The sequence below is a fragment of the Manduca sexta genome, chromosome 5 (genome assembly GCF_014839805.1).
Source record: "Manduca sexta isolate Smith_Timp_Sample1 chromosome 5, JHU_Msex_v1.0, whole genome shotgun sequence".
Classification (NCBI taxonomy): domain Eukaryota; kingdom Metazoa; phylum Arthropoda; class Insecta; order Lepidoptera; family Sphingidae; genus Manduca; species Manduca sexta.
In genome coordinates this window covers 3,162,438-3,306,616 of record NC_051119.1, presented here as the reverse complement: position 1 = coordinate 3,306,616, position 144,179 = coordinate 3,162,438, and the positions used below count along the sequence as shown (strand labels likewise).

General features: G+C 36.3%; 2 protein-coding genes across 8 annotated transcripts; one reads left to right on the top strand and one right to left on the bottom strand.

The window, feature by feature from the left end:
* Positions 1–52,344: 52,344 nt before the first annotated feature.
* On the bottom strand, positions 52,345–128,850 carry LOC115444122 (myb protein). 7 transcript variants are annotated; one of them, XM_037443513.1, is made up of 17 exons: positions 128,616–128,850; positions 122,876–122,989; positions 82,516–82,645; positions 81,674–81,823; positions 73,039–73,136; positions 72,611–72,745; positions 71,006–71,186; positions 68,588–68,772; positions 65,422–65,513; positions 64,614–64,762; positions 63,625–63,786; positions 62,763–62,848; positions 62,122–62,311; positions 60,726–60,947; positions 60,188–60,358; positions 55,543–55,653; positions 52,345–54,935 (listed from the first exon to the last, which is right to left on the bottom strand). In XM_037443513.1, exons 1-17 carry the CDS (start codon positions 128,636–128,638, stop codon positions 54,816–54,818), a joined length of 2,319 nt encoding a protein of 772 aa, XP_037299410.1. In that variant the 5' UTR covers positions 128,639–128,850; the 3' UTR covers positions 52,345–54,815. The 7 variants fall into 7 exon arrangements, with proteins under 7 accessions (XP_037299410.1, XP_037299388.1, XP_037299392.1 ...); XM_037443491.1 differs by lacking the exons at positions 52,345–54,935; positions 55,543–55,653 and having other exon boundaries at positions 57,540–60,358; XM_037443495.1 differs by lacking the exons at positions 52,345–54,935; positions 55,543–55,653 and having other exon boundaries at positions 57,540–60,358; positions 68,588–68,769.
* Positions 128,851–129,488: 638 nt separating this feature from the next.
* On the top strand, positions 129,489–136,340 carry LOC115444123 (checkpoint protein HUS1). The gene is made up of 6 exons (XM_030169782.2): positions 129,489–129,648; positions 131,210–131,416; positions 132,273–132,373; positions 133,260–133,370; positions 134,854–135,031; positions 135,431–136,340. The coding sequence occupies exons 1-6, from the start codon at positions 129,597–129,599 to the stop codon at positions 135,658–135,660; spliced, it is 879 nt and encodes a 292-aa protein (XP_030025642.1). The 5' UTR covers positions 129,489–129,596; the 3' UTR covers positions 135,661–136,340.
* The last annotated feature ends 7,839 nt before the right edge of the window (positions 136,341–144,179 follow it).

Here is a 144,179-nt window from a genome sequence, read left to right as displayed (position 1 = left end):
CCTCAGATTTTTTGATAGGACAAAGTTATATTACATTTTTAGCTTTTTCGACGGTTTAGCCCTAAATCTTCTATGCTGGTCTAGTACGGGTTGACAGTCTTCAGATACCTTCGAAATTCTTATTAACATATCTACTTATCTGTGTAAAAATAAAATGATAATATGAAACGATACTGCATGCGATAATATTAGATTTTATTGATGTAGTCTATACAATAACTGAAGGAATCGAGTCTATTCCTCATGTCGAAGCACTAGATAGTTCACATTTGTCGTTCAATGACGTAGTAAAGTTCTGGCACCGCACCAAAGGCTAAGATATGGGAATTTTTCAGCAATTTGACATGAGCGTGAAATCAAACGTCGGCGATCTGATTCAGTTACTAATTGTGTTCTTTATTACAAATGCAAAAGGATTAATATCGAATAATAATAATAATAGTCAATTAAAGGACGTGCTTATGGCACCGGTCAAAATATATCTTCGTTGTCCTCCGAAAATCTAAGCGACAGGCAATAAAATCTCAATTAAATGTGGTAAAATTCTCTAAGAATTAAATGTAAAAAATCGTGAACTGAAGACTAATATTTAAAAATTGCAGATTTTATTTTATTATAATACTAGCTAGCTAGCTAACTTTTGCAGCTTCGCCCGCGTAAAAAACTATTTCGGGTAAAAGGTTACGCTATATGTTTTTCCGGGATAAAATGGAGCCTATATTTTTAGTGAGACCTCTAGCAATACACTGGTGAAAACTAAATTCAATTTGAATTCGTAGTTTTTGTATGATGCATGTACAAACATACAGACAAGCTGTTGTTTTGGCTTTTGTTGCTCTAATAAAGACCCGCCATATCAGTTTTTCTCTAATATCCATAATGTACAGATATCAGCCTGATACAATTTAATTATAAACGAATTGTAACAAGAGAGAAAGGAAACATCGTAAAGTAGAATCTTTAAACAGTCGCTTGAAAGGCTAATTGACTTAACGACATTTTTATTCAAAAAAAAATACTAGTTTAAAAAAACATAGAAAAAATTGTGCCAATTTTAAATATGTAGGAAACTTCTATATCTAAATAATATTAATAACAAATATTATTATTTTTGCCGCTGTACAACCCACTAATAAAAAATAAGTTTCCTAAATATGTTAAATACAATAATATAACATCTAACAATATATGTATTACCGTTTGTTGTTGGTGCTCTACATCCTCTTTATTCGTTTCAACAATTTTAATACCTCTTGAGAGACTTTTGAATAGTCACACTTTCATTTATTTTATTAATAACAAATATTATTATTTTTGCCGCTGTACTAATAAATAAAATTGCATGTTGTGGTCTCCTATGATTAAAGAGGCACGCCACATTGCTAATTGTACAAATGCTACGACATTGTATTTATTATATGCCGTCTATCCTTCGTTGGAGGTCCTTAAATAACTAAATAAACTTAGTGTCGCTTAGAACAATTACCCTTTCAACCGCCGATACTCATATTTAATAAATGCTCGTGAAACTCTAGAGAATCATCCTTAGTAGGGGCCGCCTGAACAATTTATTAAGAAAAGGTTGGAAAGGTATTCTCGTCTGGTTAATGGACTCACTATTAACTCGATTTCTTACATTTTGGTAATTAAATATTTATTATAACTTTTATCCCCCTTCTGATTTATTTTTATTTATTCTACATTACTATATTACTATAGATAATAGTAGTGATGTATAAAGCAATTAAGCAGGCCGGAATAACTGTGCCGATTGTTCGCGCGGGTATATCTTTTGCCGGTCCACGTGTTATGAGACATCTCTTTACTTACCATCAGGTGCAATGAGGCCCTCTTCGGTTCATTACAGACGGCTGTGGGCTTCCTCTGAAGGAAGTGTCCCCTGCCGCCCGCCCGCGACCTCCCGATGGCCCTGTTACTCGCCTCTTACGACAGGCAGGGGTTACCATGGTGGAATTCTCCAAACGCCCCCAATCCACAGGGCGGTCATGCGGTGTAGCCAGGTTTTGTAACATACAAACACTCGATTGAGTTGAATGTTCATGAACACTTCACAACACAACACACTCTAGTGGTAGGTTTCTAATATGTGAGAGGCCGCCTTGGCAGGTAACACAGCAATGTCTATTTGCCTCTAAGCAGCAGTGTGTAGTTACTGTTGAGTGCCGGTTTGAAGGACATTGTAGCCAGTGTCACTACTGGACATAATAAGACTTAATTGTCATTCATTCATGTCTCAGGATGGCGAGCGCAGTGGATTACCAAGCAATACTTTGTGATTCAAGGTGTTTGATAGTTTTTCTACTGTTTATGGGCGGTCGTATCGCTAACCATCATGCGAACGACAAGCTCGTCTCGTCATTCAAAGTAATAAATAAAACTTATACATATATATAGTTGGTAAAACGTAGTCCATTAAAAAATTCCATACATAAATGAACTAATATCCAGCACTTTATGATTGCATGCAAACATTGAAACGTTTTATTTGCACTCTCCTGCAAACTTCCAACTATCTGGGATGTTTGAATAAGGCCGAGCGCAAATTGCACGCATTTTTGTATGATTACATAACTTTTTATTCAGTACTAGCTTCCGTCCGCAGCTTCGCCCGCGTGGATTTCGGACTTCAAAAATGGAGCCGGTCGCGAACGTTCGAGAATGTTCGTTTTACGAAGCTACTCGCTAGGTGATTCGCTAGCCTCTAGGTGCCAAGCAAGCCGCCTGCCTGTGCGTTCGCGACCTTATATATATACAAAAATAATCCTTATAGCATGATTCAGTATTCACGCGTGATGGCTTATTATTGGCGTATTTTATGTATAACTTTGGTGTTTCTATACCGATTTCTGTGATTCTTTTTTATAGAATATTTAATAATGTTAACTTTTTTAATTAGGGATGACTGAGAGTGTTTTAAACGTAAGAGTAGACAAATATAATGAGAAAGCTTCGAAATGCTAAGCTGTCGGGAGTTACACGTGTTATTGTGAGTCAACCATAAAAGATAGACATATGCTGTCGTGGGATATTTTTTATATAATTTTAAGGAGAACACTTCTGTCATACATGATTTCTGTGTAGCTTTAACCATTAAGGTTGCACACGTGACGGAAGCTTAAAAAATGGAGTAACTTCTCCCGTTTTCCCAACATTTCCCTTCACTGCTCTGCTCCTATTAATTGTAGCGTGATGAAAAGTATACTATAACCACCTCAGGAGTATGAAAAATAATTGTACTAAGTTTCGTTAAAATCCGTCGAGTAGTTTTTGTTTCTATAACGGTTATACAGACAGACAGACAAAAATTTTACTAATTGCATTTTTGGCATCAGTATCGATCCTAATCACCCCCTGATAGTTATTTTGGAAATATATTTCACGTACAGAATTGACCTCTCTACAGATTTATTATAAGTATAGATTAATAACCTATCAAGATTAAAAGGATATGTTTTAATTTTAGCATTGAAAATTCCACTGCTGAGCACGGGCATACTGAGAGGGTTTAGGTCTTCGTCCATAACGCTGATCTTACGCAGGTGCGTAGACTTCATATACTTTCCAAATGTTTAGCTAAAAACATGACATGTTCTGATCTACAGAGTCATTGGAATTTCACAGCAACTAAAAAAAACTATGCTTAAAATCTTAAAGTAATGTCGGCTTGCCGTCTCACCGGACTATGAGAGTGAAGGAATAGAGAGTGCACCTGTGTATTGCGCACACACTTGTGCACTATAATATCTCCTGCGTACCTGGCTGATTTCCATTGAGATTGGCCGCCGTGGTCGAAATTCGGCTAGGAGGAGGTTATCCTAGGAATTTTCTCTCGTAAGAAGTTTTTTTTCTGTGATAAAGGGGGCAATCATGCATACGGTTCACCTGATGATAAGTGATTACCGCCGCCCATGAACATCTGCATAAAAAGCGTAGCCGGCTTTTGTGGTTAGAATACGCTCTTTATTTGAATGTCGCCATGTCGTGTCTGTCTGGAAATGCTGATGGCATTGAATGGTTGATTTACTTTGATACATGGTATTGGCATCGTATAGATGGCGCTACAGATGCAATGATTTAGGGACTTTTGAGAGTAGAAGGCTTTTCACTTGGGCGAATCCAAAAGCGACATTTATTTATTTATTAAGTATCACAAAAGCTTACAGTGGAAATACACCAAAAGGCTATAGTGAAAAAAAATAGACAAAATAAAACAAAACAAAACAATAAACAATTTAACATTCAAATATACTAATGTCACAGTGCATACCGCCTTATAACATTCGGTTGCAAAGCACATGAGCTGAAGCGAATTTCGAACGGTTTTTCGACGCGTCCGTTAGTCTAACCTAAATTATGTAGGTCGGGTTTGATTCCCGTAATGCATCTGCAATCAGATAGAGCTCTGGTGTTGCGGGCTCGATTCGTGAAATGATCTGTACCTATGGAATTTACGCATTATCGTGTACACACATACACACCATCACGCATTTATCCCCGAAGGGGTATGCAGAGGTGCAACCAGGGCACCCACTTTTCGCCAAGTGTGTTCCGTCCCAGGACTTGTATACGTTGGACTTGTGATTTTTATAAATGAGTTTAGTTTGCGCATTTAAAGAGGATGGATGATAGGAGACTGACAAAGAAGATATATAAGACGAATGTGGATGGAAGAACCGGTAGGGGTCGACCACACCGAACCTTCGAATATCAGATATCTGACATTATTAGTAAAGGCCAGGTCAAAAGTACACTTTGCTATGATAAATAACTTATTATAGCACTCAAGGGAGTAGCTTCCCATTGGTAAGAAAAAAATCAAAATGGATTAAGTAGTTCCAGAGATTAACGCGTTCAAACAAACTCTTCAACTTTATATATTAATATAGATTAGAATTTACTGCATTTGTTATAACATGCCCGTTAAAGTTTGATATAGATATGTGGTATATCAATTAAATCTCTTTACTTCCAGAAGTTGAATAGACCATGAGTACATACTACATTTTATTCCGAAAGACCATGAGACATTTGTTCAGAATTACTTAGTTATTTTTCTTGCCACGAGAAATACAAAGTTAAAACTACCCACACAAGTCTATAAAGGATTACCAAAGGACAAACAATTGTGCAAACGTTTGCCCAAACATTTGTACAAATCGAACGCCCATTCGTTACAGTGAGATTCATTTATCTCGTCGCGACACGAATCTCGAAGGCTATTCGGGTTCATGTATTCTGAATACATCTCAGAAACGAGTACAGTATAAATCAAACGGACACCGGTGGGACACTGTCTATCACACTGCAGCGTAATTGAACATTTTAATTTTAAAACTCAGCAGTTCAGCAACAGGTTCACAATTAACATTTTGCTTCGCATTATAAAATTCGCTAATTTCAAATTAAATACTCGAACTAATTATTACTTTTACTTAAGCGATAACTTAAAAAAATATTATTATCATAAGTCATAACTACCACAAAAGCAAACTGATTACTGCCTCAGTAACGTAGTTGTAATGCTTACATAATACGAGTCGACAACGCTAGGATCCTGGGTTCTAATCCCGGAGCAATATAATTCTGATTGGTTTTATCCATCTTAACTCACTGCTAACTTGGAGTCTGGATGGTGGCAGTGAGATACCACCTTGTTTAGAAATCATGATAAGAAGTTAATCATGCGCCTGATCTCTCCAGTCATGTCAGATTGCTGTCTCACCGGACTATGAGAGTGAAGGAACAGAGAGTGCACCTGTGTATTGCACACACTTGTGCACTATATTACCTCCTGCTTACCTGGCTGAGTTCCGTTGAGATTGGCTGCCGCGGTTGAAATTTACCTAGGAGGAATTCATTCGCCTTACCAGGGCACGAAAAACAGCCGCAACCGCGTTCATTACAGCACGGTGTAACAGTCGGCCACTAAAATATCCTGTCCCACTAGGAGAGAATTGCCTGACCCGATCCCCTGAATTAATTACACCCACGTATTTAATGATTGTAAGTATTTTCCTTATTTTTAACCCCCGACGGAAAAAGAGAGGTGTAAATACATTTATAAATTTAATATGTGTGTATCTGTGTGCATGTATGACATCGTAGCTCCTAAAAGAATATGCGATTTCGATGCGATTTTCTAAGGAATTGTGAGGCCATGGAATATCAGTTGCGAAGGTTCCATGTAACCCAATTCTTGCAGCTTCCTTTTATAGAGAATCTAATTATTAAAACGATTTGCAGACTTCATTTATGTTAATTAATACCTGTGTTGTATTGAGTTCCTTTCAGAAAATTTCACCTTTAGCCACTGAAGTACATCTTTTTACACCCATTTATTATTGGAGTTGAACGGCTGGACCGATTTCACTATTTTTTTGTTGTGTGTGTTATTGTCAGGTGAAGGTTCTTATGAAAGAAAAAATTCAAAAAAATTGGGCGCAAATTAGAAAATTTAAGAAAACTTAACAAAAATATTAATTTTAAATAACTGTCAATTGTTTGAAATAACTGCCAGCGATTAACAGAATGCGCGCTGTAAATTCATAGTTAAGACGGGACAACGTCTGTCGGGTCAGCTAGTTAGTGAATAATTATTATCAATCATTACAATATGTCAGTAGTTGCATTACTTTTCATCACATAAGGAGGTGACTATTGTATGCGTGCGCACTATAATAACAACAATACAAACTGCTACAGATGTCGCCTTAATTACTTTGTGTAACATATTGCTCATAATTAATCTGACCAGTATTGACATTGCCTTACAGCTTCATTGCCCTTGTGGTTAGGCATTGGGGTTGAAGTGTATGGTTTGATTCCTGAGTAAAGTTAAATTTATTTACACACTTTTTATACATCAATGTATGAAGGACTTAATTCCGAAGGCAATCTTTACCAGTTAACCTTTTGATGATGCAGAGATGATACAATATAAGTAGGTGTAATAAATATGATAATTTATAGAATGAAAATATATTAATAATCTATACACATTATAAAACAAAGTCCCCTTTTCTGCTGTCTGTATTTTATCGATTTTCACAAAATCTACTGAACGGATTTTTGTAAAATTTGGTATGAAGATAATTGAAAACCCTGAGAAGGTTTAAGAAGGTGGAAGACTTTCTATCCCGGGAAAATAAAAAGCGGAACTTTCATCCCGGAACACTTCTTCAGGCGGGCAAAGCGGCGAGCAAAAGTTAGTATAGCATAAATATATAGAAAGTAAAACCACACGAACATACTCAATAAACATAATAAAAGATTACGATATTATAAACACATATATATAAAATAAATATACGCCATTTCTGCTCACTATCAGCCCGGAGTTTGTGCCTATTATGGTAAAGTTTCGCTCCTATGAGATAGCTGGAGAAATGTGGGAGTGATAATACCTCTGTCTGAAAAGAGATAAGGTATGATGTATGTAACATGAGTATATACAATACCTAAATATCTTAGCGCTTACTACGCTTTATTGGTAATAAATAAATCGAAAATATCTAAGAGCATGTAAACTTGGAAAAGCGGCGATAGCCTAGTTGGGAGTGGAACGGACTACCAAGACGAATGTCCGCAGGTTCAAAACCCAAGGGCACACACGTCTGACTTTTCTAAAGTTATGTAGGTATTCTTGGTGAATTATCGCTTGCTTAACGGTGAAGGAAAACATCGAGAGAAAACCAGCATACCTGAGAATTTCTCTATAGAAATTTTGTGGGTGCGTGAAGTCTACCAATCCGCACTAGACCTGCGTGGTGGACTAAGGCCTAATCCCTCTCGATAGTAGACGCCCGTGCCCAGCATTGAGACAGTATATAAAACACATGTTTATAGTATATAATATGTCAAACTTAATTTTGATTGGTCTATTTTCACTATGATTCTTGCGATATCGGTTAAAATCGTTTATAGGTATTAGTTACTATACTATTTGATAAAATTTATCAAGAACAATAAATCCTTTCTTTTGATTACACTAGTATATTTACTAACATTTATAACAAGAAATAAACCGAATTCAATAACCTAATCAGGACGTTCCTGAATTCAGAATAACCCATTTCCTATACATTCCATGTGTGATTTTGCCAAACTTCTTGCTGTATCTTCCATGTTGAAGGTCTAAAGCCAATGAAATTTATATGGAACTACCATAATACTCTACCAAATACAACACATAAAGAATTTTTACAATCGATTCATAAATGGCGAAGATATCAAGGCAGAATCGAATTGAGAAATTCTTTTTCAAACTACAATTTTATTTATAGTTCCTTCCTTTATAAATCTATAAACGTGTGAATGCCGAAGTAAACTCGTTAAGAACAACAGTGCGTGAAGTAGCGAAGCACTTTAACTTTAAACAGTGAATTGGAGCAGTAATTACCCCTGTCGCGAACTTATAATGATGGAAAACTTCTAGAAAGTCAAGATGAGAACTCCCCAGACAGTTCGTTTCCGCGGAATTTGTGATTTACAAGGGTTTATTCACTTTATTTGCGCGAAGTATATTTATAAAATAATGTTAACTATTTATTGATATAGGATTTGGTCTGTCTGGTAAATTACCTTAAATTCCTTTTTGTTTTTACGTTTACTTCTTAAAAATATCCAATAGTGTTGTACGTATCTAAGCACACCAGCAGTTTCATAGATTTTATGAAGGTTAATATAGGATTTTGTATGCCTAAGTGGCAATTTCCTTAAATTCTATTTAGGTTTATTTCTAAAAACATCAAATAGTATTGTATGTATCTAAGTACACCTGCAATTTCATAGATTGCTTGAAAGTTCTTTACTTAATGGCAGCGCATCAGCCAAACCAGATTTATTATCATTTTAACAAATGAAACTCTTAAGTTTAGTATAGAAAACGGGTAGACGCTGTCAACTTGTTACATCCACAGAAGGTTAACACTGTGCGACGTCTAATAATTATTTTCTGAACTCTGTCATTTTCCATCTTCTCTAATGCAACAAAACATCATATATTGCCTACTTTTAATCTGACAAAATTGAACCCAAAAACACCAAAACCATGCGTAAAGGAATTGGAAATTCATAAAATGCAAAATGGAACGTAAAAATGACCGGTCGGCCATTGGATACATGTGTTCACAGTATTGATAATTTATGATCACAATTCCGCTGCGGCCGGCTCTGATACGCTGAAAGTGAAAATTCATATCGATTTTTAATTTATCAATTGTATCGATTATCGATATGTAATTTATATTCAGGGTATCGCTTTGTATATCTCGTAATATGTTTTGCGTCGTGTGTTCTAGTTAAAGGATCTAGTGTAATTGGTAATAGAAGATATGAAGCTAATGATAAATGTTCCTTACTGCATATTTATTAAAGAATACTAGATAGGTTTCTCCCATGCGATTGCTCCGCTGGGTATTTACCACTACAACGTCTATTTCGTCGCCAAGCAACAATGTGCTTATACTATTGTGTTACGGTTTGAAAGACTTTGTAGCCTTCTTAGGCATTAATTTATTTAGGAATATTAGAAAGTAGGTACATCCACATGTCTATTTCTGCCGCCAAGCAGCAGTGTGTAGTCACTGGTGTGTTCCGGTTTGAAGGACATTGTAGCCAGTGTAACTACTGGACATAATGAGACTTAACATCTCACGTCTCAGGATGGCGAGCGCAGTGGAATACCAAACAATATTTTGTATTTCAAGGTGTTGGATGGTGTTTCTACTGTTTATGGGCTGTCGTATCGCGTACCATCAGGCGAACGGCAAGCTCGTCTCGTCATTGACAGCTATAAAAAAAACCGTTAAAAGCAGCCCGAATTCAGTGCGTTCCTCCGATCTTTACTAAGTTTGTCTCCTTGTAGGTAGACGTCCAACACTGCATTTGCAGGTACGTGGTCTCCACGGAAGAACCTTTCAGTTTAGCATTCGATTGGATTGCAAACCACTCCCGTCCATTAAAATCTGTCTAACAATCCAAACAAAAGATTCTCCACATACAGTTTTGCCATACTGTTAGTGGATTTTGTACATGTGAGCTATTAATCCAGCTATACCTCCGCTCTTGGATTAATTCGTCAGCCGTTGGGCAATCCATTAAGGGACTGACGTGTACAACGATGTGGGTAGCGTGGAAGCGGCTTGACGATTTATTATCGTAAAGCAGGGCTTAGATTAGCAAGAAATCTTGCTGAAGTCGACCTGCAAGCGATTTTCACGCTGATTTCTGCAAATATTGAAGCTTGCAAGACTAACGGCAAGTCGCATGTGTGGAATTATTGAAATATTGCTACTGGTGTAATTGCATCAGGAAGTTCTTGGGCAATGTATTGCTACAACCGATAAATAGCGATAGGCTCGTTCCATAGAACAAAAACCACTGCCGATGCTTGAAAAGGAAAAGTGTGATTCTATATGTATGTTAAAAGTTACTAATATTGAAACTTGTATTTATTTATTGTTGAAGTTAAATTTAGGAAAGGAAAACCATAATGTATCTACATAACATTGTGCTGGCAGATTAAAGCGACAGGAGATAGTTACGAAGGAAGAAGTAAGAATCAACAAAGTATTTTTTTATTCACTGTATTTAAATAAATGAAGTGATATTTAGATCAAGTATCGGCAAATGACTCATGAAAGACTATTATCTCTCAATCGAACAAATAGTGGCCTTTTCTACAAATGGCAGGACATTTGTGCCCGTTTCAAAAATGGTTCGATCGATGGCATTGTTGGTAAGGATAGGAATGAATTAGACTAAAGATTTTATATTACAATACAATGCAATACAGTACAATACAATACAACACAACACAACACAACACAACACAACACAACACAACACAACACAACACAACACAACACAACACAACACAACACAACACAACACAACACAACACAACACGACACGACACGACACGACACGTCACAATACAATATAATACAATACAATCATACTCTTTATTGTAACCATTTTACACAGAAAACAAAATTAATACAACTTTTATTATTAGGTGTAAAATGGTATAAATATTACCCCATCTAGTATCCTTGTATTCTCGTCGTCCACATCAAAATGTACGGAGGATCGTAATGCGGGTCTTTCAAAGAAATCGAGTTTCGTATTTACAGATAAATTATCTATTATGTAACACCATAGGTTAGATATATTGTAAACCTTCACGCTTTTGCGGGAGGGAGAGATATTATACTCTTTATTGTAAAAGCTAGATTCAATAGCAATGATATATAGTGAAGAAGTTTCTAGAACGATAAACAGTCTTAGACAATGGAACTGATAAAATGTATACTTCTATACTTATAAATACGAAAGTAGCTCTCTCTGTTATGCTCTCATGTCAGAATCACTGAACCGATTTCGATGAAATTTAATATGGAGATAGTTTGAGATCCTAGGAAAGATATAGGCCACTTTTTATTCCGTAAAAAAATATTTTACCAGGTTGGAGTCGGGGCAAAAGCTAGTTATAGTATAAATTAAATGTTGTTTAAATAAAATAGCGAGACTGATTATGGAAAAAAACTTTAAGAAGAATCAATAATGCACTACCGACCTTACAATAATAGAAAAGGAATTAAGACAATACGGTATCGATTAAGAGCGAAGATTTTGGATCTTCCGAATTCTCGAAAAAACGTAACTATCCATCACAATGATTTAACGTCATTTTCTACGTAAGTAGTACTACCCCAGTCGAGCTGGGTTTTGATATTTTAGAGTCTAAAGTTTAGACGTTATATAGTACTTCTACATGGCTGCTAGAATATTAGCTTTTTCGAAAACCCAAGCTTATAAGGTTGTAAAAATTAGACCCTAATAAATCTCGTGAAGACTTACGAAGCTCATCTGAAAGCTTTCAGGCGCCATATGTTACTTCATTCAACATTAAAAAGGTTCTATTTAGCCTGGGCGGGTATCAATTATTTAACCTTAAGGAGGTTTCCCTTCAAACTCATTTAAGATAGGCTGGGTTTTGTGTTAATTTATAGATACTACTAAAGTAAACACATATTTGGGTCGTATACAAATACAGATTTCGCTTGCGTTACTTCAAAAGTTATGATATAAGTACCTTTTCTTTTCTTTCTCTAAAAAACTTTTCAGACGGTTTTTTTTTTATTATTTGAATTGTGTGCCACCAAATAGTTTTTATTAAAATTTTTGTCAATGCTAAATTCTTTTCTGAAATCCTTTTTAATTTAAATTTAAAAATAAATATAAGTTCCAAATTCAAATCACTCGTTACGGCCATGTGAACTGTTAATTCACGTTAAATTTGGATAAACATCTCCAAGGCACATTAGGGATACAGATGGGGCCGTTATCTCGTATCGGCAAATTGGCCCATTTGTCACGGCACTGACCGAATGACTTATCGGCCGAATTGTCCGAAGCCGTTGTTAGACGGCCATTTTTATTCTTACTCGAAGTGTTCGAAATTTGAATATTGTTTTGAAGATTGATGTATGTAATTATTCCGATGAAATTGTATTCTTAGACATTGTAAGATTTATTGTTAGGTTTTCAATTTACGCAAAACAAATGACTTAATTTTGCGATTACAAAACACGACTTGAAATTTATCCAAGAGCCTACTTACCATATCGAACAAAAATCTCCATTTCGACTATTTATATTTTGAATCAAAGTCACCTTTTCTATCTGTCTGTATGTTATCGATTTTCTCAAAATCTACTGAACGGATTTTTATGAAATTTGGTATGGAGATAGTTTAAGACCCTGGGAAGGTTATAGGCTACGTTCGATCCCGGGAAAATATAAAGCGAGAATTTTATCCCGGAATACTCCTTTACGCGGGCAAAGCCGCGAGTAAAAAAGTTATTTTTAATTCTAGTAGTTTTATATCTAAAAACATACCTACCTTAATTATCCGACGTGCAAACCAACTACATGAAACACCACACCACATTGACTTCTGAACCTCTTAGAACAAAATAAATACTCTCAGCAACTCAATGCAGGCTAAAGTTTATAAAAACTTTCTACTGGAGCCAAGATGGCGATTCTCAGCGCTTCTTAAACAATTTGTAAGGGTCAGTGTTTGTAAGAAAACTGTTTTTAACTGCCATCCAATTTAATATATTTTATGTATTGTTATTTTTATGATGTCTTTCAAATTCAATTATGTGATATATTGCAAAATTATCTATGACTAAATGAAGATACTTAATTATCGTCGTTATTATGTCGGCCTGTGTAGATATCGGCTGACAATTAATACTAATTACTGACTCAGAACAGCAATGTCTTTTAAAACAAGAATTAAAGAAGTACATTCTTTTGCCACATTTTTTCTAATCGCAACACATTATTATCTTATATATATAATATCAACACTTAAAGGTTATTTGATATGCTTATTGTTTTATTAACGGAACCATATGAGGAAACGTTACACGACTCTAAAACCAAAAAAAAAACAAAATTAGGTACTTCCATAAACATAAAATTTGAAATTTGAAACAGCCAGCATTTAGCTACAATATTCGTAATACATAAACAAGAATATCTTTAAAATGTCTGGGCTACAAGAAATATTTTTCCAAGAGGCGATGGCAAATCAAGTTGCAGTAACTCGGTTATATGACTCGTGATTTGCCGAGTTTGTTTATCTACGTGATGGCAGACGGCTTAATTTGGTAAAGGAGACGACCACGGTCTTTGTGGACTTCGCGCAGTTCGAAAACCGTTTGAAAAACAATAGGGTACCGGACTCATTTTTTTTCTTTACTATTATCAAATATTTACATATTATAAATTATAACACAGAAGGAATTATTAATATCCGGTAAAAAATCAACAAGTTATAAGTCTTTGAATTTCGGTGGAAGGGGTAATTAACAAGAAACAGAAAAGAGACGAAATATCCACATGTGACGTCATCGGGAATTACGCCGCGTGCGAAAAAAAGAGATGAAGCGATATCCCCACATCGCGCCCACTTCTGCACATTACAATATTTAAAATATGAATTACTCGCTAATTTTATAACCAATTGTTATGCAGTTTTCGCAGGAGTGCTTCTTTTTCGTATTATTAACCATTACATATAAAATAATGTACAAAATCAAGCATAGGCCGGTCCCCTATTTACTACAATTAATACTGATTATAAAGGTAGCCCGGATAGCGACCACCGTACACGAGGTGTTAAAACCCGCCGCAGTTGTCCACGTAGTGTGTCGCGTTCCGGTATCAGTGTATGTGAGTCAATAAATAATATATCAGCCCTGTATTATATACTTGCCCACTGCTGAGCTCGGGCCTCCTCTACTACTGAGAGGGATTAGGCCTTAGCCCACCACGCTGGCCTAGTGCGGATTGGTAGACTTCACACACCTTCGAAATTCCTATAGAGAACTTCTCAGATGTGCAGGTTTCCTCACGATGTCTTCCTTCACCGTTAAAGCGAACGATAAATTCACAAAGAATACACACATGATTTTAGAAAAGTCAGAGGTGTGTGCCCTTGGGATTTTAACCTGCGGACATTTGTCTCGGCAGTCCGTTCCACACCCAACTAGGCTATCGCCGAGTCAATAAAGCCGTCATAATTTTATTGACTGGTAAAGGATAATTATGTCTCGTCAACATTCAACATTATATTATATCCTACTCCACTTACCATCAGGCAGTAGGTTCACTTGACCTTGGCCTTGTCAGTATAAAAAACGAATTGTGTTTATTAAAATTCCAATTAAACAATAAAAAAGTTAGACAACAAAAAGTGCACCAGGTGAGCCTCTGCCCCTATAGGGATAAAATGCGTATGGTAGTGCGTATTTAATGCTTTACAAATTATAATGCGTAATACTTAACGTCATATTACGTTTGTCAATACGGCATGACGTCTTAACACGTCCTACATTCTTATATTGACGCAAGTTCAAACTATTCGTAGTTACTGCTGCGTAGAAGAGTTTACTAACTCCGGAGTGGTGCCGTTTATTGATTTACCGAAGCGGCCCTAAAGAGGTTTGCGAAGGCTCAACCGATAGATTGAACTTCTTTCTACAACTTCCTAACACAATTATACGGCACTACAACGTCCCTGTAGACCAAGTTTCGTGTTGATCTACTGGATTATTTTCTGGTAATAATTACGTCAATATTATGTGAGAATATAATGTTGAGCTATCTATATATATAAAAATGAATCCCAATTTCCCTTAGTCACGCCATCACGCGTTTCATTTTTTCACTATTTTTTGTTGTTGTGTTTGTTATTGTCAGGAGAAGGATCTTATGAAAGAAAAAATTAAGGAAGTTGAGCGGAACGTTAGAAAATTTAAGAAAAGTTAATTTCAGCGATTGACAGAATGCGCGCTGCAAATTCATAGTTAAGACGAGACAACGTCTGTCGGGTCGACTAATACTTTTATAAATCAGGTTGTTATGGTTGATTTTTGTTTGATAATTCAAAATACAGGCTTAAAGGTCGATGCACACGGCGTATTTTCAATGCGCCGCCGAGACATATGTGACGCGCGCTAATGCGCGTAAAAAATATCAAACGCCAACATTTAAAAATAAATGTGAATCTGCAAACGTTATTAGTTTTGATATAAAGGCCCTGATACGGCGACACAGACACGCTGAACCACAGAAATCTCAGCGTTGTCACTAGACTCTTCTTTTTTATTTTTCACCATGTGTTAAGTCTTATTATGTCCAGTAGTTACACTGGCTACAATGTCCTTCAAACCGGAACACAACAGACTACACACTGCTGCTTGGCGGCAGAAATAGTCATTGCGGTTGTGCCTACCCAGACGGACTCTCACATCTAAAAGACCTATCATTAGTAAGTACAAATAATATTGATTTTATGACTAAAATAATTTAAAAACATTTGAACGTAAGGTATCGTTTCAACTGATTCCTACACAGCGCAGTCGTTCCACATTACCGACGAACTGAAAAATATACTCTGAATAACTAACAGTACTTGGTAAATGCCTCGGATTCCGTATCTACATTTAATACCTGTATTATATACTGCCACTGCACGGGCCTCCTCTACTACTGAGAGGGATTAGGCCTTAGTCCACCACGCTAACCTAGTGCGGGCAGACTTCATACACCTTCGAAATCTGCAGAACTTTTCAAGTATCCGAGTTTCATCACGATGTTTTTCTTCACCGTTAAAGCAAGCGATAATTTACAAAGAATACGCAACACCTTTTTAGAAAAGTCAAAGGGGCATTGCCTTTGGGTTCAGAAACCTAAAAACCTGTGAACCTTTATTTCGTCATACCATTCTCCCAACTAGGCTATAGCCGCTATCACTTACGTTGTTAGCATATAAATACCGCAAAATTAAGTAGTAGAGCTTCCTCGGTTAAGAAAATTCTGTAGCGGAATAAAAACTCCTGCACCGATAGCGACTACCGTACACAAGGTGTGAAATAGACATTACAGTGGTACCCACTCAAGCGGACTCTCACATATGAGGGACTTAGCCCCAATAAATTAATATAACCTTACTAACACGTTCGAGCTGTTTGTAATGAAGAAGTTCTATATTTTTCCTTTATAGGCCATGATCAGTCAGAAACCCAACAGCCTTGACCATAGCTACGTAACCAGTTGAGAACTGTTGTAAAACAATAATAAATTTTCTACACATTACCTGTGTAAATTTATCAAATTAAATAGAGCAAGAATATTCTATCTCTTATGTAAAGTATTTCTGTAGTCAGTGATAGTTCTTTTACTCATAATACAGTTCCTAACAATATATTAAACCTGCAAATTACCGTCATAAGGATCTCTAAAAGCCGTTCACTGCACCGTGGCTCAGTTTATTTGCTCTCTCAGGCACTTTGAGGACTCTTTCGAATGGAAAATTGTGAACTTCGTTTAATGTATTTATACTCTTCTTTTGCAGACACGCAATTTCTGTTTCATTAATTTATATTATGCAATGATAAATGCTGTTTTCTTTTCAAGAATTAGCTCGCGAGTCTGCCTGGTTTGAACAGTAATATCATAGTAATAAAAAAACAATATCACTTATAGAGAAAAGTGTATTTTTAATCTTTATTTTACTGAATAATTCTGTATGAGGGTAGATACAACTAAATAACAAGATAAATAGAATGCTTCCTAATCTCTAACTCCCGATAAACAACGATCTTTAAGATAGGATCGCCGCATTTCTTCGCATGCCGCCTTGAAACATGGAATGCTGTCTTTTACATTTGCTATGTCATTCAAAACCGAACACAACAATGCATACGGCTTGGATATCAAAGCAATTATCTTACCATTTTAATTTTACCTGAAATCCTTCTATGGAGGTATATACCAGCATCATCTCCGTGGAACTTGCTTCCTAGAACTCAGACACCGCGCCGGCCACTACTCGCATGTAATTCTATAAGTATAAGTATAATAATTTATAGGAAGGTATAATTTATTATAATTATGTAGGCTCAGAATCGGTTCCTATGGCGCTCAATGGGGGAGGCCTATGTTGAGCATTGGACGATTCCCGATTGAAATGGTGATAATGATGATGATAGGAAGGTATCACATTATATAACAGCTTAGTAATATACTAAAAACATTTCAGCTTTTCACATCTAAATACACTTGAATATAATATATAGAATAATTAACGCAATCTCATTCCTTCAAAATCTTTAGCTATTAAGATGATAAAATTTATAATGTATTCTACTACGAGTTCTCGATTTGTATTCGTTTGAGAAGTCGAAAGAATATTTTTTTTTGCGTGCGAACGTGATATTAAAAAAGTTTTATTTAGCATTCATATAAGGTGCGGTAGAGTTAGTATGCGGTGGCTGTATAAAATATTATCCCCGGGAAACCTTTAGCATGACGTCATAAGCTCGAGGAACACCTAGTCTATCTATACTATTATGTAAAGCAGAAGAGTTTGTTTGTTGGTGTCTTTGTTTGAACGCGCTAATCTCAGGAACTACCGGTTCGAACTGAGAATTTTATTAGTATTGAATAGCCCACTTATAAAGAAAGGCTATAAGCTATCATCGCGCTATTACTAATAGGAGCGGAGCAGTAATACGCCTACGAGAGAATTCTACATATTTGTTTAATTAATCTGAATGCCGTTCGCCTGATATTAAGCGATACGACCGCCCATAAACAGTGGAAACACCATCCAACACCTTGAGTTATAAACTATTGTTTGGTATTCTACTGCGCTCGCCATTCTGAGACATGAGATGTTAAGTCTTATTATGTCGAGTACTTACATTGGCTACAATATTCTTCAAACAGATACACAACAGTGAGTACACACTGCTGCTTGGCGGCAGAAATATACATTACAGTGGTACCCAGTACCCAGGCGGACTCACACATATAATAAACCTACTACCATTAAGTGTCTAGTCTATGAAAAATTATAACCAATAGTAGGGGACAAGACCGGCACACTTCGCAAAGTAAAATAATCGACTTAAAGCTGAGTTGGGGCGAATTCATTTATTTAATTAAGACTTGGAAACTTCTCGGGTGGGAGCGAATTAATCACCCCTAATGTATTGTGGCCTTATGACGTCAACGTCACGTCAAACGTTATTAAAATTGTTTGTGTAGAACCACCATATTATATTACAATTTATACTTTGCTTTGGTGGCAAAAAAACTTGTCTAAAGTAAAAGGATTAATGCCCGAATACGCGAACCGGTATGCTTCGTTCAGAAATCAGTTGTATGATAATAATTAATATAATAAGTAAGCAGATATTTTGACAAGTAACTGGAGTGAGCGCGCAAAAATTTTGTTATATGTTATTTGATATATTTAGTTTTAATTCATGTTATAGAATTTATTTTATAAATAGTTGTAGTATATCGTTGTACAGCACCGAAAGTTCGAATTTGGTGTACCCTGTAATGCCTGTGTGTGTATTTGAATAAAAATAAAAATAAAACTATAATATCAAAATTTACTGACATAAAATAAAACAAAAAGGTATGATTTTTTTTAAAATACAAGCGAATGGACGCTGTATACCGTTCATTCATACGTTCTTTTAATTTTATATTTCCTTGTTTAGTATTTGTTTCACGGATCTCCAGGTTTCTTTTTCAACCGGTGGTGTGCGCGAACCAACTTATAAAATTAATGTGACTTTAAATATACAAATGTCTTAAAAGAATAGATATAATGAGCATTTAATGACAAAAAACTAAGCCAGGCGTTTCTTTCTGCCTTTCTTTGGGTAGTCAGCACTTATGTACCTAGTGAAAGGCTGGTAGGTTAGCTAGGCTAAGGCTCATGTCCTCACCGCTGATATCTTTTTACTAGGTTTGATTGTGCTTTTTTTTTAATTTATTCCTAATTTAAAACGCCCGTAGTGACATAATTGATTTAAATGTAATTTAGTAATAATAACTATTATTATTACTTGTGTTGACGTATCATAAGTTCAACTTTGATCGCATATGTGATAAATAAAATATTTTATTGTAATTATGCAGTTAATTGTAATCAGTAGGTAGTCACTAGACATTATTAGAACAACATTAAGCTTCAAGATACCACAGTTCATATATTTACTAACAAAAAATTTTACAATCGCAACACTTAACAAAACTAACAGACTCTCGGTGGCGTAGTCGTGTTCCGTATGGTATTGGCACGGCTCGGAGGTCCCGATTTTGAATCCCTGGTCAAGCAAAGTGATGGATTTTCTGGATGATCTGCTCAATATCAGCCAGGAGTCAGAAAATTGTGCTTGATGTGGCGATAAGCTCACCTCATACCACATTATGGGACGAAACACACAGGCGAAAGGAAGATGCCCTGGTTGTACCTGTGCTTATATCATCGAGGATAAATTAATGGTGTGTGTGTGCGTGCGTGCATACGTGTCTGTGTTGATTTTGATACTTACCAAGCAAGCCAATTGTATTCAGATTCTTAAAATAGGGTATTAAAAAAAATTGTGAGACTAAATAAAATATTTATATTCACCCCTAAACTCTGATTATAAAAAAACTACCAAAAACCCCCTAACAAACAAGTGTAGCCGCGCTTAATTCTAATTTGTATCGCCATTAGGGTTGAAACGTCGCAAATCTAATTCCGACGGCGCGTCCGTTCGTGTAAATCTAGGAGACAGGACTCCGGCCCCAATAAATCTAACAGGAATATTCATGAGAACACATTTTCGGCTGTATATCTTAAAGGTATTGTTCCATATGTCACTTGTATGTGAAAAACGGATTTCTTTTCTTAATCCTAGCGTGTTATTTTGTTTGTAAGGACGCGGCAATATGATCCCACTGATGGTAAGTGGAGTGGGTTCAATAGAATGTCGTCTGATTAGATATGCCTGATGGTTACCTAGTGGACTGGAGGCCAATAAAATTTCGACGAGATATGATGGCCCCTTGGCAGTCGACATTATGCCGGCCTGATGGAATGAAAGAAAGAAGGAAGAGTTTTACTACTGGCACAAAATGCAGTTATAAAAAAAAGTATTTTTTTTACAAACAATTAAATTAATGTGCCAACAATAGGCAACTTATTCAACTGAATTCTGTTGCAATAATGCTGCAGCGCTGGTTTTCGATGAGAAGCCCAAGTGTCGCACTGATGTTTGGTATACAATGGAAGTATTAATAAATAAAAAATAATAAACATAAATCAAACACAAAAAAACAGACAAAACAATTTTACAAGTTCTTTGTTTTATTCCCTTTCTTCAATAGTGTAAAACGCATCAATAATTTTAAATTCGGCCCACTTATCAATGCCTTGAACGTTATAGTACAGTTTGGAAAACGCTTTTTGTCATGTGTATTCCACCTCGTGTGATGGGAGCAAGTCTATTGTCATATCGGGCACAAATTCTAGGCTCCGGGCTGATACTGACCAAAAAATCCAAAATATCATTTTACCTGTCGCAAGAATCGAACCCATGACCTCAGCACTGCAGAAGCCTAATATTACATAATAATTCCCACATCTATATATATAAAAATGAATCCCTATTTCCCTTGGTCACGCCATCACGCGTGAACGGCTGGACCGATTTCACTATTTTATTTTTTGTTGTGTTTGTTATGGTCAGGAGAAGGTTCTTATGAAAGAAAAAAAAAATGCGCGGATATTTAGAAAATTTAAGAAAACTTAACGAAAATATTATTTGAGAACGTCTGTCAGGTCAGCTAGTAAGTATTCTTTAAAATATCCGTCTAAACTTTTAGACTATTGGCGAATAATTCGTGAATAAATATGACTGTCACTTATAAGTAACGAATACACCCGCACTGTTGACACACTTATGTTCGTGACTATTCGTCTGTATTCGGTAACATCAAATTCATGAGTAAAGGTTAAACAAAATGGCGGCACATCGGCCATTTTGTAAACTATCATAACAAATGTTAACTTTTAACGCGAAGTAATAAGTTTATCAAATAGTTGCGGCCCTTTGTTATCGGGCAATAATATTTCGTACATTTCACTTTATTACTGACCCTATAATTTTGTAATTAGGGGATGAACCGGCTTTAACTTACCTGACCTACCTTGTTTGTATCTAAAGCTATTTTCCAAGGAGGGTATTCGACATAATTAGCGATAAATTCCTACCGATGAAATATTAACTGTAAATGATAACTAAGTTTTTACAGTTTATTACTTTACGGATAACTTATTTCGAGGGTACCAACTCACCAGTGGCGAAGGGTCCATAAAACCCAATTCATGCCGGCTTCCCTTTCATTTAAAATCTATGTATCATTAGAACGATTTGCAGACCGTATTTACGCACATCAATACCTATATGTTGTGTCGGGTTAACTTTTGGAAAACTTCACTCTTCGCCACTGCAACTCACTGTTTTGCATATAGACTAAAGAATCGACTTTCTTGAGATGGCGTCTGACGTTGCAAAAATAGTACCTCTAGAATAGAAGAGAAGAGAGTAAGATAGAAGAAGAACGGTAGCAGATGAGATAGAACTACTCTAGGAATGAATAATTCTGTAAAACCATGGTATAGCTTTACTTACAATGGTGATGATATCCTCCACGGCTTATCCAACGATGGCGAATCCTTGCCATCATTAAGGTTTTTACTAATTATGTATTAACATTACGTTACTAAATGAAACCATATACTCTTTCCCCCCTTTTGCTGATATTATGCCAAAAATCGCTCATTAATAAAGAATATTTTTGCCAAAAATCCTGGTTTTAGTTTTCTGATTTATTAATCATTTTGTAGTTAAATGCAAATATGGCGTGTGCGCGAGTGTATTTCTAACTGAAAGTATTATGTTGCCGCTGCAACGAATTCTCTTAGAGTAGTAGAGTAGGCATTAGGGCGTGTAAATTTAAAATTACTTTTAATTGATAATTATTTTGTACGAAACTTCAGTTTTTTTATTTTACATCTACGGCTCAAGTAACGTATTGTAAAGTGTTATTTCCAAGTAGATAAGCATGTGGTTTCATTTAGAAACGCAATGTGAAAATGACCCTGTACATGTCTTTCCTGTGTTTTATACAAGAGCTACAATTAAATAAATCATGAATGAATGAATCCCTCCTAGCCGAATTTCGGCCACGGCGGCCAATCTCAACGGAGATCAGCCACGCAGGAGATATTATAGTGCACAAGTGTGTGCGCAGTACACAGGTGCACTCTCTGTTCCTTCACTCTCATAGTTCGGTGAGACGGCAAGCCGACATTACCGGAGCGAGATCAGGCGCAGGACCAACGGCTTTACGTGCTTTTCGAAGCACGGGGGTATCACACCGCCAACTTCCTGACTCCAAGCTGCGACTGAGTAATTTTTAAGATGGAAAAACCCAGTTACAATTATTATTGGCCCGACCCGGGATTCGAACCCAGGACCTCAGCGCGGCAGTCGTACTTGTACCGTGTACACTTACAACTACGCCACCGAGGCAGTCGGTGTAAATAAATCATATAAAAACACCCACAAACAAAAAAACAGTGAATCAGTACCAAACCTAATTCAATACTCATTTCACTGTACTTAAGTCAAAAAGTCTCTTCAATTCCTTTACTCAAATCATTCACAAAGTTTTACGTTCTCCTGAATGTACGGATCGTATAAATAGCCCCCCCGCCCCCCTCCATTTCACTGACAAGGATAGAAACGCTCTAGAAATCAAAGCTAAAATTGGTTGAAGTTTTTTTTTATACTGTTATGCCAAATTGACCCCACAGCACCGGATGGTAAGAGTGAGGTATAGATAGAGTTGACTGACAAGAGATGTTGAAATAAAACTAATTTGCGGATTTTATCGCGGTTCTTATATTATAACCAGCTGACCCGACAGACGTTATCTCGTCTTAACTATGAATTTGCAGCGCGCATTCTGTCAATCGCTGACAGTTATTTCAAACAATTGACAGTTATATAAAATTAATATTTTGGTTAAGTTTTCTTAAATTCTCTTATTTTCCGCGCAATTTTTTGAATTTATTCTTCCATTAGATCTTTCTCCTGACAATAATATACACAACAAAAAAACAGTGAAATCGGTCCTAGAAATAATGTCTATGGGGATAAATATTTTCCCGGGATAAAACTAGTCTTTATCACTCAGAAGTAATGAAGTAATTAAAGTAAAAAAAAACATCTTTTAAGAATTTTTTTTTTAATGACGAGACCTGCTTACCTTTTGCCTGATGAAGCGATATGCCCATAAATAGAAACACCATCCAACACCTTGAGTTACAAAGTATTGTTTGGTATTCCAATGCGCTCGCCATCCTGAGACATGAGATGTTAAGTCGCATTATATCCAGTAGTCACACTGGCTACATGGCTACAATGTCCTTCAAACCGGAACATAACAGTGACTACACACTGCGTCTTGGCGGCAGAAATAGACATTGCATAAGTACCTACCCAGGACTCTCATACGAAAGACCTACCACCAGTAAGATTTGCACGTTCAAAAAACTGTCAGTTTTATTTATTAATATAGATTTAGGAGCAATGAATGCAATCGTCCCAATTGGGACAATTTAGAAACTTTAGATTGTTAGTGCTAATGGCAAATCTATACCTGTCCATTAGCCTACTTCTCATGGCGACAATATCTACAGTTTAAACTCAAAGTTTTCTTAGGAGTTGTTACCATTAATAGCACTTACCAGACGAGCAAGTTGCTCGTCTAGTAAACGTGTATTAAAACATAATAAAAAAAACTAAAGCCTCTTCTTAATTTCTACGTCTTTGAAGCATACGAACTCTTGATGCGACACGATTTGCGTCACACCAAGTAACGAGTCAACGTGACGAAACGCGCGCGTTTCCGTTCAATAAACAGGTAATAATGTATCGATGTGTTTGGAAAACGTTTACTAGATATACCGTGTGGTATTATATACTGATGTGCAATGTTTACATTTTAGGGATAGCTTGATAGGGTTTCTTAGAACGACGCAAATAAATATTAACCGGAATGAAGCCGCATACGATTGTTCCGGGAAGTAACCATTACTTTATAACTCATAAACTATTTGTACGGAAAGCATAAAAAAACATAAATATGAATTTTAATATCACCTCTGTATGTATATACTACCCACTGCTACACTTCTCTACTACTGAGAGGGATTAGGCCTTAGTCCATCACGCTGGCCTAGTACACATACGTTTTAAGTTCTTTAAAAATTCTTGAGTATGTAGATTTCCTCACGACATTTTCCTTCACTAAAGCTAACTATATTGACAAAGACATAGGTAACTCAATAACAAATCCGAGAAGCGCTGGTGGCATAGATAATTAAACTAAGGCAAAAGCGGCGATAGCCTAGTTGAGTGTGACTCACACACACACCTCTGACTTTTCCAAAATCATGTGTGTATTCTTTGTGAATTTATCGTTCGCTTTAACGGTGAAGGAAAACATCGTGAGGAAACCTGCACATCTGAGAAATTCTCTATAGGAATTTCGAGGGTGCGTGAAGTCTACCAATCCGCAGTAGGTCAGCGTGGTGGACTAAGGCCTAATCCCTGACAGTAGTAGAGGAGGCCCGTGCTCAGCAGTGGGCAAGTATATAATACAGGGCTGGTATTATTAGTATTATTATTTATATTTTAACAACATTATTCCCCCATGCGAATGGGGTAAATCCATTTAATGCGGGCTTTTAAGCGAAGCGAAAAATCGTTGTAAATTACTGGTGAACAATCTATGTGGACAAAAATTTTCTAACTATTCTGCAAGTGTTAAGAATTGTTGTTATTATTAAATAGGAGGGGGGGGGGGACAAATTACGTATCAAATACCGGATACCCATCGATAATATTAAAGCTCAATCTTGAGTTATTTAAATAATAAAAAAAAACTAATGCAAGGGGCTCTAGTCCGTCTATAAAACGAAATGATTTATTTGAATCCGTAAAATTTTATACATAATTTAGATTCCGTCAATATTAACTCTACTACCAGTTCGGAAAGCAGTTCTCACCAGAAAACGGACAAGAAACTCTGGTGATGCTCTTATCAAAATCAGTTTAAGGTATAGACTACAGTATATGATAAAGAGAAGAAAAAAATACAATTTGTTTTTTTTTATTACTGTTTAGAACAGTTCATTTATATACGCAAAATACGTGTACATATGGACGGTTAACGGCCAAAAGGGGATAACCACCACTTTACAAATAAGAGAGCGGTTTAAAGTTGAAAATAAATGAAAAAAATCATAATATCCATCTTATTGCATCACAGGCGTACTAATCGAAGGATGACTTCGATAGCCGTATAGATAATTAGGGGATTTTTGACTCTCTTATCTATACAACTATCAAAGCTGTCCTTTGGATACAACGCCTGCAATTGCAAAAAGACGAATTAGCCCCCATAGACGGAATATGGCCCCCTAATCTTAAGTAGAAATTAAACAAATTTCATAAGCACAAGGAATCCATTTTAAAATGCATTTTACGTCGCAAACTTGCAAAAATTAGCATAAAGTCAGCACAAACTGGGAAGCTAGTTTGAATAATACATAACCTAATTTTTTCATGAAAATAGTGTAAGGGTTGGACCACACTGTTATCTCGCTGCGAGATTTTATTCTCGCGAATGTGTGGTAATTTACATAGAGACTGCATACGGGTCGTTTCGACATCGCGTTACTAAAAGAAACCACATAATTATATTCAAAATAACACTTTACACGTTTCGAATCGTATATGTAAAAATAAAAGTGGAAGTTTCGAACAAAATAAATATGAATCAAAAGTAATTTTAATTTTACGCTTCCCAATGCCACTCTCTAAGAGAATTCTTTTCAGCGGCATCAACACACTTTCACTCACAAATACACTCATGCTATGTAGATAACTTTTTCGCGATAAATATAACCTATATATTATTCTGGGGAATTATGGTTTATCTATGTTACATATTTCATCCAAATCTCTTCAGCTGTAACTTTACTCTCAATATCAAAAATAGTCAATAAATTTTACCACTCATAATATTAGTAATAAAGTAGTTTTTGGACTACCATCCCAAAAAGACATCATACATACAAAGATAGACGGTATCTACGATTTCCCGTGTTCCAAAAGGACGAATAAAATATCACGATATCTCAGTGTGAACGAACCTTAAGACGTTAGTTTCAACGGCACCTGTTCCGGAAACTTTCTTCATTAACTTAAAACTCACTTGGAAATGAAAAAACCGACATAGAGATTTATTGCGTATGCTTAAGCTACGAGGATCTATATATAATATAATAATATCAGCCCTGTGTTATATACTGTCCCACTGCTGGGCACGAGCCTCCTCTACTACTGAGAGTGATTAGGCCTTAGTCCACCACGCTGGCCTAGTGCGGATTGGTAGACTTCATACACCCTCGAAAATTCATAATAGAGAATTTCTCAGGTATGCAGGTTTCCTCGCGATATTTTCTTTCCTTCACCGTTAAAGCAAACGAAGTCAAAGGTGTGTGCCCTTGGCTTTTGAACCTGCGGAATTTCGTCTCAGGAGTCCGTTGCACAATCAACTGGGCTATATCGCCGCTTTTTACTATTTGCGAGCATCTAATCTCTGATATTTATGCAAAATAGGAAATATTCCGAAGAAGCTGTATATGATAAGTACTTTCTTCAACTGCTGCAACTCCAGGACTGGGGAAGTGGACGCTGACATCGATCAGGTGGATGAAGTGGAACAGATTTGAAGTGCTGCAAGAGGCTCCGCGATATGGATGTCTTTGTATCCTGTGGAGTACAAATGTGCTTATAAAATATGCTGAAAATTTCCAGTGACTAGAAATGTAAGGCTAAGAAATTTCTAGGGCAGGGTGATTTTATAGCAGCATATGTGTTGCTCGCGGCTTCGAATGCGTGAAAAATCATTCCTTCTATAAAAACTTTATACTCCTCTTTTTTTTAAAGTCGTTTCAAAATTCCAACATTTCTGAAGCTATCAAGAACACCATCTTTACAGCGCAGGCATCAACAAATCAGTAAATAGGATTAAAACTTCAAATACTTGCCACTGGTGCAAATAATTGGACTAAAAGTAATCTATGTATTAATCCAGGGTATGGTCTATCCGTGTACTAAATTTCATCGAAATCCGTTCAGTGTTTGCTGCGTTTACTTCTTACAAACATCGAAATATTTTAATTATATTAGGATATTGATTTCTCTCCAGTATAAGATGCGATTATATTAGGATATTGATTTCTCTCCACCTTAAATTAGGGAGGGAGCTCTTCCTTTCCCTATGCTGTTTTTAGTGTAAAAATCCTCATTCATCATTGACATAAACTGAAATGCAATATTTAGAATAAAAATCAAAAGATAATTCTCAGAAGTACTCAAACCGCCTCTAATGAAGTCTTCCTCTATCGGAAGCTGAGAGACCATCATGGCTTCGGTATTTGCGATGGTAATGGACGCGACATAAGCCCGCGCCGACCGCTAAGAGCACGTATCAGTAAACGGCTTAGGTTCGACACACACTCGCGTATGGCGTATGGCGTATGGAATATTCGATGATCGATCTAGGTAATTCATTCATATTCTTGCAATTATGTCAATATAAGTAAATATAGTTACGGTTCAAGTTGATCATTATTTTGATCTTTTTGAAATTTAGGAAACCTATTATAATTGGCTGATAAAATCAATATTCTTCTAAATTTTAGCCTAGATACACAAAAAGTGACGTGTAAATAAATATAAATCTTTCTGTTATTTATGAAAGTTATTGTAATTAACTTATAAAATCAATATCATCCCCAACAAGGCAAATGCATGAAAAGACAAAAATTCTAAAATTTGCGTTACTTGTAAATAAAAAAATAGAAAAAACTGAGGAAGAGAGGAAGAGAACTTCATTACGATTTTATTTATTTCCCTGGATTTACAATACAAATTTTACTTACCTAAGTTACTACCTTTTATTTACCGAAGTTACTAGTTCAAATACAATAACATTAAAAGCATATCTAAAAAAATATTTAAAAATAACTTTTCTAACTGATAAGCATCCTCGCCGTCATTGGCTTACGACCTCTTTAGTCCGATTAATGTGAGCTGGCAACATCGCAGAACATTCTTTAATTAAAAAAATTCAAATTGCATATTTTTTGAAGAGCGCCGCAGCCGCAGTTCTGTTGCGGGACACGGATTTTTTTTCAGGGTCCTTGTTTTTCCAGTCTCAATCTGTTTAATGGCGGTGGGAGCGAAATGCGCGCTGGTTCGTATTCTGGATATCGATCGACATTTACGAAATTGCTGAAAATGTCTAGCGGCGACAAAGCCATATTGACACTATGAAGATTTGTATAATTGTAAAATATAGATATTGTAACTTTGACTTTTCGGATGACCAACACCTCCTCCCCCCCCCCCGCGACCTTGGAGGCTGCAAAGTCTACGAAATGTTGGAGAAAATGATGATATTAAAACCGCGATAAAATCCGAAAAATAGTTTTATTAGAATGTCTAACATTCGCATAAACTAAGTTATCATTACGATGAAGTTTTGGATTTTTTATAGGAGAGTTAACGAGCTAATGAGTCGTTTGTGTCATTGGTTGTCAAATCCACTTGAATTGGAGTAGTATTTAGAAATAGATTAATTTCTCTAATCTTTGTTTGAATCCCACTTTGAGTTTCAAATTGTTGGTTTGGTTTGAACATTGGCAGCGTCTGCGAGGTACATAACAAAGCCACTCATATACCGTGACCAGGAAAATAAAAAACTTCGCCATATTCTAGAAAATACGTAACTAATTTCTTGTACTGACAACGGCAACTTCAAAACGAAGAAGCGAAGGTGGCGCCCCCACGTATGTATCATTATTTTCCGTTTCTGCTATAGAAATAATTTTGTAATAAATACGATATATCAACGACTATAAACCTATTCAATAAATACTGATCGAACTCAAAGCCTTCAATCATAAAATATCAATCAATTGATAATTTTCCATGTATTCCCTTCTACGCAACAATAATTTGCAATCAAAAACGCTCGCATGGATTTTGAAAAGTAATAGTAAATATAATATTCCGTGAATTACTAAGTATATTGATCCAAATATGGTAATTTTAATACTGTAATATGTTTTAATTTAGTTTATAGTTGCCCAAAGTCCATTTAAATAAATTACCGGGCTGCAACGTGTGTTTTGAATAATTAACATGAATTATGTATAAATGAATTTTATACATACACTCGCCTTTTTATCTATGAAGGGATAGGCAGAGGCGCAACAAGGGCACCAACTTTTCGCCTCTGTATTCCATCCTATATGATAAGGGGTGAATGTATCTGTACATCAGTTACAAATTCCAGACGGCTGATACTTAATAGAAAATCATTTTGCCTGACTTGCAGATCGAACCCGAGACTTCAGCACTGCAGTCGTAAAGTAATACAATGCAAGTTGGACTCGCGCACGGAGGGTTCTATACAAACTTGTAGGTAAGGTATCTAAGTATTTATGTTAGTTCTTTGAGAAACTAAACTGCCGTTTGCTTTTATTGTTATTATAGGACATACAGTTGGCAGATTTTTTCCTTTACATATGTAAAACATAACTTATCGCCAAATTTGATGATTCTAGGTCAACGGAAAGTATCCTATAGGTCTTGATTCCTTTATGAAAACATATTATAAATGATCATAGCTTTTGATTTCATTGTCTTAGAAGTTTTTTAACACCCGAAAGAGACCGTAATCCCAAGTCTTAAAATAAAATTTTAACTTGATAGCTCTAACATTTTCTGAGAAAAGGGATCTTGACAGAAAGAAGGACGAAAAGTGATCCTATATGGCAGGGAGGGCAACCCAGTGGCACGCGTGCCAGTGGTGGGACGTGGCAAAATAATTCGGGCACGCGAGTACTATGCCGAACATTGTTTTTGTATATTCCTTCGGGCTTCACTTCATTTAACATCTGGTGCAGTGAAGGCACTTTGCCGAGTCCTGATAAAAAAAAAAACAAAACATAGTGGGATCAAAAAAAGTCGCTCAAAAGGGGAACTAGGATAGATAAAACCGGTCATGGATCGTACATTACAGGTCATATACGAGTATGTGTCGGAGAAGCATTATTCCCGTCGACATCATCATTAGTGGTTGCAGACTAGTGGGCGTCATCAGGGTAAAATGCGAGCACAAAACACAATGATCACAGAGATTTTTATATTTCAATTTAAATTAAACAATATTTTGTCACTTTACAATAATGATGATAGAAAAGTGGACAATTAGGACCGAGCAGCGGTTTCAGGGCACCGATCTTACTTAAACCAACTAATATTCTCCACGATCCAACTCGATCAGTCACTATCATGAATCCTCCATTCTATGTCCAAAGCACTCATGGCCTACCTAAATTTGATTAACAATTACTGTGCGTTATGCACGCAGACAACAATCAACCGGACACAGCTTCCTCCGACATATATATTTTTTATTAATAATAGCACCTAAACCATTTCTGCTGCGCCATACCTGCTCTATAGGGTTCTTTTTGAGGTACGGAATCCTAAAAATAACCTTCTCGAGTTCTCTTCACTGTATCTATAAAACTGTCTTTAAAAGATTTACCACTTATTATAATACTTATTCTCAATTACCGCTCAGTTTCCCTTTTTCTCTCCTAATTGCTGTCTCATTATATTTCTAAATTGAGAGAGATCAGATATCTAATTTGGAGTCGGAAATCGAAAGCCGATATTTTACTAACAATTAATTTCTGGGTGTCTATTCCATTATACAAACAGAATAGATGACTTTTGTTTGATTTCATGACATATTTTATATGTATGTGATTTTAGACACAAAACGGACATATGGCAATTATATTTGTATTGTATTTAACCGATTTCAAAAAAGATATGCTCCGAATGTATTTTTTTATTGCCTCGATTGACGAGACGAGCTTGCCATTCGCCTGATTGTAAGCGATACGTCCGCCCATAAACAGTAGAAACACCATCCAACACCTTGAATTACAAAGTATTGTTTGGTATCCCACTGCGCTCCCCATCCTGCGATATGAAGTGTTAAAAGTTTTTATATCCAGTAGTTACACTGGCTACAATGTGCTTCAAACCGGAACACAACAAAGATTAAACACTGCTCTTTGGTAGCAGAAATAGACATTGCGATAGTACCTACCCCGGCGGACTGTCACATATGAGAGACCTGCCACCGTTAAATGTATATATATATACGCGATTTTCTCATAAACTACAAATACGATTTAGATGGAGATTAGTATTTAAATATATATTTTTCCAGGAACTACATAATATATTAGAATCTGATGAAGATCTTTAGAGATAACTCAATAGATAATAAAATAACTCTTTAATAACTAACAGCAAATGACTCGCAATTGCTACAATCGTATATCTATTTAATTTTTATTCCTTTTAATAACATAACATCATGCCTGCACGTTTTTAGAGTCTAAACAGATGTACACTCTCGTTTTTGTAGAGTTAGTAAGAACTGTCCGAACTTACGTGTGGAAATAGCAGCAGTGTGAGAGATACACCGATCGTGCGGTTAGTAAAAAAGAAAGAAAAGAGGTTTATTGTCACATCTGGTACATGCAATACATAATAATATAAGTGTAGCGCTACACGCCTGTAATGTGACAATTAGTTGTTCTTTGTTTAAAATTATTAATCTACATCAACACAAGAAGGAATATTCGCTTAACTTATACCGGGACTCAATTCGAATCAAAATAAATACAACCTTTGCATTCAAGAAGAGTATAACTATTGAAAAACATAAGAAATCTTTACAGAGTATGACTAACCAGTGACGAAATATATCACTTTTGTAATTCCTGCAAGAGACCTTAGTGAATCTGTCTCCTTTTTAATTGTATAGTGTGTTCACATCAAGGTTACTCACTTTATTTAAGCCAATGTTACTGTTAACTGTCCATGCATGTCTAAAAACATGTCTAAAATACAATAAATCTCACCAAGGGTGACATAAACCTCTCCTCATAATACGCCGCTCAATTTTTTTCCATTTGACAGCACTAAATCCGACTGAGTGCTAGCATTAATGTATCGACAGGAATAATTTCACGTCGAGATATTCCAATGCGAGAGAAAATTATTTTCATTTGATATTTTTGCATATTTTTCATTGCCTGCCAGCTGCCTCTACAACTTTGAAAATTTTGCTACGATTACTCTTTTGCGGAGTGCGGTTTACCCGACTGCCCTATAGAGAGGGTTATGGTTTGTTTGTGAATGTTATGATTCGATTTGGGTGCTTGGAATGCTTGATTTTGGAGCGACAATCCTACTAATATAAATGCGAAAGTGAGGATGGATGTATGTTTGTTCCTCTTTAAAGAAAAAACTACTGAACGGATTTGGATGAAACTATACAGTGATATTGGTTATACATCAGAATAACAAATAGGTTACAATTTATAATGATTTTGTGTAATTTGGTCATAATGTAACGATACATATAAAGTAAGTCGGAAAAAAAATTATCCTCAAAAACTCATTCACGCAGGCGAAGCCGCAAGCAAAAGCTAGTGGAATATAAATTGTGATTGATTTCTTATGTTTACGCGAATGTTAAACATTGAAATAAAAGTATTTTGCGGACTCTTATGTTGGTTCACAAGACATTGAGCTCATTCTGCGTACATCGAACCATCAACAGCTAAAAATTGTATAATTGTAAAATGTAGGTAGTTATTGTAATTTAGACTTTTCGGACGACCACACCTCAGTCCTCCCTGTAACCACGCTGCAGTCTTCCAAAGTCGGAAGAAAGTTATAATATAAAAACCATGATAAAATCCTCAAAATAGTTTTATTTCAAAATTGTGATAGTATATTAACTGTCAAAATTAGATCAAATTATCATCGAATTAACGATGAATTCGAATTACGATCGTTAACTTGACGTTAACTCAACCTCCCTTTGATTAAGATATACCCCATTATTCATAAACGTTATTTATCTAAGGATGGAGCTTTGCTGTGATAACAAGTTTGTTTCTCAGCTTTGTTTATCTGACAGTCAACTAGATTAGAGTTGTATCTCAATATTAGCCAATCACAACGGCCCTATGTTTACGCACAGCGTAGGCTGCATTTCCGTTAGCACTGAGAAACAGACTTGTTATCACATCAATGCTCCGTCCTTAGATTAATAAAGTTTATGAATAAGGGGGATAGACTTTATTCTGGTCTAGTCTAGAAAGTTCCTAAGTCAGTTAACACAGTCCAACATTTATAAGTTATTTAACTACCTACATAATTCCTTTGTCATATTAATTATAGTTAGATTAAAATATATGAACAAGATGCGGACAATTTGTATGTATATCCAAATTAATGAGATGTTATTTAAGCAGAGTATTTACTGTGTAAATGTACGCTTAACAGAGCCGCTTCTAGTTTCAGTGGTGGGGCCCAAAACTATTGAATTAGTTGGACAATATTGCTACTCTTTATAGACAATGGTAGCGTTTAAAGCAAGATATTACTCGTATCTGTTATAAATTATTGGCCAAGAATTTTAAACCAATAAAATTCGGTAGTTCGAATTAAACAAAATTTTGATATTTCATGGCATTGTGTCATTTTAAATATGAGAATATTTATTGCAAACATAAGGAAAAGAAAGACAACGGCTAATAGTTATAAACGTTCTTTATTGTAATTTTTATGTAGGTCCAAGCTGTCAGTCATATATAACAAAACCGAGGTAACAAGTTTCTTATATGCGGAAATTGCATCGTAAAATATATCTAATTCTGACTTAAAAAATAATATCTAACCTGTTGTTGCTGTTAATATTGCTAATGTTTGGATGACGAACACATAACTATTATATATCTATATAAATAAAAATGAATCATCGAAATGTTTGTACGCGTATAACTTCCAAACGACTGCACCAAATTGGATAAATCTTTCTTTTATGTGTTCATTATTGTCAGAAGGTGTTTATAAAAATATATATTTACAGAATATATCACATATTTAAAAATAGAAAAATGAATGTGCTATTGAGACAGAATACTGTGAGACATCTAAACCTTATCTGTATATATAAAAACTAATCCCTATTTCCCTTGGTCACGCCATCACGCGTGAACGGCTGGACCGATTACACTATTTTTTTTTGTTGTGTTTGTTATTGTCAGGAGAAGGTTCTTATGAAATAAAAAAATCAAAAAATTGCACGGAAAATTAGAAAATTTAAGAAAACTTAACGAAAATATTAATTTTATATAACTGTCAATTGTTTTAAATAATTGTCAGCGATTGACAGAATGCGCTCTGCAAATTCATAGTTAAGACGGGACAATGTCTGTCGGGTCAGCTAGTACTTTATAAAATATTAACAGCAAAAAAATATGGCGGTACGAAGTTCCCCGGGTCTGCTAGTATTTTATAAACCGAATTTCTAGGTGATGTTCTAAGCGTTTGTGGCAGTTAGCAAAAGACTAGAGATATGCTAATAATATTTAGTAGTACACGGGGGGTCAGGGCCCTTCATCCCTCAATCCGCACCTGCCGCAAAAGGTACTTTAACTCAGTCCGAGTTAAATTTCATTAAAGAGTATCCTCGACGAAATACGAGCTTCAAGACGGTGTTTAGTTGAAACTAAAATCAATACTGTTTGTACCGTTATTTGGTTACGTATTGTTTACTTCGAGACTTCAAACGTAGACCGGTTAAATAATAATAATAATGATATTAGACCTGTATTATATACTGTCCCACTGTTGCGCACGGGCCGCCTCTACTACTGAGAGGGATAATGCCTTAGTCTACCACGCTGGCCCAGTGCGGGTTGGTAGACTTCACACACCCTCGAAAATTCTTAATAGAGAATTTCTCAGGTATGCAGGTTGCCTCACGATGTTTTCCTTCACCGTTAAAGCAAGCGATAATTCACAAAGAATACACTCATATTATTAGACCGGTTATCTATACTAAAATTTTGAAAGTGTCTCTTGTACTTTTCTGAATAACGGTTTTTTTTATGAATTTTAAAAGTGTCAGCTAGTTTTTTTTTATTTATTCTTGTCCATGGATACCAGTCCTTCGACACATACATAAATTAGTTAAAGTTAAATGTATAAGAGTTGCCACAACACAAACGTCGCTAAAGTAAATGCTATACGAATTTCCACAAACTAAACAACATAATTTAGAAAAAATAACAGTATCTGTTAGTGGCAATGTAGAAGCTCACTATAAACTATTGAAGAATTTGAAATGAAGCTTAGTGTAGTGAGAAGCACTAGCTACACCACTGCCTACCTCTCCAGAGATATGGGCGTTAATGTATATTTCATTTTCACAGTGTAAAGCAAAAAAAAATCTCAATTTTTAACGTTAAATTTACTTGTAAATTACTTTTTTTAATATTCATCTTATAAACACGCCCACACTTATAAAAACATTTAAGGGATAGCGCGTACTGCGTATCGCACTGTAATATAATGTACAGTCACCCAAATAAGTATCTTAACTTACGTAGCATATTTAGATTCTGAACATTTTTTTTTTATAAAAAATAAATAAAAAAGTTTTTTTTATGTCACGCAAAAAAAAATGTTCAAAACTTACCGTACATAGAATATAAATAATTAATTCTTTTTTCAATTATATTTATAATTATACTTGCCCACTGCTCAGCAGTGGGCAAGTATAATTCTTTTTTCTATATCAGCTGTTTTTTTTTTCTAAATACTATTTGAATGTATTAAGACAATGAAAAAGACAGATGAAACAGAAAAAATCGTAACAATATTTCGTACGTAGGTATATTAATTTTGAAAAAATACTATAATATATTAAAAGCTAACATGGTATAGCATGCTAGTGTGAGATGGCCTTAAAGAATAAGAAAATGTTTGACGTCATTCCTTTGTCTCGAGAGATTTGTGTAGACTAAAAACAATAGAAAATTTACGCAGAAATAGCCCTTAGTTCTTTACAATAAGAGTGTCAATTGACACGTAAAATAAGGTGCGCGCAGATGAGCGATTTTAGGCCATAGTAAAACAGTCGTTATTCTGTTCAAAATGCACAATTTTAATTTGTTTTTATTACAATTGCCATGATAAGCATCATTTCCACTTTTTTAATTGAAGGATATATTTTATATCCGCCCGAATGGCGACCACCATACACAAGGTGTTAAAACCCGCCATAGTAGCCCACATAAGTGTGTCGCGTTCCGGGATCAGCCTGTGTATATCCGGTTCCAACAGGCCGGCATAATTGTGTCGACTGTCGAGGTGTAATCATCTCTCGTCAGTCGACATTCTATTGGACCCCACTCCACTTACCATCAGGTGCAGCGGGGTCACATTGCTGTGCATGAATTAAAAATATATCCTACTATTTAATTTCTTTATAAAACGACAAAGAAACCATATATAACCTGATTTCACACATAAGCGATTCTAAAGAGTAGAATAGAATGGCTCATATCGTCCTCACCGGCGAGAATCGCAACGCGTTATATTTTTACTTCCCTTATCTGCCAGCCCTTGCTTGCATTTTTAATTAATTTGATCCTTAATTGAAAATGTCCGAAGTTAAATAATTGATTTGAATGATTTAACTTAATTTTGAGATGCAACAATATTATCCAATCACAACGGCCCTATGTCTACGCACTGCGAAGGCTGCCATGCCGTCAGCACTGAGAAACAGACTTGTTATCACAGCAATGCTCCTTAGATAAAAAACGTCTATGAAAAAGGGGGTAATCTTATAAAAATTGTTTTGACGTATCATAAGTAAAACTTTATTCGCCTACGTGATAAATGAAGTATTTTCAACGCGTTAAATATCTACCTCAGTAAGGAAAGAATCCTTTTTTTTGGGCATCATATCTTATTCGTCAGTTCAACTCCGACCAAATTACAAAAATCGGAGCCGACAAATCGGTCGTCCACGCCCAGCCTCGAGAAGTTTCTTGTAACAATACTTTTATCTTCAAATCCAATAGGTATTGTTTCAAGGGAATTTTCACAACAATTTTCCGACGTTGAAAGCTTCTGATAACGTTCAAGTCTTGTCTCGTTTGTTTTAACAAAGATGTAGAAATTCAATATATTCACTGGTGGAAAATGGCTTTGACAGTAAATCCTTCTTTGTGTAAGAGGGCACTAGACTTACATACGAGTATAACAGGTTTAAGCCTGTCTTGTATTTAAGTATAAAAAGGCTTGCAAAAGTGATGTTACGTTTTGTTTTTGCTTTGAATGACGAGACGAGCTTGCCGTTCGCCTGATGGTAAGCGATACAACCGCCCATAAACAACAAGAAGAACAAGAACAAGAGAAACACCATCATCAGAAACACCACCATCATCACCATACAAAGTATGGTTTGGTATTCCACAGCGCTCGCCATCCTGAGACGTGAGATGTTGTGTCATTATATCCAGTAGTTACACTGGCTACAATTTCCTTCAAACTAGAACACAACATTAATTACACACTGTTGCTTGGCGGCAGAAATAGACATTGTGGCGGTACCTACCCAGGCGGACTCTCACATTTGAGAGACCTACCACCAGAATATGTATGTCTGAGAAAATTTATAAAATGGATATATCAGTTGCGAAGGGTTCATATGTAACCTAATTTCTACCGTCTTCCCTTTCGTGATTTATGTAATATCTAATTATCAATAGAATGATTTGTGACCTCATTTATGCATATAGTACCTATAAATTGTGTCCAATTTCTTTTCGATAAATTTCATCATTCACAACTGGGCTATATTTATTTGTTTTTATTACGTTTATCCTAATCAGCTTGTGTTCTAAGGGAGGTCGCCCACTGCGACTTTTTGCAGCGATGCAATCGCAAAACAGCTGCGAGACAGCCGCGATCTGTGGTTGGCAGTCTACCTCCACACACGATTACCATTCTGTATCACTACAATCGCAATGCTGTCGCACCGGAACTTCGATACAAGAGTCAATGTGAAAGCCACAGTTACAAGATGAACTCTATCGAGCCATCAGTGATCACGTTATTTGTTGATGCGTTTACAGATTTCTGTGGTGCATTTGTATTGATACAGTAGAGATGCTAGCGCGTGTTTGTATTTCTTCCTAGAAGCATTACAATCTACAAAAAAATACAAGTGATAATGTCCAACGACATTCGCAGGATCGCCGGTGGACGCTGGATGAGGAGAGCGGAAGACCGAGCAACGTGGCGCGCTCTAGGGGAGGCCTGTGTTCAGCAGTGGACAGTTGTAGGCTTGATGAGATGAGATGAGATGAATGTCGCGGGTTTACAAAACCCGGTAGGCAACGGCATGGCTGTGCCTCTGGCATTGCTTTAGTACATAGGTGGCGGATACTGCTTAACATCAGGCGGACCGCTCCCTCATTTGCCTAGTAAGGCAATGAAAAAAAAAAAAAAGTCCCGCGACAGTATTGCTGCTAAAAGTCACATTGGACGTCCTCCCTAAGCTACCTCCTCCTCTTTAGTACAAATTTAAATATTGAAACCAATATACCACGAACTAGGAACCCTAAGAGAAAACAGCATTATAATTATTTATATTTCAATTATATCTAAGAGCAAAAGCATCATTATTATTATTAGTAAAATTCACTTCTAGCCGCCCTACATCGTTGTTCAATACAGTCTGTTATGATTTTAACTTGCGGCCATTGAACGAGCGAGACAAAAGATTTATTGTGCTCTAAATATTGTCTCCAAACAATGTGTATTCAAACTAATTTTGTGTTATTTTGTTGAGTAAATTTTGAAATCCATTTTCAAGTTTGATACCTTGGTGATACTTCTGTTATTGTCGAAAACACTACGTGTTGGTCTTTTGTTATAGTGTTCAGTTTTTTATTAATATTTTTCTCGCGTTCATATTTTTGTATTTCTTTTTTGATTTATTTAAATAATTCAGAATAAATTGGAATTTGAACCTGGGACCACACGCAACCGAGACTAATAATAACATACATAGTGAGATTCAAGTGTTTATTCTTGCTGTAAACCTTTACACAGAAGAGCCTTTTAAAGCAAACCGATAGCTGGGTGAATATTCCTTTTGATGTCACCTTGTGATATTCCTTTGTAGGATTATAGAAACAAGTACGGCTTTATTTGTAACCGCACTCGCAACTACTTCTCTAATAAATCGATAGGATAGAAAGAAAGAGAGATAAGAAAAACAAGTTAATTTCTGGAACAAATAAAACAATTAAAACCACAAAATCTTACATAACATAAACAATTATTGCTCCAACAATGGGCCTCCCATTCAGCTATACAGGGTAATTTTGACATCGCGTTACTAAATGTAACCACATACTTATCTACTTGGAAATAAAACTTTACAACAAGTTACTTGAGCCATAAACGTAAAATTAAAAAGTGTAAGTTTCGAACAAAATAATTATTAATAGAAAGTAATTTTAATGTTTCGCGTCATAATGCCACTACTGCTACTCTAAGAGAATTCGTCGCTGCGGCAACATCATACTTTCAGTCAAAAATACACTCACACACACGCCATATTCGCATTAAACTACAAAATAACCAAACAATCAGAAAACTAAAACTAGGGTATCTGGTAAAATTTGGCACAATGTTTCATTTAGTAACGCAATGTCAAAATGACCCTATATACTGCAATACCACCTCTGTAAAACCGCAGCACTGGTTTTCAATGAAATCCCCATGTGACGTACAGACATTAAATCGGTCTATAGTAGTAGTAACTTAATAATGAAAACAGTAAAAACATGTCCGAATTCAATATATAATGTATACGATGCCATACAAGAATATAACAGAAGAAGACAAAGAATAATGATATAAGCTTTCTATTTTATCGTTTTCCATTGCTGAGAGGGTTTTGGCCGGGGGTTACTAAAGTATTTTTACCTCACCACCCTACAGCCTACAATAGAAATTCTTCGCTTGTAAGAAAGAGGGAGGCAGAGGATTCACCAAGTATTCTAATATTATAAAAATCACGTTGTTATGCTTTCATGTCTTAACTACTCAATAGATCATGACAAAATTTATATACTTTCTCAGAGATACAGAAAAGGAAACACGGTACATTTCATTAAGAAAAAAAGCAGGTGCTGTTCCCGAAGAATACAAATTGATAAAATCGGGTTTGTTTCGCGGTCCTACGCCCCCTGTTATCACGTCCATGTTACCACGTCCTCCTATTAGCGCGTGCCCCCTACTTTGAAAAGCAATAGTTTGGGCCTTAGTCCATCAAGTTGGCCTAGCGCAGGTTAGCAGAATTCACATACATTTGAAATTCTAATGTCAAATTCTTTGGATATGTACTATATACATTTCTTCCTGATGTTTTCCGTCACCGTTAAAGTAATATTATTGATAAACAATACACGTAACTTCATAAGGAAGAGGTGTCTCGGGTTTTACATTTCCAACTAAGCTATTGTGCAGTTAATACGAATAGGAAACTTCATTTTTGACCATCATAAGAACTTAGTTTCACTACAATGTCCTACAAATCGAAATAACAATGGTTGCATAATGCTTGTATGAAATAACATATAATATGTATGTATTGGGATGGTCGAGTAGGATACAGATGGGGCAGGGGGGATCGTCGGCTGTTTCGTTGCGTTCGCTTATTTTGAGAAATACTCATAATTTTTTTAATGTGGGTATGCCTGTAAGTGGCATGCATATCAGCCATTTGTTTACTTATTTTTTCTAGACTTAAGGATATGTAAGCTGTTGGTGTACATTTTTAAATAAATAAATGCTTAGCGGCAGAATTAAAAATTGCGGTGGAACCTACCCAACCATTTAGCCGTGCCTGCGTAAAAAAAATCAAATCTCTAAGTTCTGAGGTAACAAACATAAAAAAGCACGTTGAATTGATAATCCATCTCTTTGAAGTCGATTAAAACATACTGTATCATAAACAAGCAACTAAAAAGAATACGAAAATAGGGTAAACATTAAATAACCGTGTAACGACACTATAAAATTTCTCAATAAAGTGGTATGATCGAGATTTTCCGACCGTTTGCTTTCCCAATATATCCTTTATAACAAAGCTTTGATATCGCGTAAATGTATAACTTACGTAACACCTTAGGGAGGGGACAGTTTCGTCTTGTGCTGAACACCGAAAATAATATCTTATGATTATACGCATATTCACGCGAATTATAATCGAAATAAGATTACTTTACGGATTTATTGGCATTCCTTTTTCTCTTTCTCTTTCATCCCCCTTTTATAAATTTTTAGGGGGTAAAAACAAAAAAGTACGCAAATATTATACCAGTTTGTTGTATTTTTAGACAAATAGGATAAAAATTCCAATTTATTGCTCCTATTTAAAAAAACGCAAAATAACAATAGGAATAGATTCTTTCAAGTCAAATCTGTCTATGTAACACTAACTATTGCTCGCGGCCTCGCATCCGTGCAAACCCTTCAGAACAATAACAGTGTGCTATTGTGAATCTACCAAGTTACTAAAATTAATCCAGATACATTCAACAGTTTCCAAGCTTAATTCTAACAAATATCCAAATATGTTTATCTCAATCAATATGCATCCCTCCTAGCCGAATTTCGGCCACGGCAGCCAATCTCAACGGAGATCAGCCGCGTACACAGGAGAGATTATAGTGCACAAGTGTGTGCGCAATACACAAGCACTCTCTGTTCCTTCACTCTCATAGTCCGGGGAGACGGCAATCCTACATAACCGGAGAAAGATCAGACGCAGGACCAACGGCTTTACGTGCTTAAAAAAGCGCGGGAGTATCGCACCGCCTACTCACTGACTACAAGTTGCGACTAAGTTATTTTTAAGGTGGAAAAACCGAGTTCAATTATTTTGGTCCGACACGAAATGCAAACCCAGGACCTGAACACCGTAGTCCACACGTCACGTACATATTACAACTACGTCACCGAGACAGTCAACTAAAAAAAAACCGCATGCAAGTTTTATAACTTTTTACAAATCCCCTTCAAACCCACTGTGCAATTTCAACATCCATTAACGAAAAAATCAATTTTTATTTCTGTTTATATTCCGTTATCTCTATTTGAACAGGTTAAGAGTCTGAATATCAAGTGCTTTTTACAGTCAATATTAATATGAGGTGAATTTTTGACTGCGTCGATGTAGTTGTATTATACTACAGCGCTGAGGTCGTTGGTTCGATGGCCGGGTCGTGTGATATATGGCTTTTCTACTTAATATCAGCCCGGAGTCTGGAATTTTTGCCGGATATGGCTTTGGTCTCACCCCCTATCACATCATGAGACGGAATACACATGACGGAAATTGGGTACACCTTTTGCTCATCTGCTTAATATTTGAATTTATAAATCAAAATAAAATTCAATGAAAAGTAATTTTAATTTTACGCTATAATCCCATTCGACGATTCCTCGCAGCAACATCCCACTGACAACCAGTAATACATTCACAAACACATATTCACAAATTGCAGTGTTCAAATATCAGAAGAATAAAACTGGAATATGTGGAAATATTCATTATTAATAGACAATTTTTGAAATGTCAGCAGAGATTGACAAGTGTATGGTTTCATTTATTAACGTAATGTCAAAATGATTTGTATCAGTAGTGAAGAGTGAAATTTTCTGAAAGAGAACTAGTACAGCTTATAGATACTTATAAGTAGGTATAAATGAAGTCTGCTATGTTCTCATGATACCATTTTACATCAATTACGAAAGGGAAGTCGACAAGTATCGGGCTGTATGGACCCTTCATCACTGATCTGTATAATACTAGCAACCCGCCCCGGCTTCGCACGGGTGCAATGCTGACTATTTAATGGATGTTATTATTATACATAATAACCTTCCTCTTGAATCACTCTATCTATTAAATAAAAACGCATCAAAATCCGTTGCGTAGTTTTAAAGATTTAAGCACACATAGGGACAGAGAAAGCGACTTTGTTTTATACTATGTAGTGATATAGACAAACTAGCTGACCCGACAGATGTTGTCTCGTCTTAACTATGAATTTGCAGCGCGCATTCTGCCAATCGCTGACAGTTATTTCAAACAATTGACAGTTATATAATATTTTCGTTAAGTTTTCTTAAATTTTCTAATTTTCCGCGCAATTTTTTGATTTTTTTCTTTCATAAGAACCTTCTCCTGACAATAACAAACACAATAAAAAAAATAGTGAAATCGGTCCAGCCGTTCACGCGTGATGGCGTGACTAAGGGAAATAGGGATTCATTTTTATATATATGGATATGTCTACAATGAGACTTTACTTAAATTTAAAATTGCCTTAGAAAAGGATTCACAATTATGAAATGTTATAATAATTATGGTTTTACACACACATCACGCATTTATCCCCCAAGGAGTATGCAGAGGTGCAACCAGGGCACTCACTTTTCGCCAAGTGTGTTCCGCCACATGATGTGATAGGGGCAAGCCTATCGCCATATCGGGAACAAATTCCAAACTAGGGCTGATACTGAGCAGAAAAACCTAAATATCACTTTGCCCGACCCGGGATTCGAACCCAGGACCTCAGAGCGCTGTCTTACCGCGCATGCAGTACAACTAAGCCACCGCGGCAGTCCTCGTCATCGTCAATCATGGTTTTGGGTTTCAATATTCGAAAATATCAATGTTTCTAATAGATTGGTCGCGTAATACTATAAACTCCGTGTTATAATAGGGTAGTTGCCAATTAGTGTGATGTCCCACAACAGGAACATTTTGAAACACACTTTAGCGCATTTCTGGGTTGATCAAATTAGCGAAAATTTTGTAAATTAATATTGCAGTGGGCACAAGAAATAAATTCAATGCAACTTATCATTAATAATTAAACTATTCTTCGGATTTTATCGCGGTTTTATCTTTTAATTTTCTCCCGACTTTTCGATAACTCGCCTCGACCTATGATATGTGCATACCTATCATGCATCAGATGCTACTTTCGTATAATTTGCATAAAAATGAAAAAACGAAACCCGAATCGCTCAAACGATCCCATCCTTAGCATTCGATAAAAGAGTGCTCCATTGAAAACGAAAGGGTCCGAAAGCGGCTCTCTGAACGCATTTATTTCAACCACAAATGTTTCTTGAAATCACTTGCGAAAGGCGAAATGTCTCCGGCCATTTTGTTTGACCAGGCTTTATCATGCAAGGGCTTTTGTTCGCTTTTCAAGTCTTTAAAAGGAAATTGCTGAGTTCAAATGTGGATAGATGAACTTCAGACAAAATAACGTTTTGTACTGGCTATATGATTTGAAACTGACTTGAATTTATCGAGTACAAATTTTAATCTCGGTCTAATGGAAATGCCTAGTGTCATTTACCTGAGTCAGTTTGAAAAGTGATACAGTTTTGCTTGCTTTTGGACGTCCACCTGCATGGTGGTCAGACAACTTGATACAGGTCGCAGGGACACGTTGGATGCAGACTGCTTTCGACAGGTCCGTCTGGAAATCTTTGGAGGACGCCTATGTTCAGCAGAGGACTTTATGTGACTGATGATGTGATGATGATGATGATGATAGTTTTGCTGCACGCTATGTACAGTCAGCTATATAAGTAGCTGAACCATATATTTATACGCGCTAGGTTTAATTATTATTATTTTTTGTTCAGTACATGATTTTTATTTTATTTAATACATAACTTGTCCGTTTTGAATAATGCAAACGATATCATGGGCAACATTTTGTAGTACATAAGGTGTTTCGTGTTAATTGCACTGCTCCTGTAATTTCCAAGACTTTCGACTTAGCGATAGGTATCCCACACCGGCAGCTCAACATAACTCCGTGTAATAGCCGACGGCGTTACCAGCGGTTTCGGAGACTCCACGTCTAATGCAATCATTGCGAACCGCAGCGGTGTGGTGACAACCCGATGGTGCGAGACGGGACGTTCCGCAATTTCAAAACCCAAAGGCTAGCACCTCTGATTTTTAGTTATGTGTGTAATCTTTGTGAATTATCACTGGTTTAACGGTGAAGGAAAACATCGTGAGAAAACCTGCATACCTAAGGAGTTCTCTATTAGAATTCTGGGAGTATGTGAAGTTTGCCAATCCACACTAGGCCAGCATGATGGACTATGGTCTAATCCCTCTTAGTAGTAGAGGAGACACATGCAGAAGTACAGTATACCTAGTCTTGCCATAAATATTGTAATAAAGAAAAAAGAAAATTGTTAACTGCAAATAACATTTATTACTTTTACAGTGTGTCAGTTTAATACATAAATATAAAACAATTAAAAATATAAAAAGCTTATTCGAAGTGGTCTCCATTGGCTGCAATACAGTCCTTTAAACGATGAGGCCAGTTATCAATAGAAGCACGCACTCTTTCCATGGGAAAATTCTTCACTGCCAATCGTATAGATTGTTTTAGGGACTCAAATTATCATGGCGTTTAGAGCAAGCTGTACTCTCTAAAACTGACCACAAATCATAATCCAGCGGATTAAGATCGGGACTAGACGACGGCCAGTCTTCAGCTCTGATGAAGTCCGAAACGTTCGATTCCAACCAAGACTGCGTGGACCGAGCTTTATGACCCGGCGCCGAGTCTTGCTGGAAGGACCATACTTGGTTATTGAACATGGTGATGTTAAGGGGCTTAACTACCTTCTCAAGAATGGTATCTTGATACACTTGTGCCGATGTTTTGATACCTTTTTCACAAAAATATGGCTCAGTCACTCCTTCATAGCTAACACCCCACCAAACCATCACTGAAGTCGGATAATGTCCACGTTGCACTCTGTCGACTAATTGGGAAGCTTCCTTAGAGCTTTGAGCATAAATACGGTCATTTTGTTTGTTAAAATGTTGCTCAATTGTAAAAATTTTCTCATCCGTAAACAAAATTTTTCTGTGACCTCCCTTTGCGTACCGCTTCAGTAGTTGTTTCGATTTTACCACCCTATTCTTCTTTAAATTATCAGTTAAGAAATGGCCAGTGCGTCTCTTATAGGCTGCAAGTCCTAAGTCATCTTTTAAAATACGCGACATGGTTCTAGGTGCTATCTTCATTTCCCGAGATAAAATCTTTTGCTTTCGGACAGGATTTCTTCGAATTCTTTCCCTTACTGCTTTGACCACCTTTTTCGTACGAACACTACGTGGACGGCCAGATCTTTTCTGTCACAAACAGAGGAGGTCTCATTGTACCTATTAATAGCCCGGTACACAAACATTTTACTAATACCAAGTGTATGGAGAGTTTTAAAAATTGCATTTGGCTCCATACCTACTTTGTGTAATGCTATCACAGCGATTCGGTTCTCTTTATCACCCCACACCATTTTAATATCGCAAAATATTTTACAATGTATTGGCGCCAAAATGAGAAAACACAATGAACAATCGTATAAAAATGACAGATTCGAAATTCAAATGTAATATTTTTTTATAATTAAGTGTAACAGTATTTATGGCCAGACTAAGTATAATACAGTGCTGATATTATTATTATAAACCACTACTTCCAAAAAATATTTAGCAGTTAAATAATTATATTTCCCGGGATATATTATAATCCAAACACAAATACTGGAACGTAATATCTGATATGAAATATTCAGGTTTTTGTTCGGCTTACAAAGGCATACTCTTGATCCAGAGCGGATTACAGCGAGCCTTCATATAGTGATTGATTGACTCGACGAAAACGGAAAATGGGTACATTTTCCCTACTATTTGATGTTTTTCCCTTAATCTTGTAAAGGTCTGCCGTGTTGAATTATTAGACTTGATTTTATTTGGATATTCTTTGGGTATTTTTGAAACTTTGCTAGTCGCTTTTGCTTGCGCTTTCGTCCTTGTAAAATACCTTCCCAGTATCCAAACCCAGGACCTCAGCACCGTAGTCGGAGGCAGTCAAATAGTATAGAAGAAAAAGATAATAGTATAGAATTGTATTGTCCTAAAATCATGGTAACGTTAGTACTAAACGCAGTGCACGTTAATTTGACAGCGTAATACGATGACACAACCGAAGCAGGAAATACAATCGAGAGCTAATATATCTCGAGACAGCCGTTTACTATAGTAATTACTTGATAAATCGCCTGGTCTAGAAACGTATTTGGCGTAACTGTGAGGACGATGCGATTCCTAGATCAGCCAACAAAATTGCCGATGGGTATTTGTATGGACCGGGATAGCTTTCATCGTATACAAAATAGACTCCGTTTATTATCTTAATATCTACTGACATTCATAATTATTAAATATAATAATATAAGATTATGAAGGCAAAAGGAAGCGACTCAGTTCACGCCAGTGCTGGTTTTCCACCTCGCACAAGGTGTTAAAACCCGTTATAATGGTCCACGTGTCGCATTCCGGTATCAACCTGTGTATAAGTGATTCAAACAGTCCGACATAATAGGGGACTTGACGACTATTTTTAAAATACATTTATCAAAAATGTATTTCATCCAAAATCTATTGGAAAAAGAATTTTCAAAATCCACGCAATAATATATAAGTTATAAAGCTTTGAAGTGTAGTGGAAATGGAAGCTGTCAAAATATCGTAATAGTGAAATGTGACGTCACCCAGCGCCACTAGTCATAACGCTGCGTGAGTGAGAAAAAGACAGCGCGACCCACCACGCTCCTACTTTTGCTCACAACAATATTTCATATATGAATAACTGCTTAATTGTCAACCAATTTTGATGCTAATTTCACAGAAGATTTTTTTTTCATATTATCTTCTTTTACATTTAAAATAATAAACAAAATCGTACGTAGGAAAATACCCTATTGTGGTAATTAGCGAGTGATCTGACCCCACTCCACTTAACTATCAAGTGCAATGACGTAACTTTGCCATGCTCGTTATTATGTTATAAATGTTATCGATTAATTATATTATGCATTTACTAAATGTGTAGACCCGCAACCACTCAATGTAAATTCTATTATTTCCCTTCGGAGAAAATTATCGAGATAAAAGCCGTGTATGTGTTAATCTAGGACATCTGTGTGCAAAATTTCATCCAAATCCGTTCAGTCGTTTTTATGTTTACTTGTTACCAACAGCCAAACATTTCCACAAACTTTCGCGTTTATATTATTATAGTAAGATATGATTTTCAGTCAATTGCAATGTTTTCCCCCCAAAATATAATAGATACGAGAAATTGACATATTTATTACGTACATGTAAAGATAAGTCTGTTACGATCCTCATGTCTACAGACTTCATAGCTCCAGCGCGCCCTGGGGCAAGTTTCATGTTGATCAATTTTACCTCGTTAAGGAAGAGATTAGCTGCTAACTAGTAACACGTGTTATATAGTACTAGCATTTGCTTCCGGCTCTCCTCATTATATAAAGCGTATTCTGTTTACATATTATAAAACAAAGTCCCCAAAAGCTGTTTGTACATGATCGATTTACACAAAATCTATTGAACGGATTTACTAAAAGATAATGCAATTTGAGGAAGGTTTAGGTTTATAGTACATTACGGTTTTGTGTAAATTGACTGAAATATAAAGATTACTGTTGAAGAGTTAGCGTGGTTGTAAAAATCTCGTGGGTCGCGATTTACGCGGGAAAAATTTTGTTACAAATTGATTTACAAGCGGGCGAAGCCGCGGGCACAGCTAGTGTAATATAATGGTTACAGGCCGATATCAGTACATTATAGATATTAAAGAAAAAGTATTAGAGTAATAGAAGACAAAATAACAGCTTTAAGATTTCTTGTCTGCCTGTATGTTTGTACACACATCATGCAAAAACGTCATGGAATTCAATGCAGTTATCAACAATATATTGCTGGTCTAGTTAAAATTTAGTCTCAATTTTATCCCGGGGAAATATAAAGCAGGAATTTATCCCGGTAAATCTTTCACGCAGTGGAGCCGCGAGCAAATCCTAGTCCCGAATGAAATGTTCCATAATCAATAACATACAAGTTAGCCCAGTTGGGAGTTTACAGTAAATTGAGTAACTATGGTATATGGCAAGCGCAATTTATTTGTATGATAATCTAGCCAATGTCCGCTCTATCTATTATATATATAAAAATGAATCCCTATTTCCCTTGGTCATGCCATCACGCGTGAACGGCTGGACCGATTTCACAATTTTTTTTTGTTGTGTTTGTTATTTTCTGGAGAAAGTTCTTATGAAGAAAAAAATTCAAAAAATTGTGCGGAAATTTAGAATATTTAAGAAAACTTAACGACAATATTAATTTAATATAACTGTCAATTGTTTGAAATAACTGTCAGTGATTGACAGAATGCGCGCTGCAAATTCATAGTTAAGACGAGATAACGTCTGTCGGGTCAACTAGTATAATATAATCTTAGAACTCTTTGGCTCATTCCTTATCCGCCGGACATCCGACCTCACATTAAACTCTGTACCGACAATTTGAGACATAAATTGCTATTTTAATGTGCAATAGTTTCTAAATAAGACAGATAACAATGGCACAAACGGGCCGATAAATTGGACCTCGGACTTAAACTAAATTTAGAGGAGTGACATCCAATCTTAATTGCTTGGGGCTCCTGCCTCAATTTACAGCAATACGGCTGGCTTTTCGTGCTTTCAACGTATTTTAAACTCTATTTGTGTTGCCTAAAGGTGGTATTTGAGTAGAAGAGTCCTTATGCAGGATATTAGATAGAGAACTTAGTACAGATGTTTTTCTTTTGTGAAGGCATTTGGAGTGTTTCACGTTTGTTTTTGTTTGTTTTTTTCGTGCAGTTTGTGTTTATATGAAGTTTATTTTAATAGTGTAAAATAAAATTCTCTTTTAGTATATTCTATAGCATTCAATGAATTTTGGTTTTAATAATTTATGTAACTAAGGTAACGCTCAGATGCTGTCCAATGTTGAAACAAGCGACAATTGAACTGAGTTATGCCAACATTTGTGGATTGTTGTTTCAGCTGCATTATTTTATGTATAAATAAATTGTGTGGAATGGTTCACCCATAGTTTTTGCGTTACATTCAAATACATCTTAGCGTTTTTTGTAACTTATTTTTGAATAATTTGTGGATTGATAAGTACATTTTGGAATAACTGGATCTAATTAATGTCAGCAACGAATTGTCAATTTATCGTAATCAGTTACTGTTAAACTGACCGTTACAATTTATTGCCAAACAGTTTTTAATTGTCCACACTGAGAATAGAATACGACGCATATTGTACAAAAAAAAATGTTTGCTATTAAAAATTAATAAAATCAAACATTTATCCAAAATATATAAAAATAGCCTTAGCTACTAAATAAGTAATTAGGCTTATTTCTATAACTGACAAGCAGGCCGACATAATTGTGTCGACAAGCGAGATATTATATTTAATCCTCTGTCAACTCAACGCACTTTGCCCTGCCCGTATACAAAAAAATACGCAATTAGCGTATCATGGAAGCAAGGATCTTCTTCATTGCATGGAAAACTTTTTTGTCGTTTGAACACGCGTCCGCCCTAAACACGACTCTAACTATACTGCCATAATAAGGAAAGAGACGTAATATTTTCTTTCAAAATTGAGTTAAATACATAAGTATTCGCAATCAGTAAAGACACGAAACTAAAATATTTTTTATCCGTATAAAAATGTGGGTCAAGACATCCTTTGTCCTTATAGAAGACTTGCGTACCTACACAAAATCATAATAATATAATAATAATAAAAACAATACACGTCTAATTGATAACCTCCTTAAAATAAAACTATTTTTTGGTTTTTATCATGGTCACGGGACGACCCACCACGAGAACTGCAGTCTTCGAAACGACGGAAGAAAATAATAATATAAAAAACCGCAATAAAGTCCAGAAAATAGATTTATTTCAACGTCTAACAATCGTGTAAACATAGGACATCATTAATTTCGTTTTTTGCAGTAGGTTAAAAACATTCGCACCACACGGTAGTGTTTTCAAAATGTTTCCCGGCTCTTATAAGCCCTGGCAGTGGATTCCTCGCTCCCGCTCCGCAGTGTACTCAGGCGAGGCTCGGTATAATTTAATTGCACGTCATGTTAATAGGCCCCGCTGTAGCGAGTTCGCAAGACGTTTCACTTACCGATCGTGTTTGTTCGTCCCACATCCTTCCAGTCTGTTATAGATAGTTTGTTTGCTAGCTTTTGCTCGTGGTTACGCCTGTAGTTGAGTAAAAACGTACAGTAATAAAAAATATGCTATTTTTTAGAAGCAGGCCGAATCATTAAATCTAAACTAGGGTTTAAATCTATTTAGCGAATTTTCGTAGTAGTTAGGAGATTACTATAAACAAGCGGCGATAGCCTAGTTGGGTGCGGAACGGACTACCGAGACGAATGTCCGCAGGTTCGAAACCCAAGGGCATACACCTCTGAGTTTTCTAAAGTTATGTGTATTCTTTGTGAAATAGCACTTGCTTTAACGGTGAAGGAAAACAACGTAACGGAACCTGCACATCTGAGAAGTTCTCTATAGGAATTTCGAGGGTGTGTGAAGTCTACCAACCCGCACTAGGCCAGCGTGGTGGACTAAGGCCTAATCCCTCTCAGTAGTAGAGGAGGCCCGTGCTCAGCAGTGGCCCAGCAGGGCTGATATTCTATATGTCATTCCCATGCATTAGCATTAACCATTACAGAAAAACATATTGAATACAGCCTCTATTGTTCTTTCCTTATGATTTCTCGAACTAAAATAAAATAGGATGTTTAAATGAAACAAAACATGAAAATATATACTCGAAATCCTTTATTTCCTTATTTACCTTACCTAATATTTACAATACAAGCTACTCGTTGTCACATAGTAAAATTTCTAAAAAGTCTTCGCTTAAACGCCGATGCGGTCAACAATTAAAATAAATTACTCTAAAACGGTATATTGTGTTGTGGTACTCAAACTTTGTTCCAAACGCCATTTCGTAGAAATTTCATACCTTCTAAAGAACATGGAGATTAGTTTGTATACTAATATAATTCAAAACAGAAAGAATTCTTATATTTTCAATACTGTTAGTAAATCTTTAAAAGGCATTTCATTTGTTGGTGTATTTCATTTATGATTAAAATTTTAAAACCAGCTTTTATTACATTCAACTTAAAATCACAAAATTTAACATAATAGATGTTAAAAATAAAAATAAAATTTCAATTCCAACTTTATTCGTTATCTTGATTGTATTTGAAGGATGAAGGTATGGAGTTAATTTTCTTATTCTTATAACAAACAGTAGTTAATATACAATTGTTACAATTTTTTGATTTATTTTACAAAATGACAATATTTTATCCATCTCTAACTAAACTCAATTATTGAATGCAATTAACATATCTACTATAGGCAGACTAATTGACTTGTGTGACATTTATTTTCTAAAAATTAAAACTAGGTTATTTTCTTTATACAGGCAGCAAAGTGACTCCACTACACCTGATGGTAAGTAGAGTGGGGTCCATTAGAATGTCGACTGATGAGAGATGATTACCTCCGACAGTCGACACAATTATGCCGGCCTGTTGGAACCGGATATACACAGGCTGATCCCGGAACGTGACACACTTGTGAGCCACTATGGGTTTTAACACCTTGTGTACGGTGGTCGCTATCCGGGCGGATATAAAATATATCTCAAACATACAAATCCGTTCAGCGGTTTCTGCATTAACTTCTAGCAAAAAGTGTATATATTATTATTTAGGCATTACTTCCCTCTCTATAAAGAGGCGTTTGTTCCTGGGGGCTAACAAAAGTTTGAGTACCATTTACATTGCAATCTTATTCCCCTATTTGTACTCTTTTAAATAAAAATATACCTTAATTTTATGACTAAGAGCTTACATTAATTAAACAATAAAACGGCACATAAAAATGTATTGTTTAGAACAATCCATGCGATTTTAAATTTCTAAAGCGTTCGAATAAAAATTATCTTAATTAAAATCCCGGAACCAGCGGAGTTAAATAATAAAAGAATAAAATTACGTTTTCAATCAACAATTCCTATCTCTTTTTCGATCTTCCGCCTAAATACGCCAATCCGAATAAAGCTTTTTTGACATGCGCACAAATGGCTTGTTTTGATTGGTTCATTCTCGTGATCAAAGGTTAATTGGACTCGTTTATTGAAAACGGACGTAAATCAAATAGTTTGGTAGATAACGTCACTGACAATAGGAATATCCTTCACACATTAATGGAATTGGGTAAAATAAAACTAAATCTAGATTTTTCGAATATCTTCAAATACTAATCTCTTTACATAATTCCATACATTTTCATTCGACATTTTTTTTCATTAATTTTAGTTTAAATAATGCAGTATCCATGACCCATGTTTGGAAGTACAATTAGGCACTGAAATAAAATTTTACATTCATAAAGCAACGCCGAAGCATAAATACCCTTACTTATAAATTAGTAGCATGTTTAATTATTGCAACTTGAAAAAACCTGTTTTAGTCGAAAAAAGAAAAAAAAAACGTTTAAATAGGGAATGTTTTTGTATAATATGAAGTGGAATACAAATTTTGAGACATTGTTAATTTTTCATTTACTTTTTTTTATTTTTTAATGACACTACAGTGAAAAAGAAGAAACTCTCATCAATATGTTTATAAGTAAGGGTTTATGTACACACAATTCACACATCCAATAAAATCTATCACAAAATTAACATGGACTTGACACAATATGAAGTAACGAGGAAAATTAAAAATCCGATAGAAAAAAAAACAAAATAAATAAAAATTGCTCGTTTCATATTACATCAATCATTGCGCTTAAATTATTCTTATGAACTAGAATCACAAACTTTTTTATATTTACAATTACAGTTGTTAACTATGCTTGGATCAAACATTGCATCCAACATTGATTTTGATACAAACATTTTGGATTCTTAAAGTATAACCTTAGTCACACATTTTCGACACGATTTAAAAACAATACCACAAATGGTAAATTATAACTTTATCAAATCTGATACAGTTACCCAAAACAGACATGCATTGTTTATTTTTTAAAAAGCATACATTTGTATTGCATTAATTTTTAAAAATTATGAACCTTTTAAACTTAATCCCTGGCAAAGGAGCCATAATTTCTTTAAATTTTTACAAACAAATTAAACGGTTGTTTGGCCAAGCCAATGTCAAAAACGCAGTCACCAGAGGGCGCCACTTTAAATGACAAAATAAGCTAGAAGTTGAGCGTCCGCGGTTTCAGCGCAGTCTTCCTGAGGAACCGATGAGCCAACAATGTCAGCTCGAGCTGGTCTTGAGTTTTACCGCAAGCGTATATCTCCCACTTGCTGTCTCCCTGTAATATTGTAAATTAATGTTATTTAAAGCAGCATAAAATAGCTGTCGAAATTCATACTTTAAAACACTCATAATTATATGACATTACAAAACCTAACCTAATCAAATAATTATTTTTGTTAATATCTAAAAAATCCTGAAGTTCCTGGACGTTGTAATTTTTCTGTCATAATCTTAGGGCAAACTAAATTCCAAGGAATCATAATTCATTCATGTAAATAAGGGTTGAGGAACTAGGCACAGCGTCATATAGAAATTTGCTAAGTCCTTCAATAGGGTATTTGACTTTTTAATTCTTCATATAAATTCTAAAACCGAAGAAATCGTTGAAATCTGCTGAAAAATCTACAAGTTATAAGCCATTGAAATAAGGTATTAGGGGTGAGTATCAAAAAACAGGAGAGAATTACTTGCATGTGACGTCACACTGAAATTTCAGTTTACGTCTCATTTCTTATCAGATTTTAATGCTGTTTTCACAGGATTTTATTTTTGTACTTATGTTACATATAAAAAATTCACAAAACCATAGTCAAATACCCTATTTTTGTTCCTTCACTAATAAACTACTAGTATAAACTCAGCATTGGTACTTTAACACTTACCAGCGGATTGAGCAGCGGTTTCTCCTCCTCCTGCTCCGCCGGGAGCTGATCGAACCGGATGGACCTCACGGCCGACTTCCGCACCACTATCGGCTCGCCATCCTTTAGTATCTATGGACAAATGTTTCATCACTTTATAGTGAGACCGTACGACACGATTGTCGATCGGTCGTGTGCGATAAATCGTCGTATAAGAACTAAGATTGTACGACACGATTATCGTACGAATTGTGTACAGGATTATGTAGGAGACCGTATTTTTGATTTTTTCTTCGATTGAATCGAGCGATATTAAACTTTATGGAAAGGAAATAATGGTGAAGTCTGAGCGCCCATCTCGCTTCTGCCTGTTAATTAAAAGTAAAAATTTGATGGCATACGCTGGGTAATCATTTCAATAACTTTATTAGCTTTTGCAACTTCCAATGTTGTATACTCTTTGAATCCTCCTCTCCTGATGTGATAGAGGGTGAAACGTATTATTAACCTCAAAATTATGAACTTAAGTCCTTAGGTTATATAGAATATTTGTGCACCTTTTTTCTATTTATTGTACTTATTTGTCATAGGAGCTATTAAAATGCCTGCGTAATTAATGAACGAATTATATTTTATTATTAAAACCACCTGATTTACATCTAGTGCCTTCCAGTTAGCGATGTTTTGATCCTTATCGCATCCTTACAAAGTTACAAATTAAGTAACCTGTCTCAAAACGTAATTTCTTTGTTGTTCTTTGTTCCCATAAATAGTATTTTGTTAATTTGGTAGCTTTAGTTTTAATTATACGATATTTAGCCATCACTGTACTTACCATGCATTATGTAGCGTTGCCATACTTAATGCTTAAATTAACAAATCCCTCACAGTATTACCCAAACCCGAGATTTTCTTTCACAAATACAAACTGATTAGACTATCTTCTGTTTACGCGAATGTTAGACATTTAAATTAAACTATTTTATCGCGGTTTTAATATTTTAGTTTTCTCCCGACGTTTCGAAGACTTTGCAGCCTTCATGGTCACGGGGGAGACTGAGGTGTTGTTCATCCGTAAAGTCAAAGTTACAATATCTACCTACATTTTATAAATATACAACTTATTAAAATGGACCATGAAGGCTGTAAAGTCTTCGAAATTTCGGGAGAAAAGTAAAATATTAAAACCGCGATAAAATCCGTAAAATAGTTTAATTTAAATGATTAGACTATCGTTTTAAAGACATCTTTTGTAAGGGTACACACAAATATGTTCAATGAATTCAACATGTCTTTGTGTTCTAAGATCTATAGTTTTGATTGTCACTGAAGCTGCTAGCTAATATGTAGTTAATGTTATTGTGTAGTGCAATCTAGAGTAAATAAATCATTAAAATTAACCATTACACTAAATAGTAAATTCATAATCTTATATTTGTTTCATATTTCGTTAATTATAACTTAAAATATGTTTTCCCTAATAATCTATATATTATTGCTTACGAAACAGCGAAGTATACCTGTTAAAACATACTTGTTTTTAATAAGGTACAATTAATCCAATTTGAACGAAAAACCTTTAAGTGTGAAGTTGAATTACACCCAACCTTTAGGATCACCCTGTATATAATGCTTGTTGTATGAAAAATTGTAACAATGTGCAAAGTCGGTATTACTCAAATCTTTTCTGTATCACAAACACTGAAGAATGTGAAAAAAAAATTGTATTGAATATTGTGAGTTTCAAATTGAAAATAAGTGGTTTAAAGCAATTAGATAGATGAAATATTTGTATTTTTGACCATTGTGTGACCAGTTAAAATGTGTATCTGTAAATTTCTTAAAGAAATTTCATATTGCAACTAAATTACACTAACTATGTAACTAATAATTTAACTAAATAATTCGATAGCATGACTAAAATCAGCAAACTAAAAGATCTCTATATTATATCAGCTTTAGACGATTGCGTTAGTGATACTTCTAAAAAAAAGCGGCAAAGAAAAACAAACTCAAAATAAGTTGAAAATACATTTATTGAAATAAAAAATGACATCGGAACTCATGGACTGTGGAATGGAATACAATATTGACGGCAACACTAAACTACTCAGAAAAAAAACACATACAAGTTGCCATTGTACAAAAAAACTACCAATAAATAAATTAAAAACTACCGCAGAATTAAAACATTTCTTTAAAAAACATAAATAACAAAAACAAATGCTATAACAAGATAATAAATAAGTATTTTTTAGCAAGATTCAACACTGGCCTGTCAATATTGTGGATGGATTTGGCGGGAACGGACACAGGGCAAAGGAAATAAGGTCGGGGTAATGTCATTTGTTTATTTCAAATAAACATTTAAGTATAGCTGCCGATTTGATTTAAAATTGTTTACAAATTTAACAAAAAAAAATGAAATAAATTAAAAAAAATCCACAACCGTCGCGAATGTGCAATATAAAGAAATTTATGCGATAATACAAAGCATAGATGATCTAAATAAATAAATACAAGGATGGGATGGGTTGCCTACTTTAGGATAAGTTATTTAAAAAAAGGAAACGATTTTTTTACAGCGAATACTGCACTTAATAACTCCCGCTCTCATTTGGTCACTCACCTATGCAAAAAAATATCGGATTACTTTTTTATTTAAATTATAATACTAATGTTAATTTCTACTTGAATTTATATTTTTTTCTGTGGCAAATCAATCAATCATTAAATCTCATGCAACTACACTGAATATTAATTATTAGTAAATTAAAAATTAGATCAAAACCGAACCATCTGGTACTATATTTACAACAGTTCATTGTTTAGAGTAAAATGCAACACGCATGCTGTTATTAGATGAGTGACCATCGCGTACCCTACCTAAAATGACTTCAAAAATCCCTAACTATAAGAAAATTAATACTTGAAAAAAATCCTACAAACGAATCATTTTAAAAACTAATAACACTAAAATGTTTTGGTGCTTGGTAAACTTGAGGTATGCATTTTAGACTTAACTAGACGGACGAATACTAGAAGGGCGTTTTTTTTATCTTCGTTTTTTGCGTTTTTTCAATCGCTACGCTAAAACGCCCTTTCGTACGCCCACTTTGCGCGTTTAAAACTAAGTCTTTACCAATATATTATAAAAGAAATTCACAACGTTTATTCATTTGATGAAAATGTTCATCTTTGGCTTAAGCACTAATCTCGTTAGACGTTAATATTAGTTTGGTGCGACGTTATAATAATAAAAATAATTAATCACTTTTTTAGTTAATTAAAAAGCCCGATTAATTTAAGTCAATTGTCGTATTTAAAACGAATTTCTACCACCTATTAGTAGTTTTTAGTAGAATTTAGTCACGACATTCGTAAAATCTACTATATTTTACATCCGATTTTATTTTTTTATTTTATCACGTGATTATAACGAACCGATAATTCCTAACATTATCTGATCACTTTTCTTTTACTAGTTGTAACAAATTCAATGGTTCATTTTTTTCTATTTGATTAATTTCGTTGCGGGATAATGACATATTAGTTTTCCCTGAGACTCGCCGAGCTTCACTGCTCGGTGTCACAAAATGCGTGCCACTGCTGATCCTGGCTTACAGGAGTTGTAGTGGTGGGTGTGAGGGCGGGAAAGTCTCTCAAATTCAATGGTTCATATTTTAATTTCCCTTTATACTTTATGCTTGCATACTAAAATGGAATTTGGCAGACTGTTTCCATCTTAACATTTATTTCACTTTACTTAGAGTTGATTTTCCGGTGTTTTATATAAGAACACCCAAAGAAAAGTCACCAAACAATATCCCTACCGATATAAGCGTATCATTTTTTTCACTTTTCATACCTTACTTTTAATAACGTATTTGACTGCAAATTGACAAAGTATCATTATCCGGCCTTTAGAATTAAAATTCTTTAAAAACCGTCAGATATCTCACAAGAAAATAAAAACTATATTCTGTAATGATAATTATGATAACCGCCGGTGGCCTCATTCATTTTTTTTATATTTTTATATGCATGTTTTTTTTAATATATATGTAAAAATGTAAAAAAATATCCTTTAAAATAAAGAGAATTGACCATTATGATAATATAAAACAAAACTTTTTGTTCACATTGTAAACTTGTTTACATTGGACCAATAATTTTTTTTAATTTGGAATAACATTATTCCAATGAATGCAGTCAAATACCATCACATAAACAAACCCAGCCTTTACAAATTACTACTAAACATATAATAATCGTTCGAGAACACATCGTCCTGGCCTGTATCCCTGCCCCACCACTGACCGACTGACTGACTCTCCTTCATCTTATTGGTCAACACCTCTTCTATTTTCGACGTAGACGGCTTCTGATTGGTCACTTTATATATGTGATCGGCTAAGGCGTTTGTCAACACATCCTTAGGTGCTATGAGATTGTCGCAAGCGATATCATTGGCCGAATTAATCGTTCGCAACCGATCCGCGTTGAGTCGAACGAAATTTTTTTCATTGGTTATATCTCTAAACGGATATTGGTATATTAAAGGGTCTGGGTTAGGCGATTTATTTTCATTCGTTATCTCCTTAAATGGGTATTGGTTAGGGTCAAGAGGTGAGGAATTAGTAAGGACATTGGACCTGTGTTGTACCTTAGTTTTTTCTGTAATCACCGCTTCGATGTCTATGTCTTCGAATTTGGGGTCTGGTGTGTTTTCCACGCTGACCAGGCTGTGGAGGCTTGTGGACTCCTCCAGGAGCGAGTTTTTGACTATGGATGGGGGGGAGAACATCACCGAGCTGTCTCCTTCGAGGGTCTTGCTCTGTAACAATATGGCTTGATGGAGAACAGGTGAAGAAATTCGTTTATTTTTATGTGCTGCGGACTATTTGTAATGTATTTAAGTATACTTTTAATTTATTTTTACGAAATAGAATTTATTAAATTTGTACATTTTCCATTCTTAATTAAAAATAATCAATTTTAAGCTTTATAATTTAAATTAATGTTGATACCTTTATTTTAAAACACTCTGTATATAAACATTATTCGAAATGCAATGACAGTATTTTTAATGCAAAATTTGATAAGTTATAAAACATTGTATTTGTGCAATATTTTTTGTGTTAAGTCGATATATCAACATATTTTGTTGTTCTATCTTTACGGTATGTTCTGTCGGTACATACGGGCGTCTCGAGTATGAAGGCCACGTCGGGCACGAGCGTGTGGTGGTGCGCGTGCGGCGTGCTCGTGGCGCCCCAGCGCGCCGCCAGCGCCTTGCGCGCGCGCTTGTGCGCCGCGCCACCACCGCCACCACCGCCACCACCGCCACCGGCGCCGGGCACGTTCTCCTTGCCGTGCGAGTCGGAGCCGCGCCGCTTCAGCGAACCGATGCCGGAGTCGTTCACCTGGCAACGGAATGCTTGTCACCGTTACATTGACCCATTTGACATTGGAATGATTGGCATGTTAGCCGGCTAACATGACAGCTACATGACATTATGTAATAAATAATAAGGTTACATTCCCGTGACACGCGTAATGTCATGTAACTGTCATGTAGCTTAACTATTATGTCAACCGGCTAACATGTCAAGCATTCTGTTTTGTACTGTATTTATTTTCTTATATTTGGAATTTTAATATTTTTATACATTCATAATATTCTTATTCTGAATTTACGTATAATGTGTTTTTCGATTATTTTGTATTGCCATTCCTTTATTTACCGCTCAACAGTCATAGATAATATTAGACCCATAAAAATTTACCGTAACTTTTCCTACTTTCAACTTTGACATTGGCAAAATCATCGTCTACCAACGATGGAGCCACAATTTAAAAATTGAATTGAATTGAAGTAGTCAACGAGGTTATTTTAAATATTAAAAACTTTTTGTCATTCTCTTGTAATAAAATCAAAAAATATTTTAAAATTACCTATTATTATTTATTGTTATTACTTTACTAAACAATTGATAAACGACTTCTTGTTTATAACTAATTATATTCTTTCTAAATGTATTAAGATTTTAATGACTTGCTACACCCTAATAATATTATTCAATTGACCCAAAATTTTAAGATCAAACTTTTATATTATTGTGCAAATTAATACCCACTTAGAGCAACACCCTATAATTTCTTCACATAAACAACTAAAATTCTATTTACACTTACAACATCAATTTAATATCAATTTCATTAAAAATCATAATATACGCAATGCCATTTTTCAATTTTCTTATTGATTACCAAGCCCAGCATTTGCTAAAACCCTGAATGGCGACGAATATTGAATGGGTCCCAGTGACGAAATGTAAAATTTTCCGAAAAAGAACCCGACACAACCTATAGGTACTAATATGCATGAATGCAGTCTGCACATCGTTCTAATGATAATTACATTCTACATATGGGGAAGCGGCAGCCCCGAATCCAGGGTCGGTCTTAATAGAAACTAGTCGGCGATTCCGACTTTAGTACGTGAGTAAAACCGTATTGTTTTCGACTAACAAACAAAACACCTCGATTAAAGAACCTCCTTTTTTTAAGTCGGTTAAAAATATACTTCACACATACCTGAGCATTCTCTAGATCGGCAGTAGACGACAACATTGAATCGTTCAACTGCACCGTGCTGTCGGAGTTCTCCTCTCGCTTGATCATCTCCGTGATGTCCTCCACCAGGAGCCCAGGACTCGAGGGCTCGTACTTCAGCCCGGACTTCTTGCCGATCTCCGCCATTGCGATCTTGAACGGGGTGGGGGTTCTGTGAAGTCATATTGTTAACTTTAGGAGATTATACATTGACGTCTTTATCCCTTAGGGGTAGGCAGACTTGAACGTGATAGGCTATGATGCTATTATACGTTTACATATTTATCAAATTTTGTTCTTTATGCCTATCAAACATTTAACATATAAATTTTAATACAGAAAGATTGATTAAAAGTTGATAAAAAATGAAGAAGTTAAGTGTCAAAAAACGATAAATGAGATGCAATACACGCACGTTACGTCATCGGGAATTACGATGCGTGCGAAAGAAAGAGATGGGGCGATATCCGCATTACGCGCCCACTTGAAAAATTTATTACTTCCTCTGTCCTTTACCAATTACAATGCAGGTTTTGAATGGGCTTGTTTTTTTCTTTCTATTTGCTGTTAAATATATGATTATATACAAAATGAAACATAGTCAAATACACTACAATACTCACTTGGGCGTGTTGTTTTTGAGATGGTTCGGTCCGGGAGTGATGTTCACCGGCGTCGGCGTGTGCAGCAGCGGACTGGCGCTCCATTCCTGAAAAATTAATTATAACGTCGTTTATTTATAGCAATGTCACACTCAGTTACGTCTTTTATCTCGAAAGGTGTAGGCAGAGGCGCAACTGATGCACTTTTGATGTAATTCCAGGAAGTGACAGAAAGCGAGCTCATCACCATATCGGGTACAAATTCCAGATTCCAGGCTGATAATGAGTAGAAAAACTCGATATAAATCGAACCAGACACCTTAGCACTGCAGGCGTACCGCAATGCAACTACACCACTGAAGAAGTAAAATATATATTTTTTTTACTTTTTACGTACTGACCTAGACACACAGTTCAGTGTTTATGCCTCTTAATTGTAACTACATATTGAGCCCTACAAGGAACATAGTCCTCTTCTCCCCTCTGCCCATCCTAAGAGAGTTCCTTTCCTTTTCCTTTTCCTACTTATTGCATCATATAGTATGAATCACTGGAATCAATATCATTTGCACGCACTCCCTATTTGGCACTACTAAATTACTTTTGCGCATTGTATAGAGTCAGTCGCTCTTATACTCCTCAACGAATGAGTCCTATGTAAAAAAACTTGTTACAATATATTATATCCTGAAGCACCCATTGTTTTCTTCTTCAACCACCAACAAAAGGCAAAACCACAATTTACCCTACCAAATTTCCTCCAGTCCCCCGCGGTCGATAATCCGGAGGATTCCAGTATCTCATTCGCTTGTTACCACGCTGATCACTGCAGGGACACCTACTTAAAACGATCCGTATAAAGCCCGCGACGTGTATGCTTTACCTTAGTATGCGCGGCGTGTCGCAGCGGCGTGGACTCCACGGTGGAGAAGGAGACGCCGGCGGGAGAGTTGAGGAACTGTGACGGACTGAACGGCAGCGCCTTGATCGGAGTCACGCCGGACTCGCGACACTCCAACGCCTTGCTGATCGTGTCGGCCCACGGCTGGAATGGAAACGTTTGGTATTACAATTAGTTCATTTTAAATTACAATAATGACTTAATGACCTTAGTTAATAATATATATTTTCAACCTTAATGTTATTAAAATATTTATAACTTAAATATGAAACTGTTACAAGTTTTATCTAAATAAATTACACATTTTGCAAACGGTAGTGACTTTTTAGAGGATATTTTTATAAGTCAAAACTCAGAAATCTTATAAATTAAATCACATTTGTAACACATCACTAAAATTTCATTTGACCTCATATTAGAGACTCTAAATAGCCGACAGTACGCAAATGTTTTCTACAAAAACTAAGTAGTCATGCTATATCAAAAAATTATAATAGAAATAAAAATATATACAATATTAATAACAACATAGATTTTGATATTGCGTTAATAAATGAAACCAAAGATAAATTTTATATATGTGGAAAATAATATAAATTGAACCATTTACTTATCTTCCTGAAACAACACATTGCCATGCGTTATTCTAAGTATAGATGTAAAATAAGAACTAATTTTAATTTTTCATGTCCTAAAGCCACTACTACTCTAAGAGAATTCGTCGCAGCGACATCATACTTACAGTCAGAAATACACTCATGCGCACCATATTCGCAATAAACTACAGAATTATCAAAAAATCTGTAAACACACCGAGATCTTTGATATCAAATATTCGTTATTCACGATTATTCACACCACCCAATATTCATGATTTTTGGCACAATGTTAACAGATAGAGTATATTGGTTTCATTTATTAACGCAATGTCAAGATGACTGTATACAGTTCGATACAATACATGCACTCACATTAGGCGTTGGTGTCGGCACCTGAGTTTTCTTCTTCCGCCGCAGTATCGGCGGGGGACTGTTGGTCTCCATCTGTTTCTTCTTCGGCGAGGTGTACACGGTCGGCACCACTATCTCCTTCAACTCGTCCGCTTGCACTGAATATGTTACTGAAATTACAATTTTGTTTATATAGATTGTGTTTATATAAACGCCTATAAATCCCTAAAAGATTAGACAGAGGCGTAACGGTACCCACTGTTCACCATGTATGAAAGGCGACCCTATCGCCATGATACTGAATAGAAAAAACCCATACCACTTTGTCCGACCCGGGATTCGAACCCGAGACCTCAGCACAGCATTCATATAGTAGAAAAAATACAATACAATAGAGATTACCGTAAAAAGAGAACACTATAATTCCAGAAATACGCTTAAAAAAGAACAAGAAATAAATCTAATTTGTGTTATAGTTTTCTTTTTTATTACTTTTCTTCAATGTACTACAAAGCGAATATATGTATATACTAGCTTTTGCTCAGGGCTTCGTCTGCATGAAGGAGGTTTCCGAGATAGTACTTTTCCGACTTACTTGATAAGTATTGTTATATTATGACTAAATTACACAAAATCATTATAAATTGTAGCCTATGTGTTATCCTGATATATAAGCAATATTACTGTAAAGTTTCATCCAAATCCGTTCAGTAGTTTTATCGTGAAAGAGGAACAAACATACATGCATAAATATGTACGTACAGACATACATCCATGCTCACACTTTCGCATTTATAATATTAGTAGGATTATGCAATGGTGTTGTTACCTGTGTCCTGGTTGCATTCATTTGTGGCGGAGGCTTGCGACAAATAGTTTTTGATCGGAGAATTAGACGGCAACGATTCGATGTTCACAAACCTGCGGACAATACATTGTTTTATTATTATTTATATAGTACTAGTTGACCCGACAGACGTTGTCTCGTCTTAACTATGAATTGGCGCTGCATTCTGTCAATCGCTGACAGTTATTTCACACAATTGACAGTTATATAAAGTTAATATTTTCGTTAAGTTTTCTTAAATTTTCAAATTTTTCGCGCAGTTTTTAGTGTTTTTTCTTTCATAAAATCCTTCTCTTGACAATAACAAAACACAACAAAAAAAAAATAGTAAAATCGGTCCAGGATTTATATTTATATATAGCCTAGTTAGGTGTGGAACGGACTGCCAAGACGAATGTCCGCAGGTTCAAATCCCAAGGACACACACCTCTGACTTTTTAAAATCATGTGTGTATTCTTTGTGAATTTATCGTTCGTTTTATCGGTGAAGGAAAACATCGTGAGGAAACCTGCACATCTGAGAAGTTCTCTATAGGAATTTCCAAGGTGTGTGAAGTCTGCCAACCCGCACTAGGCCAGCGTGGTGGACTGAGGCCTGATCCCACTCAGTAGTAGAGGAGGTCCGTGCCCAGCAGTGGGACAGTATAGAATACGGGGCTGATATTATTATTATTATGAAATAAATATGATATGGTGTACTGACTTGAAGGGCGAGTCGACGAGCTGCACGTCTGCGGCGACGAGTCCGGCGCGGCGCGGCGGCAGGCTGTGCGGCTGCAGGCTGTGCAGCTGCGACTGCAGCACGCGGCGGCAGTGCAGCACGTGGCGCGACGGCTGGCTCGAGTTGTATAGGTGAATGGTGGTAGAGGCTGTATGGTGGCGGGCACTCACTTGAAGGGCGAGTCGACGAGCTGCACGTCTGCGGCGACGAGTCCGGCGCGGCGCGGCGGCAGGCTGTGCGGCTGCAGGCTGTGCAGCTGCGACTGCAGCACGCGGCGGCAGTGCAGCACGTGGCGCGACGGCTGGCTCGAGTTGTATAGGTGAATGGTGGTAGAGGCTGTATGGTGGCGGGCACTCACTTGAAGGGCGAGTCGACGAGCTGCACGTCTGCGGCGACGAGTCCGGCGCGGCGCGGCGGCAGGCTGTGCGGCTGCAGGCTGTGCAGCTGCGACTGCAGCACGCGGCGGCAGTGCAGCACGTGGCGCGACGGCTGGCTCGAGTTGTATAGGTGAATGGTGGTAGAGGCTGTATGGTGGCGGGCACTCACTTGAAGGGCGAGTCGACGAGCTGCACGTCTGCGGCGACGAGTCCGGCGCGGCGCGGCGGCAGGCTGTGCGGCTGCAGGCTGTGCAGCTGCGACTGCAGCACGCGGCGGCAGTGCAGCACGTGGCGCGACGGCTGGCTCGAGTTGTATAGGTGAATGGTGGTAGAGGCTGTATGGTGGCGGGCACTCACTTGAAGGGGCGAGTCGACGAGCTGCACGTCTGCGGCGACGAGTCCGGCGCGGCGCGGCGGCAGGCTGTGCGGCTGCAGGCTGTGCAGCTGCGACTGCAGCACGCGGCGGCAGTGCAGCACGTGGCGCGACGGCTGGCTCGAGTTGTATAGGTGAATGGTGGTAGAGGCTGTATGGTGGCGGGCACTCACTTGAAGGGCGAGTCGACGAGCTGCACGTCTGCGGCGACGAGTCCGGCGCGGCGCGGCGGCAGGCTGTGCGGCTGCAGGCTGTGCAGCTGCGACTGCAGCACGCGGCGGCAGTGCAGCACGTGGCGCGACGGCTGGCTCGAGTTGTATAGGTGAATGGTGGTAGAGGCTGTATGGTGGCGGGCACTCACTTGAAGGGCGAGTCGACGAGCTGCACGTCTGCGGCGACGAGTCCGGCGCGGCGCGGCGGCAGGCTGTGCGGCTGCAGGCTGTGCAGCTGCGACTGCAGCACGCGGCGGCAGTGCAGCACGTGGCGCGACGGCTGGCTCGAGTTGTATAGGTGAATGGTGGTAGAGGCTGTATGGTGGCGGGCACTCACTTGAAGGGCGAGTCGACGAGCTGCACGTCTGCGGCGACGAGTCCGGCGCGGCGCGGCGGCAGGCTGTGCGGCTGCAGGCTGTGCAGCTGCGACTGCAGCACGCGGCGGCAGTGCAGCACGTGGCGCGACGGCTGGCTCGAGTTGTATAGGTGAATGGTGGTAGAGGCTGTATGGTGGCGGGCACTCACTTGAAGGGCGAGTCGACGAGCTGCACGTCTGCGGCGACGAGTCCGGCGCGGCGCGGCGGCAGGCTGTGCGGCTGCAGGCTGTGCAGCTGCGACTGCAGCACGCGGCGGCAGTGCAGCACGTGGCGCGACGGCTGGCTCGAGTTGTATAGGTGAATGGTGGTAGAGGCTGTATGGTGGCGGGCACTCACTTGAAGGGCGAGTCGACGAGCTGCACGTCTGCGGCGACGAGTCCGGCGCGGCGCGGCGGCAGGCTGTGCGGCTGCAGGCTGTGCAGCTGCGACTGCAGCACGCGGCGGCAGTGCAGCACGTGGCGCGACGGCTGGCTCGAGTTGTATAGGTGAATGGTGGTAGAGGCTGTATGGTGGCGGGCACTCACTTGAAGGGCGAGTCGACGAGCTGCACGTCTGCGGCGACGAGTCCGGCGCGGCGCGGCGGCAGGCTGTGCGGCTGCAGGCTGTGCAGCTGCGACTGCAGCACGCGGCGGCAGTGCAGCACGTGGCGCGACGGCTGGCTCGAGTTGTATAGGTGAATGGTGGTAGAGGCTGTATGGTGGCGGGCACTCACTTGAAGGGCGAGTCGACGAGCTGCACGTCTGCGGCGACGAGTCCGGCGCGGCGCGGCGGCAGGCTGTGCGGCTGCAGGCTGTGCAGCTGCGACTGCAGCACGCGGCGGCAGTGCAGCACGTGGCGCGACGGCTGGCTCGAGTTGTATAGGTGAATGGTGGTAGAGGCTGTATGGTGGCGGGCACTCACTTGAAGGGCGAGTCGACGAGCTGCACGTCTGCGGCGACGAGTCCGGCGCGGCGCGGCGGCAGGCTGTGCGGCTGCAGGCTGTGCAGCTGCGACTGCAGCACGCGGCGGCAGTGCAGCACGTGGCGCGACGGCTGGCTCGAGTTGTATAGGTGAATGGTGGTAGAGGCTGTATGGTGGCGGGCACTCACTTGAAGGGCGAGTCGACGAGCTGCACGTCTGCGGCGACGAGTCCGGCGCGGCGCGGCGGCAGGCTGTGCGGCTGCAGGCTGTGCAGCTGCGACTGCAGCACGCGGCGGCAGTGCAGCACGTGGCGCGACGGCTGGCTCGACGAGTTGCTCGGCGCCGGCTCGCTCGGCGGCTCCGCCCACGACTGCTGCCGGACAATGAGGTGGCGATAAATAACGGTGCGATGGGCTCGCCCTTTTTCATTTCCTGACATGAAATATATGCGTCGGAAAGTGGAGGCAGTTGCGCCTCTGCTTGCCTACCCCTTCGGGGATAAAAGAGAGTGTGTATATAAAAATACATAAACTGAAAATATACATAGTCTAGCATACTACGGTTTCAACAAACAGGCTTAAATATATCTATTAAACATCTTTCGTCAGTTGATATTCTTATTCAACCCTATTCCTTTTCCATAAGCTGCAATGAAGTCTTTAATTTTATCGACCCAGTATAAAAAAGATACTCTAATAGCAATATTAACAAATGCATCTCAACTTCGCTCTGAAATACCATAAGCGCTGTCATGTTAAAGTCAACGTCTTAAGATCGTCGCTAAAACATATCAACAAAATGTTACGTAATATCTTAAGTTGTAACGTACGAGAATTCTATTTATTAAACAACGCCAAATCAGATATCAGACGATCATGATTAATCACATTTATTTTTTAAATAAATTAACACCTCAAAAATCTACTTAAGATCCTACTCAAAAGTGAGATTGTTTTTTTTTTAATACGGGTCTTAGAACTAAAAAGGCCTAAGTAAAAAAAATACTATTCATGGAAAAGGAACAAAATTAATCCGGAAATCTTTGGAGGCATCTTTAATCTTTTCAGCAAAGATTTATAATAAATAATCTGTGTACCACCATCTAGATATTGGGCCGTCCAAGTATTACGTATCGCAATTTGTGCAATTTTTGAACCCTCCACCGTCCCGTGTAACGCGCCGTAACATTTTCCTGTACGCCACCGCCCTAAAGTATGTAACTCCAAAATTACAAATTTTTCCTAATACAATCAAGTTACCCAAAACACCGGAAAGTCGCTAAAATACCTTTGTTATTGTTTGAAAAGAAAAAAAACAATGTTACATAACGCTTTGTACGAGAGCCCCCTCCCGCCCCTGTAACGCATCGTAACGTTTTACAAGACACCTATATTCCCCGAATTGCGTTACGTAATACTTGAACGGACCCTAAACTAAATATATGAAAATGTTTTTGCACTTCCCTTTACAGCAAAAACAGAATACATTTTGAAATAGGTAACTGAGGACTGAGACCTTATTAACATAGACGCGGGACGTCGCGCGTGACGTTGAGTCGTTGAATAAAGATACCATCATAAATTATTGTTTTTCTACTATTCATGACAATTTTATATCTAATTTTTTCCAAAAAAAATTAAATATAAAAACGTTATAATAGTGAGCCAGCGACCCAACTCTATCAAATAGGAAATATTTATTTTTATCTACATCTGATGATACCATATTTAAAGAAATCATTATCCTTCTTCACTGCACTGTTGTAAGTTAAGAACAAAATAAAAAAAAAATGTTTTTTTTTTAATCAGCTAATCATTAACAGTCTTACTTATAAACTTGTTTTAGCGTTAAGAGGTGGTTAAGAATTGCTTAAATAGCTGTCAAAACATCATCACTTACCTAGTTTAAACCTTATTAAGAGGCAAAATGGCGGGTTTTGACTTACAGCTGATCGAGTAAATTAGTGTTTTAACTAAGCATAACTTAACGAAATTTTTATAAGTAAGACTGTAAATACAACAGAAATAACCAAAAATGAGTAGATATATATTTATTTTAGGTTATCGTTCTTTAAATATGATATATTTGTAACTAGATTATATAGTATTCAAATACCTTATCCACGTATATAACGGTGGCGTATTATGAAATACCTCAACCGAAGTGTTTTAGTACGAAAACACCACTTTTAATGAATGTTGAATTGTGTGATAAAATATCTAAACTAAAATGGAATAGAGTTATGGAACACAAAGCGATGATAGCGCAGGCTTAAACAAAATTAACATAAATTGAGTTATGTCACTTGGTCTTTGGTAGTTATAATGCAAAAACGTTAAACAAATTTTGAAATGTTTTTTTTTATTTACCATGTTATGCGTTTGCAAATCAATGTAGATTTTAAAAAAAGTTTTTACACATTGGCCAAATTAGAATATTTATTTGCCTTTAATATTTTTTACGAAACTTAAATCTCTCCCTACCTTAATAAAAAAATTAAATTCACAAAAATAACACAAAAAAAATTTTGCACCCTCGTGACAAAACCCACCAACCGAAAAAAACATAAAAACAAACAGAAAAAAACCATAAAAAGCCAAGCTCACATCGTTATAGGCGACAGTGACTTTGTCAGTGCATTCGTGGAAGGCGTTAGAGGCGGGCTCGCTACACACAGCGCGCGGCTTTACCCGCTTGCGGCGCAGAGACTCGAAGCTGTCGAGGAGGTCGGGCTCGTACTTGCGCCGCATCGTCGAGTTCCAGTGGTTCTTTATCGCGTTGTCCGTCCTGGAAGGGAAACACATTGCTTTAAATAAAAAAATAAATGTGTTAAAAAATCTTTTTTTTTTTTATATGTAGCACTATTTGTAAAATAAATACGTTGTGTTTAAAAAGATTTTTTTTTTATTTGTACCGCTAGTACTGTTTCCATGCATGACATCAAACGTTCGCTTTTCATATAATTTATTTGAACCTGTATAATGTACATTATTTATATTCCGTCAATATTAACTCTACCACCGTTTCGGAAAGCAGTTCTCACCAGAGAAGAACGGACAACATACGAAACTTTAAGTATAGCGCAAATGTTATTGCTGCCTGTACAAATACCTCGGTGCATCTGATCACTGACAAATTTATACTAACCCTGAGATAGGCCACTTAGTTTATGAGGTAACTATGCTGCCCCCTAGACCAAGGGCCTGTACACTGTACAGCCTATTAACAAATTTGCCACTGTATCTAATGGTAAAATTGACGTCCAAGTCTCGATTGACGAGAGATAATAATCTCGGCAGTCGATACAATGTCTTGAAACCAGATATACACTGGGCAGTGTTTATCTGGTTTCGCGTATACACTGGCAGTGTAAAGACTATCCCCCTCCCACCACTACAACTTGGTAAGCCAGGACCGTTAGCACGCATTAACACACCGAACGGTGAAGCTCGAAGTCTCAAGAAACACTAATCTTCCTTTATGCCACAAAGAAATTAATCAAATAGAAAGATAGAGTTGAACATATTAAATACCTACTTCCCCCTCATAGTAAAGCCGGCATAATCGCGTCGACTGTCGAGCGGTAATCATCTCTCGTCAGTCGACATTCTATCGGACCCCACTCCACTTACCATCAGGTGCAGTGGGATCATTTTACCGTGCACGAATAAAATAATAATAATAATAATATCAGCCCTGTATTATATACTGTCCCACTGCTGAGCATGGGCCTCCTCTACTACTGAGAGGGATTAGGCCTTAGTCCACCACGCTGGCCTAGTGCGGATTGGTAGACTTCACACACCTTCGAAATTCCTATAGAGAACTTCTCAGATGTGCAGGTTTCCTCACGATGTTTTCCTTCACCGATAAAGCAAACGATAATTCACAAAGAATACACACATGATTTTTTAGAAAAGTCAGAGGTGTGTGCCCTTGGGATTTGAACCTGCGGACATTCGTCTCGGCAGTCCGTTCCACACCCAACTAGGCTATCGCTGCTTATAAAAAAAAGCATACACGTAATTACTAAACCCACTTTCCGCCGTCATCCCAGGATGTGGCCAATATGTTACTAATTCCACACTCCGGCCTGATACTGAATAGCAAAACCAATATCACTTTGCCCAACCCTGGAATCGAACCTGGACCTTGTACCGAATACAACGACAGTACCGAAGCAGGCGTTAATTCTGTTCGTAGCTACTGACCTGCCCGGCAGTAGTTTGGCGATCTTGGCCCACTGGTTGCCGAGTTGTTTGTGCGCCTGGTAGATGACGCGGTCCTCGTGCTCCGTCCACGCGGTCTTCTTTATCGACGGGTTCAGGTGGTTGTGCCACCTCTCTCTGGAAACATATATATTTATGTAATATGGAATTACAATTTTATAGGCTGTTGGAAAGAAGGTAACATTCACAAGGACCTAGCGATGTGATTATCTGTCAATTCAATCAGAATTTTAGTTTTATCCATAACATGAAATTGATGTCAAGACTACTGCCCTAGGTTAAACGCATACAACTACTTCCTTGCTCTTTGATGAATACTCGGAGTGAATATGAAATTTTGTAGAAAAAAACTCAGAAATCGCTACGAATTCTGATGAAAAGTTAGTGAGGTCCTATAGATATAACATTACCTGCACTGTTTCCCTATCCTGCCCTTCAACTGCCTCGCAATAAGCGTCCATTTCTTGGGCCCGTACTTCGCGACCAATTCTACGACTTTCTCGTCTTCCTGTGGACAAAACAAAATAAAACTTAATACTTCGCAATAAAGTGTGTTGTTATAAAGTTTAGTCACAAAATTGTAGAGCCAACACCTACGTTTTGGTTGCGACAAGAATAGGCTGGTTATACCACTATTACATTTTGTATTACGTATGATACTTCCGAAGGTCCTAATAATCCATCTATTTTAGTCCGAACTACTTCCACCCTACTCGCCCCTCCTATTAATTTAGATCACTCACCACCTTCCTTCTCTGCCTATCTTCTATATCACGCACGACTAACAACAATCGTATACAAAAATCAATGCAAAAAAGCAAAGTTACTAAACACAACAAAAAATGGAACAAAACCATCTGATCGAAGCGTGCGAAAATACGTTATATTACAAGGTGAACGGGTCCAGCGAGTATTCCGATCAGCTGTGTGGGTGTGTGACGTGGCTTACGACTGATTCCAATACAATACTAGCTTTTGCTCGGGGCTTAGCTCGCGTGAAGTAGTTTATTCCGGATTATTCCGGGATAAAATTAGCCTATGTCCTTCCCAGGGTCTTAAACTATCTCCAGACCAAATGTCACCGAAATCGGTTCAGTGGTTCAGCCGTAAAAGCATAACATAGAGATAGACATAGTTACTTTTACATTTATAACTTAAGTATGGATAGTAAGAATCCAATACAAATTCACCCATAACCATGTTCAATTTCATTCCGTATGATCCTTATCCGCTGTGGTTAAGATCTTTCAGGAATCATTTGACTATCTAGCCCACACTGACTGGTAAGTTTGTTATATTTAGCTACTTTTTAAAAACACGGCAAAATGACTCCCCTGCCGGCAAAGTGACTCAACTCTACGGCAAAGTGACTGCACTTGGTGAGTATAGTCTAATCTCGATCGACGACAAATTAACTTGCTAGTGGATACCACGGCGACCTGTTCCAAACTGAATATACAGACATACCAGAACGTGACACCTTGAAATCCTAACTAGGTGCTGTGTTGGTATAATAACGAGCGAAGCTTCAAGCTAGTATAGCTAATCATAAATCACGACAGATGGTACACAATCAAATACAATATATTCCTTGTAAATATTTATCGCAAGACCGGAACAAATTCTTCCGATAGATAATATTTCGGCGACCGGTCTCTACCCTAACACAATATTTTAATGGTAAGTGTATTGCTGTTCAAATAGTATTGAATGACGAGAGATGAGTACTCGCCAGTTGATACCATTAGGACAGTGTTTGAAGCCGGATATACGCAGACTGATCTCGAGACGCGACACTTACACTATATTTCATACTTTGCACGATGGTCGCTATTCGCGTGACAACAATTACACCATCAGCAAATTGTTCATCAATATTCCTGAGTGAACACTAACCCCACATTAGAAGGATAAGGACCAAAGATTATATAATTATTCAAGCCAATACTCGAAAAAAAAACTCGCAACAACATGAACTAATTTAAATCGTGATCCAAATAATCGATTTAAATAGTTTTTGCGTTCATCCGATTTATTTTTATTTAGATACGCAACATTTACATATATGTTATAAAAAGTGCGAATGCTTTGTATCAATTTCTTAATTATTTAATTGGATGTTATAGGGCTAATCGATTATTTTAAGGAAGTTATGAATTTGCGCCTCAGGTGTATATTGGGTATCTAAAATCACAGATTGATAAACAACTTGTTTGGTTTATGGGCTGTGTTTTGCGAACTTAGGGCATGAGACCGTTCCCAGTTTAGACTTTTTTGGACAACGGGGGACCTTTGACTTTAAGACCCTCAAACCAAGGTCAATACGAACCATATCAAATCTAAATCAGGTCACAAATTCAAAGGACAGGTCAGAAAATATCAATTTACAGATTTATTTTAATCATAAATGACGCATGCCCAACTTAATTTTATTAGTAAAGTAAGATAGTATTAGTTAAATTACGATAATATAAGATAACCTAATATAAGCTTATACAATATAAGTAATAATAAAAAAGACAAAAATTATATAAAGAAATAAAAAACAAGAGAAACAAGAAAAAAAAAGAAAACAAAAAACTTTATTTTATTAATACTTAAGGCGATACCTCAAGGTCCATTTTCATACATTTTGTTTCGGCTTTAATCTGGGTAACTAAACAAGTATTGGCAAGTAAAGAATTTAAATTCACGTCTAGTTAGTGATTAGTTCTCGCAGTTGAAAGAAAAATGTAAAAATAATTAATAATCATGGATATTTCTGCCTTTACTTGCCAATACTTGTTTAGTTACCCAGATTAAAGCCGAAACAAAATGTATGAAAATGGACCTTGAGGTATCGCCTTAATCCAGCAGAGCAGAATAAATTCTCAAAGAGAACACTACCAATACTTCTGCCCGCCCCTATAGCGTGAGATTAATTGCAAACCAATAAACACAACATGTGGCCATAAAACATAATAATAAAAGTACTGGCTTTTTTATCTCGATTCATTCATGACATCATTCATTATCTCACACAGTTCGAGACGCCAGTGTTGGGGCCTCGTTAGGTTTCCTTTGGTATACCAAATACGACCTTGTTTCATCCCAATTAACGGCCGATTTCAAATAAATATGCAATTACGACATATATTAATATGAAATATGCAATATCTTAAAACATTAAACTATAGTCTATATCGTACATTTTCACTATTTTTTTTCAAACAATGCAATCTAAATACTTTCCGGTGTATTATGCTTGAAAAAGATGGATACGGTTGTAATTTTTATACTAAGTATTGTCTCTGTTGTCGACTTAAATTAAAATAATTTTAATAAAAAATTAAACCGCCTTCAAAAGCCACTCAAAACCACAAAATAATTTCATATAACCGGTATATATTGGAAACCAATTTTAGTGTCGGTGCCTAATTAAAATTGCTAGTTAAGCTAGATAAATACATTAACAAATATACGAAAACAATGTGCTGCCAGCGTACAAAGTCAACAAATCAGATCGTCGCTGGAGAAAAATAATGTATTACCTTTTATTTCTTTAGTTATTTTATTTTCTACATTTTCACTTTAAACCTGTGAGACACTTAATATGCTAGATTTGCACTATTTGAAATAGGACATACAAGTATGATCTTAACCTTTTCTGGTGGTAGGATATATTTTATATCCGCCCGGATAGCGACCACCGGACACTAGATGTTAAAACCCGACACGTAAGTGTGTCGCTCTCCGGGATCAGCCTGTGTATATCCGGTTGCAATAGGCCGGCATAACTGTGTCGACTGCCGAAGGGCAATCATCTCTCGTCAGTCAACATACTATTACCACTCCACTTACCATCAGGTACAGTGGAGTCACATAGCCGTGGCACTATAAAAAAAACCGAATTGCTCGAAGATGCCGGCTACACTACTACATCAGGGCCACTTTCAAATAAAATGATAGGATTTTTTTTTGTTTTACAGGTGATTTATATTGCAAGGTTGTAGATCCATTTTTACATTTAATGATATCAAAAAAAATATTTTTTTTTACTTATATTGTACAGTTATAGATCCATGGCCATCTATACCCACTTTTGTCTATTAATGTCACCCAAAAACACCACAGAATAAAGGAATACATGTTTAAAGTATACATACACTGTCCCCAAGTTATCCGTAAGTCTGTATGTTAAATAAACATTCGCACAGAACGAACGCACGTGGCGACGAACAAACAAAAAAACTTCTGACCGAGTCAAGGACGGATATATGTCACACCGTACTTGCTTAGGGCTGCCACCAATGCACTTACATTTCAATATATTTAAAAGAATAAGATAGAAAACAAACTAAGAATTGTTAATAATTAATAATAAAAAAACAAAACAAACAAACTTCATTGAGAAAGAGTCAATAAAGTAAAAAAAATCAATACATTAAAATAGATGAGAATTGTTTGTAACGTAAGCAGTGAAGAAAAGAATATGCTTCAATAAACAAAAATGCATTTTAAAGAAACATCAATATGAATAATTTATATCTTTAAATTTCAATATTATAGAAATATTTTATAGATTAATATTCTATAAGGTTTTTTTCCATTAAGGAGTGCCATGTCGAACCAGTATACATTATTTCTTTCCAATGATATTTTAACATATAACTTATTTGACTCTGTAATTTAACCATAAGCGATTCATAAAAATACTGTTGGCAACCCTACGCTAAATATTCATGATAAGGCGTTTTTACTAAAAGGAATTTGGTTCTTGAGTCCTGTTTTTAAATGCGGTATGCAGAATTCAAAACGACAGACATAATCTGTCATATATTATGATTTATTACAATGATAAATTACGTAAGTGAAAATAGGGGTGGCTCTTTATGATTAATTAAAAACAAGTTTTTATAAAAAGGTCAATTAAAAAACGCTAAACGTGTCCACGATTACATCATTCCAAAATATTGTATTCAAAAGCCAAAAAAATCTTCAAATGCTTATTAGGTATTTTTTAAAATCAGACCAATATAATTTGCATTGCCATTCGTATTATTTAGTCCATTAACTATAAAAATGCAAAAAACGATGAGACACGTAAATCAAATTGCACGTGGGCGAAGGCAATGGACCGGTAAATATAAAAATTCCACCATGTAAGGAAACAAAAGCTAAATGTATAAGGAAACTGTGTGACATTGAGTTGATTAGTTAGCACGAGTATACACGGTCAATTGACATTGCGTTCCTGAATGAAACCACATGCTTTTCTTCTTGAAAATAACTACAACTAGCGACCCGCCCCAGCTTCGCACGGGTGCAATATTTCTCCACTATTTAATGGATGTTATTATACATATAAACCTTCCTCTTGAATCACTCTATCTTTAAAAAACAACCGCATCAAAATCCGTTGCGTAGTTTTAAAGATTTAAGCATACATAGGGACAGAGAAAGCGACTTTGTTTTATACTATGTAGTGATACGTCACTCGATCTGTAGATGTGAATAAAAAAGCTTCGAACATAATAAATATCAATAAAAAGTAATTGTAATTTTACACGCCCTAATGCCACTACTACTACTTTAAGAGAATTTGTCGCAGTGCCAAATAAACTCACACACACGCCATATTCCCACTAAACTACCGAATGTAAAAAAAATCAGCAAAACAAAACTATGATTTTTGATGAAAATATTCGTTATTCGTGTATGATTTTTAGCACGAACATTGCTAGCAATAAAAGCTCTTAATGAAGGTCAAGAAGACCCACAAACCCAAAATACTTTTATACTAGAGAAAATATAGTAACCAGTATAAAGATAAAAAATAGAAGTTCATAATTATTGTTAAAACGCATTTAATTAAACGGTCGATAAACTTGTTTTACATAAAAACTGGATTTGTAAAAAATACTCGACAGACAACAGTTTTTAGATGGTATTTCGATTGCGCCTTATTGCCTTATTCTTTAGTCTCCAGATCTTGAAAAGTTTCGACGAATTATGTAATATATGTCTCTTATAGAAGGCATTAGATTCTGGCGAGATTTCTTTCAAAAGCTTCTTCACACCGCTTCATCTTTATCCAAAATTAATTCAATGTTAGTACAAAAATGGATTATTTAACTTCAACTTTCCTTACGTTCAAATTGCCTTATGGCCAAATTCCGAATTAACCGTGTTCAAAAAAACTCATACAGTGTTACCCGACTTAGAATAAATTCGACTGCCGACAACTATCGCAATCCATATTTATATTATAAATGCGAAAGTAACTCTGTCTGCTTGTTACGCTTTTAACAACTAAACTGACTGCTGACCGTCTGGGGATGCTTATTATCTTTGGCCAGTCGGCAACTTCTATGGACTTCACTTCGCTTTATCATCAGATGCAGCTAAACCACTTTACCGAGCAAGAATAAAAATAAACAGATTTCGATGGAATTTGGTATGGTGACAGTACGAGACCCTGGGAGGGAATAGGCTACTTTTATCCCGGGAAAATGGGACATTTATCGTGGAGCATATCGAAGCCGCCAGCAAGACGGTCATGGTCATAGTCCTATCAGCTGTTCTAAAATCAGCACAAGACTGTCATTCGCGATTGTATCTTCCACGTTTAAGACTGATAAGTTAATAAATTATCGTATACTAGCTGACCCGACAGACGTTGTCCCGTCTGAAGTAGGAATTTGCAGCGCGTATTCTGTCAATCGCTGACAGTTATTTCAAACAATTGACAGTTATATAAAATTAATATTTTCTTTAAGTTTTCTTAAATTTTCTAACGTTCCGCTCAACTTCCTTAATTTTTTCTTTCATAAGATCCTTCTCCTGACAATAACAAACAACAAAAAAAATATTGAAATCGGTCCAGCCGTTCACGCGTGATGGCGTGACCAAGGGAAATAGGGATTCATTTATATTTATATATAGATTACAAGAGTTGAAGCATGGAAGAAGACAGAGCGTACAATATTTTGTTTTAAGAAGAAACCTATGCAGTCACAATAAACTACATTACAAGGAGGTTGCGTTCATATTTTTTCAAAGACACACCTAAATTCTTACATTCGTGTTAATTTTATCATTTGCATTAGTTTATGGCGTGTATTATTAACTTACTGTCTTAGTCATCGCCTATTCAAGCGATTGTTTTTCATTGATACAATTTTTCTCACGGTTGGAGTTCCGTATGGGGTCATCGGTATGTGTTAATTTTATGACAACATAAATAATAAATATGATTTGGAGATCTTTGAGGAAATTATAAGCCAACATTTTAAACACAGTCGTATTCACAATAATTATAAGGACGTCCGGAGCCATGAGTAGAACTTATTAAAACAATAAGAATAGATGAAACAGCAAAACGGTGTAATAAGGAAGAGCCTCTTGCCATATATTGAACAAATCAATTCCATAAAAAAATTGGAACCGAATAATCCATAGCTATAAACGCAAAAGCTCAACTATTTAATGAATTCCCAAAAACAACACATAAAAAAACAATAAACCCACAAACAAACTGTTTAACATTCAAACCTATCGATACATCCAGTATGACATTTCGGAGGAGTGACGTCAATTTTGACCATAAAGATAGGCAGAGTTTATGAATGAAAACCATTGTTTATTCATGTTCTGAATATTGAATAGTCTTTGCATCACGTAATAATTTTTATTTGACATATTTGGTAAGATGCAATAATGCTATTGGCTAGTCGACCTCTTTAGAGACCTAGGACATTTTTAGCAAATCGACTTTAAGATCTTATTGATTCCTAGATATGAGTATTGATAGTAAGGAACACGAATAACCATAAACGGCATGCAAACATTGAGACATTTGCCTTACAAATCTATAATAATCGTTCTACTAAACTATCATACAGGTGGAAAAAAGCCCTCACTACTGAGAGTCCTTAATTCGTTGCCTTAGTGCAGGCAATTTCTCATGACCTACGAAATCTATACTAACATCGAAAGCTGAACTGCTGCTGCTGCTATTAATTTTATTTTCAATAATAGGAAGCTACATTACCCCTGAATGCTATAGACTACTTTTCTACCGTGGAAATATAAAATGAGACTTATCTTGGAAAAACTTTTTCACGTAGGCGGAGACGGGTGCACAAGCTAGTTCTTATATAAAATTCTTAAATACGGATGCTTCCTCGCGATCTGACGACAATAACAACTATTGAACAACAAACGTTTGTTCCAACATAACAAACGTTTGACCCAACATTGGCCAGTATGAATGACTATAATTATGCGGATGCGCAACGCGTGCAGGCTTGCAGCGATGATTCACAGACCGAGTGGCGTGGACATTGACATCTATGTGACGTAGCTGGCCTAATACTATCAATTATGCGCATGAGTGCATAGAATTGAAATGGACTTTGGATTGGCGAAGATAAGTTTGTGACTGCTGTTTTGATTTCATGTGAATACAATGCGATGTGATTGAATTTTTTCAACTTATTTCTAAGTTCGTCAATGATTGTCAGTATACCGTTTAAAACCTTTAAAATTGTTATAGAGATATCTGATGCGAGTTTCCGCAGTATTGTAATGCTCATTGAATGTCAACTTCCTCTTGTAGGGTAAGTTTCTAACTCAGAATAAGAAAGAAGGGGAAAGTGGCGTTTGTTTTGTATCTTATTATTACTTGACATTGCCAAATTCACCGATAAATAAACGGTGGCAGCTATAATATAAAAGAAGAAGAACTCAGCACAATGAGAAGCAGTTTCTAATGTGACAATCATTATAAAGAGGTAAATATTCAATACCTATATAGAAAATAATCTTGTTACTTTATGTCATATTATCTAGCTTTCGTCGACTACCCACGTTGAGAATCAATTATTTCTACCACCCTCAGAAATTACTTTAAATAGTCACATTACCCTTACCCTATTTCTGAGTTAATTATATTCTTACTAATATCTCACTCTTACTATTGAAAACCTCCAAGCGTTACCGACTTTGAAAAATACACGTTTATATCCAAAATCTAAACTACAACATTAAAGCCTGTGTCCATACCTCCTTGGTCCAGGGTCCTTTGACTAGTTCCGGGTTGACCACCTTGGTCCACCGCTGCTGGCACTGCACATCCGATCTGTCAGGGAATTCTGCAGAAATCCTCTCCCAATTCTCCTTGTACGCCTTCACGTACATCTTTAGCCTTTTGTCCTGGAAATGTTAAGGTAAACCTAAATATGTTATGTTTAATGGTTTTAACTTTGCTAACAGCTCACCAGTTTTTTTATATAATTGTATGTGATATATTGATAATTATTCTTAAGAATAGTTTTAAGATATTGATAAGTGTAATTGATTTATTTGTAAAGATTCTAAACAAATTAATAATCAGTTTTCCAGCTGCCGTCAACCCATGCCAATACAAGGTAGATGCACACTTTTCAAGCATATTGCAGAAAGCATGTGACTCAGTTTTCGATCAATGTGGACCATTATCTGGACAGTTTGATACTTCCCCGACTAGACTATCATCGATTTTTACCCTCGTTTATTACCATAAACTACTTGTAGCAATTTATCCACAAAAAAAATCTAAATCATTGTAGCGATGCATAGCGCCATCTATACAACACCAGGGGAATCTACTTAAATTTGAAAAATTTCCTACAGAAGCAAATTACCGGCATAAAAAGTTGCATCTAGGACATCGTCTATCCGTGTGCCAAATTTGATTCAAATTCGTTCTGGATTACTATATTTACTTAAAACAAACATCCAAACTATATCACTGGATCTTCATTCATACTATTAGTTAACTATCTATAACTATAATTAACTATATTTAACTATCAGACTACGTATGATGACAGTTTACCCTCAAGACTATAACAAAGCCAACGTACCTCCTCCTTAGTCCACCGGCCCCTGTTAATATTCTTCCTCTGCCCAGAGCTTTTGGTTGCAACCGGCGCATCCTCGTACGCCGTCGAGTCCTCTGAGTACTCGCTCGTCTCGCTGTCATAGCCGCTTTTTCTGACAACAAACATTTATGCATGTAAGTTCACGGCTGTCCTAATTAGGGGATAGATAGAGGCGAAACCACATAATGCACAAAAGATTTACCGGGATTACATTTTTCTCTATATTTAATAGGTATTGAGCCCAAATGCCATACGGTTTTTTCCATGCTTAAATAGGTAACGGGCCCACTACTATACGAATTACTTCTAATTCAGCACAACTCGGACTCTTAGAAACGAAAGAGACCATTGATTCCTCGTCTTATTTATGGAAATACTGGATCCTTCTACCACTTGCCTAACGCGAATACCATTTAGAAGATCAAAACCCCGGAAATTTGCATTACAAATACATATTTCCCGATCTGAGACTCGGTCCCGGGACCTCCCACTCTAGGCAGTCAAATTTACCACGGCTTATCGCCTAATCTTATATAGACCTTGTGCTATTTAACTAACGAGGCCCCTTTAGTAACCTTCACAATTTATCCTTGTAAGGGGCACGTACAATTTGCCAATCGATGGCCAATGACGTATAAAATAAGCCATAAAGCTATCGAATCACAATTTTGTTTATAGGAGCCTGGTTGAAATGTGTGTAATATAAATAACTAGTTGACCCGACAGACGTTGTCCCGTCTTAACTATGAATTTGCAGAGCGCATTCTGTCAATCGCTGACAGTTATTTCAAACAATTGACAGTTATATAAAATTAATATTTTCGTTAAGTTTTCTTAAATTTTCAAATTTGCCGCGCAATTTTTTCAATATTTTCTTTTATAAGAACCTTCTCCTGACACTGACAAACACAACAAAAAAAATATAGTGTAATCGGTCCAGCCGTTCACGCGTTATGGCGTGACCAAGGGAAATAGGGTTTCATTTTTATATATATAGATAGATTATAATACATTCTGTGATAATACTAATAAAGCTATGCTATAAACTCGCATTTAGTTATATGAAATGGGCCTGTTGACAACTTACAAGTGATGGGGCTATAATACATGATAAGGAAAGTATAGGTTAGGTAATTCTTTGCAGCCGTTTTGGGGCATGCATTCAATTCCAGACAAGTATAATATTTTTTATTTATAATATTTAGAATACAAACTACAATTATACTTATAACATTAATGGTAGTAAGATTGATACTTAGAACTGTTGAATTTTCACTGAAAAATATTAATAATACTGTCCATCAAATTAAGTTTAAGATTCTATTTATTTATTATTAAAATTAAGATAGTATTTTAAATATTGTTGACACCGAACCTGTCATATTATATTGTGCACGTAATTTCAATTCCGTTACACTGTGCTACACAGATTTTACTTAAACAAAACCTTATCAAAAATTGTTAAGCCCGCGTTATCTCACCACTAATTAAACAAACTTATGCTCTACTTGTACAAACAGGAGGAATGTAGAGAATTATTTATTACAAAGATAACCAGATGTTTCTACGTCCCCGACTTCACACGACTTAACACCTGGAACTTTAGCTTCGACACATGTTAACGATCGTTAAATCCTGTCGATACTACCGAAATGAATTGTTTTTAATAGCTTGCTGACTACAGAGACGACGGTTCGCAAGTTCAAAACCTAAGACAAACTTCTAAGTTACGTGTTACGTGTTTTTTAGTAGTTTTTTTTAGTTACGTGTCTAATATTTATCAATTATCATTCGCTTCAACGGTGAAGTCTCCTAGTCAATTGTATCAAAAAAACAACGCGTGCCAGCAAACTGTTCCTCGAGTTAATGATGCGGCAAAGGTAAGGTCCAAAGAATATTTACTCCAAGTCACGTAGCGCGTACAATGATTATGATGAATTAGGCATTGTTACAAAGTCAGTATTTGATGTTTTTGTCCTATTATAAGTAGATTGACTGGCATTTTCGGCCTAGGTTAAAATAAAAACGGCAATTCACTAGACAAGTATGGAAAAAATGCAAAAACTATTGAATATACATATTGGTTGTAAATTAAAACATTAAAAATCCTCTTTTTTTACGTCCACGGCATAGTGACCGCACTGCAAATTGTGGTGTAAGTAGCCTCCAGATAGAGTATCATCAGAAAATTATCCCATAGAAAATATACACAGACTGATCCCGGAACGCCACACGAGGACCACTATAACGGCGTGCATAGGTACTCTTGTCGTATGAATAGAAATGATCTACACGCAGCTTCCGAGTAAATACAAACATCAGGCTCGAGTAATAAACGCCTCAACACTGGGAATTGATCAAGACCACGCCAGGGCCAGCTTTTGCTGTTGGTAGGATATATTTTGTATCCGCCCGGATAGCGACCACCATACCCAAGGTGTTAAAACCCGCCATAGTGGCGCACGTAAGTGTGTCGCGTTCCGAGATGAGCCTGTGTATATCCGATTCCAACAGGACGGCATAATTGTATCGACTGCCGAAGGTTAATCATCTCTCGTCAGTCGACATCATATTAGACCTCACTCCACTCACCATCAGGTGCAGTAGGGGTCACTTTACCATGCACGCATAAAAAACAATAACGCTTCTACTAACCAAACGCGACATCACAGATACAAAATACATCGTGAACTCTCAAAGCATATAAAACATAGCATACCAGGAACCCTATATTTAGACGTCATTCCAAACTATAACTTCCATCCTAATAATAATAAGGATTACGTAATGCCAAACTAGTACGCCTTGTTTGGAGTCACAACACGTGTTATAACCAAATAGTTTTTGAACAGTTCCGTTTTGTTACAAAAGATTTTTATGGAGCGGAGGCAAGCATTTTTGTATAAGGAAAAGGAAGGCTAACAAATGACGATAACCATGTCGACCACTCACATCTGCCAGAGGAATGTGGATGCATTAAAGGCAGTGTCCAATATAGAGTGGAATTTTTTAACCACGTCTGGAGGAAAATACTCTTAATTACTGGAGATAGCAAATTTTGCTCAAAGAAAACATTCTTTTTTTTTTTATTAAAAGTGATGTAATTTTTGAAAATACCCTGGCCACACCCGGTAACCAAACCGGCTTAAATCTGAAACAAATAACACTGTTATTTTATGCCATCAATCGATAGGGCCAATTGTACGGATCAACTCTCAACCGAGAACTCAATGGTAAGAATAAACCAATTGGAATAAATCGTAAACTTGTCAATGTTTAAGCTTCAATTAGACAAATCTATTATTAATAGCAATTTGTACGCAATAATTGCTTAAAGTTGCCTCGTCTGAACATGCGCAAGATGGCAATAAATCTTGACCGATATTCATATTTTTTTGTATTGTTTTGAATGACGAGACGAGCTTGCTGTTCGCCTGACGGTAAGCGATACGACCGCCCATAAACAGTAGAAACACCATACAACACCTTGAATTACGTATTGTTTGGTATTCAACTGCGCTCGCCATCCTGAGACTTGAGATGTTAAGTCTTTATGTCCAGTAGTTACACTGAGTATAAAATTTTTGCTAATAAAAATTGGCCATTAAAATAAGGCTTTATTCTGATTGGTCTATTTTCACTATAACAGCTGGTAACGGTAAAGATCCTTTATATTAATCGGCTTTACGTATCCACTGATCTATTATTTGACATACAAGTGTATTCAACATCCAGGAGCAGGATTATTAAAAAATAAATATTTCACACGAACACTTTTAAATTTCACCATGATTAAAAAAAACTTGAACGACATTTATACTACAGACATTAATTTAGCATAAAGCAGACAACATAAAAAACTAAATTAAACTCAAATATCTTATTAACATAGCAATGCGAAAGTGTGTAAAGAAAGGTTTGAAGAAAACAGACAACAGAACGATGAATGACCTCTGGCACTCTGATAAACCCTTAAAAATCCAACAGGAAATTAAAAAAAAAACTTTTTCTTTGTTTTTCAATAAATTACAACTCCAAATAACCATAAAATTCCATCAAATTTGCAAAAGAATAAAAATAACAAACAGAACCGACAAATTACGAACAGATCGTCACCAATCACTTTTTTACCCTACGCTGCCAGACGTACCCTTTGAGTCATTGATGAATATTGAGAAAAAAATGGCGCCAATCGTAGGCACACAATGAACTTGGAATAAGGACGTGAGATTCACTATACAAAGAGTATAAGACCCGTCTGTCGTTATGGAACTGGTTTTTTTAACCTTCCCGTGGAGTGTTGGTCTTTTGGACCGGCTTTGCAGACTAATATGTCATTGCTAATGAGACGTTGATAAATCGCTAGATTTAAACTTACATAAATTAATAATGATCATTTAATTTATTTTAAATGTTTTTGGTCCAAGCTCTCTGAATACTTGTTAGGAAACTTATTAATATGTCGGGATTTTTGCAATATAATCATTATGAAAACCCATACACCGATCATTTTTACGGCATAATGTTAGAATCCTTTCACTAATCTACGGGGGCGAATCCCTTTTTCTCACTTTAAGGCGTTCTAAGCGAAGGATACCTTTGATAAGTAAATAGGTTTTTTTTTACTCTTTTACCTACAATCGATTAATTCTTACGTCCTTCAAATAGAATGTCCGTAATTGCAAAAAGACTAATATGCACGCGTAGATGGAATAGGATCACATGACTATAATATAAATCTAAATAATACATGTTTGGTGTTTTAACAATAAAATCAATAATACTTTAATGTAACTCCTGTCCATTTACCCCCTTATACATAGACGTTATTTATCTAAGGACGGAGTAAAGCTGTGATAACAAGTCTGTTTTTCAGTGCTGACGGCATGGCAGCCTTTGCAGTGCGTAGACATCGGGCCGTTGTGATTGGGTAATATTGTTGTATCTCAATATTAACCAATCACAACAGCCCTATACCTGTTTCTCAGTGCCGTTGAGCACTGAAAAACTGACTTGTTATCACAGCATTACTCCGTCCTTAGATAAAAAACGTCTATGAATAAGGGGTTAGTGTTTAACAACCATCATTCGTTGCTAGAAAGATCGAATATAACCTTAATACGCAACCATTACTGAATCAAACGACACTCTGAACCAAATTCAAATCGGTCCAAAATACCAGCCAGGTACGCAACAAAATCCACCGCGCGAGGGTTAACCCGAGATAATAATACCCGCCACTTTCGGTGAGGTAAGAACGTAAAAAAAACAGTCGACTATTTATTTATGCATGCCATCGAGACATCAGCTGATATCGAACTCGTTTGAGGCTCATTCATTGCAAATAACGCGACACGATTTTGACATCGACTTGTGTGTAATTCTTTATACATTTTTAAACGCGATGTAGGTACTATTTTTAACCGACTTTCCAAAAAAGGAGGATCTCATTTCGTTTTATTTTTTATGTAATACTGATGACTGTTTATTCAGTAAGATTTGAGGTTTTGGATGTTTGAAGTAGCATTAAAAGTCCTGCAAGTAAGCATATTTAATCAAGTGATTATTTCAATATTATCTTTATTTTTTTAACCTAAGGCAGAAAATGGTGTAACAGATTAAGTTTTATTAATTAAGGTAAATTAGTGTATGAGAGTTATTATGAATGGCATAATATGAACAACAATATATTCGTTGTCTTACAGAAAAATCTCTTCATTGATTTGGTATTAATGCGCATTAGCTTTAGGAGCGATAACGCGATCATATAGCCCAAGTTTGTTAATTTTATTGGAAAAACATTCGAGTTATCCGAGAATCGAACCTGCGGCCGATTAGATAAAAGGCTAGTACTTACAGAATCGAGAGAAGAAAACAAACATATTTTATACCACATAATAATTACAGAATGACGTCATCAGTTTAAACCAGTTTTATAATGAAGACTGCCAATGCCAGGATAATAAAACAAAGTATGGTTCGATAGATTAGAAGCGACGATAGCCTAGTTGGGAGTAGGACGGACTGCCGAGACAATGTCCGCAAGTTCAAAACCCAAGGCACATACCTCAAACTTTTTTAAAAGTTAGGTGTGTTTTCTTTGTGAATTATTGCTTGCTTTAGCGATGAAAGAAAACATCACAAGGAAATCATCGTACCCGATTAGTTATGTGCAAGAAATTTGAAAGTAGTCTACCAATCCACACTAAGCCATCCTGGTGGACGAAGGCCTAACCTCCTTAGAAGTAGAGGAGGCCCGTGCTCAGCAGTGGGGCAGCATACAATTCAGAGCTGATATTATTATAAGGTTCCAGTATGCAAGAATTGAATTAAATGGTGAGACGGACAAGCAAATCGCGGGATAGTGTGCCACATTGCCAAAGATTAGTAGAATCAATTACAAAGCAATGTCATCACCCTTAGAAATTAGATCTCAAAATCCTCTGTTATTCAAGCTAATGTTCTTCAGAATCAGAAACTACAGAACAGATTTCTGACTTACTCATAATATAACATCACGTCGTTTCACACTGCGTAAATAAACTCCATTTTCACAATTTCCTGTAGATTTCCCGCCAAAACTAACACCACGTGACCTCACACACCCAACTTTTAAACGCCACTGGCAAAGGAAAAAGACACCCACAAAGGTTGTGGGGTGCAAGCCCCGTGTGACAAGGACGGAATGCGTGCGACAGAGAAGGAACATCAGGTACAGAAATCATACCCTGGCAAGGCAGGTGGTATAGAACAAAGAAACTTTTTGTAAGATAGGTCAGTCTAGGTACTTTGTTACTAATGCTATTTGTTAGGGAAGGATATTAATCATGTTTTTTTTAATGTTACTAGCATTTGCAATCAGCTCCGCCTGTGAAAGCTCTTGACTGGAATAATACTCAGTTTTCTGGGACGCAAAATAGAATATAAGTATACCCAAGACTTAGTCTATTCATGACATCTCTGAATATCTCTCACCATGCGAAACGTAACTGTCATTTCACATTGATTGTCTGTTAATTAGTATTGCCCGGTCGACCCGGAAAACTAATTTATACATGAATCTAAAATATGACTATCGCTTAGTAAAGCTTTTCGCCAAATAGAACTTTCAAACGACCGGAAGCGCGCACACAAGCTGTTATTATTATAAATGTAGTTCCAAGTATCATATTTATAGAAATGACATCATTGATAAGTTACATTTACAATATTTATTTTTAAATACATGAATGCATGATTGATGAAGCGGCGATAGCCTAGTTGGTTGTGGAACGGACTGCCGAGACGAATGTCCGCAGGTTCAAATCCCAAGGGCACACACCTCTGATTTTTCTAATAAATTATGTGTGTATTCTTTGTGAATTATCGCTTGCTTTAACGGTGAAGGAAAACATCGTGAGGAAACCTGCATACCTGAGAAGTTCTCTATAGGAATTTCGTGGGTGTGTGAAGTCTACCAATCCGCACTAGGCCAGCGTGGTGGACTAAGGCCTAATCCCTCTCAGTAGTAGAGGAGGCCCGTGCTCAGCAGTGGGCAAGTATTATAATACAGGGCTGATATTATTATTATTATTATAAATACATGTAACATTGAATTTGAATTGCAGACTGAAATAGAATTTAGTCTTGTCACTCGCCTTGCCGTTTCACAAGACTCTAGTAAATTTTATTTATCAGTTATCGTATTAAATTAAACGTCTATTTATTTTATTTTACTATTTATTTGGAGGCATAGATTAGCCTTGTATTTGTTTGGCTTATACATTTATGTGACGAATAACATCATTCAAAAGTTTTGATCAGGCCCTGTATTAAGTACTACAAATATATACCTACTTTAATTCAGACTGCCTCGGTGGCGTAGTTGTATTGCACGTCTGGTACAATAGCGCTCTGAGGTCCTGGGTTCGAATCCCGGGTCGGGCAAAGTGATATTTGGGTTTTTCTGCTCAGTATCAGCCCGGAGTCTGGAATTTGTGCCCGATATGGCGATAGGCTCGCCCCCTATCACATCATGGGACGGAACATACTTGGCGAAAAGTGGGTGCCCTAGTTGCGCCTCTGCTTACCCCTTCGGGGATAAAATGCGTGATGATGTTATGTTTAATTCAGCATACAAGAGACACACTGGATGCTAGGCACGTTTAACAATAATTACTAATAATATAATTAATTATAGCAATAGTGAAACTCGATTAGCCACAGTTTAGCGTAATAGTTTGACAACGTTAGATAATTAAAGTATGATTTGACTTTTGACATTCATTTGTGTTTATTGAGATAATATATTTTGACATTAACTTCAGTGGTCCGAGCATTATGAAATACCCTAGAATTGTTGACAAATAACCATATAACCCGATTCCCATTTACAATTACAAAACCAAGACCGTACGCTATAATTAAAGCTAAATAATAACATTCAACGCAGAAAAGAAATTGTAACTTGAAGCGAGTTATGCAACTCAAACATGTGTTGATGAAAAAATCACTTTCAATGGTGTGGCAAAAAATGTACAAAAACTTCACGAGCGGATGCCTGTGATTTGAGGAATAACGGTACTCGAGTGGAACAGATTTGCGAATGTGGATGCATCTGCATGTTTAAGAAAATATTTCGAGGGTCCCAAAGAACAAAATATCATCTGCAAAATGCTCTAGTTGTAGTATGAAGGTTTTAAGTTAAGTGAAAATATAAATATCAATTACTCACCTCAAAATAGAAATTTAATTATTTTTTGATAAATAGTCTTGAAGTGAGTAGATGGATACGTCACCCTGAGACATGATATGTTAAGTCTTATAATGCCAAGTAAACACACTGGCTAAAATTTCTTTCAAGTGGAATACAATAAATGGATGTGCACTGCTGGCAGCACACTTGAGACCGCTGTTGCGAGAGTCGCATATGAAAGATGCTGTTTGTTTATACAACTAATATTGAACACGCCTACAACCATAAGAAACACACACCATCAAACCAAAATATATCATTCTGCGTACATCTTAAGAAATTTACTAACTGATAACACCCAAAATAAAGACTGGAGATGGCCTATGCTGTTAAACAAGACAACCAGATCTGAGTAGTTCATAAAATTGTAAATTACGGTATATAAGCTTTATTATTATTATTAGTAACACCTAGAATGACTACAATATCCAACAAAATCAAAGACAGTATCAACAGATAAAACGAAAGTAGGCTCAATACCTTAGTACCAGACTCAAAATCAAAACCGTGCCGCTCAACATACGCAGCGAAAGCCCAACCTATAAGCGATAAATTGTTACATCACCGCCGCGAATGTTTCCTGTCTGGTACACGATAAGGGTTCCCTGGAACGGCTGTGATCCCGCGCCGTAAGGTCATTGTCAGATAGCAGATCTGATACGAGATAAAATGGATGGAACGGTTTTAGAATTTGAAGATGAGAGTTTTGATACTTTAACAGCGCTCTAAGTATATTTTTACTGAATGATGAGCATGCCGTTCGCCTGATGGTAAGCGAAACGACCGTCCAGAAACAGTTGTAACGCCATACAGATTAATTACAAAGTGCTGCCTGACACTCCACTACGCTCGTCACCCTGAGACGTAATTATGATAAATCTCATATTGTCTAGAAAGTACGGTACAATGTTCTTCAAACTGGAACACAACAGCGCGTGCACTCACCTGGTATAGCATTTGTAGCTAAGACGAGTCAGTGTTAAATACAAAGCATATGTCTTCTATTTTAAGAGGAGCTGGTTTCATATAACCTCGATAATCAAAAAAGCGTGTGATAATTGACAGTATATAACATCGAAAAGTCTGAGATTGGGTATTAACCCTGCGGACCTTCTCTCTCCGCAGTCTGTTCCATTCGCATTGATAAATTGATCTATAATTTCAATAAGGAGCCTAATCGCTACTCGCATCGACAGCAAAAATTATCCAATCAAATTAAAGTTTGACTTGCAGGGATACGCTGATTAGTTTATTCTTACTATTGCTTCGTTGTTAATAATTTCAAGTTTATTGACTTTAAAAAAATATAAAATTACTAGTCTTCACATAAGAACTGCAAAAGACGGCAAATATTACATTTCCTGTACAACCAATGCCCCATTTTCAAATCAGATAACGCTTAATTAAAATAAGGAAGTAGGGGTCAATTCCACCTGCTTTCACAAAGTCCATCATGTAGATTCTTAGATAAATAGATTTGATGGTAAAACCTGTTGCTAGTTCAAAATGGGGTCAATTTTATTTGCATAATTTTAGCTGCAAACGATTGTGCGTGGAATTTTGTTTGCCGCTTTGCCCACTGATATTTTTACTTTGGATTCAGTAATGTCAAAATGACTAAGATCTTCGAGTCGAATCGAATCAAGTATTCATACGTTTGCTATACATTTTACTTATTATTTATATACAAATGTTTGGATGTTTGTTAGAAAAAAACGCAGCAACCGCTGAACAGATTTAGATGAATTTTAGCACAAGGATATATTATGTCCTGCATTAACATATAGGCTACTTTTATCCCGGTAATTTGTTCGCTTGGGAAAAAAAATATTATTTAATTTATTATTAAGTAGATGATGCTGGTTTAGTACAGATGGAGCTATGGCTCGTTTCAATGATTAAAGGATTTTTATAGTAAGAACGCTTTTCACGCACGCGAAACCGCGAGAAAATTAATAAATCAATTAGAAGGAAAGAAAAACACAATTGTTTGTCATACCTTCCAACATATACGACGTTCTAATACTACTAATGATACAACTAGAAAAGCGAATCATTGCAATTTCAGTTCTATAGAATTGTTAATAATTTATTTTTAGTTCGTTATTCAATATATTGTATAGATATCACCTATGACATCACGGAACTCTACTCTATTTTCGAGACAAATAGAGACATATATATGCAGATTTAACATATTATTTATATAATAGAGACATTAATGATTTGTTCCATGACTTCTGTAATATTAAATTTGTTTTTGTGGCTAATGGTACCTTGCGACTGCACTAATCTACATACAGGCGACCCGCCCAGACGTAGCACAGGTATCACTAATTTAACAATTTATAGCCAGATGACGCTTGATGGTCCAATCCGTGGCAAACTTCACAACAAGGCTACCAACTGAGCTTACCTAAATATTACCTAAAAATTACATTAAAACCTCTCCAGCTGTTTTGAAATGTATATAATATGTGTATTCTCTATGGTGAAGGATTTATTTTTTTAATATGGGCCAGTACTTTACAATTTTCTTTTCTACCTCCTCATTATTATGTTTTAGATTTTGATTCAATGTTGTTGGTGGTAAATGCTGTGTTCATCTAGTAGCACACATATCAGATGCTGTACCTTATTGCTTTTTTAATATTGATTGTTGTAATATGTAGTGCTGTTGGTGTACATTATTACAAATAAATAAAATATACCTATACATAGATTACCTAGTATTCTATCTGTACTAATATTTTATTATTAAGGAGTGTCATTAGCTCTGAGTGCTGGCAACTTTTTATCCCGGTAAAGGACGTTAACACGTCCGGAGTTGCGAGCATAAACTAGTATTTTTTATTAACTTAGAGAATGCGAAAATGATGAAGCAAATATGAAGATTTATACTGCTATATACCGCTTAGATTGACATATTTACGTTCTTAATAACACTAATTCGTAGTTTAGAGAGAACTCAAGTTAAAAGTCACATATTAGTTTATTCACATTTCATAAAAATACGATAAAACTGAAATATAACATGTGAAGTGCGATAAATTAAATTTGTACAAAACAAAACACACATCCCGCCATAATCCACGAAGGGGTAGGCAGAGGTGCAAACAGGACACCCGCTTTTAGGGCCATGTGTGCTCCATCCCATGATATGATGGGACCGAACCTATCACCATATCGAGCACAAATTCTAGGCCCAAAGCTGATACTGAGGAAAAAACCCAATAGCACTGCCCTACCCGGGATTCGATAACGAACCGGTGTCGAGTGTCTTACCGCCCACGCAACAACTACGCCAACAAGGCAATCAATTGAATTTGTAACATATTAAAACCTCATTGAGAATACCATCGGCAGTCATTGGCATTTCATTAATCTTGTAGTTTAGACGCATATATTAGTGTTTTGTATTTTAAATACATAAAATACACGAGTTTATCGAAATACGTGACATCACGCTCTGTTAATAACTTAGATAACGTGGGACGTTTGACAAATTCATTACGGGCTCCAAAATAAATTCTAACATTGTTGCGACGCTCGGAAAATATAAGTGAAACCATTGCCCACAAATAGGACCAGCAGCCGAACTTCAAATTATAGTCATCATCATCATCATCAGCCTTGTATTATATCTGTCCCACTGTTGGGCACGGGCCTCCTCTACTACTGAGAGGGATTAAGCCTTAGTCCACCGCGCTGGCTTAGTGCGGATTGGTACACTTCACACACCCTCGAAATTCCTATAGAGAACTTCTCAGGTATGCAGGTTTCCGTACGACGTTTTCCTTCACCGTTAAAGCAAGCGATAATTCACAAAGAATACACACATACATTTTTAGAAAAGTCAGAGGCCTTTGGGGTTTGAACCAGCGGACATTCGTCTCGGCAGTCCGTTCCACAACTAACTAGGCTATCGCACTTATAGCGCAAATTACAGTACTTCGTAACATTACTCGGAGCTTATTATCCCCAGAACACGTTAAATATCATAATGACTGGTAATTAAATCATTTAATTGCATAAGCAAAGAACTACTTCACTAGACTTAAAAATTGAAGTCTACATTTATTCAGACATTAATTTATAGTCATCCTACGTTCAAGAAAGAAATAAACATTAATTATAGACGAAATTGCCAATTTCCTTACACGACACAAGGGGTTCCCTAAGGAAGTGTGCTGTTAGCCGACGCGGCACGCGTGCTTCCCGTCCCGACCCCAGCGACACACTTAGCACTTTGGGGAACGAGTTTTATGTCAAGTTTACTGACTTTGGTATTTCACAATTGCTATAGCTGTGTTGTCACTAGCTTTTTGCTCGCGGCTCTGGCGTAGTTGGTACCCGTAAAGTACTATTATGCAATTCCCGGAAAAACGTACTAAATACTAATGTATGTTATAATATATCCAAAAGTGTATATGTGCGGAATTTGAATTAACCCATTTACGAGTTAATTCGTTCGTCGCTTGGAAGCATCTTTGCCAACTGCATTTGTGTTAGTAATATTAAAGTAAGCATGGTTTTCTGCCAAACGGCGATAGCCTTGTTGGGTGTGGAACGGACTGCCGAGACGAATGTCCGTAGGTTCAAATCCCAAGGGCACACAGCTCTGACTTTTCTAAAATCATGTGTGTATTCTTTGTGAATTTATCTTTCGCTTTAACGGTGAAGGAAAACATCGTGAGGAAACCTGCACATCTGAGAAGTTCTTTATAGGAATTTCGAAGGTGTGTAAAGTCGACCAATCCGCACTAGGCCAGCGTGGTGGACTAAGGCCTAATGCCTCTCAGTAGTAGAAGAGGCCCGTGCTCAGCAGTGGGCAATTATATAATACGGGGCTGATATTATTATTATTTATTAAGCATGGTTTTATAAAGTGTAGTTATGTTTTGTTGCGTCTATTTATCAGAGGGGCTCCCTGGTCTCATTTAGTTTCAATAAAAATATACTATTTATATCAAAATTGCTCCGGAAATGACACATACCAACCTTATCACTGGACTGACATTTCAACCTATTCTTCCAAGAACAGAATTATTTATCATCATAAAATAATTAAGGATTCGTAACCCTTTCAATGTAAATACACCTACGATTGTACAGCATGATGGTAACCTGCCACTACCATACGTGGACATACCCAGACTACTTGTATAGTTAATGAGGGAGAAAGGAAAACTATTATAGGCAAATCTATCAGGTCAAGTTTGCAGAAATGGCACAATACATACGTACTACTTAAGGACTCTGTTTTCCGAGACCTAGACCCACGTTGCGCTCTTGAGTCACGAGTCTTAAATATTGTGTTATTCTCATGCTCTCAAGTCGTGTTGAGGTGTTTTAAAAATGCCTCCAATTATCGAAACAATGCTTGTGTTTATTTTATTTTTTAGCTGAGGTAATAGATAATGAAACGGTATCTAATCGAATCGAGACGAAGTGGATTTTGTCTGAAACAGTAGAAACACCAAACAAAACTTTGAATTACAAAGTATTGTTTGGTATACCACTGCGCCCGCCATCCTGAGACATGAGATGGTAGTAGTTACACTGGCTACAATGTCCTTCAAACCGGAACACAACAGTGACTACACACTGCTGCTCGGCAACAGATATAGACATTGCGGTCGTACCTACCCAGACGAACGCTCACATATGAAAGACCTACCAGTAAATATACCTATAAAACCGACCACCCGCAATAATTGAAACTAAATTCATTCATCTCGTCACTATACATTATCGAATGACCTAAATACACTCGTGAAGCAACACCGCTGTGATAAAGTTAATTAAATGATAACGAGATGATTTTATACGCCAATGAGTTAATACATTATTACTGGGGTTTTAGTCTCAGACTGCATTAATGGATGCGTTTCCATTTTGCTCTGAAGTATGATATCAGCAGAGTTGCGATACTGTCTAGTTAAATACAGCATCTTATGATCGTCATTATTTAATAACCGATATCATGAAGGCACAATTGATATCATAAGTCTCGATAGTGTCTGTTTGTTTGTTGTGGCTGTTTTTTTTAAATACCTCAAATGTCTACTTAAGATCGTACTCAAAGGTGAGATTGATTTATAATACAGCGCTATGACACTGTAAACTCCTAACAAGGCTATGTTACGATATCTTCGTGAAATTAGCGTCACTTAATCACTGGAGCTATACAAAACATCAAAACGACCAAAAAAATACCCTGACGCATGACATAGTCTACTGTGTCCCAAACATCAGGGGAACAACCAAAAAACACTCCCTTATGCCATGGTGTACTTAGTGCCAAATTTCATCCAAATCCGTCCGCTGTTTAAACTGTTTCTGTATACAACTTCTAACAAAAATTTTTGCAACATATTTATATTATTGAAATAGCGGGCGGACTCTGCCCCGTTACTGACCGTAAAGGCTGCAAAGTCTTCGAAACGATGGTAGAAAATAATAATATAAATAACCGCGATAAAATCCATAAAGAGATATATTTAATGTCTAACATTCGCGTAAACATAAGAAAACATTTATATTAATATAATAATATCAGCCCTGTATTATATCTTGTCCCACTGGTGGGCACGGGCCTGCTCTACCACTGAGAGGGATTAGGCCTTAGTCCACCACGCTGGTCTAATGCGGATTGGTAGACTTCACACACCCTCGAAAATTACTATAGAGAATTTCTCACATATACAGGTTTATATCAGGATATTTTCCTTCACCGTTAAAGCAAGTGATCATTCACAAAGTCCAATGCCCATTTATGTTAGTTTATTTAATTTATATGTATTAGTAAGATAAGAAATAAGATCACAAGACACACTCCTACGTTCCAAGACAAGCTTTACCAAGAACAAACGCATCTCACACATGCAATACTACACCGCATACCTATTACTGGCGAGGCGACGCTAATTGTTAGTGAAAACGCTTCGAGTACTGTTACTTATGGGCGTGTGAAATAGTTTGGACTGTACCGTTGATGTATCACGCCTTTTAGGGGTAAGCAGAGATGTAACACTGACATTTCACAAGCTTAGGTCAAATTAGGGGGCGAGTCTATCGCCGTTTACTGTGTACAATCGCTGACTTCGGGCTGTTAGTAAATAGCAACTAATACAAAATATCATTTAGGAATTGAACCTGTAATCGGTCAACGGAAAATATTAAGCCGTAATCTTAATCACACGCATAGAATTAAACCTCATTTCTACGGATCAATTATTAATAGCAATAATCGTATTTGCTTAAAGTTACTCCATTGGAACGTTCTCAATGCGAAAGGGCACTTCTCACCCTCGTTGATGTATACGATACTTTTTATGATATTCAAAATACCGTCTACATAGGGCTTTATTGTGTAAAACTAGTGGCCGTACAGTGGTCGAAATTTGACCGTCGAATTTAATATATTTCTAACGCATATTATCATCATCATTATCAGCCACATAAAGTCCACTGCTGAACATAGCACTCCCCAAAGATTTCCTGTCGACAGCGGCATGCATACTATACATAAATATTATTTTTCGTCACTCCTCTATATTACTTTAATCATGCCATATCTCATGCTTCACGCGCGCTATATGCTTAAAAAGGGGTACAAATATTTTCTTCACGTAATAATAAGCGGCGATAGCCTAGTTGGGTGTGGAACGGTCTGCCAAGACGAATGTCCGCAGGTTCAAATCCCAAGGGCACACACCTCTGACTTTTCTAAAAAATCACGTGTGTATTCTTTGTGAATTTATCGTTCGCTTTAACGGTGAAGGAAAACATCGTGAGGAAACCTGCACATCCGAGAAGTTCTCTATAGGAATTTCGAAGGTGTGTGAAGTCTACCAATCCGCACTAGGCCAGCGTGGTGGACTAAGGCCTAATCCCTCTCAGTAGTAGAGGAGGCCCGTGCTCAGCAGTGGTACAGTATATTATACAGGGCTGATATTATTATTATTATTATTATTAATAATATAGAGATGTAATATGTAGCACGTACAAGAGTCTTAGCCTAGATGCCTTTCTAGAATAGTTAACGCTAACCTTATGCATGGGACTGACATACCCTAGTGATAGACTTATACGATACGTCAATCGCTTTTTTAAATTATGGTTCGCCAAATAACTTCATTGCACCTTATGTTAAGCGTAAAGTGCCGACCGAAAGACACAAGCATCGCCGGACGGTCGGCACAGTTATGCCGGCCTGCATAATTGCTTCTTCACACTACGCTTGAAGGACTCCAAGTTATAGGAAGGAGGGAACACGTATGCTGGCAAACCATTCCATAGACTGATGGTACGGCACAGGTATGAATTTCCGATTATCGCATACGATGATTGCTATTAGCTTAGATTGCAGGCGTATTGGCTACAACCTCAGGTCCATACAATGAATCATGGTATCAAACGTGTTTCAATCCCCCCTAAAACGAAATCTGCGCATACGCATATAAACACCAGCCAATCTCTGAATAACAAAACATTATGACCGGGGAACCCGACACCGGAATCGAACACAAGCCGTGCCCCGGTGGCCGAGTAACACTATACCATTAAGTCGCGTGGAATTAATGCATCCTTCGACATTATGGGTTCTTTGTGGGAAAATAAAAACTAATTACAAATATAATTTATCCACACTAATATTATAAGGAGGAAAAGTTTGTGTGCTTGTCTGTTTGCAGGGGCTAATCTCTGGAACTATTGAATCGATTTCAAAAATTCTTTCACTAATGGGAAGATACATAATTTTTGAGCGCCATCGTTTACTTTCATCCCGAGAAAATATTTATTCCAAAAACCTTCCAAGTGCGGAACATAAGCTAGTTTTTTTATAAAGTAGCTTACACGTATACACTGACTATCAAATATGTAAACGAATAAATATTGTTTTAACTTTTAAAATAAGTATTTTTCTTCTCTCGTCTCATTAACAACCGAAGTGACAGTCGTAGTATAACGAAGTTCTTTAAATTTGTATAAATAAAAATAAAATTATAAAAAAAAACACACACACACACGTTTTTGTCTGCAAAGGCTTAGGCAGAGGCGCAACTGGAACGCCCACTTAACGCCGTATGTATTCCGTCCCATTATGTGATAGGGGGCGAGTCTATCACCATATCGTGTAAATTCCAGACTCCGGACTGATACTGAGTAGAAAACACGAATATCACTTTTCCCGACACGGGGATCGAACCCACGGCCTCAGCACTGCAATCGTAATGTAATACAACCACCGAAGCAGTTAAAAATTGCTATCCATTTTGTTGAAATTATACACGGATACCAAACAAACGAACTGTTTTATTATAAGAACTAGAAACAACAGAAAGCTTTTTAAATTCAAATTATATACAGCCATTACCAATTACCAAAGAGTAAAAACTATAAAACTATATTCACAAGACAAAGGCATCAAAAACATTATGTCACAAACATTATGTTTAACATTCTTGCAACACATTTGATTATATCTCAGTTACTTTATTTGTTCGAACGTAAGAAAGAATTTTTTTATCGTAATGGCATTATTACCTTTCTAAATTCCGTTTTGCCGATACTTGCTTAATATAGTGTTTTAAAATAAACATTACTAATGACAACAATGACGTCATACCTCACAAAACACAGTTCGCAAAGACAATGACTGCTCTACCATTACGACCTAAATGAATGATTGTTTATGATTGTATGACCCAGTATTTCATTGAAAGTGGTACGCACGAGTGATTCTTTTATTGTATAATCACCCCTTTGGGTTAACTGAAAATGAGAGTTTCTCATGGATGGCAGAAGTTGTAAACATTTGTTATGTTTACTAATATATTGTGAATATTTTTTTATTGGCATTAAATTATACATCGTTAAAATTATATTAAATCGTTTCAATACTTTTACACATTGTATAATTTAAAATATGTTATACACTAATAGTTCTCTAGAATATTTCTTCAGGATTTACTAAAACGCATTAAATTTTCAATTAGTTTAGTTGTAAACGTAAACACAAAAAAAAATATTTATAAAGGAAATATTCAGAATATTGCAAAAATGTTCAAAACCTCTGAAGTCTATGACTCGATAGGCGACAAAGGAAACAGGTTCACTATCCCTTTGAGCATAGACAAGGGACACAACAATAGATAACTGAGATTTGAGTGTTACCTTGCAGTTCTCACGAATGTTATTTATAGCTTCTATTCTGGGGACCTCTGGAATTAGATTCCCACAGTGGGAAAAGAAGATTCAAGGTATAAAAATATAATATATCCATATAATAAGAAACAGTGTTAATTTCACTAACGAGGCTTAATTAAACTGACAAACCAAAAAGTTTTTAGCTTCTGGCCAGATGTCTATTAAAACTACAACATTAAAAACAAAACCTCTTATCATTGCTGATAAACAATTCGGCAGACGGCGAAATGTCGAGCAAAAACTGCACACATGTTTAATGCGCACATGGCCGTACGGTTTGTTGCCTTTGCCTTTAAAAACAATCGGAAGTCTTCACACTTTTGTTGAAAGATTTGGTGATAAAGATACGCTTGTTTTCTGGCGATCTGTCTAATGACAAGGTTAGACAAGTTCTCGCAGGAAGATATTGAACAAGAACATCCAAATGTGGTTACACTACCGGCAATGTATCCATAATTCTATATACACGCGTGCTTTCCGCAAGTCTTACAAGCTTCATTAGCAAGTCAGCTTACTCTTATAATTTACTAGCGACCCGCCCCGACTTCGCACGGGTGCAATGCTGATACTAAATACACTACAGAAAAACTGTGAACGTTGTATATAAAAACATAGCGGCCCGCTCTGGCTTCGCACGGGTATAACATAACAAAATAACAGTATTTCTACACTATTTAATGGATGTTATTATACATATATACCTTCCTCTTGAATCACTCTATCTATTAAAAAAATCGGATCAAAATCCGTTGCGTAGTTTTAAAGATTTAAGCATACATAGGGACAGAGAAAGCGACTTTGTTTTATACTATGTAGTGATACGCGAATAATCGCTTACGGAAATCAACTTCAGCAATTTTTTGCTAATCTAAACCTTTCCAATATGCTACTGCATGCAAATTAAATTTCTCCACACCATCACCTGGGTTTAATCAGGAGCGACAATGGTTTATATATAAAATTACTGTGATTTTTTAATGTTATCTATACTTAAACTTATAACTAGCCAGCTCTATACAATTCATTAACCCCGACCGTACCAAAAAATTCAAACACGCGTCGCTTCTAGTAGATTCGAAGCATCGCACAACATTTGGCCGAAGGGTGAGGGACATCTGCCGCATGATTATTATCGGGGCGCTTACAATACCATCTGATATGGGATAGTAAGTATTATAACATACAAATAGTACGGGGTTCGCTATTACATTCTAATAAAAGTATTTTACGGATTTTATAAGCGGCGATAGCCTAGTTGGTTGTGGAACGGACTGCCGAGACTAATGTCCGCAGGTTCAAATCCCAAGGGGACACACCTCTGACTTTTCTAAAAATTATGTGTGTATTCTTTGTGAATTATCGCTTGCTTTAACGGTGAAGGAAAACAACGTGAGGAAACCTGCATACCTGAGAAATTCTTTACTAGGAATTTTCGAGGGTGTGTAAAGTCTACCAACCCGCACTAGGCCAGCGAGGTGGACTAGGGCCTTTTCCCTCTCAGGAGTACAGGAGGCCCGTGCCCAACAGTGAGACAGTATATAACACAGGGCTGATATTGTGATATTATTACTAATTTTATCGCGATTTTTTATATTATAATTTTCTCTCGATGTTTCTAACACTGCAGCCTTCGTGATCACGATAACAACCGTAAAAAAAAATTAATGTCTAACATTCGCGTAAACTTAAGAAATCATTACGCAAATCTTAATACTATTTTGTCCCTATACTTGAGGTTAAAATGCATCGTTGCTTCATTGTCTTCTGCTTTCCTTGGAGGGAAGTGGTCAATTATTTCCAAGTATCTATCTTTATATTTGATTAATATCGTTGCAGGATCAAGGCAGATTAGTGTTCCCTGAAACTCGCCGAACTTCACTGCTGTGTCATGCGTGCTGCTGATCCTGGCTTACAGGAGTTGTAATGGCGGGTGTGAGGGCGGGATAGTCTACAAATTTATTCACTTTTGGAGGTCGACATTTGGAGTATTTAGGCGAATATTTTGACCAGTCCAACACTTCATACAGGACACTAAGTCGATATTACATCCCATTAGAAGTTAACATAGAAATTTCTAAAAGTATTTGAATAAAAGCAGAACACGTTTTATCGCAAAAAGTCTTAACAAGACTTTTTTATCGAAAAAAGATCTTGCACCAGAGAAATCTAGTATAAGGACCACATTAAGGTGGTAGCTCAAGGTCCATTTTCATACATTTTGTTTCGGCTTTAATCTGGGTAACTAAACAAGTATTGGCAAGTAAAGAATTTAAATTCACGTCTAGTTAGTGATTAGTTCTCGCAGTTGAAGAAAAATGTAAAAATAATTAATAATCATGGATATTTCTGCCTTTAAAATTTCGTCATATTAAATTTTAAAGGCCGAAATATCCATGATTATTAATTATTTTTACATTTTTCTTTCAACTGCGAGAACTAATCACTAACTAGACGTGAATTTAAATTCTTTACTTGCCAATACTTGTTTAGTTACCCAGATTAAAGCCGAAACAAAATGTATGAAAATGGACCTTGAGCTACCACCTTAAGATCTAATATTTATTATCACTTATCAAGATAGGTTACACCGAGCAGACACGTTTCTTGCAATAAGAAAATATATATTCCCCAAACTAAAGTTTCACAGTAATGAAGATGAATAGCTTACACCGAGACTCGTTTCGTTCAATAAAAAAATATATATTCCCAAACTGAACAAAAATCTTAACTTGAAGTCACCTGGCGACCCCAAGATTAATGTCTGAACAATAAACGCCCGCGCACATGGCCTGACATTTCCACCCCTAACCTTTTTTCGCTTCCTCCCTTGTAATTACCGGCCAGCACGCGCGAAAGGTGTTTAGAGAAAGCGATAAAGTTTTTTCTTTTTTTTATTCAATGACTATATTTCTAAAAAGGTTGTATTACTTATATTATTGAAATATTGATGATGACTTGACCGTCAAAATATGGATTTGTTTGAAAGGCCACCCTACCTTCAACTACAATGAAATAACTATAAATATATTTTCGTAAACGTTTTACTGTCTAGAAGTTCATAAAAAATTGGGGCATGTAAAACGATTTATGACGTCATTTAAACATTTATTGGATTTCGACATCGCGTTTAAACGTCGCCGTTTGTTACACAATCGTATTACTCCTACCATGCATTAGCATCAAGAAACTTTAAATCTAAATAAAGTATCAAGAATATAGAGAAAAAAAGTGTTTAAAATTGTTCTATATTTAACAAATTGGTACAAACGTGACACACATCTTGACTTATGCGAAACATATTGAAGCCAGAGGGGCCCCTGGAGGAAGACTGTGTTTAGTATGAGGTCATTGTGCTAGGCGCCGGACTCACTAAAACGCCACAATTTGTATAACCATTGCTGTAATGTACCCGGTCCGTACATAAATCTCAATTGTTGCTACAATGAAAAACAAAAATATGTGAAAATTAAGTGACATCCTTGTTAAAAACAAACTTTGATACGACAATAATCACCAAAAATAACGTCAAAATAACTATAAAATTAATTTAGAATAAATTCAAAATTATAATTTGTTCGCATTAGAACCGTGTTCCAAATTCAAAAACAAAATCAGCGTCAAGTGATGCGTAAAAATAGAACACTTTCAAAATAAAAAAAAAACAAACTGACTAGTTCGAAAAGTGCATAATGAGAAAATTATAAAAATCCGCACAGACGAGTCAACGACCCGACGGGTGTAGTGATGGGAATTCTTTAAGAATGCGGTCCCGGACGGTCGGGTGCCGCAAAATGTCTCGCGGGACTGTATTGCGAATGCGCAGGTGATACGCCACATGGTCCAAACCCCGGCCACGTGTCAAAATCGATTCTAGAAATTTTGGTTTTTTTCATTCGATCGACGAGCGCAGTCAAATACTATTGCTTTATTATAATTCATTCGATTTTCGAACGTGTCGATTTTTTATCGAATTTAATATTCTTAATTTATTATATTCATTTAAATGTGTCGAATTTTGATCAAATTTTAATTGTTTTGATAGTTGTTAGATATATTAGAGTTGTTAATTATCGAATTGTTGTGTTTAATGCACACCTGCGCAATTTAGAAGTGATAAACGTGTGTTTAGGGCCCTATTTAACCTTTCCCTTTATTAATAATGCAATTATATTTGAAATATTTTTCCAGACGGCGTTATAAATAATGTTGCATTATGCGTGTCATTTCATGGCATGTGAAAGTTCTTTAAAAAACGTCATTTTACCCTGGATTCTGACGTTTAAGACAATTATTTATCTACAATTACAGACAGTAATAGTAGAAAGGTACGTAATTTACGACGCGAATTCATGATATTGAAAAATACATAATGAAATATGAATAATTTATTAATTAATTTGAAACCACATGCATTGTTAAAGCTTCATGTTATAACACAATTCTTTAAAAATCTTCGCTTCAAACTTGAATTTCCAGGAACTTAGAAATTAAGTGCAAATAATAAAAATGTTATTACTGAAAAACAAGCCATTAATATGACGTTTTCAATCACAACTTTCGTACACTATCATAACTGCACCATTATACAACAAATTTCCGATCGAACCGACAATTTACCATATAAAATATAAAAACACAATCATTGTTATCGATTTGTGTGCGCGTGCGACGACATCTGCACCCCCCACGCGGCGTCGCAGCTGCGCGTTGACGTCACGAGCGGAGCGTAACAACCCTAGCTCATCCACACATACATGCGAATGTACAAAGGGTACTAATTTAGAATGTTAGCGACCCTAGCTCGTAACACACATACTACACGCGAATAGAGTGCAAAGGGTACTAATACAGAATTTCGTAGCAACCCTAGCACATCCACACATACATGCAATTATACAGACGGTGCTAATTTAAAATGTTGGCAACCCTAGCTAATACAGCCACATCAGACGAACCATACTATATATACAGATGTACACAAGGTTAGAACATAAATAAAAGTTTACAAATGGTTTTAATAACAAGACTAAGTCTTGAATGTTTTGAATCCAAAAGATCATAATATAGGGGGCGGCTTATGGGCGGCAGCCTCTTAGGGGCGGCAGATTCCAGAGGACGCTCACTCGATTTAATTAATCATTCGTTTATGTAACCTCAGTGCCTTCCATAATACAAACAAATGGAAAACTAATAAGTATTTTAGAAACCTACATACATAATCCTACCAACATGGGGCGGCGGAAATAAAGTGTCCTACACTCATAAAAAATATAAATCCGGCACTGCCTACCACCAAATGTAAATGTGGCCATCCCGTTCAACCTTGGAACATACAACATCCATTCCTGTCTAGGTGAAATCAACCCGTCCAAACAACAGGCACCTATTACCTTTAAAAGCCGACGGGGTCTCCTCGTACCGGTTAGAAAATTATCTACGAATTTTGTTTTGGAATAGATTCCGTTTTGGGTTACAAAATTTCACCTGCGCACGGTGTTAGCGCACAAAGGAACAGAGAATAGGTTAATTAGAGCCAGGTGGTCATTTTTTCTAAATATTTATGTCAATTAATTTACTTTTTTTATTATATTAATTTTGTTTGAGGCGGTCTGTTTTATTTAGCGTTTGTAGAATTAAAGGTGCTTTTTAATATTTTTACAAAATTCCGGGGCAAGTTGCTTGGCTAATACTAATCTATACTAATTTACAAAGCTGAAGTTTATTTGTTTGAACAAGCCAAACTCGAGAACTACTTAACCAAATTTGATGTCGCTAATAAGAAGCTACATTAGTCCTGAGTGATGTACGCTACTTTTTATCCCAGGAAAATATTTATGCCGGAAAACTTTTTCACGCAAGCCGAGTCGCAGGCAAAAGCTAGTAAGCTTAAACGTAAAGAAATAGCAGAATTTTCATTAAAAAAAAACTATGAGCATAATCTATGCTCACTGAAAACTTAGAAAAGAAATGCAACCAATTCTTGATTTCTTTCTTATACTAAGTGACAGTCATTTGTTAACACAGTGAATAAGATTTGATGTTGGACCCTCTAATGTTGAGAGCCGATATTCATAATGTTCAAGTAAATGGCATCCGACGATGAATTACTCTAAACGCACACAGAACATCACGCATTTATCCCCGAAGGGGTATGCAGAGGCACGACCAGGGCACCCACTTTTCGCCTGGAATGTTTCGTCTCATGATGTGATAGGGGGCGAGCCTGTCGCCATATCGGGCACAAATACCAGACTCCAGGCTGATAATGTGCAGAACAACCCAAATATCACTTTGCCTGACCCGTGATCCGAAACTAGGAACTCAGAGCACTGCCGTATCGCGTATGCAGTACAACTACGCCACCGAGGCAGTCACTCTATTGTTTACCATTTATTGGGTGTCTCGACTTTTGTATTTGGTCGGCTTATATTATATTCAGACGATTAGCGTTTATATCATTGTGAATGAGGTCTTATAGTTATTATTTACTTCATGATAAGAGCAACACCAGAGTTTCTTGCCCGTACTTCTCTGGTGAGAACTGCTTTCCGAACTGGCGGTAGAGTTAATATTGACGGGATCTAAATAATGTATAACATTTTACGGATTCAAATAAATAATTTCATTTCATTTCATGCTATAATCTCTCCCTCTAATAAAAATTACCCAAAACTCCATTAATATATGAAGGGGCAATGCACTCGGAGTTAGCATAACAAAGAACCCTCTCAGAAGGGTTGAATCTGCAAGTCGGACAAAAGAAATACAATAATGGACTTTAGTAAAGCAATTTTTCATGTTTGTCTTGGATATGAGGTGAAATCTATTTCAAAGCTACTGTTATGACGAGATTTTTATACAAGTCTTCATTTAGTTTGACTATGACCTGAAGATCTGATCAAGGCCCAAGGAGACCACTGGATGCAGGCCGGTTTCAAGTAGCTTCCGTGATGATAACGAACGAGGGTAGATGTGGAAATGTTTGATGACTAAGTTCATTTGGCTGATGGTACGAGTGCTAATAAAAAGCATTGATCTAAGAATTTCAAATACATTTACATGCAACGTACATAATTGTTTTTAAAATAAAATGTATGTTTAAAATTGAATGTTCCTTAATCCTGCGCCTATACTTTTCTAAAGGTAAAAACACCTTTCCTCGGACACATGTCAAAATGCACCAGTGATGACCTACAAGATGACATTTGGGGTCAAAATCCGCCATGGGAACGACATACACAGCAAAATCCACGAGTGAATTACAAATTAAGACAGGGTATTATCATACGGCGTGCATCGTCGGGCCCCTTTTGTCCCCTGCGCCCCTGGTCTCGCATCGTGGGAACATTCATACCTGTATGGGGTATATTTTCCCCTTAATTACACAATAAATTATAATCAGTATACTGTATTTGATGCAATGAGAAAATTTATGGATTACTAGCTTTTACTCGTGGCTTCACTCGCGTGAAAATTTTTCCGGGATAAAAAGCTGCCTAGTCGTTTCATCGAAATCCGTTTAGTAGTTTTGATTTTATCATATTCAGACAAATAGACACGGAGAAGGACATTGTTCTTAAATATGTTTGTAAGGATTAAAAATTATCTATTTAGGTGGTTGACTAATTCGAAGGCAACTAAATTATTCCGAGTGCTGCTTATTTTCACGAGAAAGGTGTATTATGCGGGTGAAGCAGCGGGCCATTTCTTTGTTTTTTAATATATTAGGGATACTGCTTTGCATTTATATGAGCAGGTAATTAATAAATACTTATTCTTAAATTTCGTACACCTTGCTACATAAAACTAATCCAATGCGGGTAATTCAGTTCCCACACTTGCGTTCGCCCAAGCGTGCGACGCGGCCCACATGTCCGAAGAATCGCAATGTCACGTCATCCATTGCAATGTCAATCATTGGTGCATTTACCCCAATTTAATAAAAAATATATCACGATAATATTTTATGCTTTTATAAATTACAATTGCAACGTTCTTCGAAATGGAAACGAGAATGCTGACACTTAGGTACCTAGCGGAAAAAAAACTAAAAAGGGTATACATAATTATTCACAACGAAATCTTTACACGGCTAAATATAATATGCAGAAATTTTTGTTGCGAATTAAATTATTTTTTTGCTAGAATTTACAGCATTGCCAAATAGAAAGTATTTCTACCCTTTGGAAAACAAACTAACAAACAAAACTCGGATCATAAATACAATATAAAAATAATCCTTATTAATCACGTGGGCGATCGTACTTGCAATTATTATAAGAACAATTCATGAGAATTATTAAAATTTACTTATCTAACTACGCATTTTAATATTTATAATCTAACCCATCCTAACCTAATGCAGATCCCGCACCTATCTGACCGTATAACTCGTGCGTTATGCCCCGTCACGGATATGTTAGTTTACACGGCTGTGCAACTTTGAATATTTAATTTCATTGTTTTGTAAACAATTTATTAATCTGTTAACTTTTTCACTACAAATACATTTTTTATACATCTACGAACCCTATCAAAAGCTTTTCTAAATTATTAAAACCACATCAAAATCTTTTAAGCACTCAACATATATCTAAAAATAAACTTGTTTAAATAATAAGAAACATAGCTTAATATATACCTTCCGCGACTACTAATCTAATACGCAGGAATGACAATTATATTTCATCTATCGAACAGGTTTTAAAAAAATACAAATTACGTGGCCAAACAATGAACGCGAGAGCCGTAAAATCGATTCTAAAGCCGAACGGCACATGCTGGCCGGAAATTATAGAACCTGTTTGGTGTTAAAGACCGGTATGGTATTAAAAAACTTATTGCATCCTAGGAGTAGGCAGAGGCGGTATTAATGCACGACTACAAAATAACCCCGACACAGTAATAAAGTCCATATCGGACGCAAAACCCGAGCATAGGACGTTTTCAGTACAAAAGGACTTTTAAGCATTAACGGACAGGCTGTATCTAGTCAATATTAAAAATACCAAAATAATTAAAATGGTTTCACCTCGGATGTAAACTTATCACGAGCTTAAAATGCAGTCTTAGGGATGAGTATGTTCATTATATTTATTTCTATATCAGGACTTTGTTTTGATACTTGTTACTAAATGTTAAGATTTTTTCTCCACATGTTTGTACCAAGATATGCATCTGTGACGAATTAAATACTTTCCCTTTGTACTGAATCCAACGGAAAAATAATCACTTCAATTGTGCAACAAGCAATCATTGCTGAGCAATAAAAAACAACGACGAATAATTAAACCTTTTTTAATTTGATCAGTACTTTTCTGTAGTACATTTGGACTACATTCCACTTGCCATCAAGGATCTGAGGCAGGGCCTTTTCCCAATCCATCCAGTGTAACCTTCAGTGCTAAAGACCTATGCAGTAAAGCAGCTGAACCTAGCCCTCATATTACAATAGCAACACTAAATTACCAAACATATACGGGCGATTATTTCGTTCTACCCGCATTTAGATTTTACGAGTGCGGTCAGATGTTGCTTATATTATTGTTTATTGTTCCTTTTACTTATTCTTAAGAATGGGGGTATTTTACATGGACTGATAACGATAAAGTAAATAAATTACATTGCTGGAAGTGTCTGGCGTATAGAGTATTCTCCTATAAATGCATGCTTACAAAAACACAACGTGGTACCCTAGTATGTGACAAACACGATACGAACTTCAGTTTCGTCTGATTATTGAGAGTAGAATTCTCTCGACCAATCAAAATGCAACGACGCGGATTTTCGCGTCGTGTTTTATGACACATTCTAAGAACTTTTAAATACTAGTCATTTTCTACGCTCATCTTAAACACGGAGAAGCAATTACGCATAATTGTGTTGATCTTCATGGGATTCATATTACAACATGTCTCCCTGATAGATATTGCCTTCGGGTTACACTTTACACAAGATCAGGGGAAATAAATTCACTTGGTTGTGCAAAAAAAATCTCGTTGTGATAATCGTTCTATAGCCTGACCAGGAATATGTAAATCCTGCTTTAAGGACGCCAGTTTTGCATTTTCGTTTTAAAATAAGCGTGGCTAATACAAGAAATTAGTTCTATTTTGCATTGCTACATAGCGAGGTTTTTAATTTTCCTGTTTTTAACGGTGAAGGAAGACATCGTGAGGAAACCTGAATACCTGAGAAGTTCTCTATAGGAATTTTGAGGGCGTGTGAAGTCTACCAATCCGCACTTGGCCAGCGTGGTGGACTAAGGCCTAATGCCTCTCAATAGTGCAGGAGGCTCGCGCCCAGCAGTGGAACAATATGTAACACAAGGCTGATATTATTTATAATTATTATAATATAGTTCCCCTTTTGATAGACAATTTAATTGTCCAAAAAGCGAATGCAAATACTAAGCAATTCAATCGTTTAAAACACATGTTAGTAAAACTATTTTTTCCTTTACACAGCTGCAAGCTATATAAATAATAACTAATTATCGCACTGTGAATAAAATTATTCTTATATTAATTAATAACACGGAACTTTAAACTGCGGAATTTCCTTCCCGTCTCATTAAAACAAAACAGTTGTATCGATTGCTGTAGGCAATATCTACCTACCCTTATGCAGTCTTCTTTATATTCAAAATGTGGTAATTAGAAGACTATTTAAGTTATATGCAATAACTAATAAAATAAATCTTTGATTGATATTATTAGTTGCCACTAGTTTGCGAAATGAAAGACTGCAAAAATAAAATTTTAAATAGTGAAAGGTTACCGCTTAGCAATTCCTTTTCTAAAATGATAAAAACTAATAGTATTTATAAATATACAAACGTGGGTTCGTCATTAGATCGTATAGCTAGCTCGCTCGCACACCCGTACCGAAAAGTCGCTGACGTCACTGGCAGTCGTATTTCCTATACCCGTCCCTTATATGTTTATGGCTCATTATTGTTTATATATTATTTATATTATTTCGTATGTTAAAGAGTTGGTAAAGATATTTGTAGCTAAAAATGTAAATTTACTATTCCGTTAAATAAGTAATTCTTGCTAATTCTCCATGTACCTACTACATTCGCGATCAAGACGAAGTAAGTTGCATTAGAAATTTGACGATTGTCTGTATTCAATATCATTCTTGTCCTGTAATCGCAACTCACTAGAGTGGCAGTCGCATATCGCATCGTTTCCCATTTTTCTACAGATCTAAATAAACTCAACGTATCTTTTAACGCAAATAAACAACAAAAATACCATTATATCATATCCGATTCCCAGCATTTTTCAACGTAAAACGAAATGCATTGCATGCCGCGTTGCGGGCTTCTTCGAACGCTGACTCAGGCTAGCAAAAACTTCATTTGAATGTAACTTTACTATCTACGATGCATATGTAATTTTTAACGCAGCTTGAGACTGCGCACGCGCCCGCGAAGACACAGGGCCGGAACTGGAGGGGACGTGGGGCCCAATACCCCTTGTATCATAAAAAACGTATCTATTGAATTTCTCGTGATCGTGGTACAGTGTATAAACAAAGGTAATGCCATCCAAAATGTGATAGATTTAAATGGAATCACATGCTTAATGTCGTATCAATAAAATCTTAAGTTTTGACACCAAACAGGTACACAACACTGCTCGAAATGTACAAAGTAATAATACCCAGATTGACGCCCAAAATAATTACCTACGAAACAAAATATAAAAATAAATACTAAACGTAATATTCAGCGACATACATACATTCATTAATAATAAGTCCAGGAAATAGATTTCACGCAATCAACAAAGCGGTATTGAGTGTAGGCTATTATTACTATTACAGAAGGATTATCAAGTATGTTATACCCATAAAGGTATTTTTATATACCAATGTTATGAATACATTCCTGAATAAAGTTACACATATCCCCTATCGTATGACATGGTGATTTTCATATTTAACACAATATATTGTTATGGACATGGCAGGCACAAGGAGCGTTCATTTTGACTCTTATGTTATACAAATATTAAGGTTTATAATTTATGAACATGATAAACTCGTTTGAGCGTGTTAAGATTGTAGCGAAATTCAAACTGAAGGTATATTTTAATTGTTATTAATAAAAAAATATCAATATTAGATCAACGAGCGTAATGTAATGCAGAACTATTTATCTAAGTTCTGGTTGGCGATTCTACCCTTAAAATACCAAGAAACCATAGCGCTTGCCTTTATGTTATTAGGTCATTAAATTAATCAGTCGTGTAAATTATAATTCAACCCAATTGCGCACCTCCTTCCATTTAAGTCGGTTAAAAAGGATTGACTAAAAAAACAATTTCATAATAAAGATTACGAGTCCATTGTTAATTTCTTCGAAAGATGATGTGTGCCAAAAAAACAATATTGAATGAAATTTGCTATCTTCAATACAAATTAAATTTCGCACGTGCTTAATAATTATTGTTTACCCACAGTGAGGGACTTAGAAAAAAGAGTGGGGACCATTTTTTTTTTCATTTTATTTTTTCATACCTAAGAACTTCTAAAAGTATAAATCTTAGCATATTTTTGTACCTTCTCTATAAAGTTAGTATGGGTATTTGTGTAATTTTATTGATCTTGACTCTCAACCGATTTTGAATTATTTTTTCTCTAGTAAGAAGCTACATAACTCCTGAGTGCTATAGGCTACTTTTATACCGGGAAAATATAAAGCGATACTTTTATTCAGGAAAAACTTTTTCACGCAGGTGGTTTCGCGACGAAAAGCTATGAATTATACTCATAATCCTTTCTCTTGAATCACTATGTCCATTGATTGTATAAAAATCTGTTCAGTAGTTTGTGATATTTTGGCGTTCAGACAGGCACGGGGCAGGACTATGCTTTATATTATGTATAAGGATATGTTCAACATTATTCATTGTAATCGACCCCATCCTCAAATGCATGTCATACTTTTTTCTTTTATATAACCCATGTACCCATATTTTGTTGTGGGGTAACAAAGTCTGGACAAGTCGAAGTTATTTTTTAACAAAAATATGACGTCCCCCAAACCGATTTCAAAATTATTGATCGGCACATAACTAACTCAAATGTAACAAAAATAACATGTTCAAAACACGTAAAGCCCAATTTCAAAGACCTTGATGAACTTCGACACATCTTACTTATTCATGACAAGAAAAAAATCCATCGCAAAAGGAACTAGGCACCATTGTACAAACCTGGCGAATAATAGCTCGTGCTCCCCTAACTTATACAATTTCAAAACAGCTGGTCCATTGAAAGGTTAAAAAAAACGTCGCGTTGCCAGGGTTTTATTATTATTTTCGAAAAAGTGACAGTCAGCTGTTACATCTTGTAAGGATGGACAGATTTTAATGTCTTCAAAAGGAGTCTGTAAGTAAAATATATCACCTTTTTTATGAACAAGTGCGTCAGCTGTTGGACACCCACAATGCCACGCGAATGAGTTCCGATGGAATGAAATGGGTACTTAGGAACAGTACCTCCGGCAGTCCGTAAACGCACCATCTAAGCTGCAATTTTACGCTGGTTTTCTCTAATGACTATCCTATGAAACCGGCTTATTACAGAAAAGAATGGCTGCCTGACTGATTACAGTGTAAATTAGGGTCTAACTTCACATTGCATTTGAGTGCAGTGTCTTGAGCGGTTCGTAATTCAAAATTCTGTATGCTAATGTTTATTAAGAAAAAATAAGCGCAGAGCACGATCAAGTCCCGAAATATGAATGGCTCAATAAAAACTTTCTAATACTAAAGCTCATATATATTATAATTCTCTTTGACTAAAGCGAAGTTTCAATAAACAGGTCTTTAAAATGAATTAAGAAATTAATACGATAAGTATTTCCCTAGTTACATTTTTTTTCAAGTCCAGTAATTTTACATACCGTAATGCCAGTACTACTACTCTAAGAGAATGCCGTTTCAGCGGCAACATAACAGTTTCAGTTAGAAATACACTTCACAAAAATCTCTCTCATAATCAAAAAATCAGAAAAGTTAAACTGAGTTTTGGTGAAAATATTCGTTACTTATGGATGATTTTTGGCATTATGTTAAAGGTAAGGAAGTGTGTGTTTTTTATTTAATAACGCAATGTCCAAATAACCCTGTTAACAGTCATGTAAGGTGTACTTTGTATTGGCATGACATAAATTATCTTCATAATCAATAAGCAAATTTGAATAAATGGTATTAATTAAAAAATGAAATGCCACCGTCACACGGTACAGTGGGTAAAATTATCGAGCAAGGAGTTTGTCGTAGGCTATCGTGTGAAAGTCGCGTCCCTTCTTCCTATTACATAATTGTAATAGGGATGGGATGGTTAAACATGTCGATGCTACCGATAATGGGTTACGAGCGGCCTCATCTATATTGGTTTCGATTGGTCAGAGGTGATTCGCAAATATGTTTTTTTATTTCTATTGTAGAAAAATTAATTGAAGGTTTAACAGAGTGTGCTAGATTATCCATATTCAAATGTGAATTCTTTGGTTGTAAATGTATATCCGTAAACTTAAATTTACGCGCAGCTCAATCACAGCATATAATAAAAATCACCACCCTTATTCAACCCCCAAAAAATAAATAATCATAACAAATCAAAATTGCCAATTAATTCTCACTATAAAAATATTTCTCAACTATCGATACTATCGACATCAAGGGTCATCCCTACAGCGCACCTTGGCTACCATCTGCCGGCACACGTGAGCCAATTAAATACAACGGGGGTGGCAGACCCCATGGACGTTTACCTTAGGGTTGCACTGGTCAATGCACTCATGTTGAAGGAAAACAAAATAAAATGCACTCCTTTTAAAGGCGAAGGAGAACAATGTATATACATAGTATAATATCACGCCTACATTCTTCAGGTATAGGCAAAGGTGTAACACTCACATTTCGCCAGCTTTAAGTGCCATGTATAGTAGTCCGGCATCTTGCCATTTACCACACATTTCAAAACTCCGAGCTGATATTAAGCAGTAAAACCCAACATCACTGCCTGAACCGGGTTTTGAACCCGAGGCCTCAGTGTGATAGTCAATCAACGCACGCAACACAACCACCGAGGCAATCAATCAGTAATCATATATTAGGATAATAATAACCACGATTATAAGTTTGACCATGTGTATTACTACTAATGTTTTTTTTTATTCATTGAGGTACCAGGTTCCGAGCCCGCCCACGCTACGCGGGACCTTGGTATTAGCAATTCAAGGTCACAGAAAGCATGCGGACGACTCGTCTCGTAGGTAATTCGAAAACAATTCAGAATATATTATAAATTGAATTATAACTTCCTTGGGTTTTCCTATGACATAGTTTTGACCACTAATCTTGTAGATGTGAACTATGAGCTCTCTGGTTTGATTCTTGGGTAAAGTAAGACCGTGTAGATTTTATCACGATTTGATTTAAACTAGACACCACTCTAAAGTCGTAGATTCGAATCCAAGTCAGGAAAAATTATATTGAGTTTTTCTTCGCAATAACAGCCCGGAGTCTGGAATTTGTGCCCGCTATGGCAAAAGGCTCGCCCCCTATCACATCATGGGACGGAACAAACGGCGATTATTGAGTGCCCTGGTTACACACATACCTATATCTTCAAGGATAAAGGCGTGGCATGTACATAATGTGTGGGTGTTTTTAGATCACTTATGTAACCACTCATTTCATGCATAGCCTATAAAAATAATACACAACGCAGTCCAGTCTTCAAGTTTAATATTACTTTGGATACCAGCGCTCAAACACTTCATAATTTGTTATATTGCACTGTATGAACTAGCATGTTATTTGTATTTGTACAAACTTTTGCCAAATAAGCTTATCAATATTATGTCTACTCTTACGTCATATTTATATGAATAACCACGGTTCCGTGCGAAGCTCTTGAATGCCAAATGTCCATCAATCAGGTTTTTACTAGCGATTTAATTGACAACCGGTACCTTTGTACTTAGCATCGTGATCAAAGATGATTTCTTATGCTCACGCGAATGTTAGACATTTAAATTATATGTTACTTTTCTCCCGACGTTTCGAAGACTGAAGCCTTGAAGCTTTTGAGTAAAATATTAAAACCGCGATAGAATCCGTAAAATAGTTTAATTTTAATATAGTGATCAATGATTTGAATAACGCAATATTTGTATCGATGAATGGTGTCGTAAATTGTTTGGAATTGTATGTACTACTGGATAAAGGTCCTTATAACCCGATTCCTGCCCGCTTCACTTTCATAATTTATGTAAAATCGAATTATCATTAGTATTTAGAACTCCTTTATGCACATCAGTACCTAAATAAATTTAATCTGTCCCTACTGGCTATACACATATAAACACTTCAGTTGAAGTATCGACTTTGTTGATAATGTGATGTAGTAGCGCCTACTCTTCTCAGGCCCTTTATATTCCAATAGAGAATAAATTTGATATACCTTTCCTGTCCCGGCCTCAGTTTTCCCAAGAATGACAAGTAACACAGGCTACAGTGGCCTTAAAGCTTTGGCACAATTCGTGCAAAATGTAATACATTGCGTTGGTACCCAGTCGGGCTCTCGCATACAAGAGGCTACACTAGTGGTTTTATCTCATTTTCCTGTCGTAATCGCATTCAATGTGGAACATCGTCGTGTTTTAAACTTGTCGCAGAATGGACATCGTTTTAATTTTGGCCGACAGGAGCTTTTCAAATTCAGCAAGTCACACACACAAGCATCACATTTATCCCTGAAGCGGTATGCAGAGGCGCAACCAAGGCAACCACTATTCGCCAAGTGTGTTCCGTTCTATGATGTGATGGAGGCGAGCCTATCGCCATATCGGGCACAAATTCCAGACTCCACTATATATCACTTTGATATCAGTTTGCTCGACCTGGGATTCGGAACCAAGACCTCAGAACGATGTCGTAACGCGCATGCAGTACAACTACGCCACCGAGGCAGTCAGCAATACATTCATAGTATCACACCTCTAGCAGATGGAGGTAGGCAGAGACTTTGTATTGCCACTTTACATGATTCTAGCATACTTCTCGCTTCCTCCACCTTCATCAATCTTTTCATTCATTCCCGCCAGTTCAGGGTATTTTTGACCTGGCCTTTACTAGGAATATCAGATATCTGAATGATAATATCCAGATGTTTTTATGCAATTTTTTTTTATTCCAATATTTATATCGACGGTAGGCAGGCTGATTGACTTTAGAGACATCTTTTTTAGAATAATTGAGCGTAGGTACAAAGAAAAATATACTGATTCCCAATATGCATAAAACTCAATGTCCCAAATAAATGTCGCTACAGTCAATTAACCAGCCAAACTTCGATGTACACATGTAATTCGCTTTAAATCCTTCATGCTTCAAAATTTGCAGTAGTCACCTTACTGTAATGTTTCCAGGGTAAAAATAACTTACGGAACATATTTTTTCGAAGTAATTATAATTTTAAATCTATTGATATAAATAATATAATTTGAAATCTAAGCCCTGCTTCAGTAAACTCACAAGTATTGCCTGACATAGAAATCGAACCTTATACAACAGCTCTACACCTCGTACAGGCCACTAATAGATATAAGCCGAAATAAATAATTTATGTTGTAGGTACACTAAAATATTTTTCAAGTATGCATGTCTAGGGTTGTCATTAACCCGTGTCCGGTTAAAGACAGGCTTTTGACCGGCTTTAATGAGCAAAGCCGATATGTCCGGTTTTCCTCAGATTTATCTCTGCTGCTTGATCGGTATTTTTTTCCTTTAACTTAGGTTTTAATGTTCGACCTTGACTAGTGCCTGTTTGATCTGATCCGTCAACCCGGTTTTAGGATTTTAATATCTATAATATAAATCTAACTTCAAGCGTATTAAGTTAACTACTTATCTTAAACACCGATAATATCTATGAATTATCCTTGTAAATGATCTTTGATACATTTACAAGTCTACAAAACTTGATCACAATTGGCTCAGCCATAACCTAAAGAAAAACACAAACAATTAAGTTTGCACTTGGCAGCCCTACTGACCCGTTTCGGGATAATGCAGTTAAAACTCAACCCTCAAATACGGGACTTCATCCAGATAATAAACATGGCGGTTTACTCACTTTTTCCGACGTCCTGAGTTCAAGCTGTTTTCACCTGGCAGGTTGAACGCCTCGCCAAAAATCCGATAGTGAAAATCGTCATCTTCATTATGATATTGCATCTCTTACACACTAAATTTTCTTTGTTGACCAATAATTACCACATTTATAATTTAACTTTACAATCATCGTTAATAAACATACAATATTCACTTTGATTTTGACATTATAAACTCCATTTGCCGCGAAAACAATTGGCTGATTTGTTTTTTTTTTATTTCGAGAAGGCAACGACGCGAGGAATCTCGGCTGTTACGCGCGCGGAGCCGGACTGGCTGAACGGAGCGATGTTCACGCCGCCAGCGCGGGAACCGGCATGCGTGGGGTTGCTAGCCCCATTATATTTATTTTGCACTGGGTTTAATAAAATAATTGCATCAATTACCTACTCGGTACTTTAGAATAAATGGGTATTAAGGTGTTTTACAGATAGATTGTAACAAAATATATTGTTGTTTTTTTTTTTTAATAACTTATTACGCATTTATTAAAAATGAGATATGAGATAATTTTATGAATTATGTGTAATAAAAAATTAGAAAAAAGGATTATTTCAAAAAATATTTTATATTGTACGATATGCTGTTGAGTGTATTTTTTAAAATAATAATATACCTAACTTACTAAAAATGTCAAATATTATCAGTCAGTAACAGTTAAAAAAGTCATAATTTCATTAAGTATTTCATTTGGGTCAATTTAAAATACCCTATCAAAATTACCCGACGATTAGGGAAATCCGTCTCCACTGCCAACCCCACGCATGTTTGTCCCTTTCGTGCAACCCGGGGCCTGACTTGTAATGACCATGGAATTCCATACTTAAGTCCAATTTATTGTAGGGATGCGAGATTTGAAAGCGTTCTACGTTTCTATAAACTTGATTTCGAAATATAAAATTTGAAATTTATTCTTTTTTAAATTGTATTTATTCCTTATCATAAAGTGATTATAAAAGGCCGGTTCGGCGGCCATGTTTGCTAAGTATCAGCTGATCGCGCGAATCGGTGAGGTTATGCGAAATAACCGGAAACATTTATTTATAGCGCGCTTGCTCGAGTCTGAATAGTTAATACCAATTGTTCCTACTAAGTTATTTGCTTATTACTTTAAACATTGAACAAATATTTTTAATTTACATGTCTACGCATAATTACGAAATATAAACTTTATACTACAAACCTACCACTGACCACGTGTTGTAACAAATCTTTCCATTGGAAACCATAGTTGATTAATTTTAATTGCCATTTGCCATTCATTAACTCGATTGTCTGTAGCCTTCAAAGTGTAGCAAAATGTTAGTCTTCATTGTCAAGTTCATAACCATTAAGCAGCTCAAGCACTTTATCCCCAAAGGGTTAGGCACAGGCAATAGTACACCCATTCAAGCTTAAATCTGTTCCTAGCAAGCATTTAAATTTGCCACACTGCCGGAACAATTTGAATGTGTTTTTTTATTAATTATACTAGTCTTACAGCGTATGTGTTACTTATTTTTAAGCTAACTACCTTGGTAGCGTAGTTGTAATTGTACACGGTACGAGTACGACCGGCTGAGGTTCTGAGTTCGAATTCCGGGTCGGGCCAAAATAAAAAATTACTCTATCGCAGCTCGGAGACAGGGAGTTGGCGGTATGATACCCCCGTGCCTCGGAAAGCACGTAAAGCGGTTGATCCTACGCCTGATCCCTCCGGTCATATCGGATTGCCGTCTCACCGGACCATGCGAGTGAAGAAACAGAGTGCACCTGTGCATTGCGCGCTCACTTGTACACTATAATATATCCTTTGTACTTGTCTAATCTCCGTTGAGATTGTCCGCCGTGGCCGAAATTCGGCTAGGAAGGAATCAATCGCATTTAAGCTAAGGTCAGCAAGTTCGCGCAGGGGTATACGGCGCAAGTAGTTCCAAATGCGTTTACACTAATTATTACAATAGTTTTACACAATGCGACTCGCCGCAAGTCCTGCAAGCTACAAAATTTGTGAATCAGCATGCCGCAGCTGATTACACGGTAAAATCGATCGCGGGAGTTAACTGTTCCGAGTTTTTTTTTCTTAACTCTGGATTTCAATTGACTCGCATCTTATTATATTGAACCTAAAATGCGAAATTTATCTTTACACTTCTGACTATCCCTAAAAAAGGAGGAAGGCGTGATGATATTTTGTTTTGACAAAAAAAAATAGTAAATGTATCAAACATAGAAATCTACCCTGCTTCCTTGCTCTTTGCATAGTTGACATTATATAGGGTGTCATTTAATAGATGAATATTATACGTGATCAAATAATTTGTATCTAAGTCTAACAATTGATAAAATAAAATTTGTAGGCAAATATAACAATATTATACAAGTATGTTGCGCGTCGTCTGCTTCATATTTAAATGTACAATCAGCCACAAAAGTAGCTGAACACATAAAAACGTTAAAACGTGTTTACACATTAACTATATTCGAAATATTATTTTTTCTTTATCTCAAATGAAGTAAACCCTATTAAGTTATTATTAGTAAAAAAAAAAAATTTTTTTTTCCGACAATAATCCTATGAAGTTAATTTTAGTAATTTTTTTTTAACGGACACAAAACTTTAAGGTCTGTTTAAAATTTTGAATTTGTTTAGCTGCTATTGTGGCTCACTGTACCACGAAAGTGCTTACAAGAACATTATTTAGACATGTGCCGAGGGCCCGACAGCCGGTCTGGGTACATAATACCAGTTCCGTATCGATCATTATCACATTTTTTAAAGTTATCCATTCGACAAGGCAAGGCGGTGTGCTTTGGTGCAGGATTTTTAACATATTGGATAACATGAATAATTTCTGTGTTGATTGAAGTTGATTCTTGTATGAGTTGAATTAACAAACTTTTTTACGGTTACAAGTTATGAATTCATATAATTTGAATTTAGAATACGAAATACTGGATTATTTTCGTAGCTTTTTATTACTAAAATGATAATACGTAGGTAAGTATTTTTTTTTTTAAAAAGAACAAACGTTCAACCCTAAAATAACAAAGTGTTTGACTTTACAAAAATATATCAATTTTTTTTTTGTTATTTAAAAAAAATAATATTTTTAGTTAATTTTTCTCACATATTATACAGCACCAATACCTTGAATTTTCGAGGCAAACGCGCAAGGATGAAACTATTCCAGTAGCAAAAAATACTCACTCAGTTTTGACGATGTAGTAATCTTCTTCGGCCTCTGTGGAGAGCTTCGCTTGCAGCATTTTGAGGCGCTCCATCTGCTTTTGTAGGTAGGACTTGGTTCTACCTTCCTCCATGCTGTAATACACGAATCCATTTATTTATTGCTTTGAATGACGAGACGAGCCCGCCGCTCGACTAATGGTAAGCGATACGACCGCCTATAAATAGTAGAAACACCATCGAACACTCCGAACTACAAAGTATTGTTTGGTATTCCACTGTACTCGCCATCCTGAGACATGAGATGTTAAGTCTTATGTCTAGTAGTTACACTGACTACAATGTCCTTCAAACCGGAACACAACAGTGACTAAACTGCTGCTTGGCGGCAGAAATATACATTGCGGTGGTCCCAGGCGGACTCTCACATATGAGAGACCTACCGCCAATAATAGATCGTGGGAGTACGCGATTACAGTACAGATTAGCTTGATATCTCAAGTAGGGGTTATAAACAAGGTGGTCAAATGGTAAGTGGATTACTTAATGACAGATTACTGAGTTCTTATTATTTAGATTAATATTAGAAAAGTACCTTTTTTATAGTAAGCCACCGCTACAGCATAGTGAAGGCGTTACCGAGAATGGAAGAATTGAGCCTCGAGTAATTTCATGGTACCCAACCCACCATGACTGTCTCAAAGTTTATAAGAATCGAAAAAAGGCCAAATCGCACGAATACAGAAAAAACTTGTACGTACTGCGACCCCACATCTTACAATAAAACCATTGCGATCACATAGAAGCATGCCGACATAATTCTGACAAGCGTTGAGCATCACTTCTCATTTGTCTACATCAGGGCTGCTAACTCATTGACAATCGAACGGACTATTCAGTTTTGCCACTGGCGGTTCCTATTTTACTTAAGGGTGAAATAAATTCCAATATTAAGAAAATGGGAGATGATTTGGAGGCTGCGCAACTCGTTTTGTGTACGGCAAGCAGTTTTTCAACCTAGGTTGTTTTTCCTTCCTTGCACAGAACATATAAAATTTCCGGTTCCATCAGTCCGGCATAATCATGTCGACTGTCGAGGGGTAATCATCTCTCGTCAGTCGACATTCTATTGGACCCCACTCCACTTACCATCAGGTGCAGTGGATCACATGCCGGCATAAAAAAATGTGTCCATGGGTCAAAATATGATCCGCTGGCCTAAGGTGACCAGCCATAGTTTATATTATTGCAATGAACTAACTTTGCCGTCCTCACAAAATAAATATGTATAAAGAATATAATGCGGTCTATTTTTAAAATAAAAATAAAATAAAAAATAAAATACTTTATTTATCACGTAGGCGAACAAAGTTGCACTTATGATACGTCAAAACAAAGAAAGTCAAGAAGCCATCAAAGCCGAGGTCCTTACTAATATTATAAACGAAGCTGTATGTCTGTCCTTTTAAACAAGTTAACATGAGATATATTTAAGTGTCAAAGGGTAACATTGGCACATTCAAGTTTAAAATATAATACGTAGTACATACACGCCTTTTATCTTGTAAAAGGTAGGCAGAGGCGCTAGTGCACCTTCATTCCACCGTGTATATTCCGTACCATGATGTGATAGGGGCGAGTTTAGCGCAATATCGGGCGCAAATTTCAGACTGATACTAAGTAGAAAAACCAATATCATTTTGCCCGAACCGGGAAACTGAAGCCTCAGCACTGCAGTCTACCATAATACAGCTACAAAATACGTCTTCGTGGTAAAAGCCCAAAGAGGGCCATATCTAATAATATCAGCCCTGTATTATATACTGTCCCACTATTGGGCACAGGTCTCTACTACTGAGATGGATTAGGCCTTAGTCCACCAGGCTTGCCCAGTGCGCCCTTAAAATTCCTATAAAGAATTTCTCAGGTATGCAGGATTCTTCACGTTGTGTTAAAGCAAGCGATAATTTACAAATAAAACACACATAACTTTTTTGAACAGTCAGACGTGTGTGCCCTTGGGATTTGAACCTTCGGACATTAGTTCTGCAACCAACTAGGCTATCGCCGCTTCATAAACAAACTAAGAGGGCCATACATAAATATTCATGCAGGCAAACCAGCAAGCTTGAGACAGTAAATAAATATCTGTAAATAACGCAAAGTAATGCGTTTTTTACAGCATCAATCATCAGAGCGTGTAGACCTAATGACAGTAGATCAAATAGGTAGCCTTGGCGACATTCGCGATAGGTTATAAGGAAAATAAGTTATTATAAAACTGAGTATTGACTGCAAGGCGCGGGTTAAATACGCAATATGCGTAGACGAGACGTGTTGAGAAGGCATAGCTATTAAACTATCACTACATAGTATAAAACAAAGTCGCTTTCTCTGTCCCTATGTGTGCTTAAATCTTTAAAACTACGCAACGGATTTTGATGCGGTTTTTTTTAATAGATAGAGTGATTCAAGAGGAAGGTTTATATGTATAATAATAACATCCATTAAATAGTCAGCATTGCACCGGTGCGGGTCGCTAATTTAAGTATAAAAACTAAAACAATCAAAATTAATAATTATACCAGCCCTGTATATGCTGGTCACTGCTAAGCTCGAGTCTCTACTACTGAGAGGGTTTAGGCCTTAGTTCACCACGCTGGCCTAGTGCGGGCAGACTTCACATACCCTAAGAGTACTTTTTAGAGAATTCTCAGTTATGTAGATTTTACACATTTTACACAAAATATTTTTGCGTATTTTAAACATATGTGTAAATACAAGAAAGGCAACAGTAAGAACATACTAAAGTAAAGTAGTATTTACGAATAACATATGAAATTAATATAATATAAAAACCGCGCTAACGTCTTGGATACGAATGCCGGTTCGGGTAATTATAGTGGATGTTTCTGCTCAGTATTAGCCCGGAATCTGAAACTTGTGCCCAATATGGCGATAGGCCAGTCCCTCATCACATCACGGGACGGAACACATAGGGGAATAAGGCTGCCCTGGTAACACCTCTGTTAATCCCGTTGAAAATAAGGCGTGATGTGTATGTAATATTATTTTTTATTTTTTTATTCTCAGATTCCTCAATCTCCCCTATACTATGAAGAACAGACAACGCAAGGAGGTAAACACTGATCTTTTTAATGGTAATTGAATAAAGCCACAATCAACCCTTACACAGAGTCATTTTGACATTGCGTTACTAAATGTAACCACATACTCGTCTTCACCTTTGCTGACATTGTGCCAAAAATCATCCATAAATAACTAATATTTTCACGAAAAATCCTGATTTTAGTTTTCAAATTATCTGATCATTTTATAGTTTAATTCGAATATGGCGTGTGCGTGAGTATATTTCTGACTGAAAGTATGATGTCGCCACTGCAATGAATTCTATTCGAGTAGTAATAGTGACTTTAGGGCGCGTAAAATTAAAATTACTTTTTATTAATATTTATTTTGTTCTAAACTTCACTTTTGTATTTTACGTCTACGTCTCAAATAACTTGTTGGAAAGTGTTATTTTCAAATAGATAAGTACGTGAGTTCATTGAGTAACGCGATGTCAAAATGACCCTGTATAAATTTTGTAGTCGTCCCAACAAACATTTATGAATATTATGTAGCTTAGATTTTACGCCTAGTATACCAGAGGTCAACGCAAATCATGTTACAAAACCCTAAGCAGTTTAGCTTTTCCTTGCTTGCAGTCACCTGTGAGACGGGAACTGCAGTTTTGAACCCTATGATTGTTTTGACTTTCGGATGTCAGTAAGGAGCCATTCAAATATTAAGTAACACAATTTGGAGCGGAGGAGGAGGTCAGCGATTTTCCTTTACCTTTACTTACCGGTACTTTGCGAAAAAAAAATAGTTACATAACTTTTTGGAGGGGGGGGGGGTACAGGATAACATTACGGCGCGTTACATGGGGGGATGGCGCGTCAAAAATCTTTCAAAATTGCGTTACGTAATACTTGAACGGCCCCTAATAAGTAACAACTGTCATACATAACTGCACAATGTAGTGGTGTTAGTTGTAGACTGTAGTTCATACCTCTCATCAAGGCCAGCTATAAGGAAGCCTTAGGCGAATTTCTTTTTGTACCCTTTTATCCTGCCAACCTTTTTTTTAGTCACAAGTGTATTTTTGGCAAAACCTTTTTTCAATGATAAGGTTCAAGGCAGCGCGAGTTTTGCGCCCCCGTAGAGCCTTTGGTGACCTCCCGACCACACACTTCACTCTGTCTCCCGCGACATAATATATGACTTGTGATGTTAATATGGGTTTAACATATAGATAGATATTGCAGAAATAGGATAAGTATAGTGTATGGTGCGCACAGACAGTAAGACATCCACCCCTAGTACCTAGAATCCCTTCAGGCTTACCATCTACCTTCGGTTGTCCTGTTCCCCATAACCATACCTATACCTATGAGAAACACGCCAAGACCACCCCCGTGATGAATGCACGCCCATGCACGGGGGACATTTGTCGCGGCCCTAGGCACACAGTTAAGTGTTTTATACCTCATGGTTGCCAATTCACATTGAGGCCTTAGAGCTCACGAACATTTCTCCATCCATCCTAAGAAGGTTCTTTCTCCTGCCCTCTAACTTCCTTCCCCAGATCTCTTGCAAGTTCCCTTCAGGACCCTGCAGCCACTGAGCCGAGGGATTCCAGTACCCCATTCGAAGGTTTCCCCCGGTATTGACTGCGGGGTCCGATAAAAAGAAGGCCAAGACCGATGTGACAATTTGAGACCCCTCTACCTATAGGTACTAAGCTTTGTTAATACCTATACTAGTACGTACCGGAAGAAACTTCTACCCGTCTCAAACCTGATGTCTACTATGATTCCTCTCAAGCGGCAAATTAGGTTACCCGTGGCCAAAATTTTTGTGTACTCAAATATCAGTAACCCATGTTTTACGTAGTGCGTATAGGTCGAGTACAGGTCTTTTTCATCTTTCCTTTATTGATTAACAGAGATTTACAATGTTTACAGATAACGTATTTGTTTTTACAGTACGGGTGTCGGGGGAAGGAGGATCAAGATTCCGCCAATTGATACGTAACTTGCTCCCCACCGATGGATATAGGCGTACACATCATTAGTAATCCCATACGTTCTACTAGCCTTCAGAAACATTTAAAAAAATACGCAAGCAAAGTCACGGCCAGTGTCACTAGTGTCAATGAGTACGCATCAAAAATGCATGAACCGGAAAACCAACGTGACGCTACGCAACCTCATTCAAGTATATCTAAGTTTACCTTGATAGCGATAACAAATACTTCGCCATACATTGTGCATCCAATAAGAATCTGAATGACAAAAAATGGCCGACCATTGCATAATCTTTGCATTATGGGATTGGTAATGAGTATTTTGTCGTAAACAACCTATTGATGAACCAATGTTATAGGCTCATTTGCAAATAAAACATGTTGATCTATGGCAAAAAGGATGGTTTACACCAATGAGTTACGAAATACGTCATTCAAAACAAGAATCCGTTAATATTCGAAGATCAAATTCGAAAAAACGTTATGGTCAAAGATTTGTCAAGTAAGGTAAACACAACATTAATTCTTATTTTGACACGTATAACCCTACCAGTAGCTATAATTACTGATGATATTTAACATTGTGAGGTATGTGGGAAAATAATGTTCCAAAAAGCACTCCGTGAATGCAAAGTATCTTGGAGACGACTGTATTGATCGACCACATACCTTGAAGGTTCATTATTCGCCATAAATTCTTCCTTTCAACGTAATCCCAAATTGAAAATACACGCGTAAATAAAATCATAAACGCTAAATATACTGTATCAGTGAATAAAATAATTTGGATTGCACAATAATTGGATAAAATAAATAAAAACTTTTTAAGTCATAACCACAATTCGTTAGTATTCGTTACAATCAAAATGGTTTGTTTTGTCTTTGTCTATCAAAGTGGAATTTTTAAAAGGTAGAAAGGGACAAAATCAATACTGTAAATAGAAATCTGTCTACACGCAGTGTGGGGCAGCGCCATCTTTTTGGGACATACCGTTTCTATATTTTGTTTATGGTACGTAAAGTAACGGTGTTACCATAACAATGATATCGGATAATCGACTATTTCATGGCCAAAGAATAAAAATATATATTTTTTATAAAACAAGGTCGTTGGTATGGGGCTTTAGACTTTGAAGATACAGAAGAGAATTCTTCATAATAAAAGTGTTTTTGATGTTTTTTTTTTGTATTGCGTTCAATTGGGTGTGTTTAATAATTACTAAAAAAAAAAACTTTTTTTTATAACCTACTTCAAGAACTAGTACAAGCCAAAATATAATTTAATCTAATGATGTCCCATATCCGTGCGTATGCTCAGTTCTAAATTTATTGGGCATGAATCGATACAACATCATGACTTGTTGGTTTATCAAAAGTACCTATATCGTTTTTTTCATATTTATAATATTAAAGAATATTGATCAAATCTGATTTATCATTGATAGTAATTTTAGTAAGTAATTGGTAATTGTAATTAGAAAATAGTTTTATTTTTTCCTTGTATATTTTTTTATATCTAGCAACATTACGTAAACTGTTTGTTCATGGTACCGAAGTGTCACAACAAAACGCGGGAAGTTTTATTTACATAAATTTTGTTCGGAATTTTTACCATAACATTTTCAGGAATTACAATTTCACGCATTCATTATGAAATTTCGTGCTTTAATGGTAGATGCAGGGCCCATGCGAGAGTTTGCAAGTAAGGACACCCAATAAAATATTTAACGAAACGCTATAGCCAAAATTCATTTCAATAATTGAAAAGCATCATATAATATTCTTAAACTACTAAACTTATCCTTCTCATTTACATTTATGTAGCTTTGGGATCCTGTTCCCCTGTTCTTGCAAAGTAACTGCTTATTCATTACCATAATTTAGTGGCATAAATTGATAGATATTATATTGTCTAGGCGGTGGTTTTGGTCTGTAAAGACCTCTAGCGTAACGGAAACCTATTAATGTTCAACATCTACTTATCTCGACACTTTTGGATGCTGTTCAGTATCAATCTGAAATATGGATTTATGGCTGACATGGCGATAGACTCTCCCCCTATCACACGGGGCGGGGCACACGACGAGTGTCTTAGTTTCATCTTTGTCTATCTCATAGGACATAAATTTTATTCAACGAAAATTCCCATTTAAGAGGCCATTCTTTAAAGTTGCCACCAGGGTCTCAAACAATAATCCATAGAAGCATTTCCTAAGTAACCAAGTGGTCAAAGCGTGGAACATGGAATTACAGCTTATGTTGAGTAGGACATAAAATTAGGATATTTGTCCCGTACATGACGTCAAAATGTAAGAGTGGCTCTAAATTATATATTGTACTACTCCAAATTGTATGTTGTGTCAATCGCGTTACTCATTCTCCGTCTCTGGTAAACTATAGGACAAGGACAGAGAGGTAGAGAACCACATGTTACAAATTACAATAGGATGTTTTTCTACAATATTGTGCGCACTGAAGCACCGAGCCTGTATGTCTCGCCTCATTTGAAGTAGGACATTGTACAGGCTCAATGTTAGAAAGAGGCTACTCTTACAAACCCTTTTTCATGTCATGTCCTACCCAACTCTAATTACAGTTGAATACATAAACCAGTTTTAGAATCAACTGGTCAAATATTTAGCTGCAAATGAAAAGCAGTAGTAATAGTAAGATACGGGCGTTATCAGTTGTCTCAACTGCCTGCCTGATTCTATGTTAATAGTAATCAATAAATGAGCTGCTCTGAACTAAATAGTAAATTAAATCGACACTTGAAAGGCAATCATATCTAAGCAACAAACATACAGAAAATGAATTATATAAATATTTTGAATCGCAATTTTTTTCTGTATCGTTTGATCTAGGTTTTGTAGGTCTAGACCAATTTTAATAACATTAGACTATATCTTTATAAAATAAAAAGTTGAATTGTTATGAATTTTCATATATTAAAATCACAGTTTAAAAGCACTACTCAAAAATTTACTGATTGTCGCTTAGATATGATTGCCTTAGAAGTGTCGAAATGTGTCTTTTTTTGTAATATATTCTTACTGTATAACTTTGAATTGATTTTGAAAAGAGCAACATTAGAGGTTCACACCCTTTCTTTGGTGCAAACTGTTTTCTGAACTGGTGGTTGAGTAAAAATTTGTCTAAATCTATACACTGTGTAACATTGTACTTATTCAAATAAATTACTTCATTTTATTTCAAAAGGCGTGTTGTGTTCATATTTTGTAAGTTACCAATATCCATTTCAGATATAGTAACAATAATATCAAAACTATCAAAAGAATGCATTTTACGAGTGGCAGCTGATACACTGTACTTTATTGTAAGCGATGACAATAGTGGGCCAGCACCACCAGTGCTGTGGTGTGAAATACCACAGGCCATGTTCTTCTCAGAGTACCAGATGGTGGGCTTGGATGATGAACACAAGGACATTTATTTAGGACTATCTTCAGGTACAATTTAAATATAAATTCTGAATTAATGTACACAGATATTGTTATTATTCTAGAAAATTATGTTCTTTTTACTTATCTAGGAGACTAACTTAAGTTATAATGTATTGTGGAATACCAACCAATACTTTGTAATTCAAGGTGTTTTAATAAACAGTAGAACCACTAGTTCTATTGTTTATGGGCAGTCATATCGCTTACCATCAGGCGAAAGGCAAGCATGTCTCATCATTGAAAGCAATAAAAAAAAATGACAAAAAATTTGTAGCCCCATAGAATGTCATAAAAAACGCGACTGGTAAGTCAATGTTTAATTTTGATGTTGGTGATTGATCGAGAAACCAATGCTTCAGTCACTCGCTAGTCTCAGCCCGAGAATGAGAGGGTGTCGTGTCGTGTTCTTTTCCACATTCTAAGCACACTGATTGGTTAGTTTTTGCGATGGATAGACAAAACGATTGGGATCGTATATTCAAAACGGCCGAATATAGGGGGGAACGAATCATGTATCAAATACCATAACCCCCCCCCCCCCCCCCCAAAAACTAAGTGCAACGTAAGTTATAGATATGTGAAAAAATATAATAACTTATGTTATTCATTAGAATAAATAAAAAAAAAATTCTTGTGGCCATCTGAAAGTTTTCACATGCTTTCTGTGTTATTTCATCCTTTTATGAAGATGTAACACTGCTCCTATTTACAAACTGAAGATTTTTTTTAATACTACACCTTGTAATCAAATAAAACTGCATTTTGTACTATAAATAGCCTTAAATAAAGATTATTATTGGTTATTAACAAATAAAACATTTTAAATATATATTACTTCATATTTCCTGTGTAACAATTTCAGGCAATTTATCAAGATCATTGGTTACATTGAAAACAGCCAAATCATTGAAAATGAAACTCACTAAGAAACAGTGCCCGTGTCTGACATTGGAAATTGAGATGGTGGGTAGAAAAAGTATTCAAAGTAATTTTTACCCTACTGGCACTTAATTAATGAACATTAAAAGAATTACACTAGAAATTCAGAACCACCTTTTTTGAAGTTGGTAACCAACCACAATCTATTAATTATAACTTTATGGATAATTTATGAATTTTTATACAAAATCATCTTACTTGTTACTACAATTATGATTTATGAATGCGAATGATTGTGAAATTGATTTGGATGGAATTTGTCACACTGGTGGACCATGCCCTGGATTAAAATTTAGTAGAAAGCGCTGGTGTGGTATAGATAGTGGTAGGGTTCGCTATATGATTTAAAGATTTTTGTAGCAGGGAGGGATTTTTTGTTGACCGAACTCCGCAGTCTACCTCGTGATAAACCTATGAATGGGATACTGGAGTCCCCGGCCTTAGCGACTGCAGGAGCCTGGGCGAAAGTTAGGAGAGGTTATCTAGGAAGGAAAGGAAGACTTAGGATGGGCGGAGGGGAGAACCCCTTGTTGTGTCTTAGGCTTTCTGGCTAAGAACAATTTTTGCAAACAAGATACCTTTATTTAAGTTTTTCTATAAGCTATCTGACGACATAGAATCAAGATTTTGATGTTTTTTGAGATACCGCTTTTGCTTAGCTCGGCCATGGGACCTTTTTTGTTGCAATTGAATGATACTACCGCCCATACACAGCCGCAGCACAATATAGAAGTTTGAATTATAGTAATAAGGCACTCCACTGCGCTAATCACCTTGACACATAGATGTAATGACCTAACCTTAAGTAGTATTTTTGTTCTCTTTGGACCTAACATATTATGTAGCTGACCCAATATGTACCACTGCCTACCATTTAAAAGAAGAGCTTTGATGTTATGACTATTTGCAGCCTTCGTCGACGTCACAGCAAACGCGTAACGTCACACACGACATACCAGTTATAGTGATACCGAGGAAGATGTGGTCAGAGTTCCATGAGCCGAACACACCGGATCCAGATGTGAGTGACCCAGCTGTTTTGGGGGCCGTTCAAGTATTACGTAACGCAATTTGGAGGGGGGGGGGGGTCAGGGTCGTAGCTAGATTTCAATTTAAGGTAGGGCAGCTGTTATTACAAGCAGGGCGGAAATAAAAATGTTACTAAATCTGATCTGCTCAATCGATTTTTGGTTTCCTTCACTCGTTAACGTGAGCAAAAAAAAAAAAATCCATCTTCCAAATCATAAAATAAAAAAACCGCTGCTCCATACATTCAGTAGTACTGTACAATTTTGTTCATTATTAAGGTCGGGCATTACTATTTTAAGGTAGGGCATTAATATTTTAAGGTAGGGCATTGCCCCACAATGCTCCCCCTAGCTACGGCCCTGGGGGCGGGGGGGGGGGGGCTCTCGTAAAACGTTACGAAGCGTTACAGGGGCGGGAGGGGCGTTGTACAACGCGTTATGTAACATAGGTTTTTTGTTTTAAAACAATAACGAAGGAATTTTAGCGACTTTCCGGTATTTTGCGTAACATAATTGTGAATATTAGAAAAAAATTTACCCTTTAGAGTTACGTAACTTTTGGAGGGGGGGTACTGAAAAATGTTACGGCGCGTTACATGGGAGGGAGGGGGGGCTAAAAATCTTCAAAAATTGCGTTACGTAATACTTGAACGGCCCCTTGTGAGATTACCAATATTAATATAGAGACTACAATGCCTCTTGACACTGCAACTGTAGTCTAGAATGTAATTTGTAAAAATAAAAAAATAATAATAAAAAACCAAAAACACATGATGTCTCTATCCCCGCAGGGATAGACAAAAGTGTAACCTGGGCACCCACTTTTCGTCTTTTGAGCCTATTCTGGATTTGTTTCATTTGTTAAACTACTTATAAAATTATAATTCTATCTTTATAATATACTTACTTATTTCCAATGCCATTATGATGAAATAAGAAATTTATACACAAAAAGTATATTTGTTTCTTATTAATTTCTAATTTTTATTAATAATCTTGATCAATTTTTCTCCCAATAATACTTTATAAATTGTAAGTACCAATTTCGCATTTTATACAGGGTCATTTCGACATTGCGTTACTAAATGAAACCACATACTCGTCTTCACCTTTGCTGACATTGTGCCAAAAAACATCCATAGATAACGAATATTTTCACCAAAAAACCTGGTTTTAGTTTTCTAATTTTTTGATCATTTTGTAGTTTAATGCAAATATGGCGTGTGTGTGATTGAATTTCTGACTGAGAGTATGATATTGCCGCTGCGACGAATTATCTTAGAGGAGTAGTATTGGCATTAAGGCGGGTAGAATTAAAATTAGTTTTTATTAATATTTATTTTGTTTGAAATTTACATTTTTTTATTTTACATCTATAGCTTAAATATCTTATTGTAAAGTGTTATTTCCAAGTAGATGAGTATGTGGTTTTATTTAGTAACGCAATGCCAAAATGAGCCTGTATATGTTCCTCAGATTTCAATAGAATTGCCCGCATTAAAACAACTGCGTACTACAATAGACAGAATGAGGACTATGGCGTCAGAAGTCATTATATGGGCATCGGCAGCTGGTCGACTCACTCTGCAAATAAAGACCGATATGGCCAAAGTGTCCACCAGGTTCAAAGAGTTGAGGGTTGAGGCGTTTGAAGGTGGGTACGAATTTTTTTTAATAGATAATATTTTATAATGATGTTAGCTAAATAAAAAAAAACTTGTACAGAATGAAGTATATTTTACTGGAAGTGAAAATTAAATATAATTAAGTATACAACATTTTTTACATGGAACCCTATTAAAAGGTAGCTATTAAAAGTAGGAATTTTGTACTGAATGAAAAGTTCCGCAAAAAATACCTTTTAGTTAGAATTGTTTGCTAAATTGCTAAATTTCCATTTTGACTAATAGAGTTGCCGGTTTATGGAATTAAGTGGCGACTATACAGACGATACTATATTTCGTTACTTTGCTTATAATATTTTCTCTCCTTTAATAATATAAATGTAAGCTTGTGTACCAACATGTTACTGAAAACACCATCTACATTACAGGTCCAATAGACCATTCCGACTCTGAAACGGAGAGTCAGGCGAATGAGGATATGTCGAGGATATGCTACTGTCGAGTCGACGCCAAGAAACTGTCCATGTTCCTAAGCGCTGATCAAGTGACTCACAACAGGACCCTGTGTAGTATAGTTCACAAAAAACTTGTTATATTGTGTTTGCACACAGAGGAGAATGTGCGATTGCAGTGTTTTATAAGTGGCATTGTTTATTAAGGACCAACAATGTTGATGATGTGACTCATAATTAGGGCTGCCATCCGTCCGGATTTCCCCGGATTTGTCCTAGTATTAATGGCGTCGGGGGCCATGTGGCAGGGGTTTTAAAAAGGGTGAAACCCGGACAGTTTTGTTGTCAGGGGAAATACATTTTGTTAAATAGATAAGCAATAAATTGAAATCAATCTTGGTTAAAAAATCATTGATAATAACCCGCATGTATAAATGAAAAATTATAACGAACATTCTTTATTTTTGTTACAAACAAAAATATGTCAAAGATGTCCGGGTAAAATCCATATTTCGCCCAAATGTCCAGGATTTTTGTCGTGTTTATCCGGCGTCGGCAATTTAGATGATGGCAGCCTTCATAATGGATGAGGTGTGATGTTTTAATGTGTCAATGGAGAGTTTATATTGTCTCTAAGAAAAAGCGATGATCACGTGACCGACTAGGGAACGTGATCATCGATCTGTGATCAAGTAAGGGGTCGTTCAAGTACTACGTAACGCAATATTTGTAGATTTTTGAAAGCCGCCACCCACCCATGTTACGCGCCGTAACGTTTTTCTGTACGCTATAACCTCAAAAAGTTATGTAACTCTAAAGTGACAATTTTTTTCTTCACAATTATGTTACGCAAAACACCGGAATTTCGCTAAAATACCTTTGTTATTGTTTTAAATTAAAAAAAACCTATGTTACATAACGCGTTGTACGACCGCCCCCCCCCCCCTCGCCCCTGTAACGCATCCTAACGTTTTACAAGACCGCTCCTCCCCTCCAAATTGCGTTACGTAATAAGTGAACAGACCCTAATTGCAAAAGAAATATGTGCATTTGCATTGTTTTAGATTATTCTTTAAGTTTTATAAAGTGACTCATAACAGGTCAGAGCTATAGCATTGCACACTGGTGATACTGGGCAATGTTATATTGAACGCATAACTCGACGAACACACTAATTTTGAGTATAATTCAGTGCCGGATTTATATTTTTTATGAGTGTAGGCCACTTTGTTTACACCGCCCCATGTTGGTAGGTTTATGTATGTAGGTTTCTAAAATACTTAATAATTTTCCATTTGTTTGTATTATGGAAGGCACTAAACTTAAATAAACGAATGATCAATTAAATCCAGTGATCGTCCTCTGAAATCTGCCGCCCATAGGCCGCGGCCTATACGGCCTATTTACCAATCCAGGACTGGTATAATTAAATGTCATTTTTTTATAGCTGAAGCTGACATAGTGACTCATAACACGGTCATATTTAGTTTAAGAAGAATGTTTGCTAGTTGTAATTTTATTTTCGGACCAATGTTCATTAACACATATAATTTAAATCAAAACAGGCCACAATCACAAAACGGTTATCACATTTTTTTTACAATTCATAAATCACAAATAGGTATGTTCTTTTCCTTTTTTGTATATTGTTAAAGTTTAAAGGAAAAATAATAAAACAAATAGAATATATTGTTTTTTATTTACTGTTTTAAAATCCCATTGTCTCAAATAATTCTTAATGTATACAATGTACTTCATACACGGTTTGCATACTTGTACACGCTACTTGGTGGAAAATATTTATCTGGTGGTCAGACATCATTACAGGCGATTTTAAATTTAAACAATAAGATTTAATTTTCACTATTCAAGAAACAACAAAAAAATACACGTCGAATAGATAACCTCCTTTTTTTGAGGTCGGTTAACAATGTTGCGATAGTAAATGTTGATTAAAAGTATTTTTTTTTATTTATTGTTTACAAAAAATACAATAATTACGCAAAAATAATTTCTATCAAATCACAGAGGTTTATGCTAGAGCTGATAAGAGTTTACAACAGTAACGATACATAACTATAGGTACTAAACATACAAAACTATGATATATTTCCCAATGACCGCTTAAATATGTATACACCATTAAATACACCAAATATACGTAAACTTATTGAATAGTAAAAAGAAAGTTTACAACTGAAACTTATAATTATAGCATGTTATAAATAAGGTGGGGTATAATATAGTTGGCTGTCCTCTCCCCGTTCGCATTGTTTGCACTCAGTTGAAATAACTGGTTTTGAGCGATTACCCGAGTATAAATAGGATGTTAACTGACACTATTTACGGACGTATTAAAATAATATAGTTTAAGTAGGGTATATTTTATTACTGAACTAGCTGACCCGACAGACGATGTCCTGTCAACTATAAATTTGCAGCGCGCATTCTGTCAATCGCTGAAAACTTTTCTTAATTTTTTCTTTGATAAGATCCTTCTCCCGACAATAACAAACACAACAAAAAAAAATTGTGAAATCGGTCCAGCCTTTCACGCGTGATAGCGTGAACAAGGGAAATAGGGATTCATTTATATATATAGATAAAAGATAAATGTTCATTATTTTGCAATGTTTAAATAGACCTTTTTCATCATTACTATATTTGAGTTTGACATTAGTGGAGACTCTGAGGTGTAGACGATCGTTTTAAGAATGTCTAATTGAAACTGATTGCTCATTCAAACATAATGGCGGCTGTGAAGTTAGCGCAAGTCCGCACAGATATAATCATGTCGAAAATATAAGTATTTAAGTTCAATACAAATTTCTATAATTATAGTTTTTACATATTAAAGGATTTATCGAATTAATAAACACTATTTTGTGTTGTTTGTTGAATCTTTATATGATTTTATTGTAAAACAACAATCCTTTTATGTTTTACGACTTAAATTTATATCTTCATTTGTGAAAAGTAAATTATATTTAATTCAAAAACATGCTACAGAATTTATATGGTGAGCTAAAATTTGTAAGAAGCGTTTTAAGAATAACACAACAAAACAATTACAAGAATTAACAAAAAAAAAAAACCTGTTTAAAAACAAGTGCATAATTGAATCAAACTTTGTTATAAACAATGTTGAGATAAAAACTTGTTGCGTTAAAGTTACATAATATATTTATATTTATATATATATATATATATATATATATATATATATATATATATATATATATATATAAGCAATTATTATTTTTAATACTATTAATCAAGGAAAAGCAAGGCAAGTGTCAAAACAAGGTCTTGCCTTAATATTGTAATTGTTCTTTCTTTTTTACTTAAAAAATAATGAACTTGTAAAAAAGTGGTTCTAACTAGCCTACCATTAATACAATAACCTTATTCATAGACGTTTTTTTATCTATAATTGTTTTCGGCACACAGGTTAAGACGGTAATATGCAAAGATTTATGAATAATTGGTTTAAAAAATCAATCAAATATTTCCTGGGGTATCTCGTTAAATACAAAATTTATGGTAATGTATAATGAAGTTAAGATATTATTATTTTTTGAGCCAATATATACCTGTTGCTTGTCCATACTGGAGGTTCAGTTTTGTGTGTGCTAATTACAAAACATTTGTTTTATTCTTTTTAATTATTATCATGCAGATAATATTGTAAGAGGTACAGGTATTCTTGTATGAAATTGGCTTTATGGGTATCTTTTTATTTTCCATACAATTAGTCTTACAGAAATGCTTCTCATTCCTTTATTTCCTCAGTTTGTATCACTTTTCATGAACCAATCGCAGGTATATTGTAACAATGTGACCGATTCAACTTTAGACCATCCTCCAGATTTTTTAATAAATTTTCCTGCCCTATCTTTAATGAAAAGCAATGATAACTGCTTCAATGAATCAGCATGATGTCTATCGGCTAGTTGTAATGTATCTATAGCATTCTCTGCAGTAAGCTTTTCATATAATTTTTGTGTACACAAACTTTTTAGTCCATCAAGTTGGTAATAATCGGCAGCTTCCAACAGCTTGTCTGGTATCTCACCAGCCTTCGGGACCTTGTTGCTGTATATAAATGTTAGCACCTCCTGTAACACATCGGCCTCGAACGGGGACTCCACTATATTAGTGTAACTTTCAGTAGTGTCATGTGCGAAGTGGGCTTTAAGAACTGGACTCCGACTCCCTAATACAGCTTTATGGACATTAAACTCAGTGCCTTCTGCAGACTTCATTACTATGTCAGAAAATAATTTGTTTAAAAATAACTGCTCAAAGTCATTGCTTAACTGACCCAAATGGTCATGTTGTTTGTTATTGAAAAATACTCTAAACTTAAACACAATAGGTAAGCTTTTGCCGTTGCCGATAATATCGTTCTTAAATACAGAGGCTAGATATATCCACTTATGGGCCAGAGCGCTATGTACATCCCGATTCGCTATAAGTTGCCCCTCTTCAGAATTCAAATACACTGCATAGGTCAAAGTCCCTGGCGTTGATAATAAATAATACATTTTTAAATGATTGGTGAGCGCACTCCATTTCATTTTTATCTGAAATCTTGTCTCAGGATTTTCTAATTGCGGAATCGCTGATTCATCTGAATAAAAAGAAATCATATTCAGTCTCATTACTTTCTGAATGTCTCGAAAAATCCAGGTTATAGTATCTGTCAAATAATTCTGAGTATCAGTTCGTGTCCTGCTATATTGAATAACGGGTGTAAAAATTGACATTTTCACGTACAATTAGGCACTAGGTATAAGTTTCGTATACAAATACTTATGAAGAACAAGTAAATTCAATTGTGTTTCATGGAAACGATAAGAAAATGTATATATTATGTGTAATGTTAACTGCGTAAATGGCGTCACTATAGACAAATGCGTAACTTAATATAAACCAGAGACCATTAATTACATTTCTAGAATTTACATCCTTTGAAATAAAAGATAATAGGGATTTCCCACACCCGTACCCGGTTAGGGTTGCCAATGTCAATAAATGTTCGCAGATATGGAGAATCATTATAAGTAAACAAGCACTTAAATATTTGACTAATAAGACAACTTGGATATTTAACATAAATAAAAGATAAAAAACCTAAAATAAGAACAAAGAGACCACAGAGCGCTCAATAGGAAAAAATGGCAATAATTATAGGAGGTCTTTGCCAAAGTTCGGCCAAGATGTCGATATATCTATACTATGATATAAAGCTGAAGAGTTTATTTGTTTGTTTGTTTGAACGCGCTAATCTCAGGAACTACTGGTTCGAACTGAAAAAATCTTTTAGTGTTGGATAGCCCTTTAGAAGGCTATATATCATCACGCTATGATCAATAGGAGCGGAGCAGAAACGACAAATGTTGCAAAAACGAGAAAAAATATTTTGAGAGCTTGTGTTGCATATGCTGCGAAAACGGTTTAAGGTGGTAGCTCAAGGTCCATTTTCATACATTTTGTTTCGGCTTTAATCTGGGTAACTAAACAAGTATTGGCAAGTAAAGAATTTAAATTCACGTCTAGTTAGTGATTAGTTCTCGCAGTTGAAAGAAAAACGTAAAAATAATTAATAATCATGGATATTTCGGCCTTTAAAATTTAATATGACGAAATTTTAAAGGCAGAAATATCCATGATTATTAATTATTTTTACATTTTTCTTTCAACTGCGAGAACTAATCACTAACTAGACGTGAATTTAAATTCTTTACTTGCCAATACTTGTTTAGTTACCCAGATTAAAGCCGAAACAAAATGTATGAAAATGGACCTTGAGCTACCACCTTAAGGTATGCAACAATTATGTATGACAGATTGTTCCTCTAAAAAAAAAAAAAAATACAAAATAAAGACTCCAGCCACATCCGTCTGCCTGATTGAACGCGATAAACTCAAATACTACCCAATGGATTTTGATAAAATTTGGTAAAGAGATAGTTTGAGACCCTGAACAGGACATAGCTACTTTTATCCCGGAAAAATATATATCAGGATTTTTATCCCGGGATCTATATAATTATATAAAGCTGAGGAATTTGATTGTTTCTTTAGTTATTTGAACGCGCTAATATTAGGAACTATACGTTTGAATTGAAAAAAAATATTAGAGTTTTGGAAAACTAATTTATCGGGGAACGCTATAGGGTGTATAACATCATGCCATGACCAATAGGAGCGGAGCAGTAATGAAAAATGTCGCAAATTTCGTTGCTTTGCAAATTTGACAGCTTTCGTTGCGTGCACTGCGGAAACGTTTAAAGTTATGCAACAATGATGTATGACGGGATTATTTCTCTTAATTTTTTTTTAAATAAGTAACTATAAAACGAGCATTTAAACCGCATCTGTCTATCTGCCTGAACGCCTTAAACTCAAAAACTACCCAACGGATTTAGATGAAATTTGGTATGCAGATAGTTTGAGACCCTGGGAAGATCATAGGCTCCCAGGAAAATATATAGTGTGACGTTTATAACAGAAAACATGGAAAAATTATATCACGCGGGCGGAGCCGCGAGCAAAAGCCAGTGATAACTAAAACTAGAACGACTCTCGGATGTATAAGCATAGTGTTACGTTTAAAAAAATTATCGTATTGGCAAATATGGAGACGCAATGAGAACTATCATCAATGAGGGACACTTTCAAAATGTGTAATGGTAAGAAACAAATTACAAGACAAAAACCCACAATAGTAAGCTAGCGTAACAAGAGGGTATGACATGAATTTTGCATTTCTCTATGGAGTGAAGGGTACTGAATGAAAAGTTCTGTGTCTATTATGAATAGTATAGTTGATGTATGGAGGTTGATGCAACTACAATATATAAAGCCTAACCATAAGCAAGCGGAATCTTTGTTGAAATCATACTTCTTTTGGCGCGTTAGGGAAAAATTATGACAGTAAATTTTTACGATGCGCGCGCACACCGTCTCGTAAAACACCATGAAATTAGGAAGTCATTAGTTAAATTATTATATTATTATTTAATTATTCAATAAGTAATAAATATACAAATAAATTAATAATAGATACAAATAATCAGTGGAATAGCTAGACGTGGGCGAAGTGAGCCCTAGCCCACGGCCTTGGACTTAAAGGAGCCTCGCGAGGACTCTTTAGATATGATGATGATGAAAACCCCGTTTATTTTTAATTTTAACCAAAATCCTAAATAGTATTGGTCACAGGCGTCACTTTTCTGATATTGAAATAAAAACAAAACATAGCTCCTAGTTTTATGCTTTATAAAGAATTTTACTGGTGGTAGATCTCTCATATTTTAATAATAATAATAATAATTTATTTAAGTATTTAAAAAGTCTGAGTAGAGCTGCATAAATAATACAATTTTGATAAAATATGGGAGTATCTGTAGCCGAACTAGGAAGAACCTGTATTTCGGTCTACAACGCTATTCCCCTGGAGATATAATCAAGTATCCAATGGTATCTAATTTAATAGCTATTTTATTTCAATACAGAAACTCAGCTGTGAAACTAGCCCTCTGTTTGTGTGTTATGTTAATGTAGGTGTGTGAATGTATGTCAGAGGGTGTGTGAAAAAATTAATGATAAAAATTTATAATAATAATAATAAACATACTCGTAAAAATTAGACTGTACCGATGTTCAAGCAAATAATAAAAAGCATAAGTCTCATTTTATAACATGAAGGATGTTCTCAGTTTCTTCATAGTTCAAATTCTGTAAATATTCAAAAAGTTTTAATTTGCAATCCTTTTTCTTTAGTGGATACTTAAATGTTAATTAATTTGTTTAGTTTATTATATGTATATGGTCCTAGAAAAGGGAAAAATGTATGGAAAAATTTTGTATTATTTGGAGGTGGTTCACAAACACAGTAATTCCTCCTCCTCTCCAATAATTTTGGGGGATAGCATAATTGGCCATGTTGTATCAGGATTATATACATTAAAAATAATTGTCGAACAGTTAGTACTTTACACTGCTTATAAAGTAAAGATGTTGAATAAAATATCGGTTTGAAAGATAGGACTTTGAGAATAACTCTCTGAGCAAGTTCAAGGGGCTTACGGGTAGTTTTTGTGGTACCTCCCCAAACAGATATACAATAATTTAGTAACGACTGACAAAGGGCGAAATATATTTGTTTTAATAAATTTTGGTCAGATACATGTCGAAGGGTTTTGAAAACGAATATAAGTTTACGCACTCTAGCACACAAGATTTTAATATGTTCTTTAAAGTTTAATGGTCTTATTCATAATAAAACTATCAGAATTATCGGAAGTTTATCTGGGCGTTATCGGAGGCATGTAAAAAATTGGTATTCATAATGGTTAAATTGCGCTAAAAGTCTCCGATAAAGATGCTTTGATTTATCGAGCCTAACCCCCGTCTTTACACCTATGTTAAGCGTTCGATAGCATAAAAATGGCTGACGTCGGTCAGCTGTTTCGTGTTTGACGCTTGTTGCCAAAGTCAGTCTGTACTTAGAAGTAAACAACATTTCGATCATTTTCGTTTCAAGAAATAATTTTATTTAGTTACGTATTAAAAATGCAAGCTAGGCTGCTTTAGGTAGAAAAATGTGTCGTCAGAAATTAGATCCATTTTCTCTGGATAATGATGAATTCCGTAAACGGTATTATTTTTCCCAACATACGGCTGCATTTATAAGTGACTGATAGTCCGCGAAGAG

Bases quoted from the DNA above. Each gene is read 5' to 3' on its own strand.
- LOC115444123 (XM_030169782.2), top strand. From the start codon at position 129,597: ATGAAATTTCGTGCTTTAATGGTAGATGCAGGGCCCATGCGAGAGTTT. The intron at 129,649-131,209 runs GTAAGGACACCC...TATCCATTTCAG, and splicing joins GCCCATGCGAGAGTTTGCAA to ATATAGTAACAATAATATCA. The intron at 135,032-135,430 runs GTGGGTACGAAT...TCTACATTACAG, and splicing joins GAGGGTTGAGGCGTTTGAAG to GTCCAATAGACCATTCCGAC.
- LOC115444122 (XM_037443491.1), bottom strand. From the start codon at position 128,638: ATGGCGAATAATGAACCTTCAAG. The intron at 73,137-81,673 runs GTATGGACACAG...TTTTGTCCACAG, and splicing joins AAGGACCCTGGACCAAGGAG to GAAGACGAGAAAGTCGTAGA. The intron at 71,187-72,610 runs GTCAGTAGCTAC...TTTCCCTTCCAG, and splicing joins GCCAAACTACTGCCGGGCAG to GACGGACAACGCGATAAAGA.